Source organism: Schistocerca piceifrons, chromosome 2 (assembly GCF_021461385.2).
Source record: "Schistocerca piceifrons isolate TAMUIC-IGC-003096 chromosome 2, iqSchPice1.1, whole genome shotgun sequence".
NCBI classification, from domain to species: domain Eukaryota; kingdom Metazoa; phylum Arthropoda; class Insecta; order Orthoptera; family Acrididae; genus Schistocerca; species Schistocerca piceifrons.
In genome coordinates this window covers 492840788-492984966 of record NC_060139.1, presented here as the reverse complement: position 1 = coordinate 492984966, position 144179 = coordinate 492840788, and positions in this window count along the sequence as shown.

Below are 144179 nucleotides of genomic sequence, written 5' to 3'. Positions count from 1 at the left end.
TTTACCGATTGTCTGGTCGCCAGTATGGTGCTAGTTCATTTAGCATTACCCAGGGTGCACGTGTAGTTTTCAACTACGGACGCGAACACTTGCAGATACACCATCACACAGTACAGAGAATAGAGTCGCTAATTTTGGCACGGATCAAGTTGTGGCATTATTGATACAATTAAATGAAAAACAAGACAACAGTTAAAAACAACTCAATGAAAATCTCAAACAGTTGAATGAAAAACACGACAACCTTAATGAATCGAACAAACTACTTAATGTAAATCTCAAACAGTCGAATAAAAAACAGCACAACCATTTCAAACAACTTAATGAAAAACAAGACACCAGTTACAAACACCTTAGTGAACAGATCACAGCCATTGCCATGCAATGTCATGATACTAAAGAACAATTAGGTGAGGAAATTATGGCTTGTGCTAGGAACAGTAGTGAAGAAATTAGATCTGTTGCACAAGAATTAAGTAATACACATGCAGCCACAACGAAATTACTTAGAGATGAAATTAGTGCAGTTGCTAAGCAATGTTCAGAGAACGCAACACAGTGACGCGACGAGTTTAAATTAATGTCAGCAGAATTTGCACGCACATTGGATGCGAAAGTAGACAAGAAGTTTGACCAACAGAACAGCCAAATTGACGAACGTTTTAATCACCATCTACAAAACAGTGAAACGCGTTAGCGTACATTCATACATGAACAGAATAAAGTAAAGAAACAAGTCATGGACACAATTACTGCACAGAGACAGGAAGATAAAAGAAAGTTGTTTATCGAAAGCAAAAACATACGTAGACAACAACATTGCTACAGTATCAGACGAAATGAAACAATTGAACACCGAACTGCACGATGAAATCTCCGATCTTAAAACAAAAACAGACACACACACAGTAGATTTTCAGACAATGACCAGCAGACTTCAAAAGTTGGAATGAATACAAGATCCTGATGCCATTAAAGCAGACGTTAAGAAATTGAACAAAACCACACGTAAAATGCAAAAAACAAATTAATGCTTGTGACACTAAAAATGATGATCAGGTAAAAGCACTGAATGAAAAATATGATGAATTGGCCAGTCGTATTGATGTTATTGAAAACAACAATAACACCAAATCAGACGATACGTCACCAGTTTCGTTTAATCAAAAACCCGAATTCCAAAATTTACAGCAGACAATCAGTGAGGTAGGTTCGTCCAATAATACATTACGTAGAAAATTGTTGTCTTTACAGCACGAAGTGGCGTAGATGAAAAATATTTCAGCCTTTAACACATCACAGCATACGCCACTTTCCGAACATTTGTCACACTCACACAGCCAGAGTAACTTAGGTAATTTACAGAGAGTACGTGACTTAGATTCCGAACAGTCACAGACAAACAGATTATCATACAATCCTGAACCTGCTCAGACATACAGAGACGAAAATTTTGATTATAAGCTCTTTAGATCCGTTAGGAAATTTAAGGTATTTAAATTTGACAGAACACAGAAACCCTTTGGATTGGATACAACAATTTAGTTTTGCATTTCCACCAACTTGGCCCGTAACACATAAACTTGAATTTATTTGCAGTTTTTTGGAAGGCGAACCGGCAACTCTTATGAGACCGATCGCGAGACAGTGCTACTCCGTAGAAGAATTTCAGAATGCTTTCCTGTCAGCGTATTGGTCGAAGACGACACAGCGTGGAATCAAAGATCAATTAATTACCTTACCGAATTATGAGCACTCAAATTTTCCCAGTGTCATGCAATTTTTGAAGACATTCTACAACCAAAGCAATACTTATGTGAGCCATACAGCGAATCAGCACTTATCCAATTATTTCTAAATTACCACGATCGTTAAGAGTATCACTTTTAACAGGACAGCAGAAAGAAAATATTTCGGCATTTAGAGATCTGCTACAGCTTTTGGAAGTTCAGCAATCAGACTATTATTTCATAAACAAAAATTTTTCACATCATAACCAAGGCCAAAAAGCATACAGTAATTACGACCAACCAAGCTATTTTAATAGCATAGGTGATAGACGCTCCAGTAATGATAACCACCAGAACTTGAATAACAGACAAAATTTTAATTATCAGTATCGTCAAAATTATCAGTAACAGGAAACACATTTTGGTAACAATATAGCTTTTTCCCCACAACAACAACAAAACCAGCTGGTTAGCATACCTAATGTAATGTGGAAGGTCAACCAAGCTTTAATGTTTCGCCGCCAGCACGTATAGCGTCGGCTCCACCAAATAGTAACGCACCGCAACAAGGAAATCAGCACGTGCAGAAAACACATCATTTCAATTCCTATCGCAACGCACCGTATAGCAATGACTATCATGACAGACGTTAAAGTAATGAGCACAGATTTCAGCCTACATTTCATAACAGTAGGTCTTACTAGCAGCAGAATCATCCGCACCAACAGATCATCATGAATGAACCAGACAGTCGATATCATCCCGAACCTAACACGTCAGGAAGAAATAACAGAACTGTACAAATAGTCGAAATGCCACAGCATCCTCCCGCAAATAATAGCACGTCAGAAAGAATTTGACTAGATACAGTACAGGTTGCATCTTCCAGCAACGTAAGCGATACTTTTGACACACAGAATCTTGTTCACGAAAATGTTATTACTTTTGACGATATCCGACACACACTTTTGCATGAAAAACCAGTTATTCAAAAAACCATTTCTCACCCTGTCATTCAAGTAAAGATTGGATCATCCACATTTTCAGCAGTAATAGATTCTGGATCACCCATGTCAGTTATAAACAAAGAAACATTCAACGAATGTAACAAAGAGAATACTTATGCCACGTTACCATTAGGCAAAATTAAAGTAAAAGGAGCAGTATCTGGTAAAGGAGCAGATGTAAAATTACAGATACACTTATCATTTTGTATTGCAGGTCATACGTTCCACTCAAATTTTTGGATTGTTCCCTTATTGACAACAGACGTTATTTTAGGAACGAATTTTTTGGTACAACACGACGCAATTTTTGACTTTAAAATTAATATTTAATGTTGGCATTAGAATTTCAGCATTCTTTATGTGCAGAAGAACAAACAATTCATCAAACAGAGGTCATTTCGACATTGCGTAATATAGACTGTCATCTCAGATTGTTTACAGATACGTACGTACACAACTACAATACACCAGACGAAGCCGACTATGACGTTATGCAAATGATTTCTGATAAAGTTAAACAGAGCAGTGCAAATACAGATGACGAACGTACTCAACTACGCAATGTTCTTTTACAGCAAGCTCCAGTTTTTTACAACATCCCTGGTACTACGTCCGGTTTTATGTATGAATTTCAAGTTAAACAGCACGACACATTTAAAGCAAAACATTATCCTATTCCATATATTCACAGCGAAAAGTCAAGAAAGAATCGGAAGCTATGCTTGACCAAGGAATTATTGAACCGGCAGTTAGTCCGTACATAAACCCGCTCCATATTGTTAAGAAAAAGGATGGATCACCTCGCCTGGTACTTGATTCACGTCATGTCAACGACATTATTATTAATGAAACAGATCGCCCACAGACACTAGAAGAACTTTTACAGAAATTTCATGGTACTGCTATTTATTCCACATTAAATTTGAAATCGGGATTTTGGCAAATTCAGCTCCATCTGAACTGCAGAAAGTACACAGCAATTCTCTGTTTTGGTGACTGTTATCAATTTTGCAAATTACCGTTCGGTTTAACAATTGCTTCAGCAGCATTTATTCGTTGTTTGAATACTATACTTCCGACAGAACTTAAAGACACAATCACAACGTATGTAGACGACATCATTATTGCATAAGCTAACTGGCCTGAACACAATTTGATTCTTGAACAACTGTTGCAAACTTTTCGTGCACAAGGACTCACAGTTAATCTTAGCAAACCATGTAATTTCAGCAGAAGGCATTGCACCTGACCCGAAAAAACTTCAAGCTTTACGTGACATTACTGTTCCAACGACGAAGAAACAACTACGCAGCTTCCGGGGATTAATTAACTTTTTCCGCAAATTTATTCATTACTCTGCTTTGGACACCCATAGATTATGCCAATTGACGGGTAAAATCGCTATTTGGTCCTGGGATAGCCAAGCACAGTCTGAATTTGTTAATCTGAAACATGCCTTGTTGAATGCACCTCTTTTATCACACCCAGATCCTGCTAGAAATTTTTCCATTGGCACCGACAGCTCTAGCACAGCTTTAGGTGTACACATTTTTGAAGAAATTGAAGACTGTACTACAATAATTAAAAACATCGCCTTTGCAAGTCGCATTCTGTCACCTGCTGAACGTAATTATTTTGTCACAGAACTTGAAATATTATGTGTTGTATGGGCATTTACCGGATTTAGGCATTGTCTTTATGGAAGACGTACTACCGTGTACACAGATCATAGAGCTATACAGGTTTTACTTTCTGCTAAATTTACATATGACAGGTTAAGCAGATGGAAACTTTATTTACAGGAATTTAATTTTACAATTTTTCTCATTCCCGGTACACAAAATATTGTAGCAGACGCACTATCCCGTTCTCTCAGCAACAATCACCAAGACATCGCAACCAACTTCTGCCAAGCAAATTCTAGCGTCATGTATATTCAACAAGTTGCGCTTGAAAATTTCATTTCGTCATCATTACGAGACATAGCACAAGAGCAGAGCAAAGACAACGTATGGAAAGAAATTAAACACCTTTGGCAAGATAGGAATAACGTTACCATTAGAAACCATTATACTGTACGCAAGAACATTCTGTTTCGCCGTTCTCACTCTGACAGCAACAACTGGTTGTTATGTATTCCTGACGAGCTTGTTAACAAATTAATTTGGTATATTCATTTAAGTTACGCACATTATGGAGCCAGAAAATGTTTTCTTATACTGAGACAGAACTGTTATCTTGCCAACATGGAGAAACGTATTCGACGAATTTTAGCGTCATGTAAAATCTGCTAGAAAGCTAAATCAGACACGACTTCACATATTCCTCCGTTACATCCCATTGTACCCGTTAAATTGAGACATATGGCCGCTGTAGATATTTTTGGACCGATTCCCAGAATTAATAAAGGTTTTTGCTACAGCTTTGTCGCTGTTGAACTCACTTCGAAATTTGTTACCTTCACTCCGTTACGCGAAATCTGCGAAATCTGTTTCGAATGCATTTGTAAAACATTTTCTGTTTCATGTAGGGCATGTATTGAAAGTAATTTCCGACAATGGACCACAGTTTCGATCTGCGATATGGACACGTATGTTACGAGTTAGAAAAATTTCTCCGATCTATATATCCAAGTATCACGCTTCTTCGAACCCTTGTGAACGACTAATGAAAGAAATTGGTAAACTATGTAGAATATACTGCCATAAAAGACATATTGATTAGGATACACACATACTCTCATTCCAGGATGTAATTAACTCCATACCAAATGAATCTACTATGCTATCTCCGACTGTTATATTGAAAAATATTGAACCACCCAACAAAATTAAAGAATTAGTATCTTTTCCTACATCTCGTCGACTACGCCACCATGAAATAATTGACATTGCGCTGAACAACATCAAACGTACGGCAGAGCGCCGGAGAAGACAGCAAAAACAGGTTTGTACACGCCGTGACTTAGTACGCACACACTATTTATCCAGCAGAGGAAAGAATAGATGCAGTACATTTGAGCTTCTATACGCAGGTCCATATAGAATTTGCAGCATTCCTCACCCCAATGTAGTACATGTCGAAACTTTGAGAACCAGAAAAAGCAAAGGCAATCACCATGTCTCCAATATTAAACCCTTTATTGAATGAACATACTTTATGATTTATCATACTGTAATACCATTTCCTGATATTTATATGACCACTTATGCAATTATGTTTATGTGACTACTTACTGATAATGATCGTATTTTTTCCTTGGCAAGTGCCCGGCAAGGTAAGGTTAGCAGGTCGCTTTTCTTGTCGTTATATATCAGACCGTGCACATTTTCCATTTTTTTGTGTATGTATGAATGTTATCCTATCGAAAGTAGAATTTTTGTCTGCGTGCACTATGAAATCTTTAAGAAATAACGAAGACCAAATGACTTTAACATCTTTGCCTTATGATATCTCAACATCTTTACTATTCTACATTTTTTGCTACTACATTATGATACTGTGTGTACATTTTTTGCACTTGAAAATTGTCTATGGTTTTGACCTAATACGTTTTCTGTCATGCTGTGCTGTATGCTTAGTCATATCACTAGAAACAAGTTTTCATTTAATGAGTATATGACTTAAATGCGAGATATTAATCCATATTCGTCATTTTCAGAAAGCAATAACGTGTAAAAGAAATAAATTATACAACCACACTGGTTTACTATGAAATGGAAATTTCACCATCGGAATGAACGAAAGAAAATGCAATACGTTGTCATGAAGAGTAACTGGATCAGAATTAACAAGCATTAACAAGAATATACTATACACACTGTATGATAGCAGTCTTAACTAATTATTTTTCTTTCAGAATACGAGGCGATTTAATGCAGGCTGTCAGACAGAACTACACATGTTAATTTTAGAGATGAAATATGCTAGAAGTAAGAAACTCTATACTACATGAAGTAATGAATGATAATGAATAGTTGTATGAAGTAAATGGTAATATGGATATGAATAATGAAGTGTCTATTTTTTGCAGATGATAATAAATGACGATGAATAGTTATATGAAGTATATGGTAATATGAATAATGAAGTTTTTCTTTGCAGATGATGATAATGATGAAGTTTATATATTTTCTATTAGAAGCTATGTAGTTATTTAAATATTTGTTGCAGTTCCTTTTGACAGTATGTCTTATGTCGCATAGTATAATGACTGAATGTTTTGGGAAAGACAGCTAGAGTACATACATATTAAGTACACGTTTCGTTACCTGTTAATTCGAAGTTTACTATTTTTCAGCGTAATATGAATACATTCCTTCTTTCAGCTCAATCATCCACTTCGTATTTTTTCTGGGAGAAGCTTTTCATGATACTAATATGCTATAAGCACTTAATTATTAAATCTATTCTAGTACTTGCATTTTTTACCCAGTGTGTCTATCATTTATGAATGTGATCACATGTACTGTATTTGTTTCATAACCTTGCTACAGCTGACTCATGACGAATGACGTTATTAATCCTTATTTCCAGCAATCAGTCAAAACCAAATATTTTCATGCCCCAGCAATTGACTATCGATCACAATGCAATGCATTGCTAGCACAAAAAAATTATTACCAGTCCCAACTATTACCAGTATCCAACTAAATAATGCTACCAGTTTAAGATATACAGGGTGATTCAAAAAGAATACTACAACTTTAGGAATTTAAAACTCTGCAACGACAAAAGGCAGAGCTAACACTATCTGTCGGCGAATTAAGGGAGCTATAAAGTTTCATTTAGTTGTACATTTGTTCGCTTGAGGCGCTGTTGACTAGGCGTCAGCGTCAGTTGATGCGACCGCTCAACAGAAAGCTTTTTGTGTTATTGAGTACGGCAGAAGTGAATCGACGACAGTTGTTCAGCGTGCATTTCGAACGAAGTATGGTGTTAAACCTCCTGATAGGTGGTGTATTAAACGTTGGTATAAACAGTTTACAGAGAATGGGTGTTTGTGCAAAGGGAAAAGTTCTGGACGGCCGAGAACGAGTGATGAAAATGTAGCACGCATCCAGCAAGCATTTGTTCGCAGCCCAGGAAAATCGACTCGCACAGCTAGCAGAGAGCTGCAAATTCCACAATCAACTGTATGGAGAGTCCTACGAAAAAGGTTAGTTATGAAACCTTATCGTCTGAAATTGGTTCAAGCACTGTCTGCAGCTGATAAGTTTAAAAGAATCGATTTCTGTGGTTTTATCCTTGCTCAAATGGAAACAGATGAATCTTTCGTTTCAAAGATTGTGTTTAGTGATGAAGCAACTTTCCACACTAACGGGAAAGTCAACCGTCACAATGTCTGTATATGGGGCACTGAGAATCCACGGGAAACAACTCAGTATGAACGTGACTCGCCTAAGGTGAACGTTTTCTGTGCCATTTCAGCCAATAAAGTTTTTGGTCCCTTTTTCTTTGAAGGTGCTACTGTAACTGGACTACAGTATCTGGAGATGTTAGAGAATTGGCTGTTCCCTCAGCTCGAACAAGAAGCACAACAATTCATATTTCAGCAGGATGGAGCGCCACCACATTGGCACTTATCTGTCTGTAACTACCTGAACGTCAACTACCCGAGGTGATGGATCGGCCGCCAGGCAGCCCGTGACAGAGCACTTCATCACTGGCCTCCAAGAAGCCCTGATCTTACCCCCTGCGATTTTTTCTTATCGGGGTATGTTAAGGATATGGTGTTTCGGCCACCTCTCCCAGCCACCATTGATGATCTGAAACGAGAAATAACAGCAGCTATCCAAACTGTTACGCCTGATATGCTACAGAGAGAGTGGAACGAGTTGGAGTATCGGGTTGATATTGCTTTCGTGTCTGGAGGGGGCCATATTGAACATCTCTGAACTTGTTTTTGAGTGAAAAAAAACTTTTTAAATACTCTTTGTAATGATGTATAACAGAAGGTTATATTATGTTTCTTTCATTAAATACACTTTTTTAAAGTTGTGGTATTCTTTTTGAATCACCCTGTATTTCTAGTACTAAATATAATGCAAATTTCTCTTATCTATTGAATCCATTATATCTACGTACTATTGGGCTACAGACCTTGAGTTATAGCTACAATGTGTTATATTTTAAGTGTGTCTTATGTCACTTGCATGATATCACATATGAACACTAACAATTTGTTGCTCCACGCAATAACTCTTGTTTTGAATGATGACTTCTGAGTAATACTGAATGATGTTTTGTAGTAGTCATAAATGCTATGCCAATAATTAATATAATGAGATGACTTACGAATAATGTTCTGTAATACTCCATACATACTACTTAAATGCTATGTAAATAGCCAATGAATGCCAATAATTATCCAGATCGGTCGATACACTAGTGTAATTCTGAGTGATGACTAGCTTAAGACTTAATGCCCTTCACCTTCTGACCTAAATACCAGCAATTACTGCAATATCCGTATGTCCTGTCCATTCTCATGATCATGGAGAACTATATTTGGTTTTGCACTAATTCTATGTTGATATAAGAGTGACGATTCTACAAGAATGTGGTGTCAACATATCAAGCTGTCCACCACCTTGAACGATAGAGCTGTTATTATGGTCCTACTGTTTGGTGTACCTAATGTACTACCAAAATGATAACACCCAATACTAATACAACATTTCAGTCTCCTGGCTACACTGATAAATACTTCAGGGAAGAGAACTTCAGATTGTCTCACTTGGTGTTGTGCTTCTATAGAAAGATGTGGACTTTCAGTGCAGCTACGTGCAACCCACTGTGCTACAACCATGATGCTATCCTTCCCATTCCTTTCCTAGTTCTCAAAAAATGTTAAAGACTTCTGCAATGCGTGTGCACTTAATTTCATTTGTTAATATGATCAGTTCTTCTAAATATGCTAAAGACTTTTACAGTGCGTGTGCACTTTATTTCATTTCTCAATATATTTAAATTCTTGTAAAATGGTAAAGACTTATGCAGTGCATGTGTACTTTATTTCATTTTTCAATATGTTTACATTATTGTAAAATGGTGAAGTCTTATACAGTGTGTGTGCACATTATTTCATTTCTCAATATATTTAAATTCTTGTAAAATGGTAATGACTTATTCAGTGCATGTGCACTTTATTTCATTTCTCAATAAGTTTAAATTCTTGTAAAATGGTAAAGACTTATACAGTGTGTGTGCACTTTGTGTCATTTGTTAATATATTTTGCACTCATTGCGTACACACTTTGTCATTTCTTAATATATTCTGTACTCAGTGTGTGTGCACTCTATTTCATTTCTTAATATATTCTGTACTTATATTATTTATCAGTAATGTTATATATATATACTCTCTGACTGTACACTTAGTAAACTAAATAGATTATAGAAAAATTTGTTGCTCTTGGCAAGTCCAATTGACTCACCATTGGTGCCAAATTTTTGCCCCCCCAGTGGAGGGTTATGTAAGAGGTCCATGATTAAGGAATCTGTTGCTAGCACACTCAGGCAGATGTAATTTCGATGGATTGCTCACGCGCTGCCTGTGATATGTAAGCTATAAGAGAATCTCAGACCAGAGAACAGTGTTGTATGCAGTAAGAGCAGTGTATATAGCAGTTGTAGTATGTAGTTGCGAGCAGTCTGGTGTATCGAGTTGGCTGGGCCAGTCGTGGGGAGTGATGGCGGAGCCTGAACGATGTAGTATAAGGTAAAAGCAGCCTCGCGCATATGTACTATTGTTATATCAAGTCCCAGGTAAATGTTTTTAAAAAATCTCTTAATAATGATCTTTCTTAAAAAATTAACTTTTGACAATCATTCATCTCAATTTGAAGAACTTACTAATTTCTCCAATCCATGGTCATCCCAATTATTGTAAAGAAAAATCAGTTGTTTCCTTTTAAACATGACAAATCTATTGGCTAGCATTGCAATGGGCTATGCCAGAAAAATTTCTTGTAGGAGCAAATATGTATGCGTAATCCGGCGACTTCATTGAGGTAAGATTTTGCAATTTATTCAGTATGATCTTTCAGGGCCATGACGCAGCACTGCTGACGTCCAAATTTAGTTTAGAGTCACAGTCAGTCAATTATTCGAAGGTTATATATGAGTCACAATTTTATTAGGAGGTTAGTCACATTGCATTATTGGTAGGTTATGTAATTTATCTGTTGGGAGGTTACGCTGAATGTGAACGATATATAATTAATTATTTTTTGTGGGGAGGTTACACTGTCTGAATAATTTCTTCTATTCTGAATAATTTCTTCTGTCTCATCATACGTTCCATCAATCTCTTCATCATCTGTGCGAGTAGTCATCATATAAACTTGCACCAGTGCGGTGGATGTAGGCTTAGTGTCTATGTTGGCTATGATAATGCGTTCACTATTCTGTTTGTAGTACCTTACCCGCATACCCATTTTCTTATTCATTATTAAAACTTCTCCTATCTCATTTTGCATTTATAACCCTGTATTCAGCTGACCAGAAGTCCTGCTCCTCCTGCCACCGAGCTCCACTATTTTCCATTATATTTAACTTCAACATATTCATTGCCCTTTCTAAATTTTCTAACCGACCTGCCCGATTAAGGGGTCTAACATTGCAAGCTCCGACCCGTAGAACGCCAGTTTTGTTTCTTCTGATGACGGCGTTCTCTTGAGTAGTCTACGCCAGGAGATGCGAATGGGGGAAATGTTTGACATATTTCATCCCAGTGGTTGACATCATCATTCGACCACACAGTAGAGTTGCATATCCTGTAGTTTCCCCTTGTTTCCAGCAGTTTGCAGTACCAACACAGAAAGGCCGTTTTGGTTAACATTTAGGTTTATCTTACTATGGCAGATCAGTCAGTTATCCAGACTTTTGCCCTTCCAACTAGTGGAAAATCTGCTGCCGTTCTTCAGGAACCACACGTTTGTCTGGCCTCTCACCAGATGTCCTCCATTGTGATGGCACTTTCGGTACAGGTACCTGTATCGCTGAGACATACAAGCCACCCCACCAGTGGTAAGGTCCATCATGGTTCATCGGGGTGTTCTATATGGTACGGATCCCATACTGATGAGCAATATTCAAATGTTGGTCGAACGAGGGTTTTGTAAGCTTCGTCATTTCTTGACGAACTACAGATTCTGAGGTTTCTTCCAATGGATCTAAACCTGGTATCTGTCTTTACTACGATGGGTTTTATGTAGTGGTTCCACTGTAAGTTTCCTCGTATGTGCAGTCCTAGATATTTTATTGAAGTAACTGCTTCCAGTGATTGTTCTGCTTTTGCGTATCATAAAATAATACGTCTTTCTGTCTTCAATGCGCAATACGTTACATTTTTGTATGTTATGGGTCCCGTACCTTCCTAGTTTGTTCTTTAGGCGGCAATGCGGAACTGTATCGAACGCTTTACGAAAGTCAAGAAATACGGTTATCTACGTGGGCGCTGGTATCTGCCGTCTTCTGAGATTACCTCTCCGGGACGAAACTGTACTGTAGAGACGTGCTTTAGGAACAGAATGGGGAAGATATGCTTCTTCGCATTTCTTTAGTGTAACTTTACTTATTTCTTTGATTCATTTGTGTACTGACAGAGTTTTTGCTGTTTGCACTTGGAAGTCTTGCTGCGAGAGTGCCTTATTTTGCCAGATACATCTAACACATAGGTTCACGTAAGAATTCGCAAAAACTATTATTATGTGAAAGCTAAGGCGAAAGATATTCTGAAGTTAGATCCGGATTCAGGGTGGAATAATCTTGCAGATAGAGTGTGAATTGCTGTTGTAACTGAAACATAATATTCTTTTTTGTTGACCAGTGTTGTCCAGTTCATAATATCGGAAGATTCCTGTGGCTGCTAACAGAATGTGCTGTTGTGTATATGAAGGTTTCAAAAACAGATGACAGAAGCGAATTGCGGGAAAAACTAGGAAGGATCATTATTTTGACAAGAACTGTCCGTTTGAACGTAAATAACTGCAACGTACTGCGCATTGGTAAGAGATCCAATACTGCCATTGGGGATAAATGACTGAAAACAGTAACAGTCTTAAACTGTATAGGAGTAACCATCTGGAGCAATATCAAGAGGAATGACCACATAAAACTGATAGTAGAAAAAGCAGGTGCCAGGCTGAGATTAACTGGAATAATCTTGAGGAGATGTAATTCACCTACGAAAGGAGTGTGGTGCAAAACACTTGTAAGACAGCATCTTCGACATTTCTCACTAGTCTTGGATCCTTAGAAGTTTGGATTGATAGGAGAGAGAGAGAGAGAGAGAGAGAGAGAGAGACAGAGAGCGAGAGCGAGGGAGGGCGAGAAAGAAATAAGAACGACGCGTTCCGCCTCCGAATCGTGTAGTAAGTGCAAGACAGCTATGAAAAAGTTCAAAAAAGAGCAATGGTAGGTACAGTAAAACAAGCATTGGGTATTACGGCGCAGTTTACTGTTGAAATTGCAAGAAGAAGCTGCTCTCACGTTCGTCTCTTGAGATGACCAAAAGACCAAAACGAGAAAAACAGAAAAATTAGAGTTCATAAGCAGGTTAATCGAAAGTCTATTGTCACATTTATCTGAATCTAAATGAACTTGAATGCTGAAATAAAATTTATGAAATGGATGTCCTATCGTTATTTTAGTCAATTGTTGATAGATGATTAATATATCAACACGAGATCGAACTTTTATAAAAGTTATGGAACAAGTTTCTTTGTTATAACATAGGACAAAAAGATACATGTTAAGCGAAGTGACAAAAATAAAACATGATCTGATGACAACACAAATATGCAACAAACAGTTAACATTCTCCTGGGGCGTGGCTGGTTGGCAAAGATTAGGATTTCTCTGGTTGAACTATTTATTCTGGCTCAAAATATGTACAACGGAATCTGAAATTATCTAACACTCAATAGACGTTGACAGATTTATTCTACACATAGTTATGCTACGTTGATGCAGCTGAGAACAAGTGGTGAGATTGTGATCCTGTTTGCCCTAACAAGCCAGATCAGCAGTACAGAACCCGTTTTCTCGATGTGTGGTGCTGTCTAAGGTGACGGTCGTGGTTCCAAAGTAAGCAGAGCAGTAATGTGCGGCGCCTTTATTTCCATATCGCACGCACGATATATATACAAAGGCGAGGATGGCGATCTGTTAGATGCATTGCAATTACTGTCTAATGGAGCCCAGAAATCTCGGAAGATTCCAGCGCCTAGTAGGTAGGTCCAGCTGGGCTGTTTTTTCGCCTCTTTGACCAAATGCTTTGTCTGCACACCCATGCAAGAAAGTCGTGGGTCCAGTGTTATGTCCCCAGTAAATGCTTCAAGATGTTCCTTTCCTTAATAGCTGCATGTGGCTATCAAGCCTCAAACGTCCACTGCAAGATTTACTGTTAAATGACCAAACTTTCTGCTGGTTCTCAACTACGGAAAAATATTATAAGGACAGCCACCATAAAAATCCCACATGATTTAACAACGTACATGCTCCCATAAATACCTGCTTATGCTTATAACTTTCTGTAATCTCATAAAAACAACGTATTGGGTGTGAAATCGACATTAAATTGTACTCTTGAATATGGGGAATATTGAGAGAGTGACTCGTCCTCTCTCAGGGTGTACTGACAATGTAATTAATACATTTCCCGGTTATTGCATATGTACATTTGCAGTTTAAGAACACTCAGTCACTGTTTTATCAATGTCTTCGTACAAATAATTAGAGCAGAATTTTATTAAAACGTCTACATCTTAAAAAATTGAAATATGAAACCTCCACATCACTTATGTCCACTCATACATTTGCAAGGTTGTGTGGCTTGCTAACCATTTACAAAACGCATGAATGAGACAGGCATCACTGATCCATTTACTATGCACCTGTAATCTAGTGAGGATTTCACGAAGACTTATGAAACTGGAGTAAGGGCGTCATGAATGATGCCAAAGACCTGTGGTTAAAGCAGTTCAAGATGTTCAGTGCCTTTAGGATCCCTAGATGTGATCACAATAAATTATAAATCAAATCCGAGGCCCAGAATGGTGTCTACGGCACTACCTCTCGGTTCTGCTAAGCAGTAGCTCTCTAACCAGCAGACTACCTGGTACTGGTCATACCTTAGGTTACTGGGCTATGCAGCACTCGATGTAGTCGCAGGGTTGAGCTGTGCGTGACTGATCTCATGAAAAGCACCAAATTTTGTGCAAATAATAATGTTGCTGTAATCGTTCAATCATATATTTTATGCATTAGCTAGAACTGAGATTTAATAAAAGACACAGGAATATTAAATAAAAGATAAACGAATAATTTAGTGAAAAGGTTTCTATCCTAATGTCTGTAATTGATTTAGATGACAGAGAACTGTGTTGGATAATATCTGCTCATGAAAGCATATCTCAACCAAAAAGGAAATGGTCCTACGATATCCATTTGAAACATCCATTATTGCACAAGTGAGCTCATGCAAAATTAGAACCATGTGTCGCTAATTATTATTTAAACAATTATTTATGTCTGCTTGACTGAAGCATCTTTTTGCACTCTTTTTAGTGATGGTATCAGCTAACACATACGATTGACCGCTTTTAATTTGCCACTGTTTCTTAATAGCAGTTGTAATCAACATTTAAATAACGTTAATAACAAAATTGTAAAATTTTCCTTAAACAACTAAAGAAGTATGACAAGACTTAAGGTACTCATGCAGCACTCATTTGCAATGTGATTGTGGAAAATACGATGTTCTGATAGACATTTGGCTAATGAAAAGATATAAAAGACGCCACAAATCAAGGAGTAAATTAGATATAGATACATAGCTTTCAGAGACGATAGCTACATTGCAATGCGGTAATCTGAGACATCGTTTGTTGAAATCGCATGAATCTTTTAGTAGTTGTTAATTAGTAGGTTAGTTGTGAAAATGTTTAACCACTGCAAAATATTAACTTCTGTAGTTTGAAATATATTGTAAACTTTGTCGTGTCTCTGGATGGATCTCATTTTTCTGAGGTCGCATGTGTACTCGCATTGGTTTTGTTACGTAAGTGTGATTTTGCAAGGTATGTGCTAAGGTCTGATCAGGTTAGCTTCAGAAAATACTCGGTAGTTGCCAATCGCAAGATGGAACGAGTATAATATTTTTGATGGTTAAGAAAGCCGGGAGCGTGCAGTAAAAAAACGGGGGAATCGCAGGTAGGTGCCCAGAGGAACCAGACGTGTGCAGACAGCTTTAAGGGAGAAGTCGCAGCTCGGTGCGCAGAGGAGGCAGACGTGTGAGAGCGTTAAGGTAGGTCGCTGCCCCTGACCAAACTTTAGAATGTAAATGAGAGAAGATATATAATCATTTCAAATTGGTTTTTGTTAGATAATGTGCAGAGCTAGGATTTGTATGTCCAAGGTTTGACGCAGTAAGCGGTTTGTAAAATTTTTTGTAAGAGTGATTCGTGCTACGAAAATGTTTGAAATAGTAGGTTTTGTGTATGACTTAAAATTTTAACAATATATATATTGAGATCAACATTGTGTTTAAATCTAACAGCCTGAATCATAATCCACATCCTTTGCTTGTATTGCATACGAAAATGAGTAGTAAACTAAAGTTACCCACCAATGAAAGAACGAAGTAAACACCAGGGCCAAAAGTTAATTTTCCAGTACCATCTTAATGCCATGGCACAAACGGCATTATTCTTTTAAACCTGATTGCTGAGTCAAATACATGTAGCATTTTTGGCAAAATCGAGGAGTGCAAGAAACAAGTTCACGGACGCAGTCAGATGCAGGTTTGCTGAATAATTAATTTAGAACAATCTTATCACTGATACTTTCACATAATAAAAGGATACAATTTCGGTTAGATACTTTCAATTTCTTGTCGAGTTTCACTGAGCCATCTTTCACCTTGTCTGACAGTCACTGCTGGTGTATTAACTCTTCTACTTATAGTGTGACGATACCCAAATTCACCAAACTGGGATTTACCTATTGGTTGTCAAATCTTTGTAACCACACCAGAGCTCGCTAACAACAGTCGCTGCAACTGAGGCGGCCGCTCCCGCCTTGAGCCCTGAACCCACTAGCGTTCAACCGTAAAAACCAGTTCACCTTGTAAACTCCGCGACACAGTACTCAAAGCCTGTGCTAAGGTAAGTGAGCGGGGTTAACCTTATGAGAAAGGATTTTCGTATAGTTATCGACCGCGTGTACCTGAATGGTGGCAAATCAGACTTACATCCACTCTGTAACAACAATGATCCGTCAAGTAAGTTGGAAATGCAATTACACGTCAGGATGGATCAAAAGCAACCCAGAAGATGCTACTAATGTGATAATAATACGGTCGCCAGCCTAATTAGGCATTAACTGAGTTTCTTCCCTGTACAAGTTGGTATATATTCATGCAAAACAGTAAGTAGTAACACTGCATAATATAGTAGAATTTTAGAACCAGAAAATCTATTGAACTGATAGTTTTACGTTCTGTACTGATGTGGAAAAACCATGAATACATAACACTACACTATAATGTATACTACAAAACTTTATACTGTCTATTAATCTGATTAAAATCGGGCATAGGGTACCCTAGAAATATCACTTTCGTGCCACACACAAAATGTCAATTTTGATAATGATAAAACACTGATAAATTTTGACTTTTATATTGACTTTAACTTTTGCTGGTCAAACCAATTTAGAACACTTCAGAATTGAAATAATAAAAAGGGGGGGGGCCTGAAACTGTTATGATCACTGTATTAAAAAAAAATGATTATTGAATTTGTTATGCGTTCAAGATTTCCAGTATATAAGTTACTGCTTATATAAGTTACTGCTCTTTTCATCTTATTTACTGCTCATTTAAATACTTTTATATTTGTCTCGAAATAATAAACTTCATTACTATATCAATATCAAAGTTATCTTTCAACTTCGTTAGACCTTCGTTATTCATTTACTGGTTCATTGACAAAACACTTCTTTAAACACCATTCTAACATAGCTAGTTCTGCAAATAATTATTATTAACACAAATTTTAATTTTCATTTTGGGACACTCGGATTTTGGAAAGGACCCTGTCTAGGTTAGTTGTGAGGATAATTAAATGATGGGAAAGTTCTGGTAAAATTTAGGTGTTTATTGCACAATTCACTCTCTGATCCGTACGAATACAGTACTAAAAGTTTCAACCTGCTAGTATCGATGCGGAGGTTGGCGGGCGGCGAGATGACGAGGCACAGAGCACACATACAACCACAGCTATGGCTCTTGACGTATCGGAACTTTAATTCTTCTTAGCGACGCAATATTTTTCCATTTAGTGCCTATGGAATTTTGCCATGCTGTGTAGGCGTTGGAACGGCATACCCGAGGCTCAGTGAGGCTATGTATTCCAGGAAAGCCTCCTCGGTCCAGAAGGTGTTGCTCAGACCAATGCCAAACTCCAACTAACTGCTGCTGAGCCCGTTGTACCGTGCAGTGCCCGTGCGCATTTTCCCGCGCTCGCCTGCCATCCACCTTTTACTGCTCCCTGACAGACCGGGTATTCACCCGAGGTTTTGAATTCTACATATCCTAACACATTGCCTACGTATGGGCCAGACGCACAGTTACAATTTTAAACATCTTACAACAGTTTCAACATTTGTTACATTTAAATTCTATTACAATATTGCTTGACACTTGACATAAATATTAATATTCATATTGAAACTTATTTACAGTTTTCTTAACATAATGACATGAAACAAAAAAGAAAGGAAATCAGAACATCAATTACACAAGTTTATCGAAAAATCAGAAGAAAAAATATTATTTATATGTACAATAGCACAGCGTCGTTGTTGTTACAACCTCATACCAATTCTAGGTGTCTGATTAATTCGCCTAAATACAGTAATATTATACAACCCTCATCTGCGAGCCACATAAACTGAAAATGGTTAAAATCAATGCCACATATTCGTAGAAACTTACTTGTAAAACCTGTAGCTGCAGACCACACTCAACTAACCTTCTGTAAGCCGCAGTTGGTGAGTTGCTGTTGCATTGGATGTGGGGGAAAAAGCCAGCAAATCCACTATAAATAAGGAACACTCACAAGATTCCTTCCTGTGTATGTTATACTATTTATGGCTATGACATAGAGGGTACTCCTTAAAACTATTTCTCGATGGACATCGCTCTAATACTCAGAGTATCAGATAGAACTTCAACAACTCTGTGCCTAAAGAAACGAAAAGGACTGAATGAATACACGCAGAGGATCATGGCAGCCCCATTGCAGGAGCTGTAGAGGATATTGTGTGCATAAGTATTGCTGTTCATGTTGTCTCTGTCAACAAATATTCCTATACAGTACTAGCGCTAATAAAGTTTCTCCAAAAATTATTATGAACAATTCGTTCAAGAGGGTATGCGATGAGTAAATGATTGTGACAACATACTAGACCTCTTAGCGACATACCTGAGCAAGTAGAGAACGTGGTGATAGATACAGTAGATAGTGACCACAAAGTTACCATAAAGTCCAAATCCATCAAAAGTAAATGGGAAATATATATGCTTACAAAATTGAGATGAAAATTCGCATGATGCTTCCTAAGAGAGTTTCTTCTCTTTCCATACTATTAACTGGACACAAATTGTGGCTTAAATGCAAAGAAAGCGAACATATCCTCCAGGGTACGCAAATCAAATCGAGACACTGTTACACAACGAACGAATATACAATCAAGCGCCAAAGAAGCTGGTACAGGCATGCGTATTCAAATACAGAGATATGTAAACAGGGAGAGTAAGGAGCTGCGGTCGGCAACGCCTATATATGACAACAAGTTTCTGGCGCAGTTGTGAGTTCGGAAACTGCTGCTACAATGGCAGGTTATCAAGATTTAAGTGAGTTTGAACGTGGTGTTATAGTCGGCGCACGAGCGATGGGCCCACAGCATCTCCGAGGTAGCGATCAATTGGGGATTTTCCCGTACGACCATTACACTCTTACTGTGAATATCAGGAATCCGGTGAAACATCAAATCACGATATCGCTGCGGCCGGAATAAGATCCAGCAAGGACGGGATCAACGACGACTGAAGAGAATCGTTCAACATGACAGAAGTGCAACCCTTCCGCAAATAGCTGCAGATTCCAATGCCGGGCCATCATCAAGTGTCAGCGTGCGAACCGTTCACCGAAACATCATCGATATGTGCTTTCGGAGCTGACGGCCCGCTCGTGTACCCTTGATGACGGCACGACACAAAGCTTTACGCCTCGCCTGGGCCCATCAACACCGACATTGGACTGTTGATGACTCGAAACATTTTGCTTGGTTGGACCAGTCTCGTTTCAAATTGTACACAGAAATCGGACAGGGGAATTCCGATCTCAATTGAAATATCGAAAGTGTAAAAGCTGAGGTAAAAAATAAAATCAGATATTGAGTGGGTCGTTGATACAAAATTAGAAGTTATAAGGGCAGAGATGGGCATAAAATTTTGAAGAGGTTCGCCTGGTTAACCGCAGAGTCGACACAGAAGAAAACGATTTCGGGGAAAATTTGGGAAAGATAAGGGACGATCTGGGTGGCAATGTAAAGCATTGTGTACAGAAGCAAAATACGCTTCAGGAAGTGATCAGTAATACGGTCACCAATTTGTCAGGCAGAGTGGTAGAATGTGAGAAGAGGTGCTTAAGAACAGAGAGCATTTTGAAGCTGTATTTATTAAAGAAGCTGTGCAGCATTAATAGCTTACGACATGAGAGCAGAATTGGCAACTACCGTAATAGGTGCTCCGTGAATGACAAAGTGTTCTGCAGTTCACGAAAAAGCATACTGGGGGCAATGCACAATCATAGGCAAATTTAACGAGTGCTTCATTTACAATCTGCAGTATGTCTGAGAGTTGTTTGCTGAACAAATTCTGGAGTGAAGCAAAACAAACGTGACTTAAGAATGAGTTCCTAAACGGAGCAAATTTCAGTCGCGGGAGTGGGTCAATGCGGGGGTTTTGTGTGCGTGAATTGGCTAAGTAGGCGCACATAATCGTCCGCTGGGACTGTTGACAGAGATCACAACGATCAAGAGACGACTAAAAGGATTTATACAATGAGATCTCGTCCACAGTCTGACAAATTCCATAGAATTTTCTGGAAAATCTTGGCAGGCGTTGAATTCAAGGCACATAATTGGAATAGCACATAAAGAAATCGGTACCAGAACAAGAACAATAGTAATTACAATAATCATAATAATCACCAAATAATTATCACTGCAATGGTACCCATAATTTTCAAAGGGGAAATGGAAATTGGAGTTCTCTCAACGGAAATCAAAACCAGAAAGGCAGATTTGAGGGGCGATATGCAGTGCCAGAATGCGAGGTCAGAGCGTTCGAGAATGCTGCGTGCCGGATCCAGAGGCGGCGTAATGAACTCGTGTTGAAAAGGACATGTTATTTTAAAAATCCTACATCTACATACATACTCCACAATCCACCATACGGTGCGTGGCGGAGGGTACCTCGTACCACAACTAGCATCTTCTCTTCCTGTTCGACTCCCAAACAGAACGAGGGAAAAATGACTGCCTATATGCCTCTGTACGAGCCCTAATCTCTCTTATCTTTGTGGTCTTTCCGCGAAATGTAAGTTGGCGGCAGTAAAATTGTACTGCAGTCAGCCTCAAATGCTGGTTCTCTAAATTTCCTCAGTAGCGATTCACGAAAAGAAGGCCTCCTTTCCTCTAGAGCAGGGCTGAACAACTGGCCGGTTTTGAGCGCGAGTACTCGCGTCTGCTCAGGCACGTGCTCGCGAGCAGGTGCAAGGTCGCGGAGTAGGGAGGGAGGGGACGGAGGGGAAATACGCGCGCACGTTTGAATGTGATCTCGCGTTCTTAGCAGATTTAACTAGCCATCTGAATGCTTTGAACATTTTACTACAAGGTAAAGATCTGCTAATTACTCATTTCATAGATCGAATACGAGCTTTTAAAATGAAATTGACACTTTGGATGAGTCAGCTGGAAACAGGAAACCTAGCTCTTTTTCCTAAATTATCATCCATGCAAGATGTTCACAAAGACTGTGGACGTTATTCACATAGTTTAGATGATCAGCGCTTTCAAGATCTGACAGCACTAGACAGTGATTTTGATCTGTTCTCCCCATATTCAGCGAATATTTAAGAGATTCGTCCAGAGCTGCAGCAAGAAATTATTGACCTGCAGTGTGACAGAGAATACAGAGACAAATTTCAGAACAAGAAAAACATTTTGGAATTCTACAGACACTTCCCTCAGGATAGATTTCCTCGTTTGCACAAACTGGCGGCTACAATAATATCAACGTTCGGTTCCACGTATGTTTGTGAACAACTGTTCTCTACAATGAAATGTAACAAGACGCGCCTGAGAAACACATTGTCTGATCGAAATTTAAACTGCACGCTGCACCTAAAATGCACAAGAACAATTACTCGGAACATAGACGCAATTGTAAAGGGCAAAAAGTACAAGATAACCGAGAATCCCACACTTCAGTGACACCTTTTATTGTGTAACAGTCCACAAATTAATGCGAATGTAGAGGCATAGACTAAGCTAACAAAATTATGTGGCACGATACATTCTGGTCCGGTAGTGGGGGTAGTGTGCTCGCACTGCTCTGTGCTCGCGCCTTGCTGCTCACAGCTTGCTCTGTGAGCACATATGTTGTGAAGCCCTGCTCTAGAGACTACCACCCGAGTTCCTGAAGCATTTCGGTAACACTCGCGTGATGATCGAATCTACCAGTAACAAATCTAGCAGCCCACCTCTGAATTGCTTCTATGGCCTCCCTATGGGTGTCGAAAATTCCGCAAAGAAGTCACAAATGTTGGAGGTGAAGATTGTAAGAAGTAAGAATAAAACAGGGAGTAATTTTAAGAGGCGCAGCCGTAAACAGGGTGCAACAAATGTAATATGTATAGAGATATCTGATAATTATAGTATGGGGCTGAAAATTTTTTGTGGAAGTTAAGTGAATGACGTAATCAGTCTCTGTTTGGTGAAAAAGTCTGTGATCAGAAGAGTGGCAGATGTAGATCTGAATTGTGTGGAGATGGAATCTATGGCGAATTCTGATGAGGCACTAGTCAGTAGCAGAATTATAGTAATGTAGGAGAAAGTAATATACATGATTTTATATAGACGGAGGTATGTGAGGATGTCTCTGGAGGCAGTGAAGCTGTTGTCTCGCCAGCTGGAGATGTATTTTGTGATATATTGGCGGAAGTATGTGAAGGTGTTTGTGAAGATGGCGTTGCAATAGGCTCGTCAGCTGGTGACGAGTTCTGTTACGTATCGGTGGAAGTGGATGATTTATTGTTAAAGCGGGGTAAATGTGATGTTCTAAGTGTTGAAGTTGCGGGGGTTGAAGCTTCTGACTTAGATATCTGGGAGGAAGGAATTCGAGCATTTGTTTCTATTCGTAGAAGTGAACTGATGGCTCTTAATGAAAACATGAATTATGAGTGAATGTGAAAAAATGAACGTGGAAGTAATGTGCTGAACGGTATATAAACCATAAAGTGGTAGAGGCATCTGAGAAGAGAGAAAATGTAACGGCGACAGGGGTAGATTCAAGTTTGGTGCCGCGTATTGTGAATTCTCATGTGGAACGATGTAACAGTGACAAATTATATCATGTATCGGCAGAGGTAGACAAACCTATTGGTGGTGATTTATACAACGTATTGACGGACGTAATGAATGTTTTAAGTAAAGACGCTTATGAGTTATCGGTGGATGTTAATGGAGTTAATTTCGTTAAAGTTTCTAGTGTTTCGGCGGACACAAGTGAGGATTTGTTTACGAGACACGAAGTTTTAAGTTGTGTGGTTACTTGTGACCATGTTGCAGCTATTGGCATTATTAATTTGGGGTAAGCGAGGTGTGTATTTGATGCTTACTAGAGTGATGAAACGTCGGGTTTTTGGGGGTGATTTCACTTATGGATGAGTTGGAGGTAAATCAGGAGAAACTAGAAATGTGTAATGAGGTTGAGGGTTTTTCTGAAATTAGTGTGTGTACCATAAATATGGAGGAAAAAGGAAGGGACATTGAAAATGATCTTTTTAGAGAACAGCGCTTAGACAGGGATGAAACTAAGAATGAGCAACTTGTAAGTGAACTTATCGATGTTGAAGAGGAAAGAAAGTGTGGGTTTCTCGATCCAAAAAGTAGTGTTCCAACAGCAGTCAAAAATTTTTTCAGCAAAATTAGGAGTCCATTGATAAATGAGGAAAGAGGCCTCGGGTTTGGGCAGTTCAAAAAACGAAAAAACTGAGATTCAGAAGATACTCACACTGGTGAGACAAATGTTATAAGAGATAACAGAGCTTATTTGGATCTTGTGAATGAAAAACGTGTTGTATGTCAATATAAGAGTGTAAATAACTGTATTTTCAGGTACAGTTTTAAGAATTCTGGGGGTTAGGTTACTTGCGTAAGGAGTAAAAATCTTGAATTTAAGGTGCATGTAAAATGTCTGGAGGCAGAACTTGGTGGAAGGAGTGAGCTAATACTGGCTGCACGGCTCTTAGTGCGTGACAGCCGGCAGAAAATAATTAATCTCGTTATTTATTAGTACGTAAGAGAGGAATAAAATGTGTAATACCTAAGACTTGGGAAAATTCAACAGGGTATTTAAATGCTTACTTGTTCTATTTTGAATGGGTTTCTCCTGTGAATATAGGTAGCTTGTTTATAATTATTGTTCCCACAAAATTTGGTGCGTAGTTCCGGAGTGTATTTCACTGAGCAATTCTATAATAATGTTATTTTCGAAGGGTTTTTGAATAGATTTATAAGAGTAAAATTCTGGGGATAAATGGTATTTAGTTCAAATATGAGTGAACATTTTCTGAATGAATGATGATCCAGCCATCCACTGAGTTGAAAGGAAAGTTAAAAGTGCGATTTCTGTCGGGGTTGTATTAGTTTTAAAGTTTCCGATTAGACGTGGTAAAATATTAGGGAAATGATAAATGATACTTGATGTGTAGTGTGGATCGAGTTTTATAGTACAAAAGACGTGTTTTATAGTGGGAATATGGACATAGTGTTCAAAATGGCCTTGCGGAGGTTCGAGTCCTCCCTCGGGCCTGGGTGTGTGTGTTTGTCCTTAGAATAATTTACGTTAAGTAGTGTGTAAGCTTAGGGATTGATGACCTTAGCAGTTAAGTCCCATAAGATTTCACACACATTTCTGAACATTTTCTGAATTTCAAAATGTCAAGCTGAATCAAACGTGTTTTGCTTACGCTACAAAGCAGTCTTTGCTTGATATCCTATTTGTGAATGTATCGATTCCACTGGGAAGGGTGTTCAGGGCCTGATCAATGGGGTTTCGGAAATTCATATGATTATTGGTAACTTCACCAAAGTTGTATTATGACAGATATCGTCATATAGAACTGACTATGACAGCGAATACCTTTAAAACAACAGAATTTAACAATTGACAGCGAATAAACATTTTCACAGTGAACCTCTGAATTAATAAGCTGCTTCACGCGATTTCAGCATATGATAGCTCAGATGGTAGTATAGCACTACAGCTATCATATCTGAAAGCTGTATATCTGCATCTATTTTATTTCTTGGTTAGTAATTTTTTTGTACGTTTTCATTATACAAATGATTGTCAGAACATCGTATCCTCTAAAACTACACAGCAAATGAATACACCATGAATACCTCACATTTTGACATACTTGTGTATTTATTTGATTAAAAGTTTCCTAATTTGTAGTAACATTATCTAAATATTAACTGCAACTGATAATAAAAAATCGTTGTACTTTAAGAGGTGGTGAACAGGATATGTTAGCTGACACCAGCTTCATAAGATTGCCAAAAGACGCTTCTGACAAGCAGGCTTAAATAACTGTTTAAACAATATCTAACGACAATCTGTTGTCATTTATCATGAGTGCACTTGCATAACAACAATGACTTATTTATTTATGGACAAACCTATATTCATGTTTATTGTGTTTTCTGAATGTTTATACTATTTCTTTATTTGAACATTATTGCAATATATTAGTTGCGTCAGGAAGGGGTCGCGTTGAGGCAAATCATGTCTGTAGAGCTTAAGAATGTTGTATTTTTGGTGAGAACGACCTTCAATCAATGGAAAAGCAGACAGCAGTGGAACACTAGGGGTGTCAAATGGAGAGTCGGTCTTCTTGAGTGAAGAACTCAAGAGAATGATTCTGGACACTTCTACGTTTGTGCTTGAAGGAGGCAGACCTGTCTGTAGTAACGAGTGATATTCAGTCATGTATATTACTGATTCTGAGCGGTGAATGGCGCTTATCATACTTTAATTTCTCAAGGGACGTTATATGTCGAGCGGTCTGAATGTAATCCCCAATAGGACTCTAACTTTTTCCGCTTGTATTACAGAATTGAGGATAGGCAGAGTATGAGCTACTATTCTTTGCATCGCCTGTGTTAACCTCTAAACCACCATGTTGAAGTCTGAACTGTTTTGAGCTGGTGAATAATTTGCGTATTGTAATCACGAAATGGACTTTTCGTGTAACTTTGATGACTATTTAGTTTGAGGATTTTGCTACTATTCTCACAATGCTCTCAACGTAATTTTACTGCATTTGATAAGGGTATTTTCTGTCTGTATTTTAAGTAAATATTGTAGGACCTCTTCCCGTTCATTTGAGATGTTCTTTCCCGAGTAAATATAATTCAACATAATTCTCTGTCGCCTACTTGAATTACAGAAGTTAGAATAGAACGCCTGCTATTAAATTATTCATTGGACTTTTAATTTGTATATCTGCGTATTTTATTAATTTGCAGTACTAGCCAATGCATAGATTATTTGATCACAGCTACAGGTTATTATTTGCAGCGAATAAGCTGCGGGGCACGAAACTAGACGTGCTCGGCTCGTCTCTATGACTGCATAGAGCTATTCTTTTTAAAATTAGCGACACATAGCCCAAGTACATTAGTACGAGTAACTGCAGGTAATAATGACTCAGGTGGTTTCCCCGTATGAGATGCTGTTTAGAAGAGCAACTGCACTTGCAGTAACCGTTGGGTACTGACGCAACAGGCGTCTCACAAATGACACTCATAGAAAACGCAAATTGGCTAACCAGGAATGGTTAGAGGACAAGTGCAGAGCTATAGAAACATACAAAGATAGCTGCTGCCTATAGAAAAATTAAAGACACCTATGGAGAAACGAAAGCAGATATATAAGGGGAAATCAAATGAAAACCAGACACATGGAAAAAGTAAGTAAACTGTTTATTATTTCAAAAACGATCGCCGTGAATATTAATACATTTATCGCACTGTGAAACGCGACGGTCAGTGCCTTCATGGAAAAATGTCTGTGGCAAATCGACGGCCTCGAGTTCCTTTCTTCAGGGCTCCAAAAATTTGGAAATCACTTGGAGAGGGATTGGAACTGTTTGGAGGATGTGTAAGAGCTTCACTGCGAAATTCCTACAGGGTAGTTGAAACAACTTTGGCAATATGTGGGCCTGCCGAGATTATCCAGGCGATATTCTCTGAATTAGATTATGAAATGAGACACTAAAAGTAGTAGATGTGTTTTCCTATTTTAACAGCAAAAAACTGGTGAAGTCCAAAATAGAGATGATACAAAATTCGGACTGGCTATACCAAGGCAAGGATTTCTGAAAAAGAGGAGATTGCTAACATACACTATGTGATCAAAAGTATCCGGACACCTCACTAAAAATGAATTACAAGTTCGTGGCGCCCTTCATCGGAAATGCTGTAATTCAATATGGTGTTGGCCCAGCCTTAGCCTTGAGGACAGCTTCCACTTTCCAGCATACGTTCAATCAGGTGGTAGAAAGTTTCTTGGGGAATGACAGCCCATTCTTCACGGAGTGCTGCACTGAGGAGAGGTATTGACGTAGGTCGGTGAGGCCTGGCACGAAGTCGGCGATCCAAAACATCTCAAAAGTATTCTACAGGATTCAGGTCAGGACTCTGTGAAGGTTAGTCCATTACACGGACGTTATTGTCGTGTAACCATTCCACCACAGGCCGTGCATTATGAACAGGTGCTCGACCGTGTTGAAAGATGCAATCGCCATCCCCGAATTGCGCTTCAACAGTGGGAAGCAAGAAGGTGCTTAAAACATCAGTGCAGGCCCGTGCTGTGATTGTGTCACGTAAAACAGCAAGGGGTGCAAGCCCCCTCCACGAGAAACTCGACCACACCATAACACTACCGCCTCCGAATTTAACTGTTGGCGCTACTCACGCTGGCAGATGACTTTCACCGGGCATTCGCCATCGGATCGTCGCTTTGTGTACCGTGATGCGTCACTCCACACAACGTTTTTCCACTGTTCATTCGTACAGTGCTTACGTTCCTTACACAACGCGAGGCGTCGTTGGGCATTTACCGGCGTGATGTGTAACTTATGAGCAGTCGCTCGACAATGAAATCCAAGTTTTCTCACCTACCACCTAACTGTCATAGTACTTGCAGTGGAGCCTGATGCAGTTTGGAATTCCTGTGTGATGGTACGGATAGATGTCTGCCTATTACACATTACGACCCTCTTCAACTGTCGGCTGTCTGTCTGTCAACAGACGAGGTCAGTCTGTACGCTTTTGTGCCGTACGTGTCTCTTCACGTTTCCATTTCACTATCACATAGGAAACAGGGGACCTAAGGATGTTTAAGAGTGTGGATATCTCGCGTACATATGTATGACACGAGTGACACCCAATCCCCTGACCACGTTCGAAGTCCGTGAGTTCTGCGGAGCGTCCTATTCTGCTCTCTCATGATGTCAAACGAGTACCGAGGTCGCTGATATGGAGTACCTGGCAGTAGGTGGCAGCATAATGCACATAATGCGAAAAACGTATGTTTTTGGGGATGTCTGGATACTTTTTACAGAGTGTTTCAAAAATGACCGGTATATTTGAAGCGGCAATAAAAACTAAACGAGCAGCGATAGAAATACACCGTTTGTTGCAATATGCTTGGGACAACAGTACATTTTCAGGCGGACAAACTTTCGAAATTACAGTAGTTACAATTTTCAACAACAGATGGCGCTGCAAGTGATGTGAAAGATATGGAAGACAACGCAGTCTGTGGGTGCGCCATTCTGTACGTCGTCTTTCTGCTGTAAGCGCGTGCTGTTCACAACGTGCAAGTGTGCTGTAGACAACATGGTTTATTCCTTAGAACAGAGGATTTTTCTGGTGTTGGAATTCCACCGCCTAGAACACAGTGTTGTTGCAACAAGACGAAGTTTTCAACGGAGGTTTAATGTAACCAAAGGACCGAAAAGCGATACAATAAAGGATCTGTTTGAAAAAATTTCAACGGACTGGGAATGTGATGGATGAACGTGCTGGAAAGGTAGGGCGACCACGTACGGCAACCACAGAGGGCAACGCGCAGCTAGTGCAGCAGGTGATCCAACAGCGGCCTCGGGTTTCCGTTCGCCGTGTTGCAGCTGCGGTCCAAATGACGCCAGAGTTTACACCTCTATCCATACAAAATTCAAACGCGGCAACCCCTCAGCGCCGCTACCATTGCTGCACGAGAGACATTCGCTAACGATATAGTGCACAGGATTGATGACGGCGATATGCATGTGGGCAGCATTTGGTTTACTGACGAAGCTTAATTTTACCTGGACGGCTTCGTCAATAAACAGAACTGGCTCATATGAGGAACCGAAAAGCCCCTTGTTGCAGTCCCATCGTCCCTGCATCCTCAAAAAGTACTGGTATGGGCCGCCATTTCTTCCAAAGGAATCATTGGCCCATTTTTCAGATCCGAAACGATTACCGCATCACGCTATCTGGATATTCTTCGCGAATCTGTGGCGGTACAAACTGCCTTAGACGACACTGCGAACACCTCGTGGTTTGTGCAAGATGGTGCCTGGCCACATCGCACGGCCGACGTCTTTAATTTCCTGAATGAATATTTCGATGATCGTGTGATTGCTTTGGGCTATCCGAAACATACAGGAGGCGGCGTGGATTGGCCTCCCTATTCGCCAGACATGAACTCCTGTGACTTCTTTCTGTGGGGACACTTGAAAGACCAGGTGTACCGCCAGAATCCAGAAACAATTGAACAGCTGAAGCAGTACATCTCATCTGCATGTGAAGCCATTCCGCCAGACACGTTGTCAAAGGTTTTGGGTAATTTCATTCAGAGACTACGCCATATTATTGCTACGCATGGTGGATATGTGGAAAATATCGTACTATAGAGTTTCCCAGACCGCAGCGCCATCTGTTGTTGAAAATGGTAACTACTGTAATTTCGAAAGTTTGTCTGCCTGAAAATGTACTGTTGTCCCAGGCATATTGCAACAGACGGTGTATTTCTATCGCTGCTCGTTTAGTTTTTATTGCCGTTTCAAATATACCGGTCATTTTTGAAACACCCTGTATCACGTAGTGTAGAATATAAATTTAAGTGTTAGGAAGCATTTTCTGAAGGAATTCGCCTGGCGGACGTGAAACGTGGCCAATCAGCAGTTATGACTGGAAGATAGTGGAAGCTTTCGATATGTGGTTCTATAGAAGATTGCTGAAGATTAGGTGGGTAGATAGCGTAACTGTTGAGGAAGTACTGAGCAAAATGGAGGAATGTGTGTGTGTGTGTGTGTGTGTGTGTGTGTATGTGTGTGTGTGTGTGTGTGTGTGTGTGTGTGTGTCCTGGGGGGGCATCGTAGAGGGAAGATCTAGGCATGAATACATGAATACAGTAAGCGGCTTTGAATGGACGTACGTTACCGTAGTTGTGCGGAGGAGAGGGGCTTGCACAGCCCAGCCTTCTCCCTGAAGAACACAACAACAATAAAAACGTGGGATTGAAATCAGAATGTCAGACTGTCGTTAATCTGTAGGAGATTGTAGTAACTTTCTGGATAGCATGTGGGCTAGCAATATGACGACAGGTCAAGTTTATGGGCGACGAAATCTTCACATATAATAGCATAAATACTTACGAACTTCAACTAAATGGTTTATCTTATCCTTTCTATCAAATATAGTAGTCTCAGATCGTTTGTGAAAGTATCACTTCAGAGAGGATCTAATGGTCTGCAGTCAAACCCTTCCTGTATAACGTCTTGAAAGTGGCAGGACTGCATACAACTGATTTTGAGGATGACGCCTTTTGCATGTTAGCTGTCAGTATTAGCACAGTGCTAAGAACGAGGTGATGATCTTTTCTGGAAAATATTATGATATTTTCAAAGAATTTAAATTCGTTCTCAGGGCGGTACCGGGTATATGCGTCAAGGGGCAAAGTGTCGACATCGGTCTTACAAGTTTTCTTCTCATTGTAGGGTTCAGGGATCGGCATGTAATTCAGTCTTTTCTCACAGCTCTCAGTATTCTTGTTTTGATCTTACTCAGTACCAATACTTCAAATTTACAGGAAGGTAGACTAAAGCTTGATTTCAGTGGTTTCATGAGTACTATATAGTCGCTTTTGTGAGTTATACCAGCTGAACTGTTCCCAGATACCACATCTTTGCAAGTAAACGCTGTCTCTATTGTCTGTAGAGAAATTCGGCTATTACGGCTGTGAAAATATTCACTTTTATGAAATCTTGACATAATGCTAAGTGGAGATAAAAGATGGACAGCTGAATAGTCATTATAGTATTTTTTATTACATTCTATTGTCACATTTGTCTTTGCAGTGAATACCAGAGTCGTTCATATTCGGAACATCTTCTGATCCATTGTACTGTCGATGATCCCGACAGGTTTATGGGCTACGTGCAGCGTCCATACACCACAAGCTATGGGCTGTGTGCAGCCTTCATAAATCACTGATTAGTGAATTATTTTGGTTCTGTCGTCGTCGGCTGATACTCGTATCCGAGTTTTCATTTCTCTCCTGAGATTTCCTTTGTCACGGTTCAGGCGTGGAAGTGTCGTTGATGGGTTAGCAATCCAATCCTAGCGTGGAACAGGCGGCCACAGACATTAAAGCTGATGGAAGGTGGAGGACGTGGCTGAGCCTGGAGAAGTTTACGTCTCCGGCGTTTGTCATCCTCCATTCTTCGACGTTCCAGCTCAAAGTTTTGAAGAGCATTTGAGGTAACTGAGCGCCAGCGACTTCGGTCTTCTGCTATTGTGGACCAGTTACCCGGATCGATGTTCAAGTTTTTCAGATTTTTCTTGTACTGATCCTTATAACGTTTGAGAGGGGCCCTCGTGGCCTTTTACCTGTGCTCACTTCGCTGTACAGCATTTGGCGTGGAAGTCTGTCATTTTTCATCCGCTGGACATGTCCGACCCATCTGACTTGATGCCCAATGATAAGAGCTTCCATGCTCTACATTTTTGCTTTCTCAAGAACAGCCGTGTTGGATATGAAGTCATCCCATTTCAGGTTCATGATATATCTTAGCTTCTGTTGGTTGAAGCGTTCTAGTTTCTTCAGATCACAGCGATATAACGTCCAGGTTTCGCAACCATATAGCAGGGTGGAAATGACTACAGCTTTGTACACCATCAGTTTGGTGTACAGTGTTAGGTCTTTATTCAGGAAGACACGCTTTGTAAGACGTCCAAATGCTACATGGGCAGCACGTAATCTATTCTCCGCATCTTTTCCAGATGAGCAGATAGATGACAGTATGCTTCCCAGGCAGAGGAAATGGTCCACTTGCTCCAAGGGTGTATCATAAATGGATACGCTGAAGTCAGGATCGGAGGAACCAGGAGTTGGCTGCGCCATCACCTTTGTCTTTGGAATATTGATGGAGAGACCAAATCGTTTGTACGCCCTGCTGAAAGAATCAACTGACAGCTGCAACTCTGCAGGTATGAGCTGTAGAAGCATTGTCATCAGCATACTGCAGCTATGTCACACGAGTGGTACTGGTGAACCTTTTTGAACAGAGTCTGGACTGGTTGAATAATCCTCCATCAAACCTGTACTTCAGTTCTATTCCTGCATTGTTTACGGTTGTCTCGTAAAGCATAGCTGCCAGATACAATGTAAATAATGTTGGTGCAAGAACGCATCCTTGTTTAAGCCCACTTGTTATTGGGAATGCACCAGTCGTTTCATTCTGGCAGAGGACCTGCCCAGTCATATCATCGTGGAGAGCTTCAATCAGGTAAACAAAATGTCCAGGGCAGCCGAAACGTTTTAAGACCATCCACATGGCTTCTCTGGGAACTGTATCAAAGGCCTTTTCTAGATCGTAGAAAACAAATAGTTAAAGGCTTTTGCTGTTCTTTGTACTTCTCCTGTAGTTGTAGTGCACAGAAAATCATGTCAATTGTCCCTCTTGAAGGTCGAAACCCGTATTGAGACTCAGATAGTATAGTCTCTGAAAGTGTCTGGAGGCGATTTAAAAGGGTTCTTGCAAAAATTTTGCCAGTGAAAGAGAGTAGAGAAATTCCCCGGTAGTTACCACAGCCGCTTCTGTCACCCTTCTTGAAGATGGTGACAATTGTGGAGTTCTTCAAGTCAGCTGGTACCTTGCGGGTTTCCCACATTAATAGAATGAGTGAGAAGAGTCTAGTTTTAGAGGCAAGCCGCCACCCTCAAAAAGCTCCATTGGGATGCTGTCAGGTCCAGGAGCCTTCCCAGGTTTCACACTCTTGAGTGCCTTGCAGAATTCTTGAAAAGTTGGAGGATCAGCCATCCAGGGTTTTGGAGGGTGCTGTGGGACATTTTTGAGAAAATCTCTAGCGGCAGTAGAAGGGCGATTTAACAGTGAGCTGAAGTGCTCTTTCCAACGATTTAAGATGTCCTGACTGTCAGTAAGAATGGTGGAGTTGTCAGCAGCTTTCAGTGTTCCTGATGAGGAGCGGATAGGTCCATACAGCTCTTTAATACCAGCGTAGAAGCCACGCAGGTTCCTTGCATCGGAAAGATTTTGGAGTTCTGTGGCTTTCTGTTGCCACCATTTGTTCTTGATTACTCGTATTTCACTTTGAAATTTCTGCTTGAGTTCTTGAAAGTGTGCTTTCTTTTCTGCGCAGGACGGATCTTGAACAAGGGATAGGTAAGCATCCCGCTTTGCATTGATGATGGCTTGGATTTCTCCATGGTTGTCATCAAACCAGTCACTTCTTTTCCGTGCACTAAAACCAACAACTTTCTCAGCAGTTTCTTTGATGATGTTCTTTAATGTGGTCCATTCTTGTTAGACGTCATCTGTGGTTGCTGGAGCTTTGTTAAGTTGTTCAGACAGTATGTCTTGGAAGTGTGAGCGAACTTTTTGTTGTTCAGGTTGCTTATGTTGAATTTTCTGCGTGGCGGGTTTGAAAAGTGGGATCGTGGCTTGCGATACTTTGGTACTCTCAAACGGCTGACTAAAAGTCTATGGTCAGTCCAGCACTCATCGATGTTTAGTGCTGCTTTTGTGATGAGAATGTCTTTCTTGTCACGCTGTCGCGTAATAACGTAGTCTATAAGATGCCAATGTTTGGAGCGTGGGTGCATCCATGTGGTCTTATAGCGGTTACGCAAACGGAATTGGGTATTGGAGATGAAAAGCTCGTGCTGAGCACATAGACCAAGAAGTAACAACCCATTTGCATTGCAGTTTCCCACCCCTTGTTTACCCATGACCTCTCTCCAATAACGGTTGTCCCTTCCCACTCTGGCATTGAAATCACCAAGTAAAATTAATTTATCTTGAATGGGTATTTTAGAGAGAGTACTGTTCAGTTGGTGGTAGAACTGATTCTTTGTGTCTTCATCACTGTCTAAAGTAGGAGCATATGCAGAGACGAAGGTGATGAATCCGTCTGAACCAATGGGTACTCTAAGAGTCATCAGTCTTTCATTAATTGAGACAGGTTTAAGTCGAAGATCTTTCACTATTTTCGTTTTTACGGCAAATCCTGCACCATGGATGCGTGGTTCTCCTGCATCCTTTCCCTTCCAGAAGATGGTGTACCCTGAACGTACCTCACTAATGTGTCCCTCACCTGAGAGTCTTGTCTCACTCAGGGCAGCTATGTCTATATCTAGCTGGGCTAGTTCCTGGGTGATAAGAGAGGTTCTTCTCTCTGGCCTGTAATTGTTCACGTCCAGGAGGGTCCTGACATTCCATGTCCCTATTGTCATAATCATTTCATTCTTCTTTTGTTTACGTCCGCAGTATAAGGAGTGACCTACTGGGTGCGGATTCCCTGCCCGGTTAAAGTGTGACTTCCGATGTTTAGCCCACATTTTCTAGGGCCTTCCCCATTCAGGGTGGGCAGCGGTCATCCTAAATAGGCATGTCCAGTAGCGGACAGATGCAGGACCGGTTTCCCGAGAAGTCACACGGGTTCTCAGGAAGGCGACCATCACACACCTGCCGCCAATGTGCAGGTCCAGACTAGTAGCTACCAGCCTCACTCGGAGGCTGCTACCATCGTCCTTATCCCATCGCCATTGGTCTTTAGAGAAAATGACAGGAGAAATTGCCATTTGCGTGAATTTGTTTAAGGTGGATTACAGCTTGCGAGGAAGTGACCCACACACTATGATTCCGGAACAATTCATCACAGCACGTATGTATGTGACATGTGACTTCCGGTACCAGAACTGCAACGAACTGCCGCGAGCTCAATGATGGCTGAGCGGCGCCTTTACAGCCAGTTCGTCTGGCATGACCTCTTCCGCCTCCACGATCGTTGAGAACCTGGGATATAAGATTCTTCTTCCGCTCGCTTCGCCGTTGGGTCGAAGGGTAGATAATAGATACTAGAGAGGAAAGTGAAAGACACCCGTGGGCCTCGGAAACCTAATACCGTTGGGGTCGAAGAAACCAAGAGTTGGCCGAGGGGGGCGGATAGGAAAGGAAACAGGAGAAGCCTGACACAAGTGAGTGGAAGCAATGCCAGGCTTAGCTAAGGGCCCGTGTGGTTGCCATCCACATACTCCCCAGACGGGAGCCCCCTGCGGGATTTGGTTCTGTACAACACATAAAACAGACGGGTTGTCCTTTAACTACAATGGATCTGAAGCTGTCCAGAATATCAACAAAATCGCTAATTATTGTGAAGCAAATGAGATAGTAGAATGTCATAGAAAATTAGAATATTCACACAGACGCAGTGAACTCGACGTTCCGATGATACCTAGTACCGCTAGAGCACATGGCATTGAAAATTTGATTGTTCCTAAGCATAAATTTCGGCCGCAGCAAATGAGTCTATTATGCTAAATACGCTGCTTCTAACACAGTTTGAGTGCGAACAAAATATTTTCTTGGAAATAATCTTCCACAAATTGCCATACGTACATTGGATCTGCAATTTGTCGGAATTTAGTAAATTACAAGAAATCTGGGAGCAGCTTAGAATTCTGCATATACAGGGTAAAGAATAATGTAGTTGAAGCTTTCTAAGTCGGTGTGTTTTATAAAATATGTATCTGAGCAAGCAGCGACCTCCTGAGACGGAGTTCGTTGCTTCGTCTCACAAAGTCGATACAACATTATCTGGAGCGGCGGGGAAAACGCTGGCACGCACGACCGTGCCGCCCAACCACATCGAAACGTTTTCTTATCATGCCAGACTGGAATGTGGCGTTGTGTGCTCGTTCGCCTGAGAAATGTGTTATGGCGTTCCTGCGATGCGAAACCGGGAAAAAAGCGCCTGAAGTCCGAACAGGTAAATCAAAATGCTTTATGTGGGTTCTCTAAAGCGATAATTATTAAAAAAAGATGAATATTAAAAAAATCCTTTAACTGTTTTTTATGGGCAATTGTATCACTCTTTTTGCTGACAAATTTTTACTACATTTATAACCGTAGAATTACTAACAGAAGGGTATTCTCATTATAAAATATACTGTAACTTAGATTATGAGAAGAATGGGTTTTTGCCCCGCATTTATTTAATTAGTACGAGAGTATCAGAGAATCGTTAAAATATCTCGTAAATGGAAGGCATTAAAGGAAAGGCCATGTTCGTTACGTGAAGTCTAGCTTTTAAGAATTCGAGAAAATTCGTCCCACATATCACTTCTTGAATCTTCCTGGCAAATTAAAAACTTCGTTACTAGTAACTAAATCTGCCAGTCTTTCATAAAGACATCCAATACGTTGTTACAAAACTCTCTGATCATTTTATCAGTATCATAAAATGTCTGAGAAGTACCAAAGCAAATGTTAAACCTAAAATGATTATTTTTCAGGAGAATATCTTAAATTCTATAGTCCAATTTTTATTTAAAATGTTGAATCAAGTTACAAAAGTTTTCTTTCGTCAAGTTTAGGTATATTTCTTTAATAACATGAACCGCGTCAAATGCTAATTCTATATATCCATTTTCATTACATTTAAAGAACTGAGCTATGCCGATATATGTAAATATCGAGCAAAGCAACAAATCATATACACTGAGAGACTGCTATGGAATATGACTTTCATTGCTGATAGATTCATATTCTTTTGCGTCCATATGTCTCCTGAAGGATATGTGCAGTGTGAGAGTGCGTATTCTTTTCGTGCTCCATTTCCCCCGTCCTGACCAGTTCCACAGCTAATCCTTGGTTAGTTAATTTCTGTAGCTGTGTCTGAGCTACTAGCGAGCGAAACAAAGGTTTTCTTATACAATCTACACTGTAGCTTCGATTCTGTTAGCTTTTTCCATAGGAATCTCCTAATTTTCTTTATCCACGAACCAAAGCGCTTGTCGCATTCTGATGCTGATAGCTTTCTATAGGACATTCGGGCGAGTTCTTTCTCGACGAATCACGCCAAATCGCAAGGACGAAACCAGCAGATTTTATGACCGGGTGAGACGGAGGATGGTCAGATACACGGAAAAACGGAAGATAATTCTCCATTAATGTTGCACCTGACTCATACATGACTCAAAGCAGGACCGAAACATTACATTCTGCCACCAAAGGAATTACTTGGGTATGTTGAGGAGTTCACAAGACCCGAAAAGGTTTTTACATCTACAAGTGGTACTGAATGAAGCTACTCAGAGAATCGCGCTTCAAGTACTAATTATAGTTCCGTATTACACGAAAAAAATCGCATAATAAAAATATTTAAACTCACGTGATTACTGGTGGCAATGAAATCACACGAGTAATCGCACATTGATTATTATATTTCACAGTTCCCGCTTTTTAGAAAGCGATGTTTTGAGCCATCCGCCCCCACAGGTGTAAAAAAGAAAATGCGCTCCTATCTCCTGGAGTGACCGTCTTAAAATGAGGAGATATGCTCCAGGTGCCGAAATGGTAAGACCTGTTGTTCCTGTGGAACATAGATTAATGTGCTCATACTTCTGTTAGTGTCGAAATTGTTATTTGAGCAGGAGTAATTTATTTATTTCTAGAACGTTCGGAAGTGTTTTATTTGATTTTGGCGATTAGATTTAGTTAGTTTCCGGAAGAAGCGTTTGGACAAGCATTTATCTTCTTTCACAACGGAGACGACCATGTGCTCTGAGCAGTGATCATAATTTTTGTTTGTTATCGTATACCATGTTAACTAACAAGAATTTCATCTCGACTGTGCCTTTGCCTTTGAATAATCGCTAGTTTGTCCTTTTGAAATACAGAAATGAATGTGCGATTACACATGTGATTTCATTTCTATTAGCAATTAAGTGTATTTAAATATTTTTATTATGCGATTTTTTAGTATAATACTGAAGTATACTTGGTACTTGAAGCGCGATTCCCTGAGTAGCTTCATTCAGTACCACTTCTAGGAGTAAAAACTATTTTGGACTAAAAACTATTTTGGAGCTTGTGAACTCCTCAATATATCCAAGTAATTGCTTTGGTGGATGACTGTAGAGTTTCAGGCCTGCTTTGAGACATGTGTGAGTCAGGTGCAAAATTAATGCAGCATTATCTTCCGTTTTTCCATGTATCCGACCATCCTCCTCTTCACCCCGTCATAAAACCTGTAAGTTGGTTTCTTCTTTGCAATTTGGCTCCACTCCAGTAATTATTATCCATAGGGGATCAACTACGTGTTAAATGATTTCTTGTTCATTTAAAGCGGACTGTTGTTTCATAAACGGTTATTTGTGAATTAACGAAATCTGTTTGAAAGAGTAATTCTACCTCAGGTAACTTCATTTCCTCCTCCAAAACTCGTGTCCTCATGAGAAGAGCAATACAAACGCTTGTGAAATGCAATACAATAGTGGAAGATGCTCTTGTATGTAGATAAACCAAAACACCCTCATGAGAAGTCACGTTCGATCAAAGGGAATTTCCCGTTGCACCTTATTCATGTCCGGATCTCTTTCTAATTGCAAATCCTACTCGACCGGCAACAGCATCCAGAAAAGTCACGTAAAGCAAAATTTGGCTTCTTCTGCGAACATTTGCTGAAGTTGTCAGATTTAGCAGTTTTTGTTTCGCACGTTATTCAAAAATATTTATTTTAAGCTTTGTGCAATTCCATTTGCATCTCTGTTGTTCAGCATTATAGATCTTATTTGTTTTTTCATATTTTTTGCCGATGTGTGGCGAATTATTTCGTGTGCGAGGCAGGAGTATTAGCAGTTTCGTACTTCTCGATTCATTGTTCAAGCAATACGTGTGTTTTGCATTAAAATTACAGGTTTTAGTAGGCAAAGTACATGAGAATGCAATCAAGATAGAGAAATTTAAGAATAATGAGCGACGTGTAACAAAATATTGATGAGTTAGAGTGCTTGGAAACCGCAGCATATACGTTCAGCCAAGGGTGTCTCGGTCAGTTGGCCAGCTGTAGGGGACAACAAGCAGACGTTTCGCAGAACCTGAATAACGAGGGGTGCCTTATGCCACTCCCACAAAGCCTGGTGCTCGACCGAGATCCGGCACACAGCGGCGCCAGCGGAGAGAGCACTCCGGAAATGGCACAACCGCGGGCCAGTGTTCAGCAAGGAGTGGCGGTCGGCCCAGTGGGTAGCAAGGGCAGCCTTCCGTTCTTGTTGCCTTTGACTTCGCCGCTCTCCGAGCAGTTCCAGAAGAACAGAGCGCCAGTGTACGTATGGATATCTAAAAACAGGACGAAAAGTGGTAAGAGAGATGGAAGAACGATAGTCCTAGCTGGTAAAAAAAAGGAAATGTGACAATTCAGTTGTGCTGCTGTGTGGTGATGACTACTGTCAGAAAGTACGCACTCTGCTACAGAATCTGGCCTACAGGAAACTGAAGAAGGACCCAACACCGACAATGACAAGAAATGCTATTGCTTTGCTTCATGAGTCAACTCTAGCGAAAGAATATATGAAGTGGCTCCAAGCAAATCTCCAGCGTCTCCACCCTTGCATGGACTGCCTAAAATTCATAAAGAAGATATGCCACCATGTCCTATAGTGAATTTTCACCTAAACATGAAGTGGTGAAGTATGTGGCCTTACTTGAGAATCCCATAGTGGGACTCTGCAGAAATCATGTGAAGAACTCAGCTGAATTCGTGCCCTTATGGAAAGAGGTGCTGCTGCAGAAGGAGTATCTGCTGGTGAGCTTCGGTCTGACACCTCTTTTCATATGAGTGCCACTTCTAGACGCCTTGGAACACTTCGCAGATCACTTTGAGCCCCATGTAGTCAAGCTATTTGTATATGTACTCACATCAACGTAATTCAAATGTGGGAAGTGGGGAGGGAGAGTTCTGTGTACAAGTTGAGATCTCCAATCTCTTTACTAGACGCAGTTCCTGCGTTTTCGTCAGTGTCTACAGCAGAGTGTCTTTACTAGACACAGTTACTGCGTTTTCGTCAGTGTCTACAGCAGAGTGTCTTTACTAGACACAGTTCCTGCGTTTTCGTCAGTGTCTACTGTAGAATTCCGCAAAATGTGACGTTAGTCCGTTTATCTGGGTAGTGTAGTTTTGCACGCTCTTTAGTATGGATAGGGACTGTGATTTTTATGTGCAGATGCGAGCCGAGTTGGTGACATCTCGCTCTCAGCTCCAGGCTATTATGGTTTCCGTTACACAGCTTCAGGCTGCAGTGGATGGGGATCCAACGGACGTTCAGCAAGTCCGAGTTCTCCGATCGGTCCTCACCAGTGGCCAGCCCAGTTACAGCTCGCACTGAGGTTGACCCTTCACCTGTGATATAGTGGGAGGCCGCCTCAGGGCGTAGCAGGTGGCGAAAGACTTCCCAGGCAGCCGCACGTAAGGCCTCCCCGGTTAGTCTCACAAACAGGTTCCAGGTGCTGTCTGTGGCTGACACTGTCGCTGAGCCAGATGTCGTCGCCTGTACTGTTTCAGAGGAAACCTCTCAGCTTGCAAAATCCGGACAATCACAGAGTTTAGGATTATTGATAGATGGGAGCTCCAACGTTAGGAGCGTTATGGGCCCCTTACGGTCATGGGTGCCAAGAAGGGCAAGAAAGCCAATGTGCACTCCGTGTGCATACCAGGTGGAGTCATTCCAGACCTGGAACGGGTCCTCCCGGATGCCATGAAGAGCACAGGGTGCAGCCAACTGCAGGTGGTGGCTCACGTCAGTACCAATGATGTGTGCCACTTTGGATCAGAAGAGATTCTTTCTGGTTTCCAGCACCTAACAGAAGTAGTAAAGCCTGTCAGTTGCTTGCGAGAAGAAAGCAGGACTGACCATTTGCAGCATAGTCGTCAGGATCGGTTGCGGACCTCTGTTACAGAGCCGAGTGGAGGGTCTGAATCAGAGGCTCAGACGGTTCTGCGACCGTGTAGGCTGCAGATTTCTCGACTTGCGCCAAAGGGTGGTTGGGTTTCGGGTTCCGCCGAATAGGTCAGGAGTCCTCTATACGCAGGAGGCAGCTACACGGGTAGCAGGGGCTGCGTGGCGTGGACTGGGCGGTTTTTTACGTTAGAGGGTCTCAGTCACAAAGGATGCAGGTCGAACACAGGAAGAACGCAGACACCGGAACCATCGGTATAACAGCTGTAAATTGTCGTAACTGTGTTGGGAAATTATCAGAGCTCCAAGCGCTAATAGAAAGCACTGATGCTCAAATCGTTATAGTCAGAGAAAGCTGGCTAAAGCCGGAGATAAGGGATTTCAGATTGATTCCGTATTTAGGGATTTCCGGAAGGCTTTCGGCACTGTAGCACAAAAGCGGCTTGTAGTGAAATTGCGTGCTTATGAAACATCGTCTCAGTTATGTGCCTGAATTCGTAATTTCCTGTCAGAGAGGTCACAGTTTGTAGTAACTGACGGAAATTCATCGAGTAAAACAGAAGTAGTTTCTGGCGTTCCCCAAGGTAGTGTTGTAGGCCCTTTGCTCATCCACATAAACGATTTGGGAGACCACCTGAGCAGGCATCTTAGGTTGTTTGCAGATAACGCTGTCGTTTATCGACTAATAAAGTCATTAGAAGATCAAAACAAATTGCAAAACGATTTAGAAAACATATCTGTACGGTGTGAGAATTGGCATTTGACCCTGAATAACGAAAAGTGTGAGGTCATCCACATGAGTGCTAAAAGGAATCCGTTAAACTTCGGTTACACGGCAAATCAGTCAAATCCAAAGGCCGTAAATTCAACTAAATATCTAGGAATTGCAATTACGAACAACTTAATTTGGAAGGAACACATGGAAAATATTGTGGGGAATTCTAACTAAAGACTGCATTTTATTGGCGGGACACTTAGAAAATGTAACAGATCTACTAAGGAGACTGCCTACACTATGCTTGTCCGTCCTCTTTTAGAATAATGCAGCGCGGTGTGTGATTCTTAACAGATGGGATTGACGGAGTACATCAAAAAAGTTCAAACAAGGGCAGCACGTTTTGTATTATCGCGAAATATGGGATAGAGTGTCACTGAGATAATACTGAATCTGGAGTGGACATCATTAAAACAAAGGCATCTTTCGTTGAGGCGGAAACTTACCACGAAATACCAATGACCAACTTTCTCCTCCGTGTGTGAAAATATTTTGTTGACACACAAGGAGAAACGATCACCATGATGAAACAAGGGAAATCAGAGCTCATACGGGAAGATACAGATGTTCGTTCTTTCCGTGTGTTATACCAGATTGAAATAATAGATAATTGTGAAGGTGGTTCTATGAATCCTCTGCCAGACACTTAAATGTGGTTTGCAGAGTATCCATGTAGATGTAGATGTAGATGTAGACGTAGAAGGGCACTTTGAGGAGATGGAACTAAAAACTGCAGAGCTCAAACCTAAACACTTGCTCCGTTATGTAGGAACATGGCAGAGAGACCATGAATGGGTTGCTGGACCACCTGAACGGCATCCATCAAAACATACAGTTAGTGATGGAGCTAGAACAGAATGGATGTCTACCATTTGTGGACATTCTAATAAAAAGAAAAGCAGACTTTAAGACATAGAGTCTACAGAAAGCAGACCCACACAAATCTGTTCTGTTGTACAACGAGCTGCCATTATCCAGCGCAGCGGTACAATATTCTAACTACACTGATTCCCAGGGCTTATGTCATATATGACTAAGACAGCCTCCCAGCTGAACTGCAACACCTTAGAGATATGTTTCGACGAATTAGGCACAGCGAAGGGCAGATCAGATGCGCATTAAAAAAAAAAAAGAGTGATACAGCCATCGACAAATAAGGGCTAGAGACAAAGTCACCTTTATCCCCTATACTGGGCCTCCCTCAGCCGAAATTGTGTGAGTCCTCAGAAAAACCACGTAAAGATGCTCTTCGACCACCATGAAAAACGAAAGATATGTTTCGTTGGGAAATGACATATTACAACTGCATATACCTGCTATATATTGCATCACTTGCGACTATATCGCAATTTTCGTTAGATCAATATAGCTGAATTGCACCCCTTCCTCCCTCTCCCCTGAAAGCACCACTACTCAACAAATAAAAATAATTAAAATCTTATTTCAAAGAAATTTCCCTTCAAATGGACAGTCTCTCAGTTAAAAAAAAACCCAGACTGTAAAAACGTAGTTTACGACCACAGTCAACTCTAAATTAATCTATAATCAAATATTAGAAACCACACACACACACACAAACACACACACACACACACACACACACACACACACACACACACGCACACACACACACACAAACGCATACACACTAACTGTACTGCAAACAAAATGCTGTAACGTAACTCCAAGGCAAAACTGTATACATACAAACGACAAACACAGCACATTGAATCTAAAAAACAAACAAACAGCAAACGAAAAATAATAGCTCAGGAACCAATCAAACAAATACCAATAATTACCAACAACACAGTCCTACAAAAGAAATACTTTCAAATACGCCATATCTCCACGACAGCACTTTCAAAATGAAACAGCCAAATATTTGTAAGAATAAATATTATAAATACGATCGCTACTCGTTTCCCGCACTAGTTTGAGCTGTGCTCTTAGGTCCCTGCCTAACCGCAACTTCGGAAAAAAAAACAAATATTTATAAGAAACAAGTTTATAAACAGAATCGCTATTCCCTTATCCTCGCAAGTCATGCCACATACGAAAGAAAGAGCAAAATATTAGTGAGAACCAAGATTATAAATGTAATCGCTACTCTCTTCTCTAATGCCACACGCAGATAACATTTAATAACAGGCCGCTTACATCCTTCGCATCGTAAACTCATACCTTTACACAGGACATCATTGGTCAAAGTCGACGAGTGGCGTCGGACCATGCGCTTGACCATTAATTACCGTATTAAATTCCCTCTGCATCAACTTGTAACAGTGATGGTTGCGTTGTGCTATAACTTAAAAACAAAAAAAAGTCCAGCTACGCCTAAACTGATTGTTGTAGCGACGCAGCGACGCACGAAGTTCACTTTCTAATTACTTAAAAATAGTACCAACTGCATCAAACTCCTATAAAACGTTACAAAAAAGTACTACGGTTAATTCTGACGTATAATAATCGAGTACTTGATACAAGCAAGACTGCATGAAAACGCAACAACTGTCACTTGCGTTTGCTGCTCCACCGACGAACACCAATCTCTTCTCGGTGTGCTATTGGTGTGATGTTTAATGTTTCACTTTCTCTACTCAAGTTTCAATTGGTATGGTTGCAAGAAAAATGAAATTGCATACACTTCAGTTTATACAACATGAGACGTTCATCCTCGAGCTGGCGCCAGTTATAATGTGTAATGCATTCAGCAAGCACAGTATATCGTAATCCTGTACGCGTAATCCTGTATGCTTCTCCTATCTGGCGGCATGCGGTGTAAAAGAAGTTGACATTATCGTAAGCAAAGCTGAATTTAATCTGTGATGAAAAATTACTCCGAAGTTCAGGATTGACGTCGCGTAAGAAAAGTAATGATCGTATACCGGTTCAATAATAAAACCGACCAGACAGAAATTTCAATGTATCACACTCTTTAATATATGTTATTTTCACCGTGCTCTTTCTTTGCCCACCGAAAACCATTCCTCGAACATCTCATCTTAATATTCATGATAATTGTTAACTTCAGTTATGAACATCAACTCGAATACGTCAATTAAATATCTCTTTTATCAACTGATTCATAATACAGTAGCAGTGCCTTTCGAAATTACCAGTCAGCTTGGATGATTCTCATTTTAGTTAGTTCATCATTCCAGGAAATCGGATAGAATGGCGGCAAAGAGTCTTAAGATAACGCACGTATAACGCTCTTCCTTGAAGAAAAGCAGAGATAAAAACTTCGCAAAGTAAGCGATCATAACATAATATATTACAACCTTAATACTTACCTTTCCTCTCTGTGTAGCCGCAAAAAGCCATACGACCATCCAAATCTTTACAGAATGGCCAGCATGCTTTAGAACTGAAAGTATACAGGGTGTTACAAAAAGGTACGGCCAAACTGTCGGGAAACATTCCTCACACACAAATTAAGAAAAGATGTTATTTGGACATGAGTCCGTAAATGCTTAATTTCCATGTTAGAGCTCATTTTAGTTTCGTCAGTATGTACTGTACTTCCTCGATTCACCGCCAGTTGGCCCAATTGAAGGAAGGTAATGTTGACTTCGGTGCTTGTGCTGACACGCGACTCATTGCTCTACAGTACTAGCAACAAGCACATCAGTACGTAGCATCAACAGGTTAGTGTTAATCACGAACGTGGTTTTGCAATCAGTGCAATGTTTACAATTGCGGAATTGATAGATGCCCATTTGATGTATGGAGCCCGCATCTTGTGGTCGTGCGGTAGCGTTCTCGCTTCCCACGCCCGGGTTCCCGGGTTCGATTCCCGGCGGGGTCAGGGATTTTCTCTGCCTCGTGATGGCTGGGTGTTGCGTGCTGTCCTTAGGTTAGTTAGGTTTAAGTAGTTCTAAGTTCTAGGGGACTGATGACCATAGATGTTAAGTCCCATAGTGCTCAGAGCCATTTGAACCATTTTGATGTATGGATTAACACGAGGCAATAGCCGTGGCGCGGTACGTTTGTATCGAGACAGATTTCCAGAACGAAGGTGTCCCGACGGGAAGACGTTCGAAGCAATTGATCGGCGTCTTAGGGAGCACCGTACATTCCAGACTATGACTCGCGACTGGGGAAGACCTAGAACGACGAGGACACCTGCAATGGACGAGGCAAATCTTCGTGCAGTTGACGATAACCCTAATGTCAGCGTCAGAGAAGTTGCTGCTGTACAAGGTAACGTTGACCACGTCACTGTATGGAGAGTGCTACGGGCGAACCACATGTTTTCGTACCATGTACAGCGTGTGCAGGCACTATCAGCAGCTGATTGCCCTCCACGGGTACACTTCTGCGAATGGTTTATCCAACAAAGTGTCAATCCTCATTTCAGTGCAAATTTTCTCTTTACGTATGGGGCTTCATTCCAACGTGATCAAATTATAAATTTTCACAATCAACATGTATGGGCTGACGAGTATCCGCACGCAATTGTGCAATCACGTCATCAACACAGATTTTCAGTGAACGTTTGGGCAGGCATTGTTTGTGATGTCTTGATTGGTCCCCATGTTCTTCCACCTACGCTCTATGGAGCACGTTATCATGATTTCATACGGGGTACTCTACCTGTGCTGCTAGAACATGTGCCTTTACAAGTACGACACAACATGTGGTTCATGCACGATGGAGATCATGCACATTTCAGTCGAAGTATTCGTACGCTTCTCAACGACAGATTCGGTGACCGATGGATTGGTAGAGGCGGACCAATTCCATGGCCTCCACGCTCTCCTGACCTCAACCCTCTTGACTTTCATTTATGGGGGCATTTGAAAGCTCTTGTCTACGCAACCCCGGTACCAAATGTAGAGACTCTTCGTGCTCGTATTGTGGACGGCTGTGATACAATACGCCATTCTACAGGGCTGCGTCAGCGCATCAGGAATTCCATGCGACGGAGGATGGATGCAGGTATCCTCGCTAACGGAGGACATTTTGAACATTTCCTGTAACAAAGTGTTTGAAGTCACGCTGGTACGTTCTGTTGCTGTGTGTTTCCATTCCATGATTAATGTGATTTGAAGAGAAGTAATAAAATGAGCTCTAACATGGAAAGTAAGCGTTTCCGGACACATGCCCACATAACATATTTTCTTTCTTTGTGTGTGAGGAATGTTTCCTGAAAGTTTGGCCGTACCTTTTTGTAAGACCCTGTAATTTGTACGTAGCTTTGGTAGTTTCCCAGACACGATCGGTTTCTTGACTGGGAGCACTCTTAAAGTAGACTTGGCTAATCACGTTACCTGTTTCCAGTGATTGGCAGTCACGGTTTTGTGCCTCCTATACCACTGGTCTCCTCTTTTCATTCACCAGATTTTCTTGAAGTTTGGCAGCTTCAGCTTTACCATGAATGAATCGACAGATCCATCAGCTGCATTGTTTAGAAAATTTATGATGGCGTCTTTGAAATGTCTGTCGTACTGAGTTTCGTCAGTATCTTCATTTTATGCTCAACGCTATGGAATAAGTCTTTTTATTAGAGGTCGCCATTAATGTCTTCTAAATAGGCAGTTCAAGTATTTCTTCAACAATCATGTTAGGCTGATGAACTGTATATACTTTGTCATGACAATAGCCACTGTTTCTGTAGATGCCTTATCAAGCTCGGTACATTTATTAAAAACACTGACAATTTCTTCTCATTTGAAGGCTGTGTGGTCTGGTGCGATGCATCACTGCAGCTCCTCGACGATATCAGAGGTAGTAAAGGCTTAGGACGGTACCAGATTAGTTGTACAATAAGGAGAATGCAGTTGACAACGTGAATACATAGCAGGGATGTCGGACAACAACGTCTGACACTAATATATTGTTGCCTGCAGACATTTCGTGGCAGATCTGTTGCGACTAAAGGTAGAAATTTATCGTACGAAGTCCGCAGCTCGTGGTCTTGCGGTAGCGTTCTCGCTTCCCGCGCACGGGGTCCTGGATTCGATTCGCGGCGGGGTCAGCGATTTTCTCTACCTTGTGATGACTGGGTGTTGTGTGTGTCTTTCATCATAATTGACTCGTAAGTTGCCGAAGTGGTGTCAACTAAAAAGAAAGGACTTGCAATACGGCGGCCGAACTTTCCCGCATGGGGCCTCCCAGCCAACAATGCCATATGATCGTTCCAATTTTTATCCTACGAAGATCACATTAACGTAGACAGTGGGTGGAAAAATAATAGCACTGAACACATTCTTCGTAAAATGTGTGGATTCCTCGTGCTATTAACACATTAGATGGACGTCGATGAGAACAGTGCAAGGTCAACTTACGTGCTACAGCGAGATTCCAAAATGAATCGCGGGGCAACAAAGGACTGATGGAGAATGTTTGCATCCATTCTAGTAATGGTTTTTTTTTTTGGTCATCAGTCTACTGACTGGTTTGATGCGGCCCGCCACGAATTCCTTTCCTGTGCTAACCCCTTCATCTCAGGGCAGCACTTGCAACCTACGTCCTCAATTATTTGCTTAGCGTATTCCAATCTCTGTCTTCCTCTACAGTTTTTGCCCTCTACAGCTCCATCTAGTACCATGGAAGTCATTCCCTCATGTCTTAGCAGATGACCTATCATCCTGTCCCTTCTCCTTATCAGTGTTTTCCACATATTCCTTTCCTCTGCGATTCTGTGTAGAACCTCCTCATTCCTTACCTTATCAGTCCACCTAATTTTCAATATTCGTCTGTAGCACCACATCTAAAATGCTTCGATTCTCTTCTGTTCCGGTTTTACCACAGTCCATGTTTCACTACCATACAATGCTATACTCCAGACGTACATCCTCAGAAATTTTTTCCTCAAATTAAGGCCGGTATTTGATATTAGTAGACTTCTCTTGGCCAGAAATGCCTTTTTTGCCATAGCTAGTCTGCTTTTGATGTCCTCCTTGCTCCGTCCGTCACTGGTTATTTTACTGCCTAGGTATCAGAATTCCTTAACTTCATTGACTTCGTGACCATCAATCCTGATGTTAAGTTTCTCGCTGTTCTCATTTCTACTACTTCTCATTACCTTCGTCTTTCTCCGATTTACTCTCAAACCATACTGTGTACTCATTAGACTGTTCATTCCGTTCAGCAGAACATTTAATTCTTCTTCACTTTCACTCAGGATAGCAATGTCATCAGCGAGTCGTATCTTTGATATCCTTTCACCTTGTATTTTAATTCCACTCCTGAACCTTTCTTTTATTTCCATCATTGCTTCCTCGATGTACAGATTGAAGAGTAGGGGCGAAAGGCTACAGCCTTGTCTTACACCCTTCTTAATATGAGCACTTCGTTCTTGATCGTCCACTCTTATTATTCCCTCTTGGTTGTTGTACATATTGTATATGACCCGTCTCTCCCAATAGCTTACCCCGACTTTTTTCAGAATCTCGAACAGCTTGCACCATTTTATATGGTCGAACGCTTTTTCCAGGTCGACAAATCCTATGAAAGTGTCTTTATTTTTCTTTAGCCTTGCTTCCATTATTAGCCGTAACGTCAGAATGCCTCTTTCGTCTCTTTACTTTTCCTAAAGCCAAATTGATCGTCACCTAGCGCATTCTCAATTTTCTTTTCCAGTCTTCTGTATATTATTGTTGTAAGCAGCTTCGATGCATGAGCTGTTAAGCTGATTGTGCGATAATTCTCGCACTTGTCAGCTCTTGCCGTCTTAGGAATTGTGTAGATGATGCTTTTCCGAAAGTCAGATGGTATATCGCCAGACTCATATTTTCTACACACCAACGTGAATAGTCGTTTTGTTGCCACTTCCCCCAATGATTTTAGAAATTCTGATGGAATGTTATCTATCCCTTCTGCCTTATTTGACCGTAAGTCCTCCAAAGCTCTTTTAAATTCCGATTCTAATACTGGATCCCCTATCTCTTCTAAATCGATTCCTGCTTCTTCTTCTATCACATCAGTCAAATCTTCACCCTCATAGAGGCTTTCAATGTATTCTTTCCACCTATCTGCTCTCTCCTCTGTATTTAACAGTGGAATTCCCGTTGCACTCTTAATGTTACCACCGTTGCTTTTAATGTCACCAAAGGTTGTTTTGACTTTCCTGTATGCTGAGTCTGTCCGTTCGACAATCATATCTTTTTCGATGTCTTCACATTTTTCCTGCAGCCATCTCGTCTTAGCTTCCCAGCACTTCCTATTTATTTCACTCCTCAGCGACTTGTATTTCTGTATTCCTGATTTTCCCGGAACATGTTTGTACTTCCTCCTTTCATCAATCAACTGAAGTATTTCTTCTGTTACCCATGGTTTCTTCGCAGCTACCTTCTTTGTACCTATGTTTTCCTTCCCAACTTCTGTGATAGCCCTTTTTAGAGATGTCCATTCCTCTTCAACTGTACTGCCTACCGCGCTATTCCTTATTGCTGTATCTATAGCGTTAGAGATCTTCAAACGTATCTCGTCATTCCTTAGTACTTCCGTATCCCACTTCTTTGCGTATTGATTCTTCCTGACTAATGTCTTGAACTTCAGCCTACTCTTCATCACTACTATATTGTGATCCGAGTCTATATCTGCACCTGGGTACGCCTTACAATCCAGTATCTGATTTCGGAATCTCTGTCTGACCATGATGTAATCTAATTGAAATCTTCCCGTATCTCCTCCTCTTGTGATTCTTGAACAGGGTATTCGCTATTACTAGCTGAAACTTGTTACAGAACTCAATTAGTCTTTCTCCTCTTTCATTCCTTGTCCCAAGCCCATATTCTCCTGTAACCTTTTCTTCTACTCCTTCCCCTAAAACTGCATTCCAGTCGCCCATGCCTATTAGATTTTCGTCCCCCTTTACATACTGCATTACCCTTTCAATATCCTCATACACTTTCTCTATCTGTTCATCTTCAGCTTGCGACGTCGGCATGTATACCTGAACTATCGTTGTCGGTGTTGGTCTGCTGTCGATTCTGATTAGAACAACCTGGTCATTGAGCTGTTCACAGTAACACACCCTCTGCCCTACCTTCCTATTCATAACGAATCCTACACCTGTTATACCATTTTCTGCTGCTGTTGATATTACCCGATACTCATCTGACCAGAAATCCTTGTCTTCCTTCCACTTCACTTCACCGACCCCTACTATATTTAGATTGAGCCTTTGCATTTCCCTTTTCAGATTTTCTAATTTCCCTACCACGTTCAAGCTTCTGACATTCCACGCCCCGACTCGTAGAACGTTATCCTTTCGTTGATTATTCAATCTTTTTCTCATGATAACCTCCCCCTTGGCAGTCCCCTCCCGGAGATCCGAATGAGGGACCATTCCGGAATCTTTTGCCAATGGAGAGATCATCATGACACTTCTTCAAATACAGGCCACATGTCCTGTGGATACACTTTACGTGTATTTAATGCAGTGGTTTCCATTGCCTTCTGCATCCTCATGTCGTTGATCATTGCTGATTCTTTCGCCTTTAGGGGCAATTTCCCACCCCTAGGACGAGAGAGTACCCTGAACCTCTATCCGCTCCTCCGCCCTCTTTGACAAGGCCGTTGGCAGAATGAGGCTGACTTCTTATGGCGGAAGTCTTCGGCCGCCAATGCTGATTATTTATCAAAATTTAGGTAGTGGCGGGGATCGAACCCGGGACCGAAGACGTTGTGATTATGAATCAAAGACGCTACCCCTAGATCACGGGTACATCTGGTACATCGGCAAAGAAGTTCTTCAATAGTGTCTACAGCTGCAAAGATGGACGGTTCCTACTACCAGAACCTAGCTTTCTGTGGTGAGTGATGTTTCATGCTCCCCAGAACTGCTAGAAACGACGGAGAAAAACAACTAATATTCTTGATGGATAACTATTATGGGCCACGTTTAGTATGGGGAAAGTTTTTTTTGGCGATCTGTAGGACCATTAAATCCATTTAAGGAACTCATGGTAGATTTGGTTACAAATGCATTTTTAGCAGTTTGCGCGTACCAATAGTCAGACAGAAGTATACAAAATTGGCGAGAAGAAGACGATGAAGACTTCCCTTACATTCCACCTAAATTCTCGTATCTACATCTCCATCTACATGGTTGCTCTGCAATTCACACTTAAGTGCCTGGCAGAGGGTTCATCGAACCATTTTCATAGTACTTGTCTACCATTCCACTCTCGAATGGCGCGTGGGAAAAAAGAACACTCAAATCTTTCTGTTCGAGCTCTGATTTCTCTTATTTTATTATGATGATCATTTCTCCCTACGTAGGTGGGCGTCAACAAAATATTTTCGCATTCGGAAGAGAAAGTTGGTGACTGAAATTTCGTAAATAGATCTCGCCGCAAAGAAAACCTCCTTTGTTTCAGTGACTGCCACTCGCATATCATATCCGTGACACTCTCATCCCTATTGCGCGATAACACGATACGAGCTGCCCTTCTTTGCACTTTTTCGATGTTCTCCGTCAATCCTACCTGGTAAGGATCCCATACTGTGCAGCAATATTCCAACAGAGGCCGGACAAGTGTAATGTAGGCTATCTCTTTAGTGGGTATGTCGCATCTTCTAAGTGTTCTGCCAACAAAGCGCAGTCTTTGTTTCGCCTCGCCATGTTTGTGGTCTTTCCGATTTAAGTTGAATTGACAGCCCTTAGATTTGTGCGATTTATCGTATACCCAAAATTTATTGAATTTCTTCTAGTACCCACATGGATGACCTCGCACTTCTCCCTGCTTAGTGGCAATTGCCACTTCTCACACTATAAAGAAATTCTCTCTAGAACACCTTGCAATTGGAACTGATCGTATGATGATTCCACTAGACGGTAAATTACAGCGTCGTCTGCAAAAAACCTAGGGGAGCTGCTCAGACTATCTCCTAGATTACCTACATAAATCAGGAACAGCAGAGGGCCTATGACACTACCCTGCGGACCCACTTGGTTAGATGTGAGCACTGAATCCAAGAACGGATAAATTCGCCCAGCAGATAAAAGAGAGGAGGATCTGGTGTAGTGCCTGTTAGATTCAATAATGCGAATGGTGTGGATGTGCTGTACATGTACAAACAAATGATAAGAGATTCAGAAAAAGTGGATGATTTATTCAAGAGAGAGACCTCCTCAAACTGAGCAAGTCAATAACTCGTTGATCCACGTCTGGCGCTTATGTAAGCAGTTATTCAGCTAGGCATTGATTGACAGAGTTGCTGGATGTTCTCCCGAGGGATATCGTGTAAAATTCTGGGCAACTGCCGCGTCAGATCGCCGAAATCCGGTGGCAGGTTGGAGGGCCGTGTCCATAATGCTCCAAACGGTCTCAATTGGAGAGCGATCCGGTGGCCAAGGTAGGGGTTGACAAGCACGGAGACAAGCTTTATAAATTCTCGCCACGTCCAGGTGGGCATTATCTTGTTGACATGCAAGCCGAGGATGGCATGCCATGAAGGGCAACAAAACAGGGCGTGGAATATCGTAGACATGCCGCTGCGCTGTAAGGGCGCCGTGGATGACATCCAAAGGGGTCCTGCTAAGACCGGGCCGTATAGCGGGTAGCAGTTTGGTATCTCACCGCCCTCCGGAGTGTCTCCAAACACGTCTCCAGCCTGGAATCACATTGACTGGAGAAAAATTGTCTTCAGTGATGAGTCCTGCTTCGAACTGAGATCCAATGAAGAGCGAAGATGTGTCTGGAGACGCATTAGACAGCGGTCGGATACCAACATGACTGTCGCTCGCCATACAGCCTAACAGCCAGTAGTGATTGTTGTGGATTGGCAAGAGCGCCAACCCACTATGAGAGGAAGCCGAAAGGCACGCGTTTTAGCTCACGCAGGCTGGCGTGAGGTCTGGAACAGGTCAAGGAAATGAGACTAGCAAAAAACGTACGTAGCTGCTGGAATACTTAACTTTAATCCATAATTGGTGAACATCGCTCTTGATGGTACATGTTTTACAGCATCAATCGTAACTGGTACTGGCGCCTTGCTAGGTCGTAGCAAATGACGTAGCTGAAGGCTATGCTAACTATCGTCTCGGCAAATGAGAGCGTATTTTAACAGTGAACCATCGCTAGTAAAGTCGGCTGTACAACTGGGGCGAGTGCTAGGAAGTCTCTCTAGACCTGCCGTGTGGCGGCGCTGGGTCTGCAATCACTGATAGTGGCGACACGCGGGTCCGACGTATACTAACGGACCGCGGCCGATTTAAAGGCTACCACCTAGCAAGTGTGGTGTCTGGCGGTGACACCACAGTGATGGTCTGGGGTGCCATTTCATTTCGTAGCAGCATCCCTTTGGTTATCACTCGGGGTGCCCTTACAGAACAGCGGTACGCCGCGATATTCTACGCTGCGTTTTATTGCCCTTCATGGCAAGCCATTTTGGGCTTACATTTCAGCAAGATAACGCCCGTCTGGACACGGTGCAATTTTCTATTCCTTGTCTTTATATTTGCTAAACCGTACCTTGGCCAGCAAGCCAAGCCGATCTCTTTTCCTCGTCTTTTCTTCGCTGGCGAACCCCACAAATCGACAAAAGGAAAAAAAGTTTATCGCTTACTACATTTTCGCTGTTGATGCAGTACAGCTGAAGTATGTAGCATAGCATTTCAATTTATTTCTTCTTTACTACTGACTGTATTGAAAGCGCATGTTGCACACAGTATTGATGTGTGTCACTGAATGTTCCAGCAAAATTATCCCACTGGACGAAAGTTACTTCAGGACTTATGACGTCATAAAAACTGACATGCGTGAAGAACTGCCTCGTCATGCAAGAGGTTTAAATTTATACTTCTGTATTACTATCTGCTGGCCGGTGTGGCCGAGCGGTTCTAGGCGCTTCAGTCTGGAACCGCGCGACCGCCACGGTCGCAGGTTCGAATCCTGCCTCGGGCATGGATGTGTGTGATGTCCTTAGGTCAGTTAGGTTTAAGTAGTTCTAAGTTCTAGGGGACTGATGACCTCAGATGTTAAGTCCCATAGTGCTCAGAGCCATTTGAACCATTACTAACTGTACTTGCAACACATTTCATAGACGGCTGCCAAATATGTCGTTGAAAGTGCCTACAAAAGTATATTATTGTGCTACACATAGCTCGGTAGACACAATGTCAAATACTGAGATGCGTGAAACACTGTGGCATCATGTATGACGCTTTCATTTATTACTTCTTTACCATTAAAATATTCTTAACTTATCTCGTACCCAGTATCCACATATGCCGCTGAACGTACCTACAAAAATACACCATGTCCAAAATTGAAGCAACAAATCGCTATTTCCCAATTTCTATGTCTAATTCACGATTTAATCACACAAACTGTCAGCAGATGTCCGTACGATCGTGCTTTGCATGGAAGGTCGCATTCCGGTGAACGGACAACCACGCCAACGATGACATCAGGGCACCTATCAAACGGGATAGTGTTTGCCGGATAGTCCCTCATCCATAATTGCTGTGTACACAGTCATAGATGGTATAGACGGTGCAATATGGCACAAAGAATACGCCTACCAGACTATCTCAGGCCATAGGAAGAATGGAAGCAGGACAGTCACAAACTCATGGTTTAATGTGTTTAGTTCTGTTGTTTCTAGCATGTGGTGACAGTTTATAGAGACCGACACTGTATTCCGAAGACCAGGGCAGGGCCGACAACATGTGAAATCATAAAGAGAGGATCATTATTTGGCTGTAAGGAGACGGCCGTACCGCCTTAGTACTGCATGGCAGCTGGCATCTGACATCTCAACACCCACTGGATGTGTTGTATCGATGCAGTAGGTGTACAGAAGGCTTCGGCAGAATGGCCATTGTTCTCGGAGACATGCTGTATGTGCACCTCTGACGCGTCTTCACAGAAGGGAACGTCTAGAGTGGAGTCGTCAGCATGCTACCTGTTTTCACTGATTAGTCTTAATTTGGTCTGCAGAGTTATTCTCGACGGATTCGCATCTGGAGGGAACGTAGAACTCGATTTCGGGACCCAAACACTTTGGAAAGAGACCGGTACCGAGGAGGATCCCTAACTGTGTGGGGAGGGATTATGTTAACCACACGAACACCTCTTCACGAAACTGTACGGGTTAATCGGCAATGTTTAAATGCTGTCAGGTACTGTGACGAGGTCTTGGGACCTCATGTGCGGTTGTTGCGAGATGCTGGGGGCCCAGACCTCGTATTGATGGACGCTAATACTCGACCTCATAGAGCTTGGGTGGTTGATGTTCTCTTGGAAACGGGAGATTCTGCAACCATGACGTAGCCTGCTCGCTCTCCCGATCCGAAACCCATAGAGCATGTCTGGAATGCACGGGGAGACGGGTTGCATCACGCCAGCTTCCACCAACCACTCTCCAAGACTTGCGAGCAGCTCTCCAGGAGAATGGGGCGTTATTGCCTCAGCTTGAGATTTATGACATCATTCACAGAATGCCCCGTCGTTGTCATGGCTGCATTGGTGCCAGAGATAGTCACGTTCCATACTGAGCACATTAATTAGTTGTCAGAATGTGTGTGCAGATCCGTTAAGTTGGAAAAAACGAAGAATATTTTTGTCTACCGTTATGCATGTTGCCGCTGTTCACGTTCTGTATTATTTACGTTGTTTCTACTTCACAATCACCTGTTTACACTGTTTTGTGGTAAAATAAACGCACCCTTGCAAAATTTTCTTTTGTTGCTTTAATTTTGGACACCAGTGTGTATCACTGTATGACGTATAGTTCAGGAGATATGACGTCATAAACTCTTAAAATATGCAACAGGTCTACTAAAGAGACTGCTTACACCAGACGTATCCACCCTTTTCTAGAGTATTGCATTGTGATGTGGAATCGGCAACGGATGGGACTGACGGAGAACATCGAAAAAAGTTAAAGACAGTTCGCTTTGTATTATAATTAAATGGGGGCATGGTAAGTGAATTGGTGTGGTAATCATTAAAACAAAGGCGTTTTTCTTTGCGACTGGATATTCTCGCGGAATTTCAATCACCAATCCCCTCCGAATGCGAAAATATTCTGTTGGCGCCGACCTCCATAGGGAGAGACGATTATCGTGTGAAATAAGAAAAATCAGAGCTCGGTCAGAAAGATTTTAGTGCTCGTTTTTCCCGCTCTCCATTGAAGGCGGTTCGATGAAACCTCTGCCAGGCTCTTAATTGTGAATTGCAGATGTACACGAGACGAGTGAAAAATGGGAAATCATGCATGACGTTATAATATATTACGTCTTTACTACTGATTCTATCACATCAAATTTCGCAGGCAGTACCCACATATGCCCACTGTATGTGCCTGCAAAACTATGCCATTGTATAATAAATAGCTCGCGAGATACTAACCTCAAATAAATATTGAGCTGCATGAAAATGAAACTGCAGGCCGAAATTCGTTGAATATACAGGTGAAATATGTGTACAAATACGTGAGAAATATGTCAAATATGTGTGAAACATATTTGACATATGCGTAAAGAGGCAAAGCCCAGGGTAAAAAGCTCATTCTATACCTCTGGGACGATTTCAACCAAGTTCGATACAAATATTACTTATGATCCGGAAAGAAATAGTGTGGGTGGGTAGGGGTAAGAACCGTTGTCTTCTTTGGGTAAGTGTGATAACCTGGGGAGAGAATGGGGTAGGAGGAGATGGAGAGACAGCGAGGGGCAATGAGTAGATGGACACAGATAGGAGGTAGGAGGAGGTGGACAGAGAGAGGGGAGGGGAAAGTAGGCAGAGAGAGGTGTGAGGAGGAGATACACAGAGAAGGGAATGGGTAGACAGAGGATGGCAGAGACTGGCAGAGAGAGGGAGAGGGACTGAACAGCAAGAGGGAGAGCAGGTAGTGGACAGAGAATGGGAAGAGGAGCAGATGGACGGGAGAGAGGAGGAAGTGGGCAAGAAAAGGAAATAGGAGGAGATGAATAGGAAGAGGAGGGAAGAACAGATGGTCAGAGGTGGAGGAGGAGATGAAATTCAAGGGATGGTGGAGCAGACGAGTAGAGTAGGACAGAGGGGGAAGAAACTGATGGACAGAGGGGGGAGGAGCAGATGGACAAATGGTTCAAATGGGTCTAAGCCTATGGGACTTAACATCTGAGGTTATCAGTCCCCTACACTTAGAACTACTCAAACGTAACTAACCTAAGGACATCAGACACATCCATGCCCGAGGCAGCAGCGCGGTTCCGGACTGAAGCGCCTAGAACCGTTCGGTCACGGCGGCCGGCTGCAGATGGACAGAGAATGGGAGTAGGTGCAGATGGCATTGAGAGTGAACAGAGAGCAGATGAAGGAGACAAATGGTCAAATGGCTCTGAGCTCTATGGGACTGAACTAAAACGTAACTAACCTAAGGACATCACCCACATCCATGCCCTATGCAGGATTCGAACCTGCGACTGTAGCGGTCGGCGCTTCCAAACTGAAGCGCCTAGAACCGCTCGGCCCCTAAGGTGGAGAGTGATAGGGAGAGGCCAAGGTAGAGATGGACTGATAGAAGACTGGAATGAAAGTATACCTGGGCAACGTTGGGTATCCAGCTAATACTAAATCAAATGGCGCACTGTAGCGTGTACTTCTGAGAAGGATCGAGTAAAGCCGAAACAGATCGAGGCTTGGCCAGCATGCGGCCCGCACGTCGGGCTCTCGTGCTGTTTGGCATACCGTAGGTGGCTCTGACAATATGACACTAGAAGCACTGTGTCAAATCTCATCAACGCTTAACTGAGTAGAGCTTGTCTTCGTACTGTATGTGGGGCTACAGAAACCCTCTGCCACAAGTGGTCGTATCACTGTTACTCGATGGTGCACACTGTATGAAGCGCGGGTACCTGTGGCGCCACTCTGATAGGCGAGCAGGGGCCGTAATGAGAGGGCGCGTTGATCGCGGTGGCCAGAGCGGTGCGCCAGGCCGTGTTGCGCTGTGGGTCGGTAATCAGCGGTCGGCCAGGCCGGCCGCTGTGGCTATTAGCCGGCCCAACCTCATTACGGGAGCGCTAACAAAGCCACAGGCAGGCAGGCGGGCACGTGGGCACTCCTAGATACGCCGCGCACATCGTTCTGTCCGCCTCCGCGCGGACCGTGGCTGGCTGGGCGAGCAGGTGCTCGTCCGTGAATTGCCCGTAATGCAGCAACTTGTTTCGCAAGACGACATCGATATTGACGCTGACGGCAAAAACAGACACTGGCAGTGGCTGCCGGATTTATCGAACGAGGAGGACAAATGACAATGCTACTTCACTCTAATGCACGTGCCATTAATATTTATCGCCTAGCAACTCAAATCACGCTTGGAGTAGAGACGCTGTTTACTGATGAATACGAGTCCAGTGCCACTGCAGTGTGACCCGCAATTTAGTATCTCAGAGCCGCGTATTAACCTTTTATTTCTTGCCTGCAACATGTCTGTACTCCAGGTACCCAGTACACGGTACACTTCGAAACCACCGTACCACAGTAGCGCAGCACGCCGCTAGGAAAAAGAAAATGGTATGTCCCATTGTTATAGTGGAGTATCGTGCGACAAATATATATATATATATATATATATATATATAGTTCAAATGGCTCTGAGCACTATGGGACTTAACTTCTAAGGTCAACAGTCCCTCTAGAACTTAGAACTACTTAAACCTAACTAACCTTAGAACATCACACACATCCATGCCCGAGGCAGAATTCGAACCTGCGACCGTAGCGGTTGCGCGGTTCCAGACTGTAGCGCCAAGAACCGCTCGGCCACTCCGGCCAGATATATATATATATATATATATATATATATATATATATATATATATATATATATATATATATATACAGGGTGAATCACCTAACATTACCTCTGGATATATTTCGTAAACCACATCAAATACTGACCAATCGATTCTACAGACCGAACGTGAGGAGAGGGGCTAGTGTAATTGGTTAATACAAACCATACAAAAATGCACGGAAGTATGTTTTTTAACACAAACCTACGGTTTTTTAAATGGAACCCCGTTAGTTTTGTTAGCACATCTGAACATGTAAATAAATACGTAATCAGTGCCGTTTGTTGCATTGTAAAATGTTAATTACTTCCGGAGATATTGTAACCTAAAGTTGACGCTTGAGTACCACTCCTCCGCTGTTCGATCGTGTGTATCGGAGAGCACCGAATTACGTAGGGATCCAAAGGGAACGGTGATGGACCTTAGGTACAGAAGAGACTGGAACAGCACATTACGTCCACATGCTAACACCTTTTTATTGGTCTTTCTCAGTGACGCACTTGTGCATTACCATGAGGGGTGAGGTACACGTACACACGTGGTTTCCGTTTTCAATTACGGAGTGGAATAGAGTGTGCCTGACATGTTCAATGTGGTGGCCATCATTTGCTGCACACAATTGCAATCTCTGGCGTAATGAATGTCGTACACGCCGCAGTACATCTGGTGTAATGTCGCCGCAGGCTGCCACAGTACGTTGTTTCGTATCCTCTGGGGTTGTAGGCACATCACGGTACACATTCTCCTTTAACGAACTCCACAGAAAGAAGTCCAGAGGTGTAAGATCAGGAGAACGGGCTGACCAATTTATGCGTCCTCCACGTCCTATGAAACGCCCGTCAGACATCCTGTCAAGGGTCAGCCTAGTGTTAATTGCGGAATGTGCAGGTGCACCATCATGCTGATACCACATACGTCGACGCTTTTCCAGTGGGACATTTTCGAGCAACGTTGGCAGATCATTCTGTAGAAACGCGATGTATGTTGCAGCTGTTTGGGTCCCTGCAATGAAGTGAGGACCAATGAGGTGGTCGCCAATGATTCCGCACCATACGTTTACAGTCCACGGTCGCTGTCGCTTTACCTGTCTGAGCCACTGAGGATTGTCCACGGACCAGTAATGCATGTTCCGTAGATTCACTGCCCCATGGTTTGTGAAACCTGCTTCATCGGTAAACAGGTAGAACTGCAACGCATTCTCTGTTAATGCCCATTGACATAATTGCACTCGATGATTAAAGTCATCACCATGTAATTGCTGGTGTAGCGACACATGAAACGGGTGAAAGCGGTGACGATGCAGTATGCGCATGACACTACTTTGACTCAGTCCACCGGCTCTCGCAATGTCCCGTGTACTCATGTGTGGGTTCATGGCAACAGCAGCTAACATACCAACTGCACACGCTTCTCCTGTGACGGGCCTGTTACGGACCCGTTTGCGTGCTACGACCTTACCTGTTGCATTCAGTTGGCGGTAGATGTTTTGCAATGTGCGGCACGTTGGATGCTCTCTGTCCGGGTACCGTTCTGCATACACCCTGCAGGCTTCAGCTGCATTTCGTCGACACTCGCCATAGATGAGTATCATCTCCGCCTTTTCAGAGTTCGAATACACCATGGTCACAGTTCCTACAACACTACACTATCGCAGACGTCTGGTAATACGGTGTACTACAGTTGGTCTGCGTGCGGAGACGGATGCAGAATAACAGTAGCAGCAAGCGCTACATGTGGACACTGCGACAGCTAGACCAAACCGTGACAGTGCACTACAGCCACACTCGTAAACACGGTCGGCACCGTAAACATCTAACTGCAGATGCTGCTCGCCGTCCGTGGCCCTATCTGTTCAAAAATGGTTCAAATGACTCTGAGAACTATGCGACTTAACTTCTGAGGTCATCAGTCGCCTAGAACTTAGAACTAGTTAAACCTAACTGACCTAAGGACATCCATGTCCGAGGCACGATTCGAAACTGCGAACGTAGCGGTCGTCCGGCTCCAGACTGCAGCGCCTAGAACCGCACGGCCACTCCGGCCGGCCCCGTGTTTGTTACTACACGCAACTGAACGTCGAAGGTTTCAAGCGTCAACTTTAGGTCACAATATCTCCGGATGTAATTAACATTTGACAATGCAACAATCGGCACTGATTAGGTATTTGTTTATATGTTCAGATGTGCTAACAAAACTAACGTGGTTCCATTTAAAAAAACGTAGGTTTGTGTTAAAAAACATACTTCCGTGCATTTTTGTATGGTTTGTATTAAACAATTACACTAGCCCCTCTCCTCACGTTCGGTCAGTGGAATCGGTTCGTCAGTATTTGATGTGGTTTACGAAATATATCCAGCGGTAACGTTAGGTGACTCACCCTTTTGGGTTAGAAGATGAACAATGCTGGAACAATCCATGATGCGTCGATGTAAAGGCCGTTATAGACAAGGACTTCTGGTCAAAATCGACTATACGCCTTACGCCTTAGGTGCCTACTTGTCAATCAGCAACCACCCGCGACCAGAGTGTGTCTCTGACATCTGTTATCTATAAAATGTGCGGAGTGTGGAGCTCTACATTTCGGAGTATGCTGCACGAGAGCCTATGGAAACGACTGCTATCACTGAAAGTTAACCTATTCTGGCCGAGCTCCGTTCTCTTATAAAACTAGTTTTTGTGCTTTCGTGTCTTCTTGATGTTTATTGCGCTGTTTACTTTGTTTTCGTTATACGTTGAAATGTTACACAACGTCCTGGAATACTTGCCCGTTAGTGTTCACCTGCAAGAAAGACAAAATATGTGAAAGCAAAAATAAGAACATAAACAGATAATCGTGCTTTGATAGATATTATTTCAACAATGAAAAAGTCAGAATTAACTGATGCAAAAATTACTTTTCGTTATTATTTGGCACATAGCAAGAAAACGAGATACAAGGGATAAAGCAAAGGTCTCTATTTACTGCGTTCCAGATATATTTTAAGTACATATTTTGTCCAGCAAATAAATGTATGTCTTCTGAAACGTTTTTCATTCTTTAAATTCCCAGGAGTGTAAAGGATTTACCACATGATATTTGACAAGAACTTGCACTATGCCTTCTGCTTTGGTCATTAATAAACTCTATTATCATTGCTTGTTCCTACATTTCGATTTCTTCGTAAAGGGATAGTCCCTCATAAACTCACTTTCACCGTTCAGATGCCAAACTGCACAGCAGACAGCACTGATATCACAGCCAATTTTGGCCCAGACATTTAAACAAAAATGACCGCTCGAAGCAGACGAGAATCAGAACGGGAATAAAACGCCAGCTGCTCTGCATCGCGTAGTCAAGTCACACAAGAAAGTCGGTCGTCTAAAAGCGGCTTAAGTGTACTGCAACAGCGTGTCGGTGGTTAGGCGTAACACTGAGCAAATATAGACAAACGGATTTGAGTGGCGAAAAACGAAGTGACACAGAATCTCCCTGCGAAACACTAGGAATCGCACGAAAAGTCTTGCTCGAAGGCCAGCCTATCACAATGGAAAAAATCGATATCAGTAATGGTTCAGTTTACAATATCTTGCACGACGTTTTGAACACTAACAAAGTCAGCACCCGCTGGATTCCACGAATGCTCAAGCCCGTTCACAATCGAAGCAACTGCTAAAATGTTGCAGCGGTGTTTGCCCAGTCCTGTAGTCTTCTTTAGTAGAACGATCACCGTGGACGCGTGGTATTGTATCAGTGTGACCCCGAGCGAGAGACTGGACCAAAGCAAGCAATGGAAACTTGTGGACTTACGAACGCCAAAAAGGGCGAAGACTCTCATTGGGCAAGGTGATGCTGAGTGTTCTTTTTGGACCGGTCATGTAGAGGTGCTAACACATTATGCCTGTTAGAGGCAAATCCTCAGGAGCATACTATCGAAAGTGACTGCAGTGAAGTCGATTTGAAGTTAACCCCAGTTATGTCAGCATTTAACCTTGGCTAACGCAAGTTTAGAGTGTACCAAACTCGGTAAAAGTTAAACAAGGGAATTGATCGTGGTTAAAGTTACCGAGGTAGGAGGCTTGCTTATCTTGAACTGATCGCTGTTAAAATAAATACGTACCGTATTTAGACGGCGGCGCCTCCTGATTTTAGATGGCATAGAAGATGAAAAATAGTCAGGTAAATCTTCGCCACAACCATATTAGTGTATTTGTGGAATGAGGAAATCCTATCGAAGATTATGGGGACGAGAAAGTCGAAGAGAAATTTCATCTTTCATTAGAAACAGACTGGTGGTTATTAGATCAATGAGAGATTGGAATTTTCTACTTATCAGAATAACTATGTCTCACCCGTGAACTGGCTTCTGATACCATTAAAGGCATATGCACTGTTGCATTAAATATAGTTAATGGTGACAGTGCAACTGTACATAGTACAACAGCGCAAAGCATTATCCGTGATGTGTCGGGGATCATAGCAGCAACGTCTTCACAGTATATAAACTTTCCTTCTCGAGCAGAATTACACTCCATGAGGGATGGATTTCATGGGGCGGTTGGTACAGTGGATTTTGTACTGCGGCCCAATGGTGATCTATCAAAAGCGCGTCGTTGTGATACAATTTGTCATAGTTAAATATCAAATATAACATCTACAGATACAGTCTTTAAGACGTCTACAGTGATGCGGCGAGATGGATGCTCCATTGAAGCCATAGACTTGTTTCTGAAAAGAACTGTAATGTGAATTTTACGTATCACCTAAGAATTTACTCAACTGAAATTTTCTTACAGTTCTCCTTACTGAATACTTAAATGCGAATGTGTTATGGAGTATATAACTGTTTATAAAATGAGCTTTATTTTCTGATACGTTCCGGTATTTTATGTGGTTATGTGGAAGTGTTAAATGTTGAAAAAAGGATTTGAAAAAAAAAAGGTTGATAACTTTGTGGCCCAAGAAGAGAAAGGTAGCAGGTTAGCGTCCATCTCCCTCCAAAAATTATTTTCTCTCTTTGTTTTCTAAAATATTGTGGGCTTTTCTTCTTAATTTGATAGAAGTATTACATGTGGCAGTCAATGTTATTTATTAAAAATAATGTATTTTCTACAATTCTTATTTCAAAGGTCAACGTCTCCAATGTTATTCCAGTGGCGAGAAATTTTGACATAGCTGTCAGTCTATGTCAGAAAGTAAACACAAGCTACCCACTGGAAGTTTTAGGTATTATGAACCTTCACGTGAAGTATATGTACCTATCTGTTGGTTTTATGCATGGCTTCATGTTCGTTTATTGTCAGTATATGTCTTTTTCAGTGACGATAAACAGCTTCAGAAAAATCTCCTCTTCCATTCAAATGAAATTACGAAACGAATCTCGAACATTAAGTCTATGTGGTGAAGTACGTTATTTCAGAGTGATGGTTGTCAATGAAACAATGGGAATATGAATATTATGTCTGTGCAAACTGACATTAGACACTGTTATGGAACTATATTCACTTTTAAATTGGAAATGGGATGAAGATTCAACTGAGTTAGTGAATAAGTTCAAATGGCTCTGAGCACTATGGGACTTAATATCTGTGGTCATCAGTCCCTTAGAACTTAGAACTACTTAAACCTAACCAACCTAAGGACATCACACACATCCATGCCCGAGGCAGGATTCGAACCTGCGACCGTAGCGGTCACGCGGTTCCAGACTGAAGCGCCTAGAACCGCACGGCCACACCGACCGGCTAGTGAACAAGTTCTACTAGTTCGTACATCAGATCGTTGTGTAGCATTATTCGCTGTTAAAGCCATATCAGTTTCGAATTCTAAGAAATTAGGTATCCTTTTCTTGTTCTCCATAGCGTAGTAACAATTTCTATGTTATGATAACAAAGTGTAAAGCGCGCATAATTACCACAGACAGCAATTATCATTATCTTTGAGTGCATAATGGGCGCTTTCCTCTGTAACATACGGAGTTACCCGCTGTCAAATTACCGATCAGAAAACATCATTTTTTCCTAGGCACACTGTCCTCGAGGTACAACACTGTTTCCTAAAACCGTCCGCAGTACGTAAGTTATGTAAGTTCAGTATCTTTTAATCCCAGGTTCTCAACTTCAGGGAGACTCTAATATGTGCTTTAAAACTTCAACTGAAGCGATTCTTATCGTTTTTGATTTCATGTGTAAAACTCTGCTTCACAGATCTTCTCTTACGATGCTGAGTTGTTGTAATATTCGCATTTTTTCGGGTGACAGAAGAATCTTGCCAGTTAGAAGGCTTTTGATATCCAAACTGTGTACCTACAGTTTCATAAGATTTTTTCAGTCCGCACCTACAACTAATAGGGATAGTGCCCCTATCTGCTCCACATTCACAATCGACTTACCTGTCCTAGAAGTTCTGTGCAAATGTTTTCCGAAACAGTTACGGTTGAATTTCAGCGGTGCAATTTTTGTACGTAAACTTCTCGAAACATTTCGGTTTGTAAACAAATGAAATGAACTATTTTGTCTCGGGGTTTCCTTTCTCTGAGTGTCCATCTTTCCATGATTCTACAACGTACTTTTGCTTTTAACTTCGTGCCAGGGGCCTTTCGTGCAGCTGCTGTCATTAGTTAAGCGTCGAATCTGCAGGAAGATAGCCTTGGTATTACGTATGCTGTTTGATATCTGCGGAAGTTGCTTGCAAAGTGGAACGTCTGATCTACGTGGACTTCCTTGTTCGAGTATCTTAATGTGCAGATTGTACGAGAAACTACTATTTGGAGTTGTCCTCTGTGCCGTGGTGCTCTTATACTGTGTGTTTTTTGCTTCAGTTAACCCACTACTGATAAATGGCGTCACCGGTAATTACATTCGTAAATTTTGTTTCGAGTCACGCATTTTTCTGTCTACTGCCTTTGTGGTCTGTGGAAAATTCACGAATATTATGGGTTGTGCCTGTAATGTGTACTCAGCGTTAAGGCAAGTACAGTTTCCGTGTCTTAAATGAAGCCGTACGGGATTCTTGTTCAAATTGTGTTTATAGACTTTTATACGAATTTTTGGAAGGATAGTCTTTGTCTGTTTATGTGTCAAATATTCCTGTTTATTGGGTTTCGAATACGATTTGTAATTTTGCTGCTTAGTTTGGGCTAGCTTGGGTACACAGGGTTCAATTTATCTCTGTTTGTTGAACTTGCAGGGCGTAGTTTCTTAAATTTATTTTTACATCTTTTATCGTGGTCTGTTTGTACTTATAGTTTTGTATAACAACTAAATGCCCATTCGTGTTAGTCTATTGGAATGCAACATCTGCTAATAGAAGTGCTTCTTTCTTTGTTTTAGTCAGTACTGTGCTTGTTAATCTACAGTGAAACAGAACCACCAGAGTGAGGTGAAGCTTAATACCGTGTTATCATTAGTTTAATTGTTCAGTTTCTAAATTTAAAATTTTATTATTTATTTGCTTGTATTTGTTGAATCTTAAAAGTTTGCCTTTTTCATTTAAAGTGTTCAGTTTCTAAATAAAAAATTGTAGTGTTTGCTTGTTTGCATTTAGGTAAGTTTCTCAGAATTACTAAAGTCATGCTAAGGAAATTCAAAATATTTGTGGTACCTATTTTAAAAATATATTGTCTTTTGTGGTTCAAATGTTATTTCCTTTTTAACCTGGCACCTGACAACTCTCCGCTGCTCACTAGCTACTGTACTGCGCATGGCTTATTAAACTGATGGTTCCGTAAAACTCACGTCTGTCAGTGCCTGCTTGTTTTGATACTGGTAGCATTATACTCTTCTTGAACCGTGAGGATATTTTGCCTCACCCATATCCCAAGAACTAAATGGAACGGTTTTCTCATGGATGCTATTCCCAAGGATCTGAATCAATTCTGAGGGAATGTCTCTACTGCACATGCCTTGTTTCGGCTTTGGTCTTTCGCTGCTGTAATAAATTGTTCGTGCAGCATTTAATTCCCCAATCTCATCTTCATCTTCTATTTAATTCCCCAATCTCATCTTCATCTGTTAGCTTTTCAATAATATTGATTTTCTTGTTTTTTTACTTTATGTAACCCATGTATACACATCCACTAGCTGAATGCCTGGTATTGCCTGGGTATATACTTATTACAGTCTCTTGGTTGTCTCATCCCTCCCCCTGTCTCTGTCCATTTTATCCTACCCACTCTCTCTGTTCATCTTCGCTCTGCCCCTCTCTCTGTTCATCTTATACTCCCCCCTATCTCTCTTCACCCTCCCCCCCCCCTCTCTGTCCGTCGCCTCCTCTTCATATCCCTGTCCATCTCCTCCTCGCATTTCTTTGTCCATCTCCCCCTTCCGCATCTCTGTCTGTCCATCTCTTCTTCCCACCCCTTGTCTGTCTACCACTACGTCGTCAACCTCACCCCAGCAGGAGGTTGATGGATTTATCCCACAGTATTTGACAATGTTGACTGGAATACTCTCTTTCAAATTCTGAAGGTGGCAGGGGGCGAAAGGCTATTTACAATTTATACAGATACCAGATGGTATTTATAAGAGTCGAGGGACATGAAAGGGAAGCAGTGGTTGGGAAAGGAGTGAGACAGTGTTGTAGGCTCTCCCGATATTATTCAATCTGTCTATTGAGCAAGCAGTAAAGAAAACAAAAGAAAAATTCGGAGTAGGTATTAAAATCCATGGAGAAGAAATAAAAACTTTGAGGTTCGCCGATGACATTGTAATTCTGTCAGAGACAGCAAACGACTTGGAAGAGCAGTTGAACGGAATGGATAGTGTCTTGAAAGGAGGATATGAGATGAACATGAACAAAATCAATACAAGGAAATTGGAATGTACTCGAATTAAGTCGGGTGATGCTGAGGGAATTACATTAGGAAATGAGACACTTAAAGTAGTAAAGGAGTTTTGCTATTTGGGGAGCAAAATAACTGATGATGGTCGAAGTAGAGAGGATATAAAATGTAGGCTGGCAATGGCAAAGAAAGCGTTTCTGAAGAAGAGAAATTTGTTAACATCGAGTATAGATTTAAGTGTCAGGAAGTCGTTTCTGAAAGTGTTTGTATGGAGTGTAGCCATGTATGGAAGCGAAACATGGACGATAAATAGTTTAGACAAGAAGAGAATAGAAGCTTTCCAAATGTGGTGCTACAGAATAATGCTGAAGATTAGATGGGTAGATGACATAACTAATGAGGAGATATTGAATAGAATTGGGGAGAAGAGGAGTTTATGGCACAGGAGGAATCGGTTGGTAGGACATGTTCTAAGGCATCAAGGGATCACCAATTTGGTATTGGAGGGCAGTGTGGAGGGTAAAAATCGAAGAGGGAGACCAAGAGATGAATACACCAAGCAGATTCAGAAGGATGTAGGTTGCAGTAAGTACTGGGAGATGAAGAAGCTAGCACAGGATAGCGTAGCATGGAGAGCTGCATCAAACCAGTCTCAGGACTGAAGACCACAACAACAACAACAATAAGTTATATGACTACCAAGTTTGGTTGAAATCGATGCCTGCGTATTCATGTGTCACATAGGTTTCACAGAAATTTAATATACTTCGCACATATTTGTACACATATTTCACCTACATAGCTAGTGAATTTCGGTCTGAAGATTCTTTTTGACGCGGCTCAATGTTTATGACGTCATTTATCATGAAATATGAGTCGTGCAATGATATCATTTTGCAAGTATATTCAGTGGTATATGTACATACTGTTTGCGAAATGTGCTGCGAACAGAGTTACTAGTAAAGAAGTAATAAACTAAAACGTCAGGCATATTACAGCAGTTTTTAAAGCGTCTGAGTGTTTATGACGTGATGTATCCTGAGCTGTGTGTCGCACAACGTTATAACTTTTCAGGTACGTACAGTGGTATATAGAATACTTTCTGCAAAATTTATTGCTAGTTGTGTTGGTAGTGAAGAAGTAATAAATTAAAACGTCAGGCCCGACGTGACAATTTTACTGCATGACCAGTTCACGCCCAATCCAACCCATTCGAGAGGTATGTGATTCGTACTCTCACGATACTTTTTTCCAGATAGTAAGCCGGCCGGAGTGGCCGTGCGGTTCTAGGCGCTACAGTCTGGAGCCGGGCAACTGCTACGGTCGCAGGTTCGAATCCTGCCTCGGGCATGGATGTGTGTGATGTCCTTAGGTTAGTTAGATTTAATTAGTTCTAAGTTCTAGGCGACTGATGACCTCAGAAGTTAAGTCGCATAGTGCTCAGAGCCATTTGAACCATTTGAACCAGATAGTAAAGTGATATGTGCAGGAAGGTTGATTGAAATCGATCCAGTGGTTCAGGAGGAGATATGGAACATATATACATACATATAAACGTCCATTTTTATAGTATGTAATGGTTCCATCTCTCAGCAATTCATTCTCTACGTAGTGCTGACTTGGCAGTTGAGCTCTTGATATTTTTTTCTGCAAAGGTTTACTTAATTTTTTTTATACGTGACGTTTTACAGCTCTGCCTTTCTCCGCTACCCGTTCATCCTTTGTAGTTTTTGCGCTCTGTAACAGTTTCTTTTTCTTAGACTAACGTATTCTCTTTGTCTGCTTCATTTACTGAATTTTATATTTTTCCATTTCGTCAGTTAAGTTTCATATCCCTTGTGGTATCAAAGGATTTCTACTGTGTTTCTACTTTTTGCAAACTGTTTCGTCTTCTACTCCCTTTTTTCAGCTCTTTACCCGGCTTTGCACGCACCTGGAAACAGGACGGCGGTACACGCATCTGGTCTCACAGACCCTTGTAGTTTCTATCTTTCAGAATTTGCATTTAGATGTATATCATGGAGGTAAGCGTTATTAAATGAAGTAATATAATTAAAAATAATTTTAGTAAATATATTTAAGGGATAAATTTAATATTTTGGTCAAAAACATTTACACAAATGGAGATACATAAAATTTAACTGTTATCAAAATAATGCATGTATTCTATCAGATACAGTCTTGGCACACAGTAACAGAATGTTCAAGGCAAATGTATTTCTTGCAGTTCTTACAAATATATCTTGTTTTTCTCTTTTTGCTTCTGCAGACCACACACCATCCTCGTGAAGTCGCAGTTGATTCCACTTCAGAAATTTTCACACTGCAAAGCTCTCCAATTCTCTCAGTTGTCTTCCTTGACAATATTTTTGACATTACTCTTTGCTGAAGATGATCGTGCAGAAGCGCAAAAGGAAGCTGCCTCAATAACTCTCTTCTTCTCAGTTGTTGTTTCTGACTTGACTTGAAAATAAGAGCACCATTTATCGCAGCTGTGTTCATGATGCTATAAAAAACAACCATTGGCCATCTTTTTATGTTTCTAGCTACATTATATGTTGCGCTCATTCCGTCTACAACGTCAACTCCATCGTTAGTAAGGTTATAGAGAGTGATAATTTCTGGTTTTTTATCATTCCCTGTATTTTCGTCAATATTTCCATTGTGGTGCATCGTTGACAATAGTAATACCACTCTATTTCGTTTCGGCACATAAGAGACTAAGCTGCAATTATTCTGAAACCCAAACATAGATAACTTTACTTGTCGGTTTATGGTGTTAATAAATCCCCTTGGGACTTGTCTCTTGTCCTTCCTCAGCGTACCAACGATGGTCGTCTTCTTCGTAATCAATGTGTTTGCAAGCTCACAACTTGTAAAATAACTGTCGCTAGTTATGTTGCGGCCTGTATTCAGGATAGGTTGGCAAAGTCTCTGAACAAGTTCAACTGGTCTGTGGTCCTGTCTGTAAGGGCCTTCAGGCTGTTGCCCAACATACACCTCCATGTTGAATGTGTAAAACATTCTGGCATCCACTGCTGCAAAAATCTTTACGCCATACTTGTTTGGCTTATTTGGCTTGTACTGTCGGAATCAGCATCTTCCACGGAATGCTTCTAGTTTTTCATCAACTGTCACGTATTCAGAAACTGTATAAGCCTTCTGAAAGTTTTCAACAATTAGACTGAAAACTTGTCTTATCGCCGCCATGTGATCTGTTTTCTCCCTTTCCATTCTCGTTTGTTTATCGTCGAATCTGAGGCATCGAAGGAGAAAACGAAATCTGTTTATGCCCATTGTGAGATGAAATGTTTCAACTCCTATGCCATCTGTTCGCCACAAATCTTGTAGACTTTGTCGATGGGCACGCATTACACCAGCGTAGTACAATAATCCCAATAAGGCCTTTATTTCAGCTTTATTAGTTTGTTGTGCATCTCTTTCCCATGAAAAGTTTCCCTGGATACTTTGAATGTACCTATTAGTGCAGTCAACGAGTATGTGTATAATGTTTTCATCAAAAAACAGTTCCCAGCACTGTATAGGATTTGTAGCACTGTTCGCAGCACCTTTCACACCTGGTAAATGAGTTATGATGTTATGACAACGTGTGCGGGAGTTCTTTGGTGGAGCACGTGAGTTCCATACTGTTCCGTCTTTACCGACAAACACATCACTGTCAGCACCACAGTCACTGTCTTCTGATTCATCAGTCGACGTTTTTTGTTCGATGCCGGAATCACTTTTCCACTCTGGGTCCTGGATTTCTTCAAAGTCGATTTCTCCATCTTGAGAATCATCAGCGTCACTTTCAGCCATTACTTCTTCAATCAAGTTCCTAATTTTCTCCTCCTGTGCCTCGTAAGAATAAGCCATGATGCATTTATAACACTTACAACACACTAAAATAAGGTACAAAGCACGAAAAAATCTGTTCTACCACTAAACTAAGCAGATACCGCAAATATGCGTCCCCGTGAATAACCTTGGCGGAGCTAACAAACTGACACCAGTGCTCGCGGCAGGCCTGTGAGACCCTAGACCTCTTTGTTGTGAGCTAACCGGAAGTGCTGTTGTTTAATTACCAGATACACCATACCAAACGACTCCTATTACACTCACTTAAAGGTACTGAGAAGATAGCTTCTTGGAAACAACTTTCAGACATTGCATTAATGTGAAAATATTCTCCTTGGTCAGACAGACCACCTGCGTGTGCTGCCAGGTTAAAGCTACCCATTCCTTTTTGAATTTCTTGTACCTACTTCTGACATTCATTACCCAATAACTGCTTTGAAGCTGTCAACAAGCTCCAAATGACACCACTTACCCAGCTATCATGTCTTTAATTTGCAAACCATTCTGAAATTTCTTCAACAGTAATCTACATTTCGTATCTTTTAAATTAGATTAGAGTATACATCCGCTCCTGAAAGAGTTTAATAGTTTAAAATCTACTTCAGAAATCTCTGTTGTAACTACCTGAACTGTCTCCAGGGCTCTCACTCTGCAACGTTACGTGTATGTAGGCGGGCGATTTGGCCGCCTATAGTTGGTAGGAGCTGACTTGATTTTGATTGTGCGGGCCTGGGGCTCAGGGTCCGCACTGCCGCCTTAGCCAAAGCGCCGCGGATTGAGAAAACCGATGCAGCCTGTAGAGGCCAGCCAGACAAAGACTAGCAACGTCGCAGAAAGAGGGTAAATCCCAAAGCTGGGAATGTGGACGGCTGTTGTTCGTATGACTTTTGTGAAGGAAAGAATGCTCCAAAAATGGCGGAGTGTCAGACAAGCTGAAAGATTGCTTCTTATATCTTCTTGAGAGTTTATAATAATTTACAGTCGAATATTAATGTAATATTCAATACATCAGCAATCCCAAAAAAATGAGGCGCATCCAGTGACAACAATAATTTCAGTAGCTTTAAAACAACAAAGTTAAAAGTTTACACTGACTAAATATTTTCAGAATGAGCCTCTGAATTAACAACTTTTAAACTCTTCATGCAATTTCAACATATGACATCTCGGATGCCAGGATTGCTGAAAGCTACGTATCAATATCTATTTAATTTCTTGATTTATTACATTTTTTATATATTTTCATTATGCAAATATTTGTCACAAAACCGTATCCTGCACAGTTACACAACAAATGAATACTACGTGAATACCTTATATTTTATCATACTTGAGCGTTTATTTAACGAACAGTTGTAAGTAGGCTGTTTAGGTTTTTATGTTGGTAACGTCACGTAGCGCTCTGTATGAAAATCACTGGCTGTGCTGTGTGCAGTCTGTGTCTGGTTTGTATTGTTGAAATATTCGCTATTGTAGTGTTGGGCAGTTGGATGTGAACAGAGCGTAGCGTTGCACAGCTGGAGGTAAGCCGCCAGCAATGGTGGATGTGGGGAGAGAGATGGCAGAATTTTGAGAGCGGACGATCTGGACGTGTGTCCATCAGAAAGAGTAAATTTGTAATACTGTATATCATGAACACACATTGTTTGTTCTCTATCAAAATCTTTCATTTGCTGACTATGCCTATCAGTAGTTAGTGCCTTCAGTGGTTAGAATCTGTTATTTACCTGGCAGTATTGGCTCTCGCTGTATTGCAGTAGTTCGAGTAACGAAGATTTTTGTGAGGTAAGTGTTTCATGAAAGGTATAGGTTATTGTTAGTCAGGGCCTTTCTTTTGTAGGGATTATTGAAAGTCAGATTGCGTTGCGCTAAAAAGATTGTGTGTCAGTATAGTGTTGATCAGAATAAGTAAAGAGCGAGAAGTCTGAGTACGTTCAGTTCTGCTCAGCTGTTTGAAAATCAAATAACTTAGAGATTTACCAGCACAGTAATTCATAAATTTTCCTAAGGGGATGTTTCACAGTTTACTATTTTTGCCAGGAACTTTATTTATATTTTAACTACAACTGATAATACAAAAACATGGTAATTTAAGAAGTGGTCAAACGCATATCTTAGTGGACAGCACCTTTGTAAAAGAGTGCTTCTGATAAGCAAACCTAAATAACTGTTTAAACAATATCTAACGACGATCAGTTGCCATTATCATGAGCATACTTGTGCAAGAATACTGACTTATTTATTAATGGACAAAACTATGTTTATATTTATTGTGAATGGTATGAGTGACTGAATGTTTATACCATCTCTTTATTTCAATATTGTTGTAACATTCTAGTTTGGTATGGGAAGTGGTCAAGTTGAACCAAATCATGTCTGTAGATCGCAAAAACTATATTTTTTGGTGGCGACGGCCTTCAGCTAATGGAAAGGCAGACAGTAGAGGAACAGTACGGGAGTCAGCTGGAGACGGGGCCTTTTGGAGTGAAGTGCTCAAGAGAGAGATACTGTCCTCTTGGATGTTCGTTCTGGAACAAGGCAGACCTGCCTGTGGTATCGTGTGGGTGTTGGTCGAGTGGGTGGTTGATTCTGGGATGTGAACGACGGCTACCATACTTCAACTTCTGAAGTGACTTTATATTTCGCAAGGTCTAAATGTGTTCCAGAGTAGGACTCTTCAACGTTTTTCGCTTGTATTACGTAACTGTGAACAGAACTAGTATGAGTTACCATTCTCTGCATCACTTGTGTTAATTTGTGAATCATCACGTTGAAGTATGAACTATTTTGAGCTGGTTAATATTTCGTGTTTTGTGACTTAGTTTTCATATATCTTTGACGACTAGTTTGGGGATTTTTGCTACCATTCTCGTAACGCTATCAACGTAATTTTGCCGCATTTGATAAGGATATTTTGTCTGAAAATTTAACTGAATATTCTAGAACCACTATCCGTTTATCTGAGATGTCCTTTCTCGTGTAAACATTATTCAACACAATGTTCTGTCGTCTACATAAATTACTGGCGTTAGAATAGAGCAGTTGTTATTAAATTATCCATTTAATTTTATTTTGTTTTTCTGTGTACTTTATTAACTCGCAGTTCAGGCAGTGCGTAGACTACTTGACTGTAGGATTACAGTTACCGATTACTATTTGCAATGAATTAGTTGCGTGGCATGAAAGCAAACGCGCACTAATCAACACTATGAGTACAAGGAGCTGTTCTTTTTTTAAACAGAGCAGTGCATAAATTATGAAGAGCCGTAGGTAAACACACAGATGCATTGTTCGTATGGGATGCTGTTAGGAAGAACAACTGTAAGAGCAGTAAATGTTAGGCACCGTCGCAACTCGTATACAACTTTTCTGTCTTACATTTCCTTCTAACGACTTCCAGTCTCTCATACAGTTAAATTTTCGTCCTCCTTGAAGTAGTGAATAATATTTTACCACATCACATATTTTTATATCTCTTTATCATCCGTGAAGGGAATAATACATGCTCGTTTAGTGTGCTGGATCGTAGTTTTGTATCTTTCTTTCGTTCGGAATGCTTTTCTTAGCAGTTCAACCGCATTGTCATTTCCTTTTCCATAACTGGTGTTAGACCTACTGCTACATTTCCCCAATTTGACTTGGTATTAATAGCTATGTACTCACGTAATCAAGAATATTATTCTTCCTGTCCTCAACCCTTACTAATTCCTATTATATCTTATTTCAACCAATGTACTACTTTCTGCAAGTCCTTGAAACTGTTTCCACGACTAGGGGTTCTCACATTAAAAAAAAAGGTTCAAATGGCTCAAGCACTATGGGACTTAACATCTGAGGTCATCAGTCCCCTAGAATTTAGAACTACTTAAACCTAACTAACCTAAGGACATCACACACATCCATGCCCGAGGCAGGATTCTAACCTGCGATGGTAGCAGCAGCGCGGTTCCGGGCTTAAGCGCCTAGAACTACTCGGCCATAGGGGCCGGCTTCTCACATTCTACCGTGCAAAATGAAGTACTTTAGATTCGATTTTTGTTATCATAGCATCTTCCTGGGTGATTCCATCCCGAAAATTTAAATTGGAACTATTTCATTACTGGAATAATTTACCCAGTAGGATGCAACAGAGCCGCATGTTCTCGGGGAATATAATAGCTATAATTTACCTTTGTTTTCAGCCGTCGCAGCACAAACATAGAAAGGCCATGTCTGTTCCATTATGAATTGGATATTGCAGGCTCTAATATTGTTATTTATCGTTTCATGAACACTGTTTTATTAGTTAATTTACTATCAGTTGCCCCAAAAATAGCACAACAGACTGTGCGCCGGCCGAAGTGGCCGAGCGGTTCTAGGCGCTACAGTCTGGAACCGCGCGACCTCTACGGTCGCAGGTTCGAATCCTGCCTCGGGCATGGATGTGTGTGATTTCCTTAGGTTAGTTAGGTTTAAGTAGTTCTAAGTTCTAGGGGACTGATGACCTCAGAAGTTAAGTCCCTTAGTGCTCAGAGCCATTTGAACCATTTGAACAGACTGTGCGCCACTAGGAATTACTAAAACATTTCCCTCTTGCTTTGTTCAGATCGTAAGCTAATTATCAGGTCTGTGCGCTTGCACAATGTTTACCACAACTACACGATACCGTATCTCGCAACGAAGTGGCATATTACGAACGAGAGAGCACTCTAGCCGACGATAGGCGGTCGGCGATATGATTGTTTTATTCTTTCGATAGCTGATTGTTACCTGAACTGCAATGTATAGCAACCATCGATAGCCAGCCAGACTTCATGTGGACGAATAAATAATAACAAATAAAAAGTGTAATAGAAAGTAGAAAGGATTTCGACTCGTATAAGAGGACGAGCCTCTCCACCGCTCAGTACCGCTACGTTATCCGCTATGGAAAGTAACTTCATCCATTTACATTGATCGACAACTGCTGAATGCCGATGAAACTTCTTTGCCAACAGGAATTCCCACTGGGCAGCTATCTTTGTAAACATATACTGACCGAAAAGAAATAACAAAACCTAAAAATAATTAATGTGGAGTAATGAAAGTTCGGGAATACTTTTGTCTAGATAACATATTTAAGTGATTAATATGGTAATATCACAGGTTAACGTACGCGAGAGACAAGCAATTGCAAATATGAAATGATGGCGCATTAATAAGTGGTGTAACCGCCAGAAAGTTGAATGCAAACACGCAAACGTGGCTGCATTGTTTCATGCCAGATGTTAGTTTGCAGGATGGAGTTTTATGCCTGTTACACTTGGTCGGTTTATACAAGGACCATTAATGCTCTTTGTTGATGGCGCTGGAGTTGCCTATTCATGAACAATATGTGCTCGATTGGAGACAGATATGGTGGTCGAGCAAGCAAAGGCAACACGTCGACACTTTGTAGAGCGTGCTGGGTTACAAGTGCGGTATGTGGACGAGCGTTATCCTGCTGGAAAGCAGACCGTGGAATGTTGTTCATGAATGGCAAGACAACTCGTCGAATCAGCAGACTGACGTACAGATTTGCAGTTAGGGTGGGGTAACGACGAGAGTGTTCTTTTTATCATACGAAATCGCACCCCATACCCTAACTCCAGGTGTAAGTCCAGTGTGTCAGACACGCAGACAGGTTGGTTGGAGGCCTCAGCTAATCAACACACCGCCATCACTGGCACCGAGGCAGAACCTGCTTTCATGAGAAAACACCACAGAACTTTGCCCTTCCCTCCACCGAGCTGTCGCTTAACACTACTTAAATCGCAAGTGGGGGTGGTTTGGGGTTGGTGGGATGGACGCTACGTGGCATCTGCCTCGGAGATGTCCTCGAAGTAACCGACTTGTAACAGTTCCTAGTGTCACTGTAATGCCTACTGGTGCTAAAATTGCTGCTGCAAATGCAGTACGATGCGACAGAGCCATGCACTGAACACCAGGGTCTTCCCTCACGGTACTGCTCAAATGGTTCAAATGGCTCTGACCACTATGGGACTTAACATCTGAGGTCATCAGTCCCCTAGAACTTAGAACTACTTAAACCTAAATAACCTAAGGACATCACACACATCCATGCCCGGGGCAGGATTCGAACCTGCGACCATAGCAGCAGCGCGGTTCCGGACTGAAGCGCATAGAACCGCACGGCCACAGCGGCCGGCCATGATACTGCCACATGGCCGTCTGGAGCCCGGACTGCTTGCGTCCGTACATTCTCATGACCACCGCTCCCAGTAATCACCTATAGTGTCTACATTCCAGTCAAGTCTTTCAGCAGGATAGCAGAAGGAACATGCAGCTTCTCGTAGCCCCATAACACGATCTCGTTCAAACTCAATGGTGTGTTGATAATGGCGTCTTCGTCGCCATAATGGCATTCTTTACTAGCATCAATTCATCACGTCCAATCTCAGAGGTAACTAAAGCTCATGACCGTTACAGTAGTACTTAAAGCATACCTTATGTACATGCTTATAGGGCCGCTACTAGCGCCACTTTTAGTGACTAGCACTAAATTTGGACAGGTATCATCTTTCAGATGTAGAAACACGCCTATGAACTTTCGTGTACGTCATACAACTTCTTCTTGGTGTTGAGACTTTTTTCCGTTTGGATTTGGAAAGTGGGTTAAACATTTCAAGCAGTCGTCACGTGATCGGTGTATTCCGATCAATGAACAATCTGGCTGGGTAGAGGCTTAACGTCAAGTCGCTGAAGTCAGCCATGCTGTTGCAAAGGAGCCACTGAAAAGTATGTGTCGTCACACGGCAGCAGATTGTGCGCTGCTGTGAAATAGCCTGGCGGTTTAAATCTGTGAGCAAGGCCAGGACTCGAGCCAGGAATCTTTTCTGTCATGGGCAGTCTTCTTATTGACTGAACTCTCCAGAAATGACTGACAGATCGCTCACATAGCTTTGACGGCGGGTCATGTGTAGTAGCTCCAATCCCATCTAGGAGCCAGGGTACAGTTATCTGCACGTAACTCTCGAAAAAGGTTAAAACCTGAAAATGAATCTGTAGAAGACACATTCAAGCCAGTAACATTAACACAAAATATTGGGAAAAAACTCCTTTTGAAATGAGAAAGAAAATGGACTTAAAATACACATAAGAAGGTGGTGGAGACAAGAGTTCTTTTTGATATTTTATTAATTGTACAGTTTTCAACAGTTGTTAATCTGCTCTTTAAGTTTACTAATTATTACGTAAATAGTATGTAAACACGTCACAGGAAATTAATAAGCAAGAAGTAAATATAATTTGTTTTTAAATACAATTTTTAAAATAATTTCTGTCTATTTAACGTCAATAACTTGAAGGATGTATGGGTAATGCTTAATCTTTTTTATGATAAGTCGTAAATGTGTGCGTGGTTCATTCTATTTCAGAAAAAGTTAAATAGTACAGGTGATAAGAGCACTAGTCATGAAACACAAGATTCTCGGTTAGAGTCCTGGTTTGTCAACGAGTTTTCGTCTGCCAGGAACTTTCAGCAGTACAATATTTTGAACTGCCTAATTTAATACAGACATTAACATTGTTGACATCACTACACAAGCTACCCTAAACACCACACTTTTAAAAAAAAATGTTTCGGACCTAGTGACCAGCCTGGGGGTAAAAGAGATTTGTGATGTCACTGACAAGAACATGTACAGTTCAAAACCGACAACAAAATACTTGCGACTGTTTGGATAAATCATCCGACGCGGTCATACAGTAGCCCTAGGTCGTTAGCATAAAGCAGAAAATCGTGCCGGTGGCTCTTTCCACGCGACGGAAATGCATGCATCTAGTCAGGCGATGGTAAACCTGTACGTATTCGTTTCCATACGTGCTCTGTCGCTACTGCGAGGAAAGAACTTTGGAGGCGGAGCGCCAGATGGTAGGCGACAGTCTGTCCGGTGCCGCTCGGCCGAACTTTTAGGAAAGCGGTTGTCTGCAAACGCCGTGTCCGGTGGAGCGTGGCACAATTGGAAAGCGAGGAGTGACTGCAAATGGTGAGGGTGGGAGGAGATGAGAAAAGGGAGGCGGGTGCAAGGGGTGCAAGTACTTTGAGAACGGGCAGCATGGCCGAATGTCAACCGCACGTTCGGCTCAGTTCTGGGGAGAGACGGAGTGCGTTGCATTATGGATGTGGCTGCCGGGGCGATACCCAACAGCGTCCCACGCAAACACTACGTATTCCGGAGGAAGCGTATTCGCAAACGAAGAGCCCGCACGGAGAAGCACTAGCGGAACTTCACGTCCGCCTCTGGGTGGCGGACAGAAGGCGACTGCTTTGAGCTTTACGTGAGCAGTTGCGTGGGCGGGCCGCCAGGGCGTCAGCTGGCGACAAGGGAAGCCGCGAGACGGTGGATCTGAGTGTGTAGCGCGCACCGTTCTATGGTAGGCTGAAATGGCCTCCAAGGACGTGTACTTCCCTATCTTACAAGTCCCATCATAAGCTCGCCGGGGAAAATATTGCGCGTCCCATGAAAGATCATACTAGCACATTGGTGGCTTTGGAGAACTGGCACCAAGCGATCATGTGAATCTCATCCAGCTGACTAAGCCATGGCAGTGAAGTGGTATTTGTGTGCCAGTCGTTTGTACAGAATCAGCGCAGTAAGTCGGTTCGATACAGTGCGGTGGTTATCACAGTGGGATCGCATTCGGGTTCAAAGCCCCGTTAGGTCATCCAGATTTAGGTTTTCCTTTACTACCCTTAAGCCCTTAACGCAAAAGCCGGGATGGTACCTTTGAGAAGGGCACGACCGATTTTCTAATCCGAGTTTGTTCTCTCTCTGCAATGACCTCGTTATCGACGATACGTGAAACGGATCTTCTTTCCATCCTTCCTTCGACATGGAGTCGTCACACAATGACAGAAAGGAGCTGTCGTCTGTGAACGTGCCCGCGACCAAATTGCGAATGAAGTAGCACGATTTGTTAGTGTAGCGACGCGGTCTGTCTAATGTGCAGACACGTAACACTGTGTAAGAACAATAGTCTAAAAAAGTCCTGCAGGCAGGGATGGGTACTACTCTTCGTCAAAGACGGTCCGTTTCAAATTGGCGCTATCAGTGAATGCAGGTCAGTCTCGACTAGTTTCCGAGAGTATATTCCCTCGGGAGCTGTATAAAATGGACATTTGGGGTAGAGTACCTCACAAAAGACCATTTCTCACAGCGGTACATAAACAGTTATGTCTTTAAAAAGTCAAACAAGAAAGGAAGCAAATTTTCTGCATAATCTTTATAGAATTTCGCAGATATGACTTCCGCTCCAGATGCTTTTCAACTTCTAAGCATCTTTAGTTGATTTGTATTCCATCTTCATATCTCCATTTTTGGCGTTTGTGCGGAGACTGGAAGCCAATGATTAACCGAGCAGAGACGTGTAGGCTGCGGAAGTGAGATGGGCACTACGTGTCAGACAGATAAGGTTCTACACTGTTAGTACTAAGATGACAAGATATTTATTCCGAACACAGCATGTTGACGATTCTCCAGCTAGCAGCAAACTGTTATTGATTCATCATCATGCGCAAACAACTTTTCGAAAGGGCAGACTACTCGAGTTAGCGCCACACCTTCAGAGACCAGCAAATGACCTGCTATTTTTGTACTTCTGTCGATATCTCAGCGTGCAAATTTAATTAGCTGTGAACGTGCAGATATTCACACAGGCAGTAAGGAAATGGTTTGCGTGTCAGGAGTTGCCCGTTGCAATGTCGCGCAGTTGAGCTTAAATGAGTGGAATAATACGATTAAAAATTCATTATAGTATCTGGCTTCAGCAGCTATTAATCACAGAAATACATCATTTAGGTTCTGACATGAGCTAGGCTAGGGCTACAGTAAGCTGTCAATATGTGGAGAGTTGTGTTGTATCTGTTATAAATGGTCTTTCAGGTTTATGTGTACTGATGCCCTCCCAACTAGTCTTAAATATTTCGAATGGAAGACAGGTTGTTGTGTAAATGTCTTGATTTGCTAGTTAATGTAACGCACTTGACCAGTTACGTTTTGCTATCGAATTTGATGTTGGGCAGAAAAAAGTATGGCTCTGAGCACTATGGGATTTAACATCTAAGGTCATCAGTCCCCTAGAACTTACAACTTCTTAAACCTAACTAAACTAAGGACATCACACACATCCATGCCCGATGCAGGATTCGAACCTGCAACCGTAGCGGTCGCGCGGTTCCAGACCAGAAAAAAGTATGTAAGGATGTTTAAGTAATGAAGATTAAGTAATCTTTGCAAATAAAAGATGGAAATAATTGTACAATTAGATTAGTTAATAATAAATATGCAGTAATTTGGGCTACAAAATCTTGTTTCAACACAATTAGATTTTAAAAATGTGTAACAAACTACATGTTTATAATTTGAAAATATGATTTTATTCGATTAAAAATAACATACTCTGTGTCTACGAAAGAGAAACTATGGACAAAGTTGCATTTATTGAAAATGTTACCAGAATGAGATTTTCACTCTGCAGCGGAGTGTGCGCTGATATGAAACTTCCTGGCAGATTAAAATTGTGTGCCCGACCGAGACTCGAACTCGGGACCTTTGCCTTTCGCGGGCAAGTGCTCTACCAACTGAGCTACCGAAGCACGACTCAGGGCCGGTACTCACAGCTTTACTTCTGCCAGTACCTCGTCTCCTACCTTCCAAACTTTACAGAAGCTCTCCTGCGAACCTTGCAGCACTCCTGAAAGCAAGGATATTGCGGAGACATGGCTTAGCCACAGCCTGGGGGATGTTTCCAGAATGAGATTTTCACTGTGCAGCGGAGTGTGCGCTGATATGAAACTTCCTGGCAGATTAAAACTGTGTGCCCGACCGAGACTCGAACTCGGGACCTTTGCCTTTCGCGGGCAAGTGCTCTACCAACTGAGCTACCGAAGCACGACTCACGCCCGGTACTCACAGTTTTACTTCTGCCAGTACCTCGTCTCCTACCTTCCAAAATGTTAGTTTGATATTGTTATTAAATATACTAATATGTATTTAGTGGAAAATTTGATTTAAAAGTTATTATTTGCATAATTTATTGGCATTTTTTGGGGAGATGGCGACTTTGTTACAACATGGGAAAATGTTTTTTTGTGTGTGTTGCTGAAAACACTGCAAGAAGTTTACGTGATTCGTGATTCTGTAAAAACTATATAAAGTGAATGGAGCTGAAAGAAAATGTTCGTTGTGTCGTGCCCGATGGACTCTGATTCCTGATCTTGCGCCAGTGAATTATTTGCGCCAGACACACGCAGCGAATGTTAGTGTGCACTCGGGTAGGAGCTGTTGTTGAAGAACGTTGATTTATAAAGTTTATCAGGGAATGAGAAGTTACCAGGTGTAAGGATCTGGAGGTGTTGGTGGTAGTGTATCTCTAATGCAGTCGATAGATACTTGCACTGTAAGTGTGGCATTGTATTTAAGGAACAGCTGATATTCGAAGAGGAGTCCAGGTGACCACAGTTGGAAGAAAATATTAACTGTAGAATTCACCATTGGCATTGTAATATTATGAAATCAGTATGTTGCAACCTACCCTCCAGAGGGTGAGTGCACATAGTTTATATGGCCAATCTGCAAATTATCGGTTCGGTTGAAGCATAGATTATTCGTACGACGTACCTAGCGGCCAGTCAGTGAACTGTTTACAAAAGCACATAAATAGATGAGTAGATTATTAAATAATGAAAATAAGAAAGGAATGATCTCCCAGGATAGCGATGTAGCCTAACCACAGGATTAACCTTCACTATCGACTTACTGAGTTACTTCGAATGGTGACCTTTCGCGGATTTATATTTAAATAAAAACGAGATAACTGTCGTGTCAGAGCAAGCGGAGCGTTCGCAGGCAATAACGAGTGTAAGCCAAAAGCGTTGTGCAGTGCAGCAAATTACTAAAGTGTGATTAGTCCGTTCAAGAGTATATGCAATTACCAAATACCATAACAAAGTTCAGTCACTGATAGCTGTACTAACACCCACTGTTCAGATAATTTCAAAGCCTCCTCCCCTCCCCCCTCCAAAAAAAAAGAAACTAGGTCCCTAATAAGATCACGTCCCTGTGTCCAAACTATCACTTAACGACATCGTCTTGCTGGCCACCCAGACCTTCCCAACAACCTTGCACTACTAGCCACGAACATCAAAAGATTCTGACCATGCTATTGTCGCCTGTTTATAACTTCTCTCGCGTGACCTACCATTACAGTCATTAAGTAAGCGTCTAGGAAATAGGCCACCATTCTAACGAGTACATATTTTACAATCTTTACCTATCGCAAACGTATATAGTTTACATTCTTAGACGAGTTGCAGATAGATATTTCTCTATTACACGTTGCACATTGTAAAATAAACAACTGTGATTTATGTTTTACACATCACAAAACGGAACGACATGTGCTTTCCAAACTCATAACATTATTCCGCTTGCCGCTGTCATGTTATGCTACTCAAATAACTCTAACAAACATTACGATATTAAAATTCTTGTGAATCAGTTATAAACAAATTGGAATAATAAGGCAAATCATTTATGCTTGTGCTAATCTACTACGTACCTGTGAAGAGCTCTTCGGTTCGACATTGTTAAAAACTATTAAGTAAACTGTTTATAACAATGTGTTCGTTCAGTATTAAGATAAATACGGTAATTTTATAGCTAACTTCAATATCTGTCTACGTCTGGAAGTGGGTTTCATATTTTTAATGAATATTCGAAAGCTTTTAATTTTGAGACTAGTCAGACCTACGTACCCTCGCTTACAAGTATGTGGCGGTGCAGTTCTACTTTACAGATACGGGAATTTCAAGTTACATCCACCCAGAGGCCACCCACCCTCTCTCGTGACTCACGGAGCGAATCGGGGCACTGTCCAGCTTTCGCTCACCTACCTGATCCAGCCACCTTACGGCAACCAGTCAGCTAGGTGTTGCTCAGTCATACCTACCGTTTTTAGGACACCTTGCATAGCGGCAACGTCTCTCAATGGCGTCTTCCTCTGATAGCCACCTTACAAGGAGAGTGCTAAAGACAGACTTGCAGAGGTATGAGTTAAGGACACTTATTTCTTGAATAAATTTCTTTTACTTCACGTCTATGGTCACAAAATTTTTTTATCATTAGACTACCTGTTTCGGTCTATAATGACCATCATCAAATCTGTTTTATAAAAACTGGACCTAATATACTGGAGCCATAGTGGCATCGTCAAATGTTAAACACAAAATCTGCAGTATATTAGGACATGCTTTTATAAAACAGATCTGATGATGGTCATTAAAGACCGAAACCTGTAGTCTGATGATAAAAACTGAAGTAAAGGAAATCTGTTCTATATTCGGGTCACTGTTTTATTCGTGACCATGTCGCAGCTTGCGAAACTTTCTTATTGACTGTATAGTATGCATTTCTGTATGTTATTACTTGCTGTCTAATGAGACGTCACCGAGAGGAGATTACATTCTTATCTTCCTCTATTCTTGAATTAAAAATCTGGTGGCAAGGAACATCTTACTGTTAATATTTTCAGCTATTTTTTCTCAGTTGCTGCCTTCTTTACCTCCTCGCAGATACGAACAAAAAACAAACTACAGGTTTAGCAACTGAATGTTTATTTAGTTTTAAATTAAATTTGTTTATTCGTATTAGATATCATCCATGGCCTATAAACAAAAGATAATTGTTTAGTTATACACATTTTATTATGAGACATGAAACGTTTGTTAATAATAAATTTGCATTATCTTACTGCTTACAAACAAAAGATTGTGATTTATTGCTTAGTTTTATGTTTTCTATTCTTTTAGTGTGCCCACTGGCTCTTGTGTAGGTACTGCATAAGCACAACATAAGTTTGCGATTAACTGTTTGTGACAACTACGCATTTCACTGGACAGAACTGTGCCGACTCAAAAGTCGCCACTGTTGCGACGCAGTCAACTCTCGGGCGCGCTTTAGGGCGGCGCTGTGGGCAGTGCGACTGTGGCGCCTCTAAACGAAGCTGCCCGCCGTCTGGTACGGTGTGACAGCAGCAGTTCTCTTCCACCACCAGCTTCGAACCTTAGCGACCGTCGATGGAGTCCGCCCCGCAGGAATATGTTTGTTTTTCTGGCACTGCGTCGTCAAAGGCGGCGTCTACCATCGAGTGATCATGTGTTAATGGTCGAACATTTGGTGTTGTGAGCCCTGGTATAGCTCGTTCCATGCGTGAAAGTGCTGGGTGGTCTTATTTGTTATTCAGAAAGGCACTGACGGTGAATCATAAAACTGTGGGAGTGGCTGGCCTAACGCAAGTTGGCTGTCATAAGTTTATGAGCGCGGTGGCCCCAGTGTCGATTGTTTGCTACATTGAATCGGAGCTCAATCACGGGGACAAGTTATATGTATAATTTGTATTAACTGTGTTAATAAATGCAGATGGCTGTTTATGTATTTTTTCTATTTTTTTGAGGCAGCTCCTATGGTTGTGTATGATATCATTGGCTCAATTGTGTAATAAGTATTTGGAAAGGGAAGAGGGACCCAAGAAATGAAAAATCTCTAAGAAAGGGAATCGGCAGCAATGTGGAAATTACGGGGGCATAAGTTAGATGCCATCAGTAGCACGATTACACCGGTGAATCTTAAAAGAAATAATAGAGATATAGGCTATAATATGTGAAGAACAGAATGGTTTTAGTCCAGGGTGCCCACGTTTTGATGGAATATTCACATTACGGAATCTAATTCGAGAAGAGAATATATATATATATATATATATATATATATATATATATATATATATATATGTATATTGGCCGATGACCTGGTCATCGTAGCAGGAGACCAGAATCGTTATGACTACATGCTTCGGAAGTTAAAAGAAGAGTATGAGAGATGGTGTCTCACAATAAGCGTGACGAAAACTGAATATCTAAAGATTGGCCACAGTACCGAAGAGGAAGTGGAGGCTGAAGCGAGTAACATAGGGTGATGTGAGACGCAAGTATCTGAGGGTTATGAGGTCATCAAACGTAGAAATTGAAGATAACTTAAATAATAAAATAGGGCAGGGCAGGAGGGCCGCACGATAATTGAACACCATACTTTCGAATAATAAAATAACAAAAGATGTCCAAACAGGTGAAAACGTCGCTACGTACGGAGCAAAAACGCGGATAATACAAAAGCGTCAGAGAAACAAGTTGCTCGCACTAGAGATGGACTTTTAGAGACGAAGTTGTAGCATCTCTGGGTTGGATCTTCTACCAGCTACCAAAATAAGAGAGGCTAAGAGTGTCGATAGATCAATAACAGAAAGCAGAGATGAAAGGCCTGAAATAGCATGGGCATCTGGAAAGTATGGACGGTAGCCGATGGCCAAGGAAAGTGTGGCAGTGGACCCCAGTGGAAAGAAGAAAAAGCGTGGACTACCTAGGGGGCGCTGGAGCCGAGACGTCCGGGACACGATGCATTCCAGAAGACTAGAAGGAGGAGACAGGAGTGACTGAAGGAAGTGGCAGTATACTCGCAAAATGACGATGAGTAGTCTTAATGCCGTTCATGTCACAGCAGTATTTAAAATGAATGGAAGATGCGGGATTTATAAATTTGTTTCATTATGGTGCCTTTCATAAATTATTGTAGTTAAATTTTGTGATTGCCGAGGACGTTGTGGGATATATCCATTTTACTGTCTAAAATTGTCTTATATTGATTGTATGAGACTTTTGAATACTGTTACTGTTTTTTTAATAGGAGTTTTTTAATACAAGTTTAAAGTGTTCTTATGAAAAGTACCGCATCCACTTTATCCTAACCGTTCCACTCACTTATTTCGTAGTACAGAAAAATTGTTACTATTAATTGCACTTAACATATTGCAGGGTTAACTGAGGGACCATGTGCACTGTAGAGGGAAGCAGTGGAGTGGGATATTGGGGTTGGTGGTGTGGTAGTGGGATTGTGGGTAACCTGTGCTTGCATTTTTTAATGTATATAGTGGAAAACAAAATAAACATTCAGTTGTTGATGAAAGATAAATTTTTTGTAGTTATTTACTTGTTCGGCATAACAGAAGCATTTTAGTTCATGCTTTGTAAGTAATCAGACACTTTTTAGGTCTCAAGTGTTACATACTCGAGTCTCACCCAATCTCTCTTGCACTATATCTCAGAAATCTTTTTACATGTTTCAAATACACTCCTGGAAATGGAAAAAAGAACACATTGACACCGGTGTGTCAGACCCACCATACTTGCTCCGCACACTGCGAGAGGGCTGTACAAGCAATGATCACACGCACGGCACAGCGGACACACCAGGAACCGCGGTGTTGGCCGTCGAATGGCGCTAGCTGCGCAGCATTTGTGCACCGCCGCTGTCAGTGTCAGCCAGTTTGCCGTGGCATACGGAGCTCCATCGCAGTCTTTAACACTGGTAGCATGCCGCGACAGCGTGGACGTGAACCGTATGTGCAGTTGACGGACTTTGAGCGAGGGCGTATAGTGGGCATGCGGGAGGCCGGGTGGACGTACCGCCGAATTGCTCAACACGTGGGGCGTGAGGTCTCCACAGCACATCGATGTTGTCGCCAGTGGTCGGCGGAAGGTGCACGTGCCCGTCGACCTGGGACCGGACCGCAGCGACGCACGGATGCACGCCAAGACCGTAGGATCCTACGCAGTGCCGTAGGGGCCGCACCGCCACTTCCCAGCAAATTAGGGACACTGTTGCTCCTGGGGTATCGGCGAGGGCCATTCGCATGAAGCTGGGCTACGGTCCCGCACACCGTTAGGCCGTCTTCCGCTCACGCCCCAACATCGTGCAGCCCGCCTCCAGTGGTGTCGCGACAGGCGTGAATGGAGGGACGAATGGAGACGTGTCGTCTTCAGCGATGAGAGTCGCTTCTGCCTTGGTGCCAATGATGGTCGTATGCGTGTTTGGCGCCGTGCAGGTGAGCGCCACAATCAGGACTGCATACGACCGAGGCACACAGGGCCAACACCCGGCATCATGGTGTGGGGAGCGATCTCCTACACTGGCCGTACACCACTGGTGATCGTCGAGGGGACACTGAATAGTGCACGGTACATCCAAACCGTCATCGAACCCATCGTTCTACCATTCCTAGACCGGCAAGGGAACTTGCTGTTCCAACAGGACAATGCACGTCCGCATGTATCCCGTGCCACCCAACGTGCTCTAGAAGGTGTAAGTCAACTACCCTGGCCAGCAAGATCTCCGGATCTGTCCCCCATTGAGCATGTTTGGGACTGGATGAAGCGTCGTCTCACGCGGTCTGCACGGCCAGCACGAACGCTGGTCCAACAGAGGCGCCAGGTGGAAATGGCATGGCAAGCCGTTCCACAGGACTACATCCAGCATCTCTATAATCGTCTCCATGGGAGAATAGCAGCCTGCATTGCTGCGAAAGGTGGATATACACTGTACTAGTGCCGACATTGTGCATGCTCTGTTGCCTGTGTCTATGTGCCTGTGGTTCTGTCAGTGTGATCATGTGATGTATCTGACCCCAAGAATGTGTCAATAAAGTTTCCCCTTCCTGGGACAATGAATTCACGGTGTTCTTATTTCAATTTCCAGGAGTGTAGAATAGCTACAGCAGATCACAATTTCCAGTGGGCTGGCATCGTTAGCGTTGGCGCGAATGAGCGGTTCCCCTGCTTTGCACGGCTGGTTGCAGAGTCAACAGGCGCTCCGGCAGACGTGCGGAAGCAAACAGCGCCCGGTGCTTTCGCTCTCCGCCCCACCGCTGGCTGTTGGCGCGAGTCCCAGTTAAATGCCGAGGACGAACTCATTCCAGCTCTCGGCTCCCCATGTCTGCAGAGATCGACATACCTCCTACTGTTCCTCACGAGCGCCAACTCCAGCAGTCATGTACGAAATACGAGCTGTGAAGGAAAATACGTTAATCGTCAGGGACGATTATTTTGGCCAGTGTACATGTCGAATAAATGGCAAATAATTCTAAATAGGAATCATTGTGATACTGCACTACCAACTAACGGAATATGAAGAAGCTGGTATAAAGTCAAAGAATCTGTTTGAAATATTTGTCATTGTGTATCTTACGCAGAAGAAGATTGGTTTTCTACCGTTACAATACTTTTGGCCCTTTTTGAATCTTACAATTGCGGGATTTAAGACATCCTTGTAGAAGATGATGACAACGCCCGGTGTTGAAAAATGTAAACATTTAACGTCTTACAACAAGGGTTCGTAGCCTTCTGTACACCTGAACTATAGGAGAGCCGCCAAAGCCATCAGGCTTCACAGCTTCCGACAAACTTCCAGCTACCAACTTCAACAACAGTTCGTGCTAAAGGAATGGACTAGCAGAATTACAAACCAATATCCTTAACGACGGCTGTTGCAGAATTCTTGAACGTTTCTAATTTCGAATGCACTAAATTTCCTTGTGAGGGAAAATCAATACGGACTTAGAAAGTATTTCTCGAGCGAAACTCAACTTATTTTGCAGGTCATGGGTGAAGGGCAGCAGGCAGATTCCTTATTCCTAGATTTCCGGAAAGCGTTTAACACAGTGCTACACGGCAGACAGTTAAAGAAGGACGGATCGTCTGGAAAAAGCTGACATAAATGTGACTGGCTCGGAGATTTTGTAAGTAATAGAACCCATTACGTTATACAGTACGCGGTGTGATTATTAGAGACAAGGATATTGTCATGAGTGCCACAGGGAAGTTTTATAAGACCGCTGTTTTCCTCTATCTACATAATAGACTGACGGATAGGGTAAGCAGAAATCTGCGACCGTTTGCTAATGATGCTGTAATGTATAGCAAAGTATCATGTTTGGGTGAGTATAGGACGACACGGGATGACTTTGGTGGAATTTCTCTTTGGTCTGATGAATGAAAGCTTCCTCTAAACGTGGAATAATGTCAGTCAACGCAGATGAGTCGGAAAAAAATCCTGTAATGTTCGTCCACAGTATTATAGCGTGCTGCTTTATACAGTCATCTCGATTACATGTGTACGAGTAACTCTGCAAAAGCGACATGAAATGCAACTGGCACGCAAGGTAGATTGTAAGGTAGGCGAATAATCAACTTGACTCATTAGAAGATTTCTGGCAAAGTTTAATTCAGTTATAAAGCAGACTGCGTACAGAACGATAGTACGACCCATTCTTGAGTACTTCTGGAGTGCTTGGAATTCCCTCCAGACGGATCAAAAGAAGATATCGAAGCATGAGACACGTGTTAATAGATTTGTTACCGGCAGGTTCACTCAGCACTGAATCAAATCTAAAAGCCGTCAGAGAGACGTCAACATTACTGAGAAGTGAAAAGAGAAAATACGTAACAAAAGTACTTGAAAATGTGGAACTGAATAGTCGAAACTCGGATAGCAGGAGATGCTGCAAATGTGTAAAAACAGAAAGAAAAGGGTTCAATACAAGGACTCAGTACATCAGTGACAAGAATGGAAAAATGATTGTGGATGCTAAATCAGTCTTAGAGTGATGCTAAGAGTATTTCATCGACCTACTCAACTGCCTTAACCCAGAGTTATGCAAACCAAGAAAAAACAAATGACAGAGACTGACATCACAGTGGAGGACATAATGAAACCATATGGAAGATGAAAAGTAAAAAAGCGCCAGGACAGGACATCGTCTACGCAGGAATGTCGATGTGTGGAGGAAGCACACTACAGACCGAACTGCGCAAACTCGTTCTACTCATTTGAGAGACCTAGTTGTTACCGGGCAGATGGAAGACAGCAGTTCAAATGGTTCAAATGGCTCTGAGCACTATGGGACTTAACTTCTGAGGTCATCAGTCCCCTAGAACTTTGAACTACTTGAACATAACTAACCTAAGGACATCACACACATCCATGCCCGAGGCAGGATTCGAACCTGCGACCGTAGCGGTCGTGCGGTTCCAGACTGTAGCGCCTAGAACCGCTCGGCCACCCCAGCCGACGAAGACAGCAGTCATTTGTCCAATGTACAAAAGAGAAAGCAAGATGGATTGCTCTATCGAGGAATCAGTTTACTTAAGGTGGCATAAAAGGTCTTTTCTACAACTATTTTAGAAAAGCTAAAATAATTTCCAAAAAATGTTATGAGGAACGCTAGACAGGATTCCATTCAAACTGTTCAACTGCTGACAATGTGTATATTCTTAGGCAAATTCCTGAGAAATATTGGGAAAGACATAAAAAAGCCCAAATATTTTTCATAGATTTTCAAAGGTCTTATGGCATTATTCATCGGGACATCCTATACAAAATCCTAAAGGAATTCCAAATTACAAATAAGCTCATTGACATACATACATATGAGTGAATCAAGAGTGATTGTAAGAACTGGTGCAGCATTCTCACAACCTTTCCCCAGAAGAACTGGATAAAGACAGGCAGATGAACTGTCATGCGTACTACTTAATCTCACACTGGAGAAAGTCGTAAGAGGGAGCGAAATTGAAGAGTGTAATGGGCTACTAATGGAACGAGGCAGGTTCCAGATATTTATTTACGGAGACGCCATAGTGTTAATGAGCCAGAGTTAACTGTTGATGAGTTCAAGTACCTGAGAAGTTGGTACAATTGTTGTAATAAAGCACCTATAGATGTAAATGAAAGACTTTCTGCTAGCTCCAGACGTCTTTATTCCCTCACAGATACATTCATGTCTAAAGCCATACCATATTTTGCGAAATTGAAGATTTGCAATGCCGTTATACGCCCCATTGCCTTCTATAGTTCAGAAAGTTGGAGCGCAGTTATTAGCACATGGACTCGCAGTTGGTAGGACGACGGCTCAAATTCGTGAATTCTGTAAAATCATTTGAGGCAAATGCAGGGATGTTTCCTCTGTAAGGGCAAGGCCGATTTCACTCCCAGTCCCTCCCTAATACGAGCTTGTGCATCGTCTCTAATGCCATGTTTGTCGATGGGGCGTTAAACACTAATCTCCTCCAAAAGGCTGGACACTAACTAAAGGAAGAGCTTCAACATTTAAAAGAAAGGCGACGAGAAGAATCTGAGGCCCGGTGAGAGACCGAGATACGTGAAGACCAAGAAAGAATAATGAAGTTTATGAGATCATGAACCAGTGTAACGTTTTACAATATCCAAATAGTAGATGACTCTAGTGGGCAGTCACGTAATCCGTACGCCAGCTTAGCAAACTTTCATTGCCCACATTACAACAAAAAGTCCCTTTGGTGGGCGAAGTAACGGTTGGGAAGACAAGGTAAAAAAAAGTTGCAGGAGCTCTGAATGTTGTCGATTGGGAGGAACCAGCAACAGACAGAGTGCAAGGGAGATTGGTTGTCGATGCAGCGTGTGGTATATAGGGCCGGTGACCGCGGGATAAATGAGTAAGTGAGTGAGGTTCGATCAACACGCGAGTACTACGAAAATTCACAATAAACACGAATGTGAATCTCCGGAAGATCGAAGACGTTTATTTCGCAAAATGCTTTTGTGTAAGTTTAGAGAACCGGTATTTGCGAAAGACTGCATAGTGATACAACTGCCATCAAGCTACATCTCACGTAAGGACCACAAAGACAAGATAAGAGAAATCAGATTTTGCACAGACGTATGCAGACAGTTGTTTCTCCATTAATCCATTAGCGAGTGGAAGAGGAAAGAAAATTACCATCAATGGTACACGGTATCCTCCATCGTACACCATATGATGGCTTGCGGCGTATAGACATGTAGAGGTAGAAACTACTCTTTCCCTAATTTACATATCTCTCCGCTCTTCGTCAAACCTTCGCTCTAACCTTCAGTTCCCCCTTCCCCAAGCCAGAAAATCATTTTTCATTTTTGATGTTTCCGTGTAAGGAGATATTTGAAGAGGATTAATTGAAAATTTGCCTCCTGTCAGCAAACGGGATTAATTATACATCTATCAATAGGCCACGGGTGGTAACATCTGCGATAAATAATGCACGAATAAATTAGAAGAATCTGTTGTCAAATGCAAAAGAATGTACATGGTAACTGGATTTTAGTATTAAACAGTTGAGACAAAGTATGATGCAATTTAAACAAAAGTTTGCACGCTTGTTAATAACAGCCGTTTTAGCGATAATTTCCTGATGTGCTACTACTGCAGCCTTGCAGGAAATCCTTTCAAGCGCTTAGAATATATCTAGCGATTTGAGTAACAACATCAAGCTTGGTTTTAGCTTGTAGGGCGTGTTTAAATAGCTCAGTTGGTAGTGCGTTGATCCGAATTCCGATCAGGCGCATTTCAAGCCCTCACAAACGTTTAGTATCGATTTCTGCATAAAAGCAGAACCATAAGGACCAGCTAATTTGTTTGTACTTTCTTCATTGTGTTCAATGTAGAGCAAACGGTTTTTCCAGTTCCAGGAGATGGATGGTCAAGCTGCGTTTGGATGGAGGCTATATTTCCGAATTAGCGAACTTAGTGACTGTTCTCTGGCATCTTGACATTTCGATGTTGCGACACAGACCTTGAAAATGTTACTAAACAAAATACAAGATACATATAAAATAAAACTGAACAGGTTTTGGTATCAATGAAAGACTTTTTTCATAAGTAATTGCCATATGAATGAGTGCACAACAGTATGAGAGCCCCACATGTAAATACATTTACTTACAAAAATCCAAATAAATTTATCATAGCTGCCCGGATTACTGAAACAGGGCTTGTTTACCACGGAATAGGTGACAGTATAACAATCATAAACTAAAAGGCCACAGAGTGAATCTGTGTGAGGAGTCTGAATTTTTCAAGTGCAACAGAAAAAAAAGCGAACAAAATGTACTTAAAGCTGAGACAATGGGAACGTACTTTTATAGAAGGTTCTCGAGCATGCTAGATGATACAGAGTAATTTATATCGCCACTTATTCTTTAATGACTTAAATTATGGAACCATAAACTCAATACCCAAAGCATCAAACCTATTCTGTGAGAAAAGCTTAAGGTGTAAAGGTTTTATGTACATTGTCTGTACCTTTGATTCGCAATGTAAGATCTTTGATTTACCAGGCATTGTATTTGTGTTGCTCATAATGTGCAACTTGTTTTTGATAATAAGTATCATATACTAACTACTGTGAATGAAATGTAACACAAGTCAGACAACTGGCTACATCCAGCAAAGGAAACACTCATGTGAACCACTGATCCATCCAAAAATGAGTGTTAAGCCCTCTAAAACCATCGTGCTAGAAAATAAAATGAATTATACATATAACTGCTTTAATGTGCCTTTCTATTCATGCAAATAATGTGATCGGAGTTTGAATTAATGTAACTTGATAAACTTATACTCTTATTATTAGAATTGAACTATTATTATTCTCTGATTAACTTAATTTGTAATATCTGCATTTTATAAATATATTATTTTGTAAATATATTATTTGGTAATCAGCGACGACGTCGTCTTTGATAAAGGATTTTTCAGTTATTGTGTCAGAACAATTTGTGCTGCTGATGTGAAAGAGTTTCTGTGGCACATTTTTCCTAGACTGTAAAATGGCGTAAGCTTCTGCTGGTAGTTCACTCTCACAAGTTAAAAACAGACACATTTCATAGTTTTAGTAGCAAAATGCATAAACGCATTGTGACATGTTGCAGATATTTTCAATGCACTCAAAAACTGATATTAGGCTTGATCACTGTATTTATTAATCTTAAACTACCATACGCGTTTCGGCCTTATCATTCTCAAAGGCTCAAAATACACTCCTGGAAATGGAAAAAAGAACACATTGACACCGGTGTGTCAGACCCACCATACTTGCTCCGGACACTGCGAGAGGGCTGTACAAGCAATGATCACACGCACGGCACAGCGGACACACCAGGAACCGCGGTGTTAGCCGTCGAATGGCGCTAGCTGCGCAGCATTTGTGCACCGCCGCCGTCAGTGTCAGCCAGTTTGCCGTGGCATACGGAGCTCCATCGCAGTCTTTAACACTGGTAGCATGCCGCGACAGCGTGGACGTGAACCGTATGTGCAGTTGACGGACTTTGAGCGAGGGCGTATAGTGGGCATGCGGGAGGCCGGGTGGACGTACCACCGAATTGCTCAACACGTGGGGCGTGAGGTCTCCACAGTACATCGATGTTGTCGCCAGTGGTCGGCGGAAGGTGCACGTGCCCGTCGACCTGGGACCGGACCGCAGCGACGCACGGATGCACGCCAAGACCGTAGGATCCTACGCAGTGCCGTAGGGGACCGCACCGCCACTTCCCAGCAAATTAGGGACACTGTTGCTCCTGGGGTATCGGCGAGGACCATTCGCAACCGTCTCCATGAAGCTGGGCTACGGTCCCGCACACCGTTAGGCCGTCTTCCGCTCACGCCCCAACATCGTGCAGCCCGCCTCCAGTGGTGTCGCGACAGGCGTGAATGGAGGGACGAATGGAGACGTGTCGTCTTCAGCGATGAGAGTCGCTTCTGCCTTGGTGCCAATGATGGTCGTATGCGTGTTTGGCGCCGTGCAGGTGAGCGCCACAATCAGGACTGCATACGACCGAGGCACACAGGGCCAACACCCGGCATCATGGTGTGGGGAGCGATCTCCTACACTGGCCGTACACCACTGGTGATCGTCGAGGGGACACTGAATAGTGCACGGTACATCCAAACCGTCATCGAACCCATCGTTCTACCATTCCTAGACCGGCAAGGGAACTTGCTGTTCCAACAGGACAATGCACGTCCGCATGTATCGCGTGCCACCCAACGTGCTCTAGAAGGTGTAAGTCAACTACCCTGGCCAGCAAGATCACCGGATCTGTCCCCCATTGAGCATGTTTGGGACTGGATGAAGCGTCGTCTCACGCGGTCTGCACGTCCAGCACGAACGCTGGTCCAACTGAGTCGCCAGGTGGAAATGGCATGGCAAGCCGTTCCACAGGACTACATCCAGCATCTCTACGATCGTCTCCATGGGAGAATAGCAGCCTGCATTGCTGCGAAAGGTGGGTATACACTGTACTAGTGCCGACATTGTGCATGCTCTGTTGCCTGTGTCTGTGTGCCTGTGGTTCTGTCAGTGTGATCATGTGATGTATCTGACCCCAGGAATGTGTCAATAAAGTTTCCCCTTCCTGGGACAATGAATTCACGGTGTTCTTATTTCAATTTCCAGGAGTGTATATATAAAATATTCTTAGGAAAGAAGAAACTGAATTTATAAAACATGGATACAAAGTATCTAGTCTACATTATCTGATGGCAAATGAGTGCAAATTGAGTTTACAGAAATCCACAGAGGACAAGATATTGAGGTGAGGACAGAGAAGCTAAAAAAGAAAGGAAGAATCGCTTCTGGGCTTCTAAAAAGATCAATGTCTGGTTTAGCTAACCATTTGCTACACCAGTAAGTTCTACAGATCCTCGATGTACCCTCGGCCTGTTCTCGGCTGACGCTACAGATCTTAGCTACTATTATACTCAGTCATATCACCAACTAACTTTTAATATTTATTCCAAGTGATTGACGGACTGTCTCTGGCATATGTCATTCAGGTTATAACGGTTCTGAAATATCAGTATAAGATTTTTTCTCAAGTTATGTAACGCGATGCATTACTGTATTCAGACGCCTTCGTGTCTTTTACGTAGCGTCCAAAGGTAGAGGGGACAGAAAGCCTGTCATTGGTGGGGATCTTAAGAGGCAGAGTCAAACAGCGTCTCTTTATGTCATTTTATAAACTCTTTAGCTCATAATAAAATATAGAAAATATATACTAAATTTCAATAATATTCTGAACCATGCGAGGCTGTTAAGATATTAAGTAGATGAGTAGGTCGAAAACCGACGAGTGAGAAAGCTTTTTGATGTGGGCAGGAGCTGCGGAGAGACGCGAGAGCGCGTCCTTTGTCACACTGAGGCAGGCAGAAGACTGCCAGAGACACAAGCACGACAATGCGTGTGGACAAGCTTTGCCGATGGCCGGGACAGCCAGCAATGGGCAGCCTAGCTAATGCGGCAGGGTGACCGTCCACGCGGTCGGACACTGCTGCCGGAAACATTCTGCTGCCGTTTTGGAGATTCCAGCTAGAACTACGAACAAAGTTAGCTCGCAGCGTCCAGGATGCTTAGCTGCTAGTCTCAAAAATAGAGATGACTGCCACTCGATGTGCCAGATAGAGATCACCATAGTCTTAGGAAACTACCGGTAAATTCATTGCTGAAGCGCTATCCAGTAACTGACATTATCTCTGAGGTAATGGTTCATAATTGATTTTTTATCTGTGTTAGGAATCTAATATTCGAAAAGATTTTTGAACCATTTATTTGACATCTTTCGAAGCCTTGGAAATCAGTGGCTCTGTGCGTTACAAACTTTTCACTAAAACTTTAAATGAGGAACAATATCAGATCAGGAAGCAAGCTGCCCGACGTTCTCTCGCCAAAAGTAGCACTGTAAAGACCTCAAGCAGCGAATTTTATAACTGCTTAAAACTTTGGTTATCGCAGTTACATACCAACAGATTTTCACTTTATTAATTACGTCACCGCTGAAGCTTACTACTGGTACTAGGAAAGATAAAATCTCGCAGTAGTATTATATCAGTAACATTAACAGTAACTTTTATTACCTTGCTTTTCCTTATACAGTTAATCTCGACTTCTTCAAAGTTGGGAGTTGGCTTTCAGCGTTGTCCTGTAAATAACGCTGAGGTCTCGTTTATCTATTCGAAGAATTTGAATTTTCATTCGGAATAGAGAAAATGAACGGAATGTACTCGAAGCTGAGAGAGTTGCAACGTACTTTTATAGAATCTTCTCAAGGTTGATAGACGACACACAATGATTTATCCAGCCATCTATACTAATGACTGAAATTATGGAAACCAGCACTCAGGGCTGTAATAGGACTAGTTATAGGGTAGTTAATGAATGCTTCAAAAGTTTAGCAAATTATATGTTACCCAATACATGAAAAGCAATAGACAAAAGTTAGAAAGTTTGTTTTTCCACCATTTTTATCAGCAAAGTAAACTGTATGGCTAACTTATATACCGAATCAACATCATTAACATTATTTCTGATTATTTAGGTGTAATTGACAGAAAGTTATAATTAGTTAGAAAACCGAATGTTGTGAATGAACGTACTGTCGTAAATTTGAGCAAAATTTATAATTTCATTCGTGACTGCGGTATTACATTCCCATAGAAAGTTTAGGAAAAATATCTGTATTGTAATTAGGCCAATAATTACTTAGAAAAATTCCTGGATTTCAAATTACTCAAAAAACAGACTTTTGGAACATTTGTCAGTCATCTGATGTATTAACGTGACTTGTACACTTTATGTGTCATGTCAGTAACGAAGAACCAATTAGATCAGTCGTAATTAACCTTTTAATGAACGATTCTCGAAAATCCTGGTGTAGACACTATTGATTTTCAATCATTTTGATACTACGAAATTATCATACGCAACTTTAACCTGAAATTCCGTTTTGGCATTTTGTACTGTTCTTCAATTAATTTTAGGAATAAAATCCAACATGAAATCAAACTGTAATTACTGATTTTACTGTAGACATTATCATTGTAACCTCATAACTAAACTTACATACAAAAATCAGAAGAAATATATTCAGAATGAATCATCATTCATTTCCGTTAAAACTGTACTAACAGTCTGTCGTAAATCATTAACATTTCATTATAGATCAGCAAATCCAATTGTTTTTGACATCAGGCCAAAGAACATACATTGTTAAGATAGGGTATATATTGAGCGGTGCAAAACACGAGAAGTCAGTCGCAGTTTGGCCAATGTAAGGACGTGAAGTCTTAACAGTTGCTGGTTTGTGTGAACACCTTTGTAAATGGTTATGGAAAATACACCTGTTGTTAGAAGGGTTCATCAGCGTGTTGTAAAATATTATTTTAACATCCAAGTTTTTATCACGTCCGAAATCCAGGCAAATCTCCAATATACTTCCCCTAATGGACTTTATCGGTGGAGGAGATTCGACGGTTCAAAGCTAAATATTCCACTGCAGAAACTACATGACTCTCTTACTACGATGAATCTCTCATAATGAGAAGTATTTTAGCCAGAAATGCAGTCAGAGTAACATTAGAGTACCTAAATCATCAAACCAATTCTGTGAGAAAAGTTTATGATGTAAACCCCTTATTTACATCGTTCATATCTTTGGTTCACAGTGTAAGTTCTTTGACTTACAAAGCATTGTGTTTCTATAGCTTACAATGTTTGACTTTGGGATGACATTTTGATAACATTTACAACTTCATATCTGCAGCTGTAGTTTTAAGCTATAAATTTTTAACACGCTGCGACTGAGTTTGCGAATCTGTGGTAGAGAGTTAAAGAACGTGGCTACAGAGAGGGAATGTGTTCACGGAAGCGGCCTGCTGCCAGGGACTGAGATTTTATGTGGGGACGACACGACTCTTAAGTGTGAGGTACAGAGAGTTGCCAGCTGGCGGTTTAACGTGCGCCTTTCTGTCGTCAATATATTTTACTGGAACATGCAAATATGAGAATAACATACAGAATTGTTGCAACCTGAAGAAAAAGAGAAGGCTGTTACGTGACAACTACTGTTTGGTGCATTACAGGTCGCAAATTACCTTATCCAAAGTGCTAGAGAGCGTTACAAGGTGCTTTTGGGTTGATGAAAGGTGATGAGAATAAGTATCCACTGAGAATTCAAAATCGGAAAGGACGACTGAGCTCCGTGTTTGCTGTAAACGAAGAACTAAACACAGGGAACAAAGATCACTGAGGTTCACTGCAATGGAATCTGTCAGGAGCTATAGGGCTCTTGAAGAATCAAAATTAGCGGTAAAAATGGAGTTTACGTATGGCTGCTGCGGAAGCTCTACGGCAGGGCTTAACAACTGGCCGGTTTTGAGCGCGAGTACTCGCGTCTGCTCAGGCACGTGCTCGCGAGCAGGTGCAAGGTCGCGGAGTAGGGAGGGAGGGGAGGGAGGGGAAATGCGCGCGCACGTATGAACAGGTTCAAATGGCTCTGAGCACTATGGGACTTAACTTCTAAGGTCATCAGTCCCCTAGAACTTAGAACTACTTAAACCTAACTAACCTAAGGACATCACACACATCCATGCCCGAGGTAGGATTCGAACCTGCGTCCGCAGCGGTCGCGCGGTTCCAGACTGTAGCGCCTAGAACAGCTCGGCCACCGTGACCGGCGTATGAACAGGACCGCAGCGTGCCTATTGAATTCGCGCCGACTGTGTAACGTTAAAAGTACTACGATCAGCTCTAACAGTCACTTCGCTGGTTAAGAATCATGTCAAGTCGCCGTTGTGTAACCCTAACCATGCTTTCGCAGTTCAACCCCCATTGGGAGGAATTGTATCTGTTTACAGAAAAAGATGGTGTTGCAAAATGTTTAGTATGTCACAAAACGCTGAATTCTTTTAGGAAATTTAATTTGCAGCGACATTATATGTCGTACCACGCGAAAGACTACGGAAGTGGAAAATGTGATGGACCAGATCGTGCACAGGATGTTATTAAACTTAAAAGGAAGCTATCCGAAGAAGATCTGAATGACGAAGAAAAATCAACTGAGGCAGATCTCAGAATGAGCTACAAAATTGCTTTGTTTTTGCAAAATCCCTGCGCCCCTTCACTGATGGCGATTTAATAAAAGATGTTTGGTAGTTGCAGCGGAACATTTGTGTCCATCTCAAGTTGAACAGTTTCGGATTGTGCCATTATCTGACATGACCATTATGTGTCGCATACAGGACATGGCAGACGACGTCCAGAGCCAGCTTGCAAATATCTATAAAGATATTATGGCGTGTTCTCTAGCTCTGGACGAAAGTGTTGATATCACTGGAACAGCGCAGCTTTCCATATTTATTATAGGTGTTAAAAGAGATCTTCAGGTGAGGAAGGAACTCCTCGATGTAGTAGCCATGAAGAACACTACAACCGGAGGTGATATTTTAAGTAGTGTTGAAGAAAGTGTTGAAAATATAGGATTGTCGTGGAATTCTTTAGTTTCAGTGTCTACAGACGGTGCACCAGCGATGACAGGGAAAAAATCAGGTTTCGTTGCGCTGTTGAAGGAGAAAATGCAAAAACTGACCGTGCCGAATGAAATAAGGGGCGTTCACTGTGTGATCCACCAGGAAAACTTATGTGCAAAGAGTATCACTCTAAAAAATGTGATGAGTGTTGTTGTTTGTACAACCAATTATATAAGGGAGCATGGGCTACAACAGAGACAATTTAAAAGCTTTCTTGAGGATGTAGAAAGCCAGTATGGTAGCCTGCCTTATTACAGCGAGGTCCGCTGGCTTAGTCGTGGCGAATTATTAAATCGAATTTTTGCCTATTAGATCAGATAAATAACATGTGTGTTACTGAATTGAAAGTGTGGTGTCACCGCTAGACACCACACTTGCTAGGTGGTAGCTTAAATCGGCCGCGGTCCATTTAGTACATGTCGGACCCGCGTGTCGCCACTGTGTGATCGCAGACCGAGCGCCACCACAAGGCAGGTCTCGAGATACGGACGAGCACTCGCCCCAGTTGTACGGACGACATTGCTAGCGACAATACGGACGAAGCCTTCCTCTCATTTGCCGAGAGACAGTTAGAATAGCCTTCTGCTAAGTCCATGGCTACGACCTAGCAAGGCGCCATTAGCCTTACATAGTTTGATAGTTATCGTATAAATGTCTCAAGAAGAACGTTGTAAACCAACAAAGAATAAAGTTAAGTATTCGAGGAGCTGCATACTTTTCTTATTAGCATTCAATACTTATCCTGTTCCAGACTTCACGCCAGTCGGCGTGTGTGTACGTGTGCCTTTCTTTCGGCTACCCGTCACTGTGGACTGGCTGCATTGTCAGTCCACATCAGAAAGAGCCTTCATGGAAATGTGATCTCGCGTTCTTAGCAGATTTAACTAGCCATCTGAATGCTTTGAACATTTCACTACAAGGTAAAGATCTGCTAATAACTCATTTCATAGATCGAATACTAGCTTTTAAAATGAAATTGACACTTTGGGTGAGTCAGCTGGAAACAGGAAATCTAGCTCATTTTTCTAAATTATCATCCATGCAAGATGTTCACAAAGACTGTGAACGTTATTCACATAGTTTAGTTGCCCTTAAGGAAGAATTTGATCAACGCTTTCAAGATCTGACAGCACTAGACAGTGATTCTGATCTGTTCTCCTCTCCATATTCAGCGAATATTGAAGAGATTCGTCCTGAGCTGCAACTAGAAATTATTGACCTTCAGTGTGACAGAGAATACAGAGACAAATTTCAGAACAAGAAAAACATTTTTGAATTTTACAGACACTTCCCTCAGGATAGATTTCCTCATTTGCACAAACTGGCGGCTACAATACTATCAATGTTAGGTTCCATGTATGTTTGTGAATAAGTGTTCTGTGCAATGAAATGTAACAAGCCGCGCCTGAGAAACGCATTGTCTGATCGAAATTTAAACTGCACGCTGCGCCTACGATGCACAAGAACAATTACTCCGAACATAGACGCAATTGTAAAGGGCAAAAAGTATAAGATAACAGAGAATCCCACAGTTCAGTGACACCTTTTATTGTGTAACAGTTCACAAGTTAATACGAATGTAGAGGCATACACTAAGCTAAGCTAATAAAATTATGTGGCACATGTACATTCTCCTTTATTTGTTTCATTTGTCACAGTAATAATTCGTGAGTGATATCCCTGCAGGTGGCCGCGGATTTACATTGACTGGCGGCAGCTGTTGTGTGCCCCACGTGGCTCTCCCCACTCTCCGCTCTGATCCGGTAGTGGGGGTAGCGTGCTCGTGCTGCTCCTGCTCGCGCCTTGCTGCTCACAGCTTGCTCCGCGAGAACGTATGTTGTGAAGCCCTGCTCTACGGCATGATATTAAAAACTTCAGAATAATCAAACACGCAAAAATACAAAACTGTAACGATTACTAAGAATTAGTGTTACATTTGGATGGTAGCTGCATTTAGGAATCAAAGGTGTTAGAAAGATAGACAGAGAGACTCACAAAACCATTGCTGCTGATTGTAATTGCAGCACTATGAAGGCACATGCAACACATTTCAAACTGTCGTTTAATACAGTCTAAAGCTTGATCTTCACACAACGTTGTGTCGTGAGTTTGGCATGATGATACGAAATTTGTCAAATTAAACGTCACGTGTGGACGGAAGTTTGACAGTCTTGGATAAACTGAATGAAGTTGGACAAAGATCCAAACGACTGACGGCCTACAGCCTTCTATACATGCAAGACTCCCGACAAGTCTATGTATGCAGACGCACATCAGTCTTATTGTTCAAATTTAGCACTACCTGCAGTCTACTTTCGCTGACTCTAGAGCTTCGTGTAGTGGCGAAAGAAAATGGCAGACTTACGCTACTGGACTCGTGAATTTTTCACTGAGTTCAGAGAGCTGTCTCAAAGTTTTCCTTGCTTTTGAAAATAAAATCTAAGGATTACAGAAACAGAAACGTCAAAAACCAGGCTTATGACGCTTTGGTTAATAATAAAAAGGAAGTCGATCGTAAAGCAACGAAAGAGTTAATCAGCAAAAAGACCAACTCTTTTCGAACAGTTTACCGCAAAGAGAGAGCGAAAACAAAAGCGATCATGTGATCTGTAGTAGAAACGGAGGAAATTTATACCCTTCTTTGTGGTACTTCGATTTACTTTCCTTATTGAACGTCGAAGACCAATGCCAGAAAGATCACAGTGAAACACAGAAGATTCTGAAAAAGAGGTAAGTAATTAAAATTAATTTTAATTTTTGTGGAGAACAACCATTATTTATTGCATCACTCATACAAAATTAGGCACTTTGACTTTTCTAAGTCCCATTTGAAGCATTATGTACAGTGTTAGTTTTCGTATGTTATAGTGGAGTTTCTACTGTATTTTTAACAACAGAAAATTGTGTGCAACGTAGTTAGCAAACAACACAACAGAGTCAAAAGTAACCTCTGCATCGATTTTTCTAATTAGTTTCAAACTTTTTAAAGCAGTCAGACAATAGTGAAAATTAGATAGATGTTTCGTTTAGTTCTTGTTTTGAGTCATAGATAAAAACAAGTAGGTTCGTTTTATTTTATTTAGGAGGAAGATGAACAAAGATTGGTAAATGAATAGGAATCGTAAATAGAGGTTGTATTCCCACCTTCACTAAGACCACAAGGGGGAGAGAGGAAACTGCAAAGAAAACTGTATCAAGCACTGACACACCATCGTCCAGTGACCAGTCTTCTATTAAAAGTAAGAGAATCCATTTTAAAATCAGTGGTATAGGCAAAAGTACTTACACTAGGCGGAGAGAAACTGAAAGCTATTCGTTCTAACGATGACTCTGGTGACTATGGAAAACATATACCACATAAATTACTCGATCTCAAATGGACCCAAAATATACTTGCGCATAAGCTCGTTGATGAAGTCAAATTTTAAGCTGAACTGGAGGGATTTACAAAAGACTTCGCAATTGTCAACTGTAATGATTCTTCCAAAGGACAACCAACCTCTTCATGTCAGAGTAGCACTTGCAACCTACGTCCTCAGTTATCTGCTGGATGTATTCCAGTCTCTGTCTTGCTTTCCAGTTTTTCCCTCTGCAGCTCCCTCTAATACGATGGAAGTTATTCCGTGATGTCGTAACAGAAGTCCTACCAACCAGACCCTTCTTCTTGCCAGTATTTCCCTTACATTCCTTTCCTGACCGACTCTGAGGAGAACTTCTCATTGACTACCTTATCAGTCCACTTACTTTTCAACACTCTTCTGTTGCACTAAATCTCAAATACTTCGAATTTCTTCTGTTCCAGTTTTCCCATAATCCACCGTACAATGCCGTGCTCCAAACATACGTTCACACAAATTTGTTCCTCAAATGAAGGCCTCTGTTTGATATTAGCCAAGAACCTTCTTTTTGCCAGTGTAAGTCTGCTTTTTATGTCCCACTTGTTCCGTCCGTCATGGGTTATTTTGCTGCGTAACTAGCAAAAATGTTCAAACGTGTGTGAAATCTTATAGGACTTAACTGCTAAGGTCATCAGTCCCTAAGCTTACACACTACTTAACCTAAATTATCCTAAAGACAAACACACACACCCATGCCCGAGGGAGGACTCGAACCTTCCCCGGGACCAGCCACACAGTCCATGACTGCAGCGTCTAAGACCGCACGGATAATCCCGCTCGGTTGTAACTAGCAGAATTCCTTAACTTCATCTACTTCATGATCACCAGTCCTGATGCTAAGTTTCTCGTTGTTCTCATTTCTGCTACTTCTCATTACTTTCGTCTTCTTTCTATTTACTCTCAGTCCATATTCTTTACTCATTAGACTGTTCATTCTCTTCTACAGATCCTTTAATTCTTCTTCACTTACACTGTCGATAACTATGTCATTAGTGAATCTTATCACTGATATCTTTTCACCTTGAATTTTAATTCCACTCTTGAACCATTCTATTACTTCCGTCATTGTATCTTCGACTGAAGAGAAGGGGTCAAAGACTACAATTCTGTTTTACATCCATTTTAATCTGAGCACGTCATTCTTGGTTTCCCACTCATAGCATGCCCTCCTGGCTCTTGTACACACTGTATACTACCCATCTTTCCCTGTGGCTTACCCCAATTTTTTTCAGAATTTCGACAATCTTTCACCGTTTGACACTGTCGAACACTTTTCCCAGGTTAACAAATTCTATGAAAGTGTCTTGACTTTCCTTTAGTCTTGCTTCCATTATCAACCACAAACTATCTCCCCTGTGTCTTTACCTTTCCTAACGCCAAACTGATCGTCATCTAACACATTCTCAATTATTATTCTATATATTATTCTTTTCAGCAACTTGGATGCTTCAACTGTTAAGCTGATTGTGCCATAATTCTGGCATCTGTTAGCTCTTGTAATCTGCAGAATCGTGTGGATGATGTTTTTTTCCCAAAGTCAGATGGTATGTCGCCAGATTCATGTTTTCTACATATCAACGTGAATAGTTGATTTGTTGCCACTTCCCCCAATAATTTTAGAAATTCTGATTAAATGTTATCTATCCCTTCTGCCTTATTTGATCTCAAGTCTTCCAAAGCTCTTTTAAGTTCTGATTCTAATACTGGATCCCTTACCTCTTCTAAATAGTTTTCTGTTTCTTCTTCTATCACATCAGACAAATCCTCCCCGCCTTCAGTGTACTCCTTCGCCTATCCGGTCTTCCTCTGCGTTTAACAGTGGAATTACCGTTGCACTCTTAATGTCACCACCCTTGGTTTTAATTTCACCGAGGGTTGTTTTGACTTTTCTGTATCCTGAGTCAGCCTTACGACAGATACTTCTTTTTAGATTTATTCATATTTTTCATGCAGAAACTTCGTTTTAGCTTCCCTGCGCTTCCTACTGATTTCATTCTTCAGCGGCTTGTCTTACCCTATTCCGAAATTCCCTTGAACGTTTTTGTACTTCTTTCTTTCATCGATCAACTGAAGTATTTGCTCTGTTACCCATGGTTTCTTCGCAGTTACCTTGTTTGTAACTGTGTTTCCTTTCCAACTTCTGTTATTGCTCTTTTTAGAGATGTCCATTCCTCTTCAACTGTACTGCCTACTGAGCTATTCCTGCTGCCGTATCTTAGAGAGCTTCAAGCGTATCTCGTCGTTCCTTAGTATTTCCATATACCACTTCTTTGCGTACTGATTCTTCATGAATAATCTCTTAAACTTCAGCCTACTCATCATCACTAATACATTGTGATCTGGGTCTATATCTGCTTCTGGATACACCGTGCAATCCGATATCTGATTGCCGAATATCTCTCTGACCATGATGTAATCTAACTGAAATCTTCCCGTATCACCCGGCCTTTTCCCAGTATACCTCCTCCTTTTGTGATTAGTGAATAGAGTATTCGCTATTACTAGCTAAAATTTATCACAGAACTAAATTAGCCTTACTCTTGTCTCATTCCTAGTACCAAGCCCATATTTTCCTGTGATCCTTTCTTCTACTCCTTCCCCTACAATCGCTTTACAGTCCCCCATGACTATTAGATTTTCTTCTCCCTTTGCATAATGCATTAGTCGTTCAATATCTTCTCGTACTTTCTCTATCTCTTCGTCTTCAGCTTGCGACGTCGGCATGTATACCTGAAGCATCGTTGTCGGCGGTGGTTTTGCTGTCTATCGTGATAAAAACAACCCTATCACTTAAGTGTTCACTATATCTCACTCCCTGCCCCACCTTCCTATTCCTACTTCTGTTATAACAATTTCTGCTACTGTTGATATTACTCTTTACTCATCTGACCAGAAATCCTTGTCTTCTTTCCATTTCACCTCACTGAACCCCACTATATCTAGACTGAGCCTTTGCATCTCCCTTTTCAGATTTTCTAGATTCCCTGCCGAGTTCAAAATTCTAACACTTGACGCGCCGTCTCATAAAACATTATCCTTTGGTTGGTTATTCACTCTTTTTCTCGAGGTCACCGCACCATTGGCAGTCTTCTCCCGGAGATCCAAAGGGGGGTTAGTCCGGAATCTTGTTCCAAAGGAGCTATCATCACATTTTTTCAGTTACAGGCTATATGTCCTGTGGATAAACATTATGTGTCTTTAATACAGTGATTTACATTGCCTTCTGTATTGCGTCCTCATGCCGTTGATTTCTGCTGATTCAGTGACCTTTAGGGGCAGTTTCCCACCCCAAGTACAAGAGATGCCCTGAATCTCTGTCCGCTCCTCTGCCCGCTTCAAATAGCAATATAATAAATGCAGATAATTCCTCGAGCGTACAAGGAATTTCTAAGTACTTTGATAATTTCAGAAAAATACCTAAACTCATGCGGACCATAATCTACCTATAAAATACTTTCTACATATTTTATTACTTCGTTTGGTTTGATTTTTCAAGAAGATAATGTTTACTTAAAGGTTTTACTTAACGTTACGAGTTGTTAATTTAATAATACTTTTGCTAAATCTCCATTATTTTAATGAAACTCTTTTCGTTTAAAAAGCGAGACATTCGTCCGTTTTATTTACATATCTTCAAATATTTCTTTTTCAAAACATTCTATGTAGCTTCACAGGTTTCTAGCATGATGCGGCTAGAAGCTTGTTTCGAAAGAATAGTTGTAAATTCAAGGTCCTTGTAGCTCCTGCCAGCCACAAGAACCCATGCTTTAACGTTACGGTGAGTCTCTCGTGAGGGCTGATAGCCGCTCTCGTGACCTATCTTCTTTTTCAGTTTCTGGGGTTACAAGCGTTAACGGTTTACAGTACTTTCAAACGTTCATACGTAAGTAACTGCCCCAATCATCTGGTTCCTGCTGTAGTACTCGGAGAAGATTCCCTTAGAGAACGTCCCGTCTTAAATGTCCAATCCGGGTGTAGTATCCACGACACTATGCTCTAGCCACAAGATGTAAAAATGAACTAAGTGCACAAACTTCAACAAATATTATCGATACTACGTATAAAAAGACTGTATCGTATAAAATGACGATAATTATTTCATTATTTCTGTAATAATTTAATTTCTGTGTGAATTAGAACTATTATCAGAGAACTACAATCATAGACAACGACAACTATAATTTTTTTTGTTATCTGTGATAATTGTGGTTCAGTTATTCTTCCTGTTCGGACGTGAGACGTGTAAGATCTGTAAATAGAAAGCCTGTAACTATATTGTTAATTATTATTTGAAAAATAGAGTCGCTATTGTCTAGACGTGGATTTGTATTTATTTCAATTGTATTCCAATCTAATTAATGTTTTTAAGTGTTAATTTTCAGCTCCGCACTTAGGAGCGCAGCCATTAGCGCTATAGTAACTTACAGCGGAGTTTACTAGTAGCTGGTATAAAAAATATGAAGTATTTTTGATTGGCAATAATTTTAAATGCTAAAGAATAGAGAGCAAAAGGCTTAAGGACTTTTATCTAAATATATTAAGTTGATATAAAAGGGAATCGAGAATAACAATCGGCAAATTGACTATCGTTTGTCTGCCGCCATCTTAGCAAAAATATCTCCGCGGCAGTTATGAATCGAGAATTTTAACAAACATAAATGTCGTTAGATATAAATGAATGGAAGTAAATGTGCACTGGTGGTCCCGAATCTACTTTAAAAGACAGAATTCAACTCAGATTGAATCTTTAAACATAGTGCTCACAGAACGTTACATAATATCAAATTCTTATTTGCTGATGTATGAAGCCTAATTTTTTCGAACGATTTACATGAAATATTTTAATAGAAGACATACGTCAGTGTTGTGCGCGGGTAGTTTTTGTGACTAGATGTTCCTTTTGCTAGAGAAAAGTGCTTCCATATTAAGTAACAGTTGTGTAAAATCTGATAAATGATATGCAATTTAGTGCCACTCACACGACTTTACAGACAACATTTCTACACAATGTCAAGGGGAGATTTCTTTTTCAGAGTGAAAAATGTTAGCTGAGATAATCATTTTTGAGATTAAACGAATTGTTACGCTGACAATAGGTAACTGGTTTTATATTTTTTTGATCTACCTGAAGTATCATTTTTAAGTAATTAGAGTCACTAAATACTATAAACCGTTTCCGCCACACGGGGATCATGGTGCACGACGTGTAGACTATACTTTCTTCTTCAGTTTAAGAGGAGATAACACAAACGTCGTCACTGCAAACACTTCTTTCTCCACGACAATTTCGGAACGACGGAACGATTGACTGAGAGAAAGACCGAACGAAATTTTGAATAGTGTAGCTGCGCGTTTTGTGTCAGTCTTGAGAAAACGTTATGCGTAAATCGGCTTTCAGATATACAAACGAATGGTATTTCTGTGCTTCACAAAGTAAACAGGGCTAACTGCATCTATATTCCGAATATTAGGAAAGATTACGCAGCAGGCTTTCCATTCAGAAATAGCATTTAAATTTTTATTGGATGTGAGACAATCGTGGTATGTCTCGAGTGGGAAGGAGATTCGAATACCAGAAAATTTCCTATTGCAGCAGCACCATGTTGTATAGCTTGCAGTTAACCATTCCCAGATATTGGTGTTTTTAATAGTCACGGGACCACAAGTGGCATGCAGATGTAGAATCTATGGGTCTAAGTGGGACGTAATCAATGCAATGAAGATCCTCAAGGGCACTAAGTAACTAGTGCCCGAGGGGCAGACATTTTGTTCACTGGGCCATCCAGGAATCTTCAGTCACATCCCCAACCTTGAGTCAGGAAATGGACTTGCTCGTAAGAATATAAGAATCAACACGGACAGTCTGACGACCTCTGGAATACAACGGACTGTCAAAGTGGCGACCATGATTCTGGCTTCAATTGATGTGCAGGCAGAGAGAGGCTCGCCGACAACATTACGCCCAACACAGTTATGGACACGGATGGGGCATCACGCCGTTTTTTCAGACGATTCCCTGTCGTGCATAAATTATCACGATGGACGTATTTTTGTACGCAGGATCCTAGGAGAAAAAACGCTGTGGCATTGGATTCATCACCGACACATGGGCCAAGCACCGGTGTGAGGATTTGCCGAGGGGTGTTGTAGGGTACACAGCACGATCACGTGCATTTTGCACAAGCAAATAGTTTGAACTCTAGCTTTCTGATAGTATAAGGCCGGTTGTGTCCTATCCTGGAGGTCTCCAAGACGTTATCTTTCAACAAGATATTACAAGATTACAAGTTGCCCTTAGTGTCGACCTACAGAAGTTCTGTTGGCGTAGGCAGCGCGATCCCCAGGTCTCTCACAAATTGAAAAAAAAAATGCTGTTGAGTTCCAGAGGTCTGCAACTGCACCACTCGCCACCCGCTGTGATTGGTGAATTCAGAGACAGAGCTGAAGCAGCAAAAAAAATTAGTAGATGGGTTTTGCCATTTGCACATGAAAGTAAATGGCAATAACCAAAGTGGAGAGGATATAAAATGGGCCGGCCGTAGTGGCCGAGAGGTTCTAGGCGCTACAGTCTGGAACAGCGCGACCACTACAGTCGCAGGTTCGAATCCTGCCTCGGGCATGGATGATTGTGATGTCCTTAGGTTAGTTAGGTTTAAGTGGTTCTAAGTTCTAGAGGACTGATGACCTCAGAAGTTAAGTCCCATAGTGCTCAGAGCCATTTGAACCATTTTTGATATAAAATGCAGACTGGCAATATCAACGAAAAAGTTCTGAAAAAGAGAATTTGAAACGTCCCCTTTGAACAATTTATACATATGAAACGTCCACTTAGAACAATTATACACGACTGTGCTTAAACTGACACACAATATTTTTAGCGCAACGCAATCTGACTTTCAAAATTCCCTACTAAAGAATGGCCCTGACAAACATTAAACTATATCTTTCACAAATCACTTACCTCACAAAAATCTTCGCTGCTCAAGCTACTGCAATACAGCGAGCGCCACTACTGCCAGCTAAATAAAAGATTCAAACTATGGAAGGCGCTAACTACTCATAGGGCTAGTTAGCAAATGAAAGATATTAATAGAGAACAAACAATGTATTTACCTTGATATCATCATATATAAATAAAGCAGTTCATGAAAAATTACAAAACTCCGCCATCTCTCTCCCCACATCCACCACTGCTGGCGGCTCACCTCCAACTGCCCAACGCTACGCGCTGTTCACATCCAGCTGCCGCTGCCCAACACTACAATGGCAGACAACAATGCAAACCAGCCACAGACTGCACACAGCACAGCCAGTGATTTTCATATTGAGCGCTACGTAACGTTGCCAATAAGAAAACATAAACAGCCTACTTACATAGAGAAAACATAAACAGCCTACTTACATAGCCCCCATGCTCCCCACAAAAATTTTTACAAATGGTGTTGGGCACTGGCCAATACAGATTTGACAAAAATTTTTCACAATTACAGTAACAAAGATATCAAATGCACACACTTATTTATACAATGCTGGTCAAAAGCTAAAATTTTTTGTCACAGTCCATAAAGACAGTCCTAATTGTACATAACAGGAGAATAGCAGTGTTTTTCTCAAAGTCTGAACAGTAAAAGAAAATGCACACAGAAGTAGTGGATTTCCATGCAGTCTTGAAGAAGTAGTGTTGTCCTTCCAACGGAAAGACAGTGCTGACTCTCGACATGCAGACAAGTATTGGTCCACAACAGAGCAAACCCACAGCAGAGTCAGTCGAAGTTTTGATGAATATTGGTAGGTAGGTCATCACAGAGCAGACCCACTGTAGTCCTGGTAGAGATTGTGGTATTGGTAGGCCACCAGAGGTGCAGACCCACTGCAGTCCTTGTAGAAATGGCCAGCAGCCATCTGTTGCGATTGTGCAGGTGCACATTCACCATCGAAGAGTCTTGCGGAGAATATAGCAAGTCCATAAACCACCACTTGTGCACTCACAAAGTTTTTGAAATTGTCCTTAGAACCAGCAATGCTGTTATCCAGTCCCTTGCTGAGTTATTAACACACGTGCAAACACTAACAGTCCCTACTTCTCACATATTGTCCACATACTATGACCAACAGAAACGTGTGCAGTGAAATGTAACTAACAAGTTAATAATGTCATGAACTGGTGACAATTACAATTTTATAACATAAGAATACAATTACAAAGGTACAAAATACATCATTAAACACATAATAATACAGATAACATTTGTAGTACAGGCTTTACAAAAGAATAGAAATAAACATATACATGAGTGTTACAAAAATAGTGACATAAGTACATACATAAAATAATGAGAATAGTTTTCGAAACATTAATTTCACACATGAACATTGAAACAGAACAGAATTGTAAACAACTTTACAAAGAAAATAACATATTATTAATGCAACTTATATTTGAGGATAACAGTATTCCTCCTCATAGTGAATATAGCTTAGTATTAGAAGAGAAAAAAATTCTATGAAACAGTACACAGACAGGAAGAAAACAAATACTCAAGGGTACACAAACACATAGTGGGATAACACCAATAGGAAAGGACAGGGTTCGTTTTCAGTGTAACATTTGGTACTGCAGTCCAACCCAAAACTTCATATATCTTTCCTCTTATTTCATCTTTTGTTTCCATCAAAAAAATTCTATCTAAGCATGCTTTCTGTATTTATATGTTCACACACTTCTTACCTCAACATTTATTTCCAAGAAAATCCTACCTAAACCTGTTTTCTCAATGCATTTCTTCCAATTCATCGCAACTCATTCTCTTAGAGGCTACCCCCTCTTAAGCTAACTTAAATCTACTGAGCTCAGATGCTAAACTAAGGGACGAGGCAATGCAGCAGCACAAAATAAGTAACACAAACAGCAATGACCAAAAAATTGGAAAATTGCAAAGCAAGCTACAGTAAATCTAAATTAACAGATAAAATGCAAAATTACAACTAATATGAGCCAATGAGCAGCAACAAAAAAAAATCAGTTGTAAAACTGGCTTAACAGAGTAATGTAATGTGAAATTTAGTAGCATTATGCCTGGCAAACAGCAGCTTATATCTAAACATGACATAGCTCAAGAAGAAAAAATATTACAGTAAAAACAACAATGCAGATAAGGGAAATGTATATTCACATCTTAATGTCTATGTAATTAAAGTGGTGCACCACAAGAAGTTATTCTACCAAAAGGTTACCAATTACTTGAAAAGAAAATTATGAATGCAGTTACTAGTTCCTTCTTATTGTTCTTTCCTTTCCAAGTGCTCCTTTTTTTTAAAGAATGTGGATCATAAAATAATTATTTAATAGATCTGTTGACAGAAAGTGTTCACATTAGCAAATGCATTTTATTTTATAAAAGCAATGCTGCAACACAGCTGGAAACCAGATATTTAATGAAATAAGCAACTATGAAAAGCAAAGCATAAAAATATCATTCAATAGTCATGTGGCATTTCGTAAGTCAGTAGCACTCAACTCTCGGAGAAAGACACTTGTCATAATCAGGTGTGCAGATGTAGGAATATTTCCCATCAATTCATAAGCATTTCAATAATTAGCACAAAGTGCGAGTAATCATATGTTTTCAAGTAACAAGGGTGTCGCATTAGCGATGAAAGGCACACCCTAATGGCTTGTTCTCCAGGTGTTTGACACAGCTGTGTGCCCACAACGCATTACAAAAATCATATGTTTTCAAGTAACGAGCGTGTCGCATTAGCGATGCCCTCTACAAAGGAATGTCATTAGCAGGGGTATAGGCTTCCGGGAAGGCACACCCTAATGGCTAGTTCTCCAGGTGTCTGACACAGCTGTGTGCCGACGACGCACGTGCAGGTGGTCACTTTCTTACGGAAATATTTAAAATCCTATAAATATAAGTGTCCAAACAAAACACTCGTCAGCACCGTGACACAGTCACGAATTTACACACATTTCATAACTCTTAAAGTACGATTCTTGGTTTCCAACATCCTGTTTCACAAGTCAAGAGTCCCTAATCACTATTCATTACTCCTTACCTTATTACACATACACGTATCCATCGACACTCGTCAATACTTCTTCATTATAAATATGAAGCACAATCAAATAACTCATATAGCCTCAGCCTACCAATCATAAACATACCTCAGCAGCATAATACACATCGTCGTCGTAAAAATAACATCATAACACCTCGGTCAAATCTCAAAATCGTCGTAGCTTCCTCCAATAATTTCAAAACCTAAAAAAATTCTCTGCTCATGTCAAAAGTGTCATCTGCCTCAAACGTACTTTAAAAATCATGAATCCATACCAAATACATCATTCAAAGCTCTCATAGTATCACAATGGTTCCGAAAATATATGAGCAGTTCACAAAGTACAAACAACATACAATTTTGTAAGTGTGAAGTTATCCAACGGTGTAATTACGTAAACGTCTGTCACTGATGTAGTAAAATAAATGCTTGTCTCTCTCAGGTAAATAATCAGACAGCTGTGTAATTTGTGTGTTAGAGAAATATGGTACCGATGTGTAAAGTTGTATAAGCAAATACCATAATAGCTAGGGTTCCTTGTGGTTGCCACACACATGGTACACAAAGTAGGCATGTACCCCCCTGAGGATTAATGTAATTGTACCCTCAGGTGTTACAGATTACAGCAATGGAATGAAATGTATCATGGAAAAACTTCGTATCATTGTACTTCAAATATCTTAAAAAATAAATTTTTAAAGTACAAAATTAATCACTCAAATGCGTGTCCTGTAGCCCTAAATGTGCGTCTCGTTGCAACATAATCTCTGTGGAAGTGTCGTAGTTATCGTCCTCCGAAAGCTAAGTTCTGCAGAAGTCAATGTACTTACCTCATAATACACAAAAGTGAAATGCTTTGCGTATAAATGTCTTAGTTATTACGCTTATTGTTGTGATGAAGAAAGTACTGTACAGTAACGTATTGTTATGCCACGAAAAAGGCTGTCTCATTGTTGCTATACCACAAAAGTTACTACTAAAACATGTTTTTCTTTCCAGAAGAATTCAGAAAACTGTGCAGATATAAAACAGATACACCGCAAAAGCAACATTGTAAATTGTCACTCATTAGTAGCGTCGTGATAAAAATCGTGTAGCTGTCACATAAACTAACCTCTGTGTCATCTGGTATCTCTCAGAAAGCACTTTAAATTCAGAATGTATTTTCAAATAAACCAAAATGTTGCATTAAAATCTCATTAGCAGTACTGGTAAATGTTCTAAGTATGTGAGCCTTATAGTCGTTACGTAATCGTGCAACAAACAAGCAAGAATGTACACACACAATAACACTGTGACGTCTGTTCACTATAACAATGCATTCGTCATTTCTGTTTAAATAAGTTCTCTTGGCTCTTGACTGGATATTTCACTTCAAACATTGTTACATGTTAACAGATTCTAAATCTGACAAAGCATACTAGTAATGTAAAGTGAAAAGTTATATGGCAATGACAAAGTTAAAAAGCAAATTATCTTTCAATAAACGGTTTTACATGTGAAATGTGGTGTAAACCTTTACTCTTCCTAGTACGCAGAGTTTCAACTTCAACGCAATTATCATGTGGTATACGTCGGATTCTGTAAGGTCCATTGTAAACTAGAAAGAATTTGTGACTCAAGTGTTTCTTCTTATGTGACAATGAATGAGCTTTAATGAGAACTTTCTGACCAATATACAATTTCTTTGTATTTGCTTTACCGTGTAGTTTTCTCCTTTTGTCTGCTGCAGATTTTATATTTTTAAGAGCCAAATCAATTATGTCTTTGTGTCGAAGTTTACGTGTATTTGGGAAAGGTACAAGCTCTCTGATTCTGTTCGGTGGTTCTTCATTCTTTAGTACAAGAGTAGGTGGTAAAGCAGTGGAATCATGAGGCATTTCATTCAGCACATTTTGAAATAAGTGTAAATATCTGTCCCAATGCTGATGCTTTCTGTGACAATAAAGTCTGCAAAGCTTATTGATTTCTTTCATAATCCGTTCAGACGGGTTACAATGTGGTGAATACAATGAAATAAAAACAGGTTTGATTTTATGGTTGCGAAGCATGCGTGACCAAACAGCAGATCTGAATTGCGGTCCGTTATCTGAAATGACTTTACTAACGTGTCCAACTTCACGTAAGAAATTTTTAACAAAGGCGTTGGATACAGACCGTCCAGTGGCTTTACGTAACGGTGTGAAAGAAACAAATTTTGAAGTAAGTTCAACAGCGACTAGAACGTACGAAAATCCATTAGATGTTCTGACAAGCGGTCCCAAGAGATCAACAGCAGCAAATTCTTTTAATTTAGAAGGAATGATAGGAAACAACGGAGCACGATGTGAGACAGTAGATGGTTTCGCCTTTTGACAAAGTTTACAAATAGACAAGACTCTTCGAATTCGCTTTTCCATATTGTTAAAATAACAAGTCGTTCGAAGAATATGATAACATTTTCGTGGACCAAAATGTGCGTAGCTGAAATGAATGTACCAAATGAGCTTATTAACAAAATCGTCAGGAATGCAAAGTACCCATATCTTGTCATCAACGGTGCAGCGTTTGAACAGTATGTTGTTTCTAACCAGATAATAATGCCGAATCTGTGTGTGTGTCCTTTCATGCCATTTGCTCTTGATGTCTTTCCAAATCGGATCTTTATCTTGTTCATGAGCAATGTCCTTTAAAGATGTGGTGATGAAGTTTTCAAAGGCGACTTTCTGAATGTAAAGAATACTGAAATTTTTCTCGAGGTTGCCTTCTGTGGTACTTTTCTCAAGCCCAGCCGGTGCGCGTGACAGTGCGTCCGCAACAATGTTCTCCTTGCCGGGAATGTAGACTATTGTGAAGCGGAATTCTTGCAGAAACAATGCCCAACGTTTTAACCTGTCATGATTTAATTTTGAAGACATAAGAAATTGTAATGCACGATGATCACTGTATACTTTTACGTGCTTACCAGAAAGAAAGAAACGGAATTTGTTAAATGCCCAAACGATAGCTAAAGCTTCTAATTCAGTAATGGAATAATTTTTTTCAGATTTTGTTAGCACTCGGCTAGCAAAAGCAATGGTTTTCTGAACAGTAATGCCATTTTCTATGGCTTCTTGAAATAAATGGGCACCAAGACCGACTTTAGAAGAATCCGTGCTAAGGCAGAAATCTTGTGACAGATCTGGATGAGCTAAGATTGGCGCGTGAAGTAACGCTTCTTTCAAAGAATTGAATTCCAATTGTGCTTGTTCGTCCCAGTTCCAAATAGTATTTTTTCCAGTGAGAGAACAAAGTTTTGGTGTAACAAGAATTTGCATATTCAGAAAACGACGGTAAAAATTTACGAGACCTAGAAAACTGCGGACTTGTCTTTTTGTGGATGGAACTGGAATGGCTCTGATTGCTTCTAACTTTTCAGGATCCGGCTGAATCCCTTCAGAAGAAATAATATGTCCCAAAAACTTCACCTTTGTCCTACCGAATTCAGACTTTTCCAAGTTAACTGTAATTCCAGATTCTGCAAAAATACGTAACAAACTGTTGAGGATGCGATTATGTTGTTCCCATGAAGCTTCTGCTATTAGAATATCGTCCACATATAAGGTGATGTGACGTTTTAAGAACTCAGGTAGTATCGAATTTAGCCCGCGAATGAATGCTGCTGAAGAAATGTTCAAACCAAAGGGAAGTTTCCGAAACTGATAACAAACGCCGAAACAAAGGAAAGCTGTGTATTTTCTACATTCTGGATGAAGTTCGATCTGATAAAAGCTGGATCTGAGATCAATGGAAGACAACACTTTTACACCATTAAAATTTTGAAGAAGTTCTTCTAACGTTTGCGGCCTGTCTGTTTCAGGAATAATGATCGTATTGATTTGTCTCGAATCTAAGACAAGCCTGATCGATCCATTTTTCTTCTCAACAACATGTAATGGATTGTTGTATGAGCTTACTGCAGGCTCAATAATGCCCTCATCGAGCATAGATTGTATTTCTGTTCTAACACGGTCCCTATAATGTGCTGGAATTACATATGGTCTAACACAAAATTTAGTATGCTCACGAACACGAAATTGGTATTGAAATCCCTTGATTGTTCCTGTTTTATGAGTAAAAACTGTGGAATGTGCTTGTAAAATCTCAAAAAGGTCCTTCCTATCAGTGTCATTACAATTCTCAATTGTTTGAATTTTATTCTGAATTAACTTATTAGTGTCAAATGCGCCGTCGATATCATCCCTGTCAGTACTTGCAGAGTGATTGTTAGTGTCTAGTTCCGTAGAAAATTCCGAACTGTTGTCTAACAGAACGTAAAGCCGATTAATTTCCTCATCATGGTTTGAGAGCCAATCTTCAAATTTCAAAGCTATTGACTTACCTTCTTTTTCTAAAGTTATTTCAGCATCGTGAAAGTTTAAGATTGCTTTGTATTCATTCAAAAAGTCTACTCCCAGTATAATTTCCGTCGACAATAATGGAACAATAAGGAAGTTCGTAGAGAAGCTGTGGCTTTGACAAAAGAATTCTAGGTTGGTTTGTTGGCGTACATCTACACTTTTTCCAAAGATTGCACCTTGTAATTTAATCTTACGTAACGGAAGTGTGGGGCAATCGTTCGATTTGTTGCATTTGCTAAAGGCTGTTTCACTGATTACTGAAATGGGACTGCCAGAGTCAAGTACTGCCGTAAATTTTACGTCATTTACTGTAATGCAAATCACAGGATATGCAACGTTGTTATGTTTTACGTCGTGTTCTTGGAGTAAGATGTCCCTAATATCTTCCATTTTTACGTAATTACTAGCTACGACAGCTGCGTCGTTAGTGTCATAAGAACGTTTTGTGGCTGCTAGCGGTGTGAGTCATTGCCTATTGTCTCTTTGTTGGCGCGCGTCGTTATTGGGGTTTGGAGACCTAACTTCTACAAATTCACCGTGACGAGAGGGCCCTGCTCTGTTTGAATCCCGCCAGTTCTGATGCAATTCAGGTCTGTCGTTACGATCATATCGTCTGTCGTCATGTCGGTAGATTCCATAGTTTCTTTCTTGTCGGTCACATGGTGGAGAATTTCTCCCTGAATCGTAACTGCGCGCTGGTCCGTTGCGTCTAAAGTTATTCTGTCTCCCTTGATAGTATTTATTTTGGTTCCCATATTGTCTGTTTCTCTTATTGTCTCTGTGATAGTCATTACCACGGAGAGGTGATCTTTCCCTGTAGTTATTACTACTCTGCCAACGGTTGTCATACGGGTGGTGTCTGTTTTGGTCACGATTTGTGTTGTGAGAATAGCCTTGTCGCGTCCAGTTATTACTTCTTTCATCGCGGAATTGCGACGGATGTGACCTGTAATTGTTGTGTTCCTGGTTTCGCGTTCCGCGATTGTCAGTGTCAATTTCTAATTCTTGTAACAGTCCCTGAAAAGCTTCAATGTCGTCTTTGCAACGCCCTGCCAAAATAATGTGTCGTAAATGTTCTGGTAATTTGATTAAGCAAATGCGGATAAGTTCTGAGGGGCTGTATGGGTTTGACAGGTACTGATTCTTGTGCAACATGTCTTCAAAATATTTGACAAGACTGGAAAATTCAGATTGTTCGAAATGTTTCATCATTATGATGTTATGTTTTACGCGGTCTTGTGTGGCTTGAGACCAATATGCTGAGAGGAAGGCATGGTAAAACTCTCCTTCACTGTGGCAATCGTGAATTACCGATCGCATTCTTACAGCTGGTTCATTCTCCAAGTAGCCACACATAAATTCCAATCTGTGTTCCAACGACCAGTTGGGAGGAAAACAATGAGAGAATTGATGGAGCCATGCTTGTGGATGAATGTCGTTGCCAGAATTCTTAAATGTTTTGAATTTACGTGTAGTAATGAACAGCTTATAGTCAAAATCATCATGTCGGCGAGTCGCATATCGGTCATTGTTACGTCGTTTCGGCGGTTCCATTTCAAAATTCGGTGCACCTTGCCAATTTCTTTCATAATTACCGAAATGCCCTGTGTTATTATTTTGTGGCTTTTGCGTATTTCTAAGTTCCTCTTCCCGTGTTGGAGAGCGAGTGTCCTCTGAAATACGTAATTCTTGTATTACCTGTGTCAGCTGATCTTGTACTTCCCGGATTTCTCTTTGGTGTTGCGTATTAATTTGATTCTGATTTTGTTTGAATTTCCTAATTTGTTCGGACTCTTCTGTGTCATTAAAGACTACTGGTTTTGTGTCATTCAGATTATCATCTACCTTCGTAGATAAATTATTTAGCTGATCCGAAAGTTCAACTACTTTCTCTGATAATGAACTAATTTCCCCCATGTGTCTTTCTACTGTGTCCTTTAAGTTTTCCTGAGTTTTTGCAAGTTGCGTAACCGAATCGGTAGATGCAACTGAGTCAATTTTAGCCCACAAGGTCTCATGATTTTCATGAACAGTGGTTTGCAGTTCTTTTATGGCTGCTTCGTGATTCTGTAATGCATTTTCATGCCGCGAAAAAATAGGTTGAAAATGCTCACAAATTTGAGTTTTTACGTCATTACAGACTTTTTGACATTTCGATTCAATGTGATGTAACTCAGCAGTTAAATCCTCACGTGTTCGTTCAAGAGTTTGCTCCAATGAGTCTAACTTTTTAAGATTTTGTTCCACTGTGTCTAACTTTTTGAGATTTTGTTCCACTGTGTCTAACTGTTGCTGTGTCTGTCCCATTTGTTGTATTAATTGTAATAACAATGCATTGGTGTCTGAAACATGTTCCTCAGTGCTTTTCGGCAGTGAATTTACACCGGAAACATTCACAATTTGACAAGCAGAAAATGTGTCTTGACTTATTTGAGAAAACGGTGAGGATCCAAAACCTGAATCTACAGTATTTGCGAGATCGTGTCGTGTCATTTCGGCTTCCTGAGGCGAGCTATTGCCGACCGATCGATCGATAATGCTGCCCTCTTCACTAATTGTTTCACTGTCCACGCCATTGTTTGACGCCCGCTCCATTTCCCTGTGCACAGTTACCAAATTACTACTTTGAACATCAGTAAATTCATTACTCGGCGGCGCTGATAAGCTACGCTCGTCATCACTATTATTTCTCAGTTTAGTTTGGAGCCTAGTGTTACGTTTTTCACACGCCATTATTGTCACAGTATTTCACACGACAACACAGAAAAACACAATTTGAAGATCAAAAATAAGAGAACACATTAACATAGCACTGAAAATAATATCTAGTTAATTGCAAGCGCAGCTGCGAAATACTTAGTGCAAATCTACATGCATGCCACAACTGTTTTACTATACAACAATGAAAGACTGCAACTACAAAGGAAATTCTCTCTATAATTACGCGCTAGCAATAAACAAAATCTACACTAATTACACAAACTACAAGAAAAAATCAGAAGATTCCAGTGAGGTATCCTCGGCTAAGGGTCGACATATGAAACGTCCCCTTAGAAAAATTTATACATATGAAACGTCCACTTAGAACAATTATACACGACTGTGCTTAAACTGACACACAATATTTTTAGCGCAACGCAATCTGACTTTCAAAATTCCCTACTAAAGAATGGCCCTGACAAACATTAAACTATATCTTTCACAAATCACTTACCTCACAAAAATCTTCGCTGCTCAAGCTACTGCAATACAGCGAGCGCCACTACTGCCAGCTAAATAAAAGATTCAAACTATGGAAGGCGCTAACTACTCATAGGGCTAGTTAGCAAATGAAAGATATTAATAGAGAACAAACAATGTATTTACCTTGATATCATCATATATAAATAAAGCAGTTCATGAAAAATTACAAAACTCCGCCATCTCTCTCCCCACATCCACCACTGCTGGCGGCTCACCTCCAACTGCCCAACGCTACGCGCTGTTCACATCCAGCTGCCGCTGCCCAACACTACAATGGCAGACAACAATGCAAACCAGCCACAGACTGCACACAGCACAGCCAGTGATTTTCATATTGAGCGCTACGTAACGTTGCCAATAAGAAAACATAAACAGCCTACTTACATAGAGAAAACATAAACAGCCTACTTACAAATTTTTTTAAATATTGAATGTAAATTTAAATTACAGGATGTCATTTGTCAAGTTACGTCTCTGGAGTGTAGCTTTGTAAAGAAGTGAAACGTGGACCATACACAGTTCAGAAAAAAAAGAGAATAGAAGCTGCAGAAGAATGCTGAAGATTAGATGAGCAGATTGGATAAGGAGAAGGTTCTGTACCGAACCGAGAGAAATGCAATTTATGACCAAAACTGGATTAAAAGAAGCCACAGATTGTTAAGGCACATTCAGAGACATAAAAAAATCGTAAATTGGGTAATAGAGAGAACTGTGGGACTCGGTTACAGCAAGTGGGTTAAAATGCATGTACGTTGTACCAGCCACGCTGAGATTAAGAGGCTTACACAAGACAGAATAACATAAAGTGCTGCAGCAAACCGGTTTTCTGACTGAAGACCGCAACAATAATGTTACAAGAATAACAGAAATATCCCAGTCTTGAAGGCAGCCAACTTCGAAATTTGTGGAACCTAAGAAAAATTCTATCATGTAATTTGTGTCACAGAGGACTATTATGTTGTAGCAAGTAAATAGAATTTGCAAAGAAAGAGTAAAAGGCTGATTTTTTTTGTCAGTGATCAATGAGGCTACGAAAAAATCCAGCTTTTCACCATTTCCTTGCGACTATTCGTTTAAGTCAAAATTTATCAGCAATACATTTAACCTGCAAAGCATATAGATGAGGTTATAGAGCTGGCATGCAAACAGGAATTAACAGTAGGTAGGGTTTAGAACGTGTTTTATCTTTAGCCTGTCAGATTTTTCCCCCTTCAGACATATCGTCCACTTGCCCCCCCCCCCCCCCCCCCCCCACCACTTCCCGTGTCTGACGTCAATCAGATAGTTGTTCGAGGTGTAAAAAATAGGATGCGCGGCATTCTAAATAATAAAATGTGCAAGAAGAACAAGAAAAAAATATAGAAGTGAGGGATTACGTGCTGCGTATTTACTATGATCTCGTGGAAGATACCGGGGCAACTCGTCGTAAGTTACCAGTAGGGAAGCAACGCCAGGAATTGCGAGCTATAAAAAAAGCGTAGAGATCCGCCAGACAGATTCCGAAGCCGTAGGGAGAACATCAGCAGAGCCTTGGCAGAAAATATCAGAAAAATACGCTTGTAGGGTGCTGGATAGAAAAGACGACACAACAGCCACAGGAAAGCTTTGTTTACGTCTCTCTAGCTAGAAAGAAAAAAATTATGGAATTAATTGGAATCTTGCCGTATAACATAAACAGCACGCACGTCAGGCTCTAAAGCACAGTCATTGCTTAGAAAAATCCATGTTCGAGTATTCCGAGAAAGGAAGCTGCACAAATAACATTGTGAATAATTCATTTGGTGACGAAAATAGCGGCTGGATGCAGATTACAAATTTCGTTTGATAGCGTTCTGACAGTGAGAACGGATGCAGGGTATTATAAAACAACTCAAAATACGATATTATGAAAGTGCAATTTGCGTCCATCTATAAAATGGTTCTGCTTGCGTTAGACACATTCTTCGTTCGCGGAAGATAGAACGGTAAATAACGAACCACTACAATAGTTTCCTATGTACAGAAACATGTGAAACAGTTGTATCCAACTGAGACGTTGAAAAATTGCTAACTTTTGTGTGTTCGATATAACGTTTGCCTAACTCTTTTTTGCTTGGTTAATACAGTGGCTTTTACCAGTCCTTGATTCACGACACAAACAGTAATAACTTAGAAAAAGGCGAAGAAACTAACACAGAAGTAAAGCATATACAGATTAGTAGCACTGTGATCAGCACCTACTATGTGCACGTACATAAGAGTATTTTGGAGTACGCCGGCAGTTGTTGGCATAAGAATAAGAAGAGACAGTCGGAATAATCAACTTGGTTAGGCGATTTTACAGCACAAATTATCAGGCGACCTGCAGTCGACTGCAGTTGGGAAATCGAAAGCAGGTCAAAATCCAGCGCAGTGTTCCGTGTGTCAATGTTCCAGCATAATTTCGGTACCTAGAAAGTATGGATTACCGGTACGCGACTACTTATTATCCAGTCGCTTGTATGTGTATTGTTTCTGAATACTTACACAGCCATACCAAAACGTTCCGAAACTGACTTTATTCCTGACATTTCAATGAGGTCAGCGCTGAAACTGCGGTGGCTGCTTGAACTAACAACCGTAAACCACGAATGTGCGTTCGACCAGTCAGCTATGAGCTGGCAGGGTTAAGTAGTGGACGTGCGCACGTAATGTGTCGACATTGTATCACAAATTGCTATGGGGCAACATCTCTAAATCAAGTGTTCAAGACTTTCTCCAAAAACTTTTGCAGAAGAGAAAACTGTGCGCAAAGTTTGTACCACAGACCTTGACTCTGAAACAAAAACAGCGATGCGTGGACGCTTACCTTAACTTGATTTAAATGAAAAACGCGGACAGTTCTTTTCCGAATAGGATAAATAAATAAATGACCACGGGTGACGAACCTATCAAAAAACGACAAAGTGCAGCATGTGTCTCAGATGGTTCACCAAGACCGAAGAAAGTGAGAATGTGACGAACGAGTTCAACAGTATCCTGAAGAAGGAACTCTCTGACACATTCACGCGGTTGTATGAACGTTCTTTGCATTGTTCTCAGTTTTGGAGGGAATGAAGGGGAGGAAGGGGAGAGACTACCTAAGACACCTGAAGCATTAAAACCACCATATGAACATATCTGTATTTATTATTAATACAGTCTCGAAACTTTTTCAACAAACGAAGTATTCTGTGGTTGTGCCCGTTGAAGGCTATGCTTTGTTTAAGCATGTGTTGCAACTGATTTTTGATGTGTACGTACGAGGCTCGTGTGTCCACATCTATTTAGTCTTTCGAAAACGGGTATGCGCTTTAAACTGTCATTCTGTGCTTTGCGGCGTCATTGGAGGTTGTATGGAGGAGCATATGGCATTCCCACACGTGTTGCAGACTTCCCAGAACGTCAAGCCGCTACTACCCAGTCAAGTAGCTGCCCGATCAGCATCACGAGGCTGATGAGGGACTGGTCCAATCCGACATGGCAAACCTTCCCTGAACTTTTTTTTATGAGGGAGGGATACAACGAGAGAAACACAATGTCAAAACTTTACTGCTAGTACACACTAGAAGTTTTTAAGAACGATGTAGAAAGCTGCCAAATTCATAGCTCGTCAGGTAGCTGGAGCAGGTACACTCCTACTAGGCACATAGCCGTGATTACGTCACATCAGAAAACAAATAACGTGATCGCAGTTCTTAAAAAGCGAATTTCAGTTTTCATTGATAGTTTCTCTGACCCAGTTGTTCGCAGTTACTGTTAACTAAAATCTGCAAGTCATTTAATATACATAATAATCAGCATCGTATCGCTAATTGCTAACGATGAAAACAAAACTGCTTTAATGTTCTTTGTTTTCTTTGTATATGATGCTAATAGCGTCTCTCTTTGCACAGGTTGCAGAGTTTCACGGTAATGCGGAATCCAATTAATGTTTTAAATCTTGCAAAGATGAAATACGAAGAACATGGTATACAATCGAAATCATCTACTTCACCTGACGACCTACATATGTATTATTTACTGGTTTATTTCTTGGATGTTAATTCGAATGATGTCAACATTTAATTAAACATTGTGGAAGCATTAGAAGAAACAGGAAATGACTGACAAATCTGTGAACGCTTGTTCGATGCTAAGTAAAGTCCAAAACAAAAATACAGTACCTTCCTGGGTCAAAGAAAATATGTACAGTAATAGCTTTCAGTGATAAACAAAAAGCTGTAAATTTTTGGTTAAACGTACCTTGGAGAAAATGTTTGAAGTTACGCTGTGTACAAGGCCGATTTTGTTTTATAAAATCTGAGCGTGAATTGTGTAAATGGAAAAAAGATTTGCATAAGGTATGAAATATGTACCTAAATAAAATCGATAGCTCTAAAAGTAATTTCCAAAGTACCCCAAGGAAGTGCAATAGTAATGCTACTGTTTACAAAGTATGTAAGTTACCTAGTATAAAGCGTCAAATGTTTTTTAAGGCAGCTTGCAAATGATGCGGTTGTCAGTAATGGAGTAGCAACGCCAGAAGACTATCGCTTTGCAAAATGACTTGCAGAGGGTTGATGAATCGTGCAGGCTCTGGCAGTTGACCCTGAACGTAAATAAATGTAGCGTATTGTGCGTAGTTAAAAAAGAAATCCACCAATGTACAACTGCACTATTGATAACAAATTGCTGGAAACAGTAAGGACCTATAGGAGTCTAGTCCCAGACTCCTACAGTCGTCAGGAGAGAGCTGGGATAGATGCGGTGGTATAGAACTAGCTACGCTAGAGAGCACAAAGAAACCTCATTACAATAACACATTTCTTAGTCAGTAATTCAGGATTGTCTTCCAGCAGAGCAGCGGCATTATCAGCAGAAGAGGGCCGGTATTTGCTTGACTTGGAGTTCCATAACACAGCAAACTGCGAGTGGTGGCTGTTACTCATGGGGCGTCCATCGACCAGTATATTCCGGTGGCCTCCAGCTCTACATATCAGTATCCAAAGTGCTTTCGTTGACGTCGAAGATTTCCACTCTGGAGTCACTCCCGCAGGTCCACCTGAAGTACTCGCTGGCTCACAGGGGTCATCTCTCAGCCCACGTTTGGGAGACAGAAGTTGGCAGCGTCGGTGTTGGCCTCGGGATCGGGATGAGCAGCAGCAGTGGCACTCCCTCTCAAAGGCGGATGACACACAGTATCCAGGCCACGCAGGTCAAGCCTCCAGCAGGCCTGTGGCTGACGGCGGCTTCCGCGCCACATCAGCATCGCCTCGGAAGTTGTCAGTGCAGCCGTTGGCAGCAGCGTCCTTCCAGCCAGACTTGTGGCTTCACAGGCGTGGCTTCAAATGGCTCTGAGCACTATGGGACTTAACAGCTGAGGTCATCAGTCCCCTAGAACTTAAAACTACTTAAACCTAACTAACCTAAGGACAGCACACGCATCCATGCCAGAGGCAGGATTCGAACCTGCGACCGTAGCGGTCTCGCAGTTCCAGACTGTAGTGCCTAGAACCGCTCGGCCACTCCTGCTGGCTGTTCACAGACGAGAGAAGAAATCTAGGCGCCGGGAGGGGGGGGGGGGGACACACGTCCATAGGCCCCCTCTCAATGGATAGTTGCAACTCAAACAACAAGGGTTGAAGCTAGACGCTGGGTAGTCGGCAATCAGACATTTATTATAAAGTGTGGGATATTTATGTTGACGCTTCTCATGTGCTCTTCGAGGGTTTACCCTCGTTGTGAGCTCCCCTAGTTACTTCAGAGGTTCGCAACTTCATTTTCCAGAAGCTCTTTTCTACTGGTTCGGGACTGAATACTTATTGTTGAGAACACCTATGTCTCCTTACGTAACTCTTCTTTTCGCTGGTATGACGCTATCTTTCTGCTTCCGTGGTGACATTAAGCTTCGCTTGCAGATTTCACCAATCGGTCGTTCCCCCGTGCTATAATAATTTAGTGTCTGCCGTAACTCGCTCACCAGCTCACCATTTCGCCATAGCTGCCAGTCTACTGGTCATTATCACAGGCTGATCAGTTTCTGGGAGCTGTCAAGGTAGAATTTGGCCGAATTTTTGGTGTCCTCTGTGGATACTACACTGCAGAGTGACAGCGTGAAGTATCTGCGAGTATCTGTGCGGAGTGTTCTTAAGTGGAATGAGCACATAAAATAAATAACAGGAAAAGCAGGTGCCAAATTGAGATTCATAGCAAGAATCTTAAGGAAATGTAATTCATCTACGAAGGAAATGACTTACAACGTGCTTGTTCGTATTGTTAATCTGTCTAGGACTGATTGAGGAGATAGAAAAATGCAGTGAAGAGCGTCACGTTTCTCCACTGCATCGTTCGGTTGGCACAGAAGTGTTACAGAGACACTCAACAGTGTCCAGACGTTACAAGAGAGGCGACGTTTATCGCGGAGAGGCCTACGATTGTAATTTGGAGGAAGCACTTTCCGGTAAGAGTCGGACAATATATTAGACTACTTCCTCCTACATATTGCTTACAATATGACCATGAGAAGAAAATTCGAGAAATTAGAAGTAATACAGACGCTCCACACGCGCCATTCGCGAGTGGAACGGGGAAGGGAGAATCAGATGGTGGTGCCAGAATTAACGGAGTACGTTGTTGATGTAGATAAATAAGGAACAGTTTCGTTGTTAGTAAATCTAACAATTGTTATAAGATCTGTGCTACAGGAATTGTTATAAAATATTTCATGTCAATTTCATGTCATGTCTGTAATGTAACATTATACACTGCCCTGACTTAATTTCTTCTGCTAGTCACTTGTGTAACAATTATGTCTGCAACAGTTTATCTGCCTATATCAACAGTAAGTTATCCAAAAAATTAATGATTTGAGACGTTTATGCTATAGTTTAAGCACTTAAAAATCAGCACGTGCGAGTGTGTGCACTTTTGACGAAGCGCTAAACGTCGTTACGTTCTCTTTTAATGGCTGCGTTCGCTCATTTGCCGATTCGCGCGCTTGGCGGAAAGGTTTGTACAATCCCCTGCTGTAAGCGGGTCCTCGTGCGAGGTACACCAACTGATCGAATTTCGAAGGACTTAAGAGGTCCTTGTGGGACATAAAACCGGTGACGAGCGATGCCATTATGTGTACGTGTATGATCCTGTAAGTGGTGTATCTCTATTTCTATGATTAATTTTCCTAATTATATAGTTGAGCGATAAATTTCCTCATATTCATGACAGACTGATTTCTCCTCTAACGTAACGAGCCACTGGCAAGAATTTACGTTTGCCAAATACTGACTGTTCATCTTGAAATTTGACTCCCTCACTCAAGTCATAAGGATTGATTCGATCTTAGAGGTTTAATGATAGACCCAATACACATGTACTTCTAAAATTTATAGCTTATCTCTTTAAGTTTCTGGCAATGAAATGAAACTTTGAGTATGTAGGCTGATCAGAAACAGCCTGAAAAGCTTGTAAAGGTATTGTAAGCTATGTTGTTAAGGTTTCTAAGAAAAAAAAAATTCGGCAGGTTGCGCCGTTTTCGAGTTAAGTAACATTGAAGTTAGCCAATCAATCCATTGAGCGCCTATTGAAGCGGCGCGCCAGGTACAATTGTTGTCAGTTGTTCTCATACTCAGCCTTTGGCTTTGGTTCTATCTTTACTACCGAGCCACGTCCATTTTTTGTATGGTTCTCTTGATCGGTTCTACAAAACCAAACGAGGAACACGTTTGACGACACCGTCTCTGGCGAGCCGCTTGAATTTGTTAATGCAACTGCCTGATTGACTAACTTCAACGCTAATTAACTCGGGAACGGCACTACGTATCGAAATTTTTTCTTATAATTATTTTACTGGACAACCTACGCTGAAACACCCTTACAAGCTTTTCTCACTATGTCTGACCGCCCTGTGTAATTGTAGTTTTCGCACACATTAAGAGATTTTACTTAATTTAGTTTTTTAATTTCGTACGTGGCAATATAAATAATGTCTGATGAAAATACGCACGTTTGGGTACTTTATTGATTATGTCAGACAAATCCTACAATTTTATATAACCTGTGGCTTATGTATAGTCAGTAAAACTGATCACAAATTTAACACGATGTTATACCATCATGAGGTCGTATTTTAAAACCTGATATTAGCAGAATAATTTATAAAAACACGGTCGTTCTTCTTATTACAGAAGTTCATTCGCCCAGAACGCAAAATGGTCAGTAGTTTCAGAAAAATTAAATAGCTATCTTCAGACCATTTTTAGAGACTCTTTTCAGTGCCAGTCCATTTCTTCAACTTCTCACATAAATTAGACATAATTTATAGAGACGACATTCCATTCTACGTCTATTGTCGTACGGTACAGGCAAAGGACATTCCTGGCCAAGAGAAGTCTGCTAGTATCGAAAAACATAGGCGTAGTAATGAAGAAGAAATTTCTGGGAATGTACGATTGTAGCACAGAAATGTATATAGTGAAACATGGACTGGGAAAAAAAAGACGCAAAAGAATCGAAGCATCTGCAGATGTGGTGCTACGGTAGAATGTTGAAAATTTGTTGGACCGATAAGCTGAGGAATGAGGGGGTTCTCCGCAGATCTGCGAGGAAAATATATGGAAATACTGATAAGAATAACGGACAGGTTGATAAGATATGTGTCAAGACATTAGGGAACAACTTACATGGTACTAGAGGGAGCTGTAGAGGGTAAAAATTGTAGAGGAAGACAGAGACTGGAATACATGCAGCAAATAATTGAGAACATGGGTTGCAAGTGCTACTCTGAGATGAAAAGGTTGGCACAGGAGAGGAAATCGCGGCGGGCCGCATCAAACCAATCAAGAAAAAAAATTACATTATTTCCGGTGCAGGATTTTCTGCACAAAGTGACCTCTGGATTGTGTTCCGCAAATTTTCGACGTGATTCACTTCGGGTGATCTGGATAGCCCAATCATTCGCTCGAATTGTCGAAAGTGTCCTTCAAAGTAATTACGAACAATTGTGGCCCGGTGACATGAAGCATTGTCATTCATAAAAATTCCATCACTGTTTGAGAACATAAACAATTCCATTCAATAAGAGGTTCAGCTGGACCAGAGGACCCAGTCCATTCCACGTAAGCACAGCCCACACCATTATGGAGCCACCAACAGCTTGCACATTACCTTGTTGACAACTTTCATCCTGTGGCATCCTGTGCTACACTAGAATCACCTGCACGACACTCCAATCCTACTATCAGCTCTCACCAGCTGAAATCGGGACTCATCCGACCAGGCTACGGTTTTCCAATCGTCTAGGGTTCGACAGATACAGTCACGGTCCAAGGAGAGGCGCTGTAGGCGATGTGCTGCTGTTAGCAGAGGAAACGGTGTCGTTCCTCTGGTGCCAAGGCCATTAACGCCAGATTTCACCGTGCTGTCCTACGGATACGTTCGTCGTACGTCCCACATTCGTTTCTGAGGTTATTTCACGCAGTGTTGCTTGTCTGTTTGCGCTAAGAACTCGACGTAGACGACGCTTCTCTAAGTCGTTAAATGATGGCCATCGGTCAAACCGTTGTCCGTGATGAGAGGTAATGCCAGGAATTTGGTACTTCTGGCACTCTCTTGACGCTGTGGCTATCGGAATATCGAATTCCCTAATGACTGCGTCTAGCTCCAACCACCGTTCTGCGTTCATAGTCTATTAATTCCCATCGTGCGGGCATAACCACGTCGGAAACCTTTCACATGAGCTACCTGAGTGCGAACGATAGCTCCGTCAACGCATCGCCCTTTCATACCTTGTGTACGCGATGCTATGCCGTCTGGATAAGTGCATATCGCTATCGCATGACTTTTGCTACCACAGTGTACAGGGGAGATGAACTAAAAGGAAATGTAATAGAAAAAGAAGAAGATGCAGATGAAGATGAAATGGGAGATATGATACTGCGAACAGAATTTGACAGAGAATTGAAAGACATATAAGTCGAAAAAAGGTTGCGGGAGTAGACGACATTCCGTCAGAACTACTGATAGCCTTGGGAGAGCCAGTCTGAACAAAACTCCTCCGTCTGGTGTGCAAGAGGTATGAGAAAGCCGAAATACCCCCAGACTTCAATAAAAACCCCAAAGAAAGCAGATGCTGCCGAGTTAGCGAACTATAAGTTCAGTATGACATGGTTGCAAAATACTAACACGAATTCTTTACAGAAGAATGAGAAAACTGATAGAAGCCGACCTCAGGGAAGATCAGTTTGGATTCCGCGGATGTGTAAGAACGAATGAGGCAGTACTGACCCAATAACTCATCTTAGAAGATAGGTTAAGGAAAGGCAAATGTGAGTTTACAGCATTTGTAGATTTAGAGAAAGCTTTTCATAATGTTGACTGGAATACTATCTTTGAAATTTTGAAGGTAACAGGGGTAAAATATAGGGACCAGATGCTAAGGAACGAAAGTGAAGCAATGTTTGAGAAGGGAGTGAGACAATGTACCCCATCGCCGATTTTATTCAATCTATACTCCGAGCAAGCAGCAGAGCAAACAAAAGAAAAATTTAGAATAGGAATTAAAGTTCACAGAGAAGAAATAAAAACTTCGAGCTTTGCCTATGGCTTTATAATTCTGTCAGAGCCAGCGGAGGACATGGAAGAGTAGTTGATCGGAGCAGACAGTAATGTTGAGAGAATTAGACTGGGGCAGCCGAGACACTTAAGGTAGTAGATGAGTTTTCTTATTTGGCCAGCAAAATAACCGATGATGGCCAAAGTAGAGAGGATAAAAAATGTAGAATGGCAATGGCCAGGAAAGCATTTCTGAGGAAGAGAAGTTTGTTAACATCGGATATAGATTTAATTATATATATATCGTTCATGTTTCAGTTTCATACATGGTTACACTCCATACAAATACTTTTAGAAAAGACTTCCTGACAATTAAATCTATACCCGATGTTAACAAACTTCTCTTGCTCTCATATGTATAAGGCTACAACTTTGCTTCCGCAGTTTGTGATAGGTGGTGACAGCGGTAAGTAGCGGTCGAAAGAAACGGGTCGCAGACGTCAGGCAGTTAGCTTGGATCTCGGCCAACATAACCTCATTCAAACATTATTTGCGTCTGCATCATAAAGTTGTTCTTGATTGAAAATGTCAGTTTACGAGTCTAATTCTCGTCATTTACGGGAGGTGTTACTGTTTTGTTTCAATATGAAAAAAACAGCGGCTGAGTTTCATCGAATGCTCTCAAGTACGTATAGTAAGTACGCTGTTAGTGAAAGAACGTGCCGTGAGTGGTTTCAACGCTTCAAGAACGGTGATTTTTAACGCCGTAGACCGGCATAGTGGTGGAAGAGAGAATGTTTTCGAAGATGCACAATTGGAGACATTGCTGAGTGAAGACTCGCGTCAAACTCAAGAAGAATTGGCACGATTAGTGGCAGTGACACAGAAAACCATTTCAAAACGTCTCAAGGCTATGGAAATGATTCGGATAAAAGGAACTTGGGTCCCATGCGAGCCGAAACCAAGAGACATTGAACGGTGTTTGTGTGTTCAGAGGCAGAAATTGGAAGCGATTTCTGCATCGCATTGTGACCGGGGACGAAAAATGGGTTCATTACAGTAACCCTAAACGCAAAAAATCATGGGGATATCCCGGCCATGCTTCCACGTCGACGGCCAAACCGAATCTTTACGGCTCCAAGATCACGCTCTGCATTTGGTGGGACCAGCTCGGCGTCGTGTACTATTAAAACCAAGTGAAATAATCACAGGTGCTCGTTATCGAACGCAATTAATGCGTTTGAGCAGAGCATTAAAAAGACAAACGGCCACAATATAGCGAGAGGCACAAAAAGGGATTTTGCAGCACGACAACACTCGACACCATGTTGCAAAAGCGGTCAAAACGTACTTGGAAAAGTTAAAATGGGAAGACCTATCCCATCTGACGTATTCTACAGACATTGCTCCGTCTTACTATCACCTGGTTATATCAATGGCGCATGGCCTGGCTGGCCAACACTTCCGATATCATGAAGAATTCACAAATTGGATCGATTCATGGATCACTTCAAAAGATGAACAATTTTCGACGTGGGGTACGTACACTGCCTGAAGGATGGGAGAAAGTAGTGGCCTGGGATGGAAAATACTTTGAATGATACATGTGTAACCAATTTGTTTCATTAAAGCCTCAAATCTTGGAGAAAAAATGGCGGAAGCAAAGTTGTACACCTTGTACAGGACTATTACAAATGATTGAAGCGATTTCATAAATTCACTGTAGCTCCATTCATTGACATATAGTCACGACGCACTACAGATACGTAGAAAAACTCATAAAGTATTTTTCGGCTGAAGCCGCACTTCAGGTTTCTGCCGCCAGAGCGCTTGAGAGCGCAGTGAGACAAACTGGCGACAGGAGCCGAGAAAGCGTATGTCATGCTTGAAATGCACTCACATCAGTCAGTCATAACAGTGCAACGACACTTCAGGACGAAGTTCAACAAAGATCCACCAACTGCTAACTCCATTCGGCGATGGTATGCGCAGTTTAAAGCTTCTGGATGCCTCTGTAAGGGCAAATCAACGGGTCGGCCTGCAGTGAGCGAAGAAACGGTTGAACGCGTGCGGGCAAGTTTCACGCGTAGGCCGCGGAAGTCGACGAATAAAGCAAGCAGGGAGCTAAACGTACCACAGCCGACGGTTTGGAAAATCTTACGGAAAAGGCTAAAGCAGAAGCCTTACCGTTTACAATTGCTACAAGCCCTGACTCCCGATGACAAAGTCAAACGCTTTGAATTTTCGGCGCGGTTGCAACAGCTCATGGAAGAGGATGCGTTCGGTGTGAAACTTGTTTTCAGTGATGAAGCAACATTTTTTCTTAATGGTGAAGTGAACAGACACAATGTGCGAATGTGGGCGGTAGAGAATCCTCACGCATTCGTGCAGCAAATTCGCAATTCACCAAAAGTTAACGTGTTTTGTACAATCTCACGGTTTAAAGTTTACGGCCCCTTTTTCTTCTGCGAAAAAAACGTTACAGGACACGTGTATCTGGACATGCTAGAAAATTGGCTCATGCCACAACTGGAGACCGACAGCGCCGACTTCATCTTTCAACAGGATGGTGCTCCACCGCACTTCCGTCATGATGTTCGGCATTTCTTAAACAGGAGATTGGAAAACCGATGGATCGGTCGTGGTGGAGATCATGATCAGCAATTCATGTCATGGCCTCCACGCTCTCCCGACTTAACCCCATGTGATTTCTTTCTGTGGGGTTATGTGAAAGATTCAGTGTTTAAACTTCCTCTACCAAGAAACGTGCCTGAACTGCGAGCTCGCATCAGCGATGCTTTCGAACTCATTGATGGAGACATGCTGCGCCGAGTAAGGGAGGAACTTGATTATTGGCTTGATGTTTGCCGAATCACTAAAGGGGCACATATCGAACATTTGTGAATGCCTAAAAAAAAACTTTTTGAGTTTTTGCATGTGTGTGCAAAGCATTGTGAAAATATCTCAAATAATAAAGTTATTGTAGAGCTGTGAAATCGCTTCAATCATTTGTAATAACCCTGTATATATAATGATTGTATGGCATTGGGCAGGGAGGCCCCATTTGGGAAGTTCGACGCCAAGCGCAATCCTTATTGCAGTCGACGCCACATTGCGCGACTTGCTTGACGATGAGGAAAATGAAACGATGATGAGGACAACACAACACCCAGTCCACAAGAGAAGAGAAACCTCCAACCCGGCCGGAAATCGAACCAGGGCCCGCTGCATGGGGGACAAGCACGTTACCACTATTTTATTTTTTGTTTTCGTCGGACCGAGACTCGAACTCAGGACGTTTGCCTTTCGCAGGAAAGTGCTCTACCAACTTTTTTTTAGTTAGTCACTTTTTTTAATTTTTTAATGCACTGACCAGTTTTTGTTTCTATTTTTTATTTTATTTTGCTTTTAATTGAAAAAAAGAGAGGTTTTGTTCGTTTTATGGCAAAAAACGATTCCTGCATACCTTCTACATCTTCTATACGGAAACGGAAGAACAAATTATAAACAAATGCATCGCCCGGAGATCTAACCCGGGTTGTCGACCAAGACCTCCTTTGTGGAATGGTAAAGTAAGAGTAACAAAACGGCTCATGTTCATCTCATTAATTGTTTGTCCTCTTCTATTACGGTAGTGCCGCCTCGTTTTCTTATTCCGTTTACTGACGTCACTACCTTCCTGCGTTACTTGGCCGTGAGTGGCAGCAGCACGGCGTATCGATAAGTGCGCTGTCGTACCATCTCTGGAGCCACCGATAGTATTTCCGGGTCGTCGTGAGTCGGGTAGTCAGTGAGTAGGTGATGCACCAGCAGTGCAGTCGCGACGGAGCAGCAGTCGCGGACGGACCAGCAGTCCAGTCGGTCGGTTTATGTGGAGCAGTAAGCAAGCCCCGTCGCGCGCTTGGAGTGTGAGGTGCTGCTTGCGAGTGCTACGAAGTTCGTCGCCTATCGATCTTGGACATGAAAGATGAGTCCTCAATTAACTTTTTATCGAGCCTCAACTGCTTACATTTCTTCGTTTGATTCTCGTTATCGCTTTTGGGACGTTCGCGTGAGCAACAACGTGTGTGCATTTAAGTCGGCTAAGATTCCAGCAGTCTTCCTGTGAAATTTAACTTAATTTATTCCCTGTTATGGAAGTTCATCAGCGGTATCTTCTGCCTTGTGGCCGTTGACGTTCCGGTTACCTGCCCTGGTCCTTGACTTAATTTTAGGCAGTGTACTTTCCTCGTCTTGTCGTTGCTGTCCAGCGCGGCGTGTAGTTCGGCAGCTGAGGTGTTGTTGGTCGTTGTGGGCGCCAATATTCTGTGTGTCGTATATTGAAATCTTGTGGTCGTTTTGCTGGTTGCGTGGAGCGATACTGATTTGGTTGATTGGTCGGTCGGCTGTCTGTCGATTGGGTTGCCTCCAGATTAAGAAGTCGTTGGACAGGCTGCCTGTCTCACCTAGAGGGGCGTTTGTCTTACAATCCCAGGCTGACCCTTGGAAACTTCTGAGTGCCGTTCCTTGTGTGTTATGTAGTAATTTCACTGTTTGGATTTTAGTTATTTGGCTGATGTGTGGCATTCAGCCAAGTATCAGTATATCTTAAATTAATGTTCTTGTCTTGCCCTTAAGGCATGAGATTTATTCTTTATTTTATATGAAATGTTTCAAGATACGGCCTTCTGCCCTTTAAAATTGAAACTCTTCTTCTAGGGCTTAAGCCGTTAAATTATTTGTTGGTGAGCGACATTCAGCCGAGTTTTAATATCTCTTAAATTACTCTTTCTCTCTTGTCCTTAAGGCATAAGGTTGTTATGCTTTTGAATGGGGCTTCCAGCCCAATTTGCATGAAATGTTTTAAGATAAGGCCTTCTGCCTTTTGATTGAATCTCCTCTTATTGCTTAATATGCGACCTCCAGCCTAGTTCCATTAAAATTAAATTGCTATGGCCTTCATCCGATTAGACTGAAGATTTATAAAATATTCTTGGGTGAAACCTCTAGAAGAACCTTGTATTTCAATTTTGTTTAAGCCTTGTGTCTTGGATTTTAAATGTGGCCTTCAGCCGATCTAAAGTTAATCAAAGGAGGTCGGTTAAAGTTTTGAGTGTTTTGCATCCTTGTTGTAATATTGCGTGTTGATAAATAAAGTTTGTATGTTGAGTGCAACTGACAGGAACTCATTTTGGCTCCTTACCACAACCTGATCTGTTCTCTCCTGCTGATCCAGGCATTTCACTGCCTGTATCCTGGAAGCTATCGTGTCTGTCAGCGGTATTATGTGGGCATAATTGTTAAGGTGAGAAGGCATGTACACATTGACGTATTGAGCGCGTTGCAAAATGACCAACGATCTGAATTTGTTGAGGCGAGGCTCAATGCGGAGTCATCATAAGACCTTCCGATACGTAAAGGCCGCCATATGTTGTATTTGTCGGTGGAGCGATATTCCTAAACATTTGAGCATTGGGACATTTGTCAGGGGTACATTCAGTTCTACAGTCATGCCTTGTCCCACCTCATGTAGCATGACTTGCGGAGGTTGATCACGCTGCCTGCCACGGCCCTTACTGTTGGAGCCAGGAAACCGCCGTTTCTATTTCGTCACCAGTCCGTGCTAAGAACATCGCATCATCGGTGTAAGCACCCCATCGAAAGGTCACGGACCGGAGGCTAAGTCCTTCCAAGCATCTCCGCAGTCCGTGAAGAGTATGGTTCGAGGTCAATAGCGAATAACATGGCAGAAAGAGGACAACCCTGTGTGACGGACCTGTTCACAAGAACAGGGGTGGACCGATAGCCGTTTACCATAAGCCTCGTGACCGCCCCATGGATCAAACGAAGCACAATAGATGTCGTCATGCGCGGGATACCGATGTGTTGCATAACTGCACGCAGGAAACCATGTTCTACGCGATCGAAAGCATGGTCAATATCCAGCGCAACAAGGGCGCCGTGGAGGCGGCATGTTTGCATGAGCGCCACCACGTCTCTGTAGGTGCTTAAAGTCGTAAACACATCAGTGTCGCCTCCGAGGCAGGTTTGATCAGTGTGAATGGCAGCCATTACCGCAGATTTGAGCCTCTCACGGAGGATGCGTGCCAACAGCTTGTAGCCGGTGTTTAGCATTGTCAATGAGCAAAAAGCAAGTGGGCGACAGCCTCCTCAGGGCTTGGGCACCAGAACCAAGAGACCCTCAGGAAATTCAGATGGTGCCTGAAAATCGGGGCTCAAGAGTTCTGTGTACATCCTGACCCACTTTGGGCCCATAAGATCAAAAAACCTTTCGTAAGATCCAAGAGGGAGTCCGCCAGGGCCTGATGTTTTGGTGGGAGCATCGCGCAACATAGCCTCTCCTAGTTATTCCAAAGCCACCTCCGACAAGAGCGTAGAATCATCTTGTGGATTCCGTGAGACGAGTAGGTCGGGATTTCCCTGACTCCTACATCCATGTTGTACTGTCACTCGTAGAGAAGTGTACATGACTGTGTGAATACTCGGACGATGTCCATTTGCGTTACAGCTCGTCGTCCATCCTCTGTCTCGACCTCGGTATGAGCTGCCTCTTGCGTCTTCTCCTACCTTGAATGATATGGTGGAGGGAAGGTCGTTCTCCACTGACGTCATCAGTCGTCCTCGCTCGCACCCTCACACCCGCCAGACGTACGGCGGTGATACGTAGCAACTGTGCTTTGACGTGGTGTTCTGCCGACTGTCGTCCTGGCGAAGGCGGTTGCAGAGCCAGTTCGAGGAATGCGTTTAATATAAATCAGTGGTCGCAATATACCAGCGCGCTCTATCTCGTCCATAGCTGGATAATGTTCGGCACAAGGCGAGTTTCACACACCATAACCACGTACGGAACCGTAGGCGGGTAACCGCCAATGGTATTTGCTCCATATGGACTCAACTTCGCGTCTGCAATTTACCTCATCAAGAAGGGCCACATTGAGGCGCCATGGACCTTTTCTTCGGCGAGAGCGTTGGCGGGGGAGGGGGAGGGTACACACATACCCTAGGTGATCCGTGTACGATTCCGGCCACATCTCAGCGCCAACAACTGCCCACCGCAGGCTGCGTGTGACGTAGACTCGATCCAAACGGCTCGTGGTATGACTAGTAAAGTAGGTGTATGCCTTTCGGCCGCCGTGTTGTATGACCCAAATCAACAAAGAGAAGTCCTTTACAAGTACCTGAAGTGTTGGGCAGGTGGTACAGTGCGGCACCTGGTCGGATGGTCTGAGCACACAATTGAAATCTCCGCCTACTACCAAGTGGTCGGCATTGCCCTGGAGGAGCAGAGCTATGTCTGCGGAAAAAAAAAGGTGCGGCGTACTCTCCTTCTCTTGGTGCCGGAAGGAGCATAAAGGTTCACCAGACGAACTGTACCAACCGTGAGTGCGACCCGCGGGCCGACGGTGAATAGGATACATCCGTTGCCATAATCCCTTCCTTCAGCAGAATAGCCGTACCTCCTCCGCCCACAACTGTAAGCAAAGTGTAGGCGTCATATCCGTAGCTATCGATACAGAGTCCTGATCGGACTTCTTGAAGGAAAAAGAAATCCAGATCCGCAGCTCGTAAAGTATCTTGCAGCATACTGGTTTTGAGAGCAGAAGTAACGCCGTTGACATTGATCGTAGCGAGGCGGTATGCCTATCCCATCAAGTCGTGGGGTGTGCAGCCTACTTGGTATTACAGGTGGGTAGTAGTCGTGGTGTGGAGCGTCGTTATGGTGTAGAGATAGGAAGCGACTGGTGTGGGTCATGCCGACTTAGGCGTCTGTCGCAGGCAACGTAGACGTTGCCAGCGGCGTCGGTGTATCGCCATGTCCTCCATCTCCTGGGACGGTGATACCATTGGATCTCGAGACACAGATGTAGTCGTGGGTGCATCCCCGGGGTCGGAGCTTCGGTGATCTCCCGCATCCTCACGGTGGCGGGAGAAGACGTCGAACCGTGTGGTATGTTAGTATCGCCCGTGTCGGATCGGTTTATGGGCTGACGCACCTCATCATCCATCGTTGCTGTCTCGGGCGATCCACTGCGTCTGTTGTTATGCGCCGTTTCTTATGGCACTTTGGCGATTTCTGTTTACGCTGTCACGCCTCAGAGTCCGGGGCAGGGCAGGGGGAGGACGCGGCATCCTGTTCTTCAACTTCCAGCGTACCGTCGGCTTGTTGTTGTAGCGGTGCGCCTGAGCTCGACGAGAGGGCAACAGAGGCATAGGCGCTGGAAGACTCTGGGGGCTCCTGAGGAACAGGTGCCTCCAAGACTTGCACCAATACAGATCGGTCGTTATAAGGAGCTGGCGTTTTCCGTCTCGCCGCCGCAACGTACGTAATCGGCATAGAGGTCACTATCGACGGTCGAATCTGATCGGCTGAGGGTGTCTGCAAGATACGGTGTTGCAGGCATTTGGCGCATGTGTGCTACTTGTCCACATTCGGAGCAGGTTCTCGGCTGACGGTCGTAAATAATTATCGCCCTGCAGCCAGCGATCGTGAGACACGAAGGTATGGCGGTGCAGTTCAAAACGGACATGTCGCACCCCGTTAAGGACAGGGTGAGTTTCGAAGGTCTTCCATTTTTCGGCCGTATGGCCGAGGACTGTGCCATAGGGTCGAAGAGCAATGGTGACCAAATCTGCTGGAACTTCAAATGGTAGCTCAAACATGCGCACATTTTGTATCCCCAATCCAGCACGTTCAAGCGTTACCACACCCACGTTTCCGTCAGTGGCAGTACCTACAACTTCCGTCGAGAGTCTGAGAAGTTCGTCACAGGCCTCATCGTCAGTGAACTTAATATATACAACGCTGGAGACGATAGATAAATGGATACCTTGCAGTTCTTGCGGGTCAACATGTATCACGTCGCGTAAAAATCTCTTTACTTCTTGGGCTTTGGGTCCAGAGTACTTAGTATCGAACTGCAGCTTGATCGTGGCTTTCCGATACGAAAGCGCCATCGGATTCCAGGAACGTAACTATAATACTAAACACTAGCGCGGTGGCTCGGTAAACAACAACACACCCGGAAATGCGACACGGAGCGGCCGGGCGTACCGCACCGCTCCACAGCCTAAGGCCGACTGGACTCAGCTAAGCAGGCGGACACATGAGTGATAAACAGTTTAGGCAAGAAGAGAACAGAAAATGGCTCAAATGGCCTGAGCACTATCGGACTTAACTTCTGAGGTCATCAGTCCCCTAGAACTTAAAACTACTTAAACCTAACAAACCTAAGGACATCACACACATCTATGCCCGAGGCAGGATTCGAACCTGCCACCGTAGCGGTGACGCGGTTCCAGTCTGTAGCGCCTAGAACCGCTCGGGCACCCCGGCCGGCAAGAGAATAGAAACTTTTGAAATGTGGTTTAACAGAAAAATGCTGAATGCTAAGTGGGTAGATTGTGGCGCAACCTGACTAGAAGAAGGCATTCTGAGATATCAAGGGATCACCAGTTTAGTACTGGTGGGAAGTCCGGGGGGGGGGGGGGGGGTGGTACGCAGATGAAGGGGCTTGCACAGGACAAAATAGCATAGAAAGCTGCATCAAACCAGTCTTCAGACTGAAGACTTCACCAACACGTTGTCGCTTGTACCGCAATGGGTAGCGCACTGAACTTCTGAAGAAGTATTCGCAGTGTAGATCGTTTATCGTGTAAGTAGGCTGTTTAGGTTTTTTTATTGGTAACGCCACGTCTGTATGAAAATCACTGGCTGTGCTGTGTGCAGTCTGTGGCTGGTTTGCATTGTTGTCTGCCATTGTAGTGTTGGGCAGCGGCAGCTGGATGTGAACAGCGCGTAGCGTTGCGCAGTTGGAGGTGAGCTGCCAGCAGTGGTGGATGTGGGGAGAGAGATGGCGGAGTTTTGTAATTTGTCATGAACTGCTATATATATTATGACTATTAAGGTAAATACATTGTTTGTTCTCTATTAAAATCTTTCATTTGCTAACTATCC